The following is a 140189-nucleotide window of genomic DNA, read 5'->3' on the forward strand; positions in this document are numbered from 1 at the left end:
CTGGAGACCTGGGATCGAGTCCCACGCCAGGCTCCCTGCATGGAGCCTGCTTCTCCCTCTGCCTGTGTCTCTGCCTCTCTCTGTGTGTCTCTTATGAATAAATAAATAAAATCTTTATTTTTTTTTATTTTTTTTAATTTTTATTTATTTATGATAGAGAGAGAGAGAGAGGCAGAGACATAGGCAGAGGGAGAGGGAGAAGCAGGCTCCATGCACCGGGAGCCCGACGTGGGATTCGATCCCGGGTCTCCATGATCGCGCCCTGGGCCAAAGGCAGGCGCCAAAGCGCTGCGCCACCCAGGGATCCCCAATAAATAAAATCTTTAAAAAATATATTAATTGATTTGGAAGATAACAAATGAAATAGGGGTACCTGGCTGGTTCAGGGATCATGGGTAGTTCCTTAACAAGTGGTACTTCTTCCTCGCTAATGGGAGTTTAAGTCAAGAGACAGATAAAATAGGGAAAAGTTTCTGGTTGCCTTTCAAGAAATATCTGTTGAGGGGCACCTGAGTGGCTCAGTTGGTTAAGGATTTGCCTTTGGCTTAGGCCATGATCCCAGAGTCTTGAGATCAGGCTGCTTCTGGCTCCCTGCAAAGCAGGAGCTTGCTTCTCCCTCTCCTTCTGCCCCTCCCACTGCCTCTCAGGCTCTCTCTCCCTCTGCTCTCTCTTTCTCAAAAAAAAAAAAAATCTATTGAATCAGACACTATGACAAAAATCTGGAGAGACGAGAGAATAAGAAAATGGGTGTGATCCCTACTTTCATCTAACACATGGGTAGGTTCCAGGAAGCTTCTGAAGCTTAAGGAATTCATTCTGTTTTTTCATACCCAGCACCTAGATATGCTTATTTAATGAATTCAACAGTAGTTATTGATGGAGGAGGTGATGGGGATGAAGATGGTCAAAAGGTACAAACTTCCAGTTATAAGTACTAAGGAAGGATATAATACACAACATGAGGACTACAGTTAACACTGTGGTATGGTATATGGGAAAGTTGTTAAAGGAGTATATTCTAAGAATTCTCATCACAGGAAGAACATTTTTTTTGGTATCTATTGTGGGTAGCCATTTCACAGTATCTGTAAGTCAAATTAAAAAACCAATATTTAGGCAGCCCCAGTGGCACAGCGGTTTAGCACTGCCTGCAGCCCGGGGTGTGATCCTGGAGACCCGGGATCAAGTCCCACATCGGGCTCCCTGCATGGAGCCTGCTTCTCCCTCTGCCTGTGTCTCTGCCTCTCACTGTGTCTCTATGAATAAATAAATAAAATCTTTTAAAAAATTATTGAACACTTATTATGGGGAGGCATTATTCTAGGCCCTGAGGATATAAAACAGACAAAATCCCTATCCCTGTAGAATTTACCTTCTGATTAGAGAAGACTACAAATAAAGTAAGTAAGGTATGAAGTACAAAATATACTGTTAGATGGTGATTAGTGATTTGGCTAAAAACAAAGCAGGAGGGGCACCTGGATGGTTCAGTGGTTGAGTGTATGCCTTTGGCTCAGGTCATGATCCTGGGGTCCTGGGGTCGAGTCCTGCATTAGGCTCCCCAGAGGGAGCCTGCTCTCCCCTCTGCCTATATCTCATCTCCACCTCTCTCTGTGTGTCTCTCATGAATAAATAAAAATAAAATCTTAAAAAAAAGGCTGGAAAGGGGGATTAGAAGCATGGATGTATGTTTATATTTTATTATTTCTGTCTTCCTGTACGTGTATTTGCATGTAATTTTAAATGAGGTGGTCAGCGAAGACCCAACTATCAAGGTGACATTTACATCAAGACCTGAAGGAGGTAAGGAAGTGAGTCATGTGCATATTTGGATAATTCTGTTTACAGTGTTTGTAGACTCTATGGCAGCTGGGAGAGAAATATAAAATTAATTGTGGTAATGTAGCAACATTCTATGAGTTGCAATGATCTATAAATATAGGATGCTTTCAGTAAATTACACAAAATTGTTAACAAGACCAGCATCACATATTAGCATTATCAATGTATATAAAATGAGAAACTATACAGTACAATTAGGGAATATGATAATGCACAATTTAGAGGCTAATTGTTCTGGTCTATACGGTACCAGAAAAACTGTGATTAGATTTTCCTCTCACAAGGAGGAAAGAGGTGTTTCCAACACATGGGAAAACCTTTGAGGCTTCAACTTGGGAGTCTGTTGTTTTTGTTGTTGGTTTTTTTTTTTTTTTTTTTTTTGTGGTAAGGTAGAGTATAATCAGTATTTGTGGATATAGGAATTATTCGCCTAGAGAAGCCAGATGATGTTATAGAGAAATCATTTGGAAACCCACGAGTTATTTGCCTGTTGCTGGGGCCGAAAGGTCCCAAAACCAAGTCTCCTTTTTTTTTTTTTAATGTGTATTTCATCGTCATTCGAAGATGTAGAACCTGCATTATTAGCCTTTTTAAACAAACAAACAAACAAACAAACCGTAGTAGTTTGAATTTCACCTAGATCTTGGGATTTCCGAATCACTCTGAAGGAGGTCTTTCGGGACCTAATCTGGGTTGTTTAAAACATTTTTTTTGGGGGGGGGATAAGCAGGTTAGGACCGGGCAATCTGTCTCTTCATAAGAACTCTTAGGAGCTTCCTGGCGCAGCAGGGATTTTTTGCAAAATTGTGCTTTCACACAGCGGATCATCCCGCTAGAAAGCACTCCCCTAACTCTGAAAGCTTGCAATATACACTCACGTTCCGCATCTCAGCGAAGGAAGAAGGCCCGGCTCCTGTTGCTTGTCTGTCGAGGTACAAGGAGGGTGTGTCATGCGCCCAACGCTGGCCGAGCACCATTCCATTCACTCATTCATTCATCCATCAAATATTTTATTACGCGCATAATTCAGTGCCAAACCGTCGTCGCCCACCAGGTGATCCCGGACGCCTGCGGGTACGGTGCGGGGAGCCGAGGACTTCGGATTCTCAGGCCGAGTCTTCCCACCCTTTCCGTCGGTGGAGCTCCGAGACAAAGAGGAGCGCTCCTGCAGCTCCCCGGGCTGGAGGGTTTCGCCCGCAGCCCCGGGGGCTTCGGCGCGGCTGCTTCTCCACTCCCCAGCCCGAGGGGGCGCTGCAGCGCCGCGCGCCCCGCTCGCCCCTGCGCCGCGCTCCGCTCGGCTCGGCGCTGCGGGCGGCACCGCGGTGGTACGTTCCCCCTCGCCGCCCTCCCCCTTCTGCTCCTCCTCGGCCCTCCCCGCCGGTGGTAGGTGCCGGAAGTGCCGCCATTTTGGGGTGTTCTGCTCTGGCGGCAGCGGCGGCAGCGGCGGCGGGACGCGGAGGCTCCCCCGGGACTCGGCCTCAGCAGCGAGGCGGCGGCGGCTGCGGAGGCGCAGGCAGCAGCTGAGGCAGCGGCGGGCTCAGGTGCAGCCGCTGGTGAGTGCGGCGGCCGCGGGTTAACGGGCCGCGGGTGGGAGGGAGGGAGGGAGGGAGAGGAGGCAGGAGGGAGGCGCCGCGGGGCGGGTCCGGTCCTGGCGGCCGCGGGTCACAGGGCCCTTCGGGCGCGGCCGCTCCCGGCTCCCTGCGCCCCGGGGGCAGGTCGGCGATCTCCTCCCGCGTGTCGGGCCCTCGGCTCCCCGGGTCCCGCCGCGCTCGTCCGGCGCGTGCCCCCGCGCCCAGGGAGACCCGCCCTCCTCGTGGCCTGGCCCCCGCTCCCCGCGCCCTTTGCCTTCACCCTCCGGGTCCCCGAGGGCTCCGTTCCCCGCCCTGGGGTAGTTCCGTCCTCCTTTTTTTTTTTTTTCCGGCCGCCGTGCCAGATCCAGGCTGTCTGCCCGGGACACCCCTTCCTTCCTCCTGACGTCCCACGTGTTCTTGGTGTTGACCCCCGGAGGGGGGCTCAGGACCCCGGCCTTTGGGAGGGCGGTGCGCCTCCTCCGGAGCCTCGAGAGCCCCCCGGGTCCCCGCCCCGAGCCACTAGGGCCTCGGCTCGCCCTCCCCCCACATCAGGTGCTCACCCAGTCGTGGCCTAGTAGCAGGGCTGGGATCTCGCACCCGAGAGCGCCGAGAGCACACTGAAGAGCTTTTTTTGTTTTTTGTGCTTTTTTGCTTTTTTGTTTTTCCTCTAGGGACCTGGCTTTGGATTTAAAGCCGGTGGTGTCTTGGTGGCGGTCTTTGGGGCAGGATGTTGTTTTAATCCTTAAGACTGTGACAGCACGGGATCTGAGGAGCTTCTCGTGGGTTCAGGCTCATCCTCATGTTTGAGGGGAAGGTGGTGAGATTTTGGTCGGAGCCCGTTTCAGCAAAATGGAATCTTTTTCTCTCCGGCGGAGTTAATGCTGTACTTTATGACCCCCGAGTCGGGAGGCTGAATAACAGCTTCTCAATAGCGGCGGTGCTTTACAGTGTCTGCAGTGTAAGAGGTTACAGATACTCAGTGAATCTTTTACAAAGAACTTCATCTTTTAAAAGTCTTTGATTCTCTGTAGGTTGTGGAGAGGCTTTAATTGTATTCTCTCGCCTTTTTCCACAAGTGTTGGGTTGGCTCTTCCTCAAGTGTGGCGTCTCTTCTGGTGCTGTGCAAGTTCGGCTCCTCCTCAACATTCTTGCTGAGAAGAAGGTGTCTCCACGTAGACGCGCGTAGGGTTTCTTTCTGTTTGAACGTTAGTGAGTCCACCCGGAAGAGCACAACCATAGAGTGCAGAAAACTATTGGCGGGACCTCCCCCTCCCCATGCTAGTTTTATACTCTTCTAGTTTTACTTTACAGTATGTGGTTTCTCGATTATGAATTAGCTAAGATTGAAGCATTGCCGTTAGTAAAGCAAAGCTGGAGCTTTCAGCTGTTGCTTTAACCAGGAAGCTTGTGGTTCCCCCCAGTGGTTTTTTTTTTTTTTTTTTTTTTTCTTTTTTCCCTCTTGACTCTCCACCACCTGTTTCCATTAAGAATGGCTCTTGGCCCAGAGCATAGGTCTCAACTTTTTTCCCATTCATTCTTGTGCCCCGGGGTTTTCTCATCCTAAGATGGTATCTAGGCTTACAATCCATTAGCATGTAGGGCTGTTAGAGATGAGAGATCTTTCCCAACTCTTTTGCTTTTCAGATGAGGAAACTGAGGCTCCAGGGATTAAGTGACTTACCCAAAGTTACATAGCAACTATTCTTAAAATAGTCATATCGTAGTTTTTTTTTTTTTTTAAAGAAAGTATCAGGAGCAATAATGCAAACTGCCTTTTATGATTTGATGGAATGGGAAGGCCCCTGGGCTTGAAGTTTATAAAAGGCCTGGTAATCCTAGCTTTGTCGGTTGCTAGCAGTACAACCTTGATCATGTCACTTAACTGTTTTGAGCCTCAGTTTATTCTCATCTGCAAAATGGAGGAAATAGTGTCTATCTCTTGGGTGCTAATTCACCTTCAGTGCAGTACAGGTGAGACTGCCTGTGGTGTAAGAGGCGGACAGATTTTTGAGGCAGAATGTTTATTTTTCTAAAGATGTCCACCTAATTTTCTTACTACAGAAGCTAAGATTTATTATAAAAAATACAGAAAAGAAATGAAGAAATTCACCGTTAGTCCCCTCACTCATAAATGACTGTTCTTGGTACTAGACAGATGTTTATTATTTTAACAAAATAAGCTTTTCTTACAGTTTTGTGGATTTAAGATTTAATAGTATATGAGAGACATAGTTTAACAAACAATTTATTACTTTTTTAAACAAATACATTTTAAATGGTGCTGTGGATTTCATAGCTCCAACACATGTAAGGTGGGACAGTGGATTCCAACACAGGCACAGAAAAAGTTGCTTGCTTATTTATTTATTTTTAAGATTTTATTTTTTTATTTGAGAGAGAGAAAACGTGTGTGTGGGCAGGAGGAAGAGCAGAGGGAGAGGGACAAGCAGACTCTTAGCATGGAGTCGGATGCTGAGCTCAGTCTCATGACCCTGAGATCGCCACCTGAGCCGAAACCAAGAGATGGATGCTTAACAGATTGAGCCACCCAGGTGCCCAGAAAAGTTGCTCTTTTAAACATATGCTGGGATGGAAGAAGAGAAGGAAAGGAAGGGCAGCGATCTAACATTTATCGTATGTTTACCACGAAAAAAAAATTTTTTTTTCCCCATGAAAATTTGGGTTCTCCTGCTAAATGTAGGTGGTGAGTATCCTGAATTCTGTCTCTCTTCCCATGACTGCCACTGCAGCTTCTTTTAACTTAATTTTCTTGTAAGACTGGACTTAGTAAAGAAGGAGGGGACGTTAGAAGGTGATGGTATGCCTTGGAAAGGAAGAGAAGAGCTGTCACGTGGAGGCCCTGGTGAAGAAGTTGGGAGAAGTAGGATCATAGTCACCTCTGTGCTCAAGGCTCAGGGTACTTTGGACAAATTGCTCTTTTTAAGCCATGGAATCATAGGATTTGGGTAAGCTTTTTCCTTAGCTTTTTTTTTTTTTAAAAAAGATTTTATTTGTTTATTCGTGGGAGACACAGAGGCAGAGAGAGAGGCAGAGACACAGGCAGAGGGTGAAGCAGGCTCCACTCAGGGAGCCCGATGTGGGACTTGATCCCGAGTCTCCAGGATCACGTCCCAAAGGCAGGCACTAAACCGCTGAGCCGCCCAGGGATCCGTATTTTTTTTTTATTTTAAAACAGCTTTATTGAGATATAATTCACCTACCATACAATTTAGTGAGTATTGATCTATTATATTATTAATTTAAAAAAAATTGTAAAGGCTGCTCTTTATGCCCATGGATCCTGTCCTTGTGCTTTAATAAATCACTGTTTTTGCACCCCACAAAAAATAATTATAGTAAAATACATATAACAAAAATTGGCTATTTTAGCCATTTTTTATATTTTCCTTTTTTTTTTTTTTTAAGATTTTATTTATTCATGAGAGACACACAGAGAGAGGCAGACAGAGTCAGAGGCAGAGGGAGAAGCAGGTTCCATGCAGGGAGCCCAATGTGGGACTCGATCCCGGGACTGTAGGATCACGCCCTGAGCTGAGCCACCCAGGCATCCCTGCATTTTTTTTAATGTAAAAAAACCACATGGGGATCCCTGGTTGGCTCAGCAGTTTAGCGCCTGCCTTTGGCCCAGGGCGCGATCCTGGAGTCCTGGGATTGAGTCCCATGTCAGGCTTCCAGCATGGAGCCTGCTTCTCCCTCCTCCTGTGTCTCTGCGCCTCTCTCTCTCTCTCTCTCTCTCTCTCTCTCTCTCTCTCTAAATAAATAAATAAATAAATAAATAAATAAATAAATAAATAACAAACAAACAGATAAATCTTAAAAAAACACACACACATAAAGTTTACTATTTTAACTTTTTGAGTGTGTAGTTCTGTGGCATTAATTGCAGTCCTGTTGATGAGAAACATGTCTCCAGAACTTTTTCATCTTGGAAATCTGAAACTTTATACCTATTAAACAACCCCCCCCCAACTTCTGGTCACCACCAATCCATTTTCTGTTTCTGTGAATTTGACTGCTTTTGGATACCTCATATGGAGTAGATTCATACAGTATTTGGCTTTTTGTAACTGGTTATTTCATTTACCATGATATCTTTAAGGTTCATCCATGTTGTAGTATGTGAGAGGATTTCCTTACTTTTTTTTTTTTTTTTTAAGATTTTATTCATGAGAGAGACAGAGAGAAAGGCAGAAACATAGGCACAGGGAGAAGGAGGCTCCCTGCAGGGAGCCCGATGGGGGATTCACTGGATCTGGGACTCCAGGATCACACCCTGAGCCCAAGGCAGATGCTCAATTGCTGAGCCACGCAGGCATCCAGATTTCCTTACATACATACATACATACATACATACATTTATTTTTTTATTTATTTATAAAGATTTTATTTATTCATGAGAGAGACAGAGAGAGAGGCAGAGACACACAGGCAGAGGGAGAAGCAGGCTCCATGCAGGGAGCTCCATCCAGGGTCTCCAGGATCACACCCTGGGCTGCAGGTGGCGCTAAACCGCTGAGCCACCGGGTCTGCCCTGATTTCCTTACCTTTAAAGGCTGAATGAATAATACCGGGGCGCCTGGCTGATTCAGTCAGTGGAACATGTGACTCTTAATCTTGGGGTCATGGGTTTGGAGACCCATGTTGGGTGTAGAGATAACTTTAAAAAAAAAGGCCGATTAGGGATCCCTGGGTGGCGCAGCGGTTTGGCGCCTGCCTTTGGCCCAGGGTGTGATCCTGGAGACCCGGGATCGAATCCCACGTCGGGCTCCCGGTGCATGGAGCCTGCTTCTCCCTCTGCCTATGTCTCTGTTCCTCTCTCTCTCTCTCTGTGTGACTATCATAAATAAATAAAAATTTTTTAAAAATGCTGATTAATACTCTTATGTATATAAATATGTATATACATACTTATATGTATCTCTTTTATGTATATACCACATTTTGTGTATCCATTCATCTGTTGATGGACATGAGTTTCCACCTTTTGACCATTATGATTAGCACTGCTGTGAGAGACCCTTCTTTCAATTTTTAATAATACCTAGATAATAGCCAGAATTGAAATTGCTGGATCATATAGTAGTTCTATTTTCAATTTTTTGAGGAACCTTCATACTGTTTTCCATAGTGGTTGCACTGTTTTACAGTCCCACCAACAGTGCACAAGGGTTCCAGTATCCACATCCCTGCCAACATTTGTTATTTTCTCTGTGTGTTTAAATAGTAGCCATCCTTTTTTTTTTTTAATTTTTTTAAAATTTTTATTTATTTATGATAGTCACAGAGAGAGAGAGAGAGAGGCAGAGACATAGGCAGAGGGAGAAGCAGGCTGCATGCACCGGGAGCCCGACATGGGATTGGATCCTGGGTCTCCAGGATCGTGCCCTGGGCCAAAGGCAGGCACTAAACCGCTGCGCCACCCAGGGTTCCCGCCACCCAGGGTTCCCAATAGTAGCCATCCTAATGGGGTGAGGTGATATGTTATTTTTTTAAATTGAAGTGTAGTTTATGTTCAGTATTATTTCAGTTTCACATGTTCAATATGGTGATTGGACATTTGTATACACTACTTCATTGTGGTTTTAATTTGCATTTCTCTTATTGATGTTAATTGAACATCTTTCCCCATTCCCCCTTCCTTGCCCCTGGTAACTTCTAGTCTACTTTTTTTTTTTTAATATGTTATTTATTTATTCATGAGACACAGAGAGGCAGAGATATAAGAAGAGGGAAGAGAAACAGGCTCCATGCAAAGAGCCTGATGGCTCTGGGATCCCAGGACTCTGGGATCACGCCCTGAGCCAAAGGCAGAATCTGCTCAACTGCTGAGCCACCCAGGCATCCCTCTAGTCTACTTTCTGTCTCTGTGAATTTGCCTGTTTTAGGTATTTTATGTAATTGGAATCATAGGATATTTGTCCTTTTGTGTCACTTATTTCACTTAACATGATGTTTTCAGGGTTAATCCATGGTGTAGCATGTATCACAATGTCATTCCTTTTTGTGGCTGACTTTCTCTGCTTTTTTGAGGTCAGGGATATCTCTTTAATTGTTTTTTTTTTTTTTTTAAGATTTATTTATTTGAGAGAGCGTGCAAGAGAGCATGGGGGAAGTAGGAGAGGGAGAGAGAGAATCTCAAGCAGTCTGGTCTGTGAGCCCAGATGCAGTGCTTGATCTCAGAGCCCTGGGATCATGAGCTGAACTGAAACCAAGAGTTAAACACTCAACCAGCTGAGCTCTCCAGGCACCCTAGAGCTGTCTCTTTCATCTTGATATCTCACTTTCTCTTGGAGCCTCATAAAGGCTGTTGAACTGATTAGAATTCGTGTTCTTCATGTGGGTTGCCTATCACAGGGGGATGTCCACTGACATGTGCAAAAATCTTGAAAATTCAAACGTATCAGTGTGTGTAAAGGTGTATAATAGTAACCCGTCATAGTTAATAACATCATTTCTAATTTCTAGCCTAATTATAATTTCCAATCTTTAATGTACAGCATTTTCAGAATAATTTATTGTGTACAGAAAAACTGTCACATGAAGGGACCAAGAGTAAAGAATAGGCAGATTTCTGCCTTTGTTTTATGACTATGTAATGGTTTTGTTAGAGGGATGGGTTGATATCCAGGTATTCCATATTGTGTAGAATTGGGTTTTTTATAAACATGGCATTTAATGGCCTAGTTAAAAAAGATAACTAGTACTTTTAGGGTAAGACATTTTGAGGGTAATCATAGGCCTCCTGGTTTGTTTCAATATGAACAAAGCTATTCAGAGTATTCTCCTGCATTAAAAGGCTTTCATCTTAAGATGAGCTTCTGCTTGCCTTTTTTTTTTTTGAGGTTCATAACTGATTTTGATCTGCTTACCTACTTTTCTTCTCCTCTTTTTTGACCTAACCTTCTCCTTTTTCCTCCTTTCCAGTTATTTGTTTTATTTTTTTAAGGTTTTATTTTATTTATTCATGAAAGTCACAGAGAGAGAGAGAGAGAGAGAGAGGCAGAGACACAGGCAGAGGGAGAAGCAGGCTCCATGCAGGGAGCCCAAAGTGGGACTCAACCCTGGGTCTCCAGGATCACGCTGTGGGCTAAAGGCGGCGCTAAACCCCTGAGCCCCTGGGGCTGCCCCTCCTCTTCAGTTATAAAGCCCCTGGGGCTGCCCCTCCTCTTCAGTTATTGGTCCTTGGAATATGGGATGAACTGGAAGTTTTGTTAAGTCAGCCATTGTCCCAAAGAGCTGTTATAACCCTCACAGTGCTTAACACATGGGGCTTTATTTAATGTCAGAGAAGATACACGTACTTTTTCTTCAAACAGCATGAAACCATTCTTTTGTTCAAACTATTTCTTGACATTTGGTTATTTATTTGTTTATTTTTTAATTTTTATTTATTTATGATAGTCTCACACACAGAGAGAGAGAGAGGCAGAGACACAGGCAGAGGGAGAAGCAGGCTCCATGCACCGGGAGCCTGACGTGGGATTCGATCCCGGGTCTCCAGGATCGCGCCCTGGGCCAAAGGCAGGCGCCAAACCGCTGCGCCACCCAGGGATCCCTGGTTATTTTTAATAATAGGATGTATCATGGAAGTTTAAGTATTTCAGAAATACAATTTGAACCAGAGATTAAATCCAATGTAGTTTTTCTGAATGGGACTTTTTTTTTTAAGATTTAACTTTTTTATTTATTTTTAAGGTTTTATTTATTTATTCATGAGAGACAGAGGCAGAAGATTTAGGCAGAGACATAGGCAGAGGGAGAAGCTGGCTTCCTGCAGGGAGCCGGATGTGGGACTTGATCCCAGGACCCTGGGATCACGACCTGAGCCCAAGGCAGACGCTCAACCATTGAGTCACCCAGGTGTTCCTGATTGATTGATTGATTTATGAGAGCTCATTGCGTGGGGGAAAGAGCAGAGGGAGGACAAGCAGAATCTATGCTGAGTGGAGCCAGGCTCAGAGCTCAAGCACAGGATCCCAGAGATCATGACCGAGCTAAAATCAAGAGTTGGCTCAACCAATTGAGCCACCCAAGCACCCTCTGAATGGGACAAAAGGCCATGATTGATTGCTGTTAGCATAATCCTATATTTAGCTGCACTTTTCTTCCTAGAGGTGCTATGTATGCTGAAATGGTCAAGTAAAATAGAAGCGAGAAATTTGTTAAAACCTGGAAAATTGGGCAGCCCAGGTGGATTAGCAGTTTAGCACCGCCTTCCGCCCAGGGCCAGATCCTGGAGACCGGGATCGAGTCCTAAACCGGGCTCCCTGCATGGGGCCTGCTTCTCCCTCTGCCTGTGTCTCTGCCTCTCTCTCTCTCTCTCTCTCTGTCTCTCATGAATAAATAAATAAAATCTTAAAAAAAGAAAAACCTGGACCTATAATAGAGATTTGATCTTTGATTCTCTAGTGCATAAAATGGGAACTTGTGGCTTGAAAGAAAGATGTGATTTGAATGTGATTTATAAAGCATAGCCTGGGAGGGATAGTTGTGACTGCTCCAGTAAATGAGCTTAAAAATTGGTACCTTCAGGGATGCCTGAGTGGCTCAGCATTTGAGCGTCTGCCTTCAGCTCAGGATATGATCCCAGTCTGGGATCGAGTCCTGCATTGGGCTCCCTGTGAGGAGCCTCCTTCTCCCTCTACCTGTGTCTCTGCCTCTCTGTGTGTGTCTCTTATGAAAATATAAATAAAATCTTAAAAAAAAATTGGTACCTTCATTGTGTCACCTTTAACATTTCTGGGCCTGTTTTCCCATTTTAAATGGAGGTACCAACTTGGAATGGTAATGTGAGAAGTAGTTGATCAACGATAACTAATGCTAGGCACTGAGCAGTGCCTGGTAAAGTGTTGATAATGGTATTACCTTTTTTCATCTCTAAAAATGGGCATATACTTACCTCATGAGTCAGTAACACAGTTCAACCAAATAAAACATCACAGTTAAAATGCCTAGCAGTGCCATACATAAACAGTAAGTTAGTGTTCATTTTGTTTCCCCTTTTGGGTGGTTTTTGTTTCACATTTTCCTTTGTCTTGGTTTACTTCAGGGATAAGATTGTTTCCTAAAGTCCAATTTGTGCATCTGAAATGTTTTGCTACACAGGGGATCCTTCCCTGTAGAACCTTTTAGCTCATTGCTCCCTGTGGAATACTTGGGTAATGTGGTTTCCTAGATTCATCTTCTCTGTCTGTATTTCTCACAGGAGAGTCTGTTGATAGGAGTCTTCTATGTTATAGAAAACTGAAAAATACAGATAGGTATGCTACTGGATTGTGATAGGTTCACCTGGGTCTATTTTTAATTAGGTAACTAGTTTTTAGGCATAGAGGGAGGGGAGAGCAGGCTCTAATATTTATTTACTTTTTAAAAATATTTTATTTATTTATTTATTTATTCATTCATTCATTCATTCACGAGAAGGGGGGTGGGCAGAGACACAGGCAGAGGGAGAAGCAGGCTCCATGCGGGGAGCCTGACGCGGGATCTGATCCTGGGTCTCCAGGATCACGCCTTGGGCTGAAAGCGGTGCTAAACCGCTGAGCCACCCGGGCTGCCCAGGCTCTAATATTTAGAGTAGTAATGTAGATGAAAGAGTTAATCATAATCAGCTTAGTTGTTTGCTTTATAAACTATGTTGTAGAAAGAATCCTTATTTGAGCTTTGTAATTTGCTAGAGACAGTTTATGTGAGTTTTTTTTGTAAATGTAACTTTGTCCTTGTCATGAAGTTGGCTGTTAAAATGTCCTTAAAGTAGTGGTTTCCTTACAGAATTAATCAGCAGAATTGTTCTATAGTTATTTTTTAACCTCTGTTATGTTAATGGAGGCTATGTGTGTATGTGTGTGTGTGTTTATTTTAAGCTTCTTTGAATTCTAGAACTTAAAATTTTTTCAAGAATGTTTTATATCCACCATAAGATTCATATTGACCTAATATATTTTTTTCTGCTAAGGAAATCTTTAATTCTCCTAAAAATTTTATTTCCTAGGCCAAAGGGGTAAATATCAAAATTTTCTGTAGGCATTGAGGTATGGGAGTTTTTTTCCTTCAGACCATTGTTTTACTTTTTTTTTTTTTTTTTTAAGATTTTATTTATTCATGAGAGAGAGAGGCAGAGACACAGGCAGAGGGAAAAGCAGGCTCCCTACAGGAAGCCCGATGTAGGGCATGTAGGGCTTGATTCTGGCTTTCTGGGATCACGCCTTGAGCCCAAGGCAGACGCCCAACCACCACCCAGGAGTCCCTGCTCCCCCCCTTTTTTTTAATTAAAAACATTTTTTTAAGTAACCTCTACACCTGATGTGGAGCTGGAACTCATGACCCCGAGATCAAGAGTCCCATGTTCTACCGACTGAGCCAGCCTGGTGTCCCTGTGTGCTTTAAATTTTTTTTTTTAAAGATTTAGGGATCCCTGGGTGGCGCAGCGGTTTGGCGCCTGCCTTTGGCCCAGGGCGCGATCCTGGAGACCCGGGATCGAATCCCACATCGGGCTCCCGGTGCATGGAGCCTGCTTCTCCCTCTGCCTGTGTCTCTGCCTCTCTCTCTCTGTAACTATCATAAATAAATAAATTAAAAAAAAAAAAAAACAGAGAAAGCAAGCAAACAAGCATGAGTAAGGGGAGTAAGGGGAGTGGGAGTGGGAGAGGGAGAAGCAGGCTCCCCGCTGAACAGGTAGCCCAGTGCGGGGCTGGATCCCAGGACCCTGAGATCATGACCTGAGCCGAAGGCAGACACTTAACAGATTGAGCCACCCAGGCTCCCCTGCTTAAAAATTTTTATACAGAGAACATGAATTTTGTAAATATGAAAAATAACATTAAAATTAGACATTTTTTCCCCTCAAGGGATGAGAAAGTCTAGTTAGGGGAGACTATGAGTACTGTCTTAAGATACTTCAACATCAAAAATGATTGTGAAAGCATTTTAGCTCTTAGAACTTTGTGATGTTTGATGTATCCCTCTATCCGCTGACCTCCCTACTTTACAAGAAATAGACTCACTTTCAGAGCAGCTGTTGGATTGTAACATTTTGATTTTTCTTTTCCTCCACTTAGAAAATAATGACAGCAAATATAAAGAAAAATGGTGAGTTCTAGTTTAGAGACTGCAGTGAGATCTGATGGATCTTAATTTTTTTTTTTAAGATTTTATTTATTCATGACAGAGAGAGAGAGAGAGAGAGAGGCAGAGACCCAAGCAGAGGGAGAAGCAGGCTCCATGCAGGGAGCCCGACGTGAGACTCGATCCTGGGTCTCCAGGATCACACCCCGGGCTGAAGGCGGCGCTAAACTGCTGGGTGATGGGGGCTGCCCAGATCTTACTTAATTTTATTTTTATTATTTTTATTATTTCTTAAAGATTTTATTTATTCGTGAGAGACAGAGGTAGAGAAACAGGAAGAGGGAGAAGCAGGCTCCTTGCAAGGAGCCCTATGCGGGACTCGATCCCAAAACCCTGGGATCATGCCCTGAGCTGAAAGCAGATGCTTAACTGCTGAGCCACCCAGGCGTCTCCTCACTTAATTTTAATATGCCACTTTGGGATGTGTTCATGGGATATGTTCATAGGTGCAGAGCGGCTTTAGAAGGAACTGCTCACTAACTTTCTGATCTCCATGGACTGCCAACTCTTAACAGCTGTGTTCAGCTTTTGACAACAAAATGGAGTTGAATATCACTTTTGCCCTATTTTGAAACTCTACTGAAACTTTACTTTTGAGTTGGGAAATATCTTTAATTTGGGGATTATACAAAATGAAGTTTTTTGGTTCCAAAGCTGTTTTAATTTTATAGTGTTATGTTTTTAACTTTGAAAGATCAGTAGTTTCCATTTACATAACATTGCCACTCTTAGCAAAAGAATCACTAAGTTAGAAACTGTCACCACTTTCTCATTGTTCTTTTACCTTTTTGTTTTCGGTGAGATTAAAGTAAGCTCTCTCTGAGTCTGTGGGAATGTGCGATATTTTGGTGATAATGTGGGGTAACTAAGAGTCTACAGTAAGTAGACTGTCCTTTAACCCAGTATTTTTTGGACATCTGTTAAGTTTTTGCTAGTTTCTGTTTTGTACAGATAATTTACTGTAGGCTTTTCCCAGTTTCTTTGTGCTTGTAGCTTTTGTGTGTGGAAAACATTCTTCTTTTTTGCTCTAGTCCCCTCCCCCCACACTACCATCACATAGCTTGGCTAGTGTTTCTTTCCTGCATGACTTCTGAGTGACACTGCCAATTTACGGTACTAGATTGGGTGGGATATTACTAGTGAGAAACACCTGTGCCTTCTATTGGCTGCCTGCCCAATTCTGAATGCTGCTGAGCAAGAATCTTAGGGGTCCATAGAAGGAAGAAGGGGTCCATAGAAGGAAGAAGGGGTCCATAGAAGGAAGAAGGAAGTCGGGGTGTTGGTGACAAGCAGCTTGAAAATGTGTAACTGACATTATCAGCCAGTTGGTTATTACTGCATATTGAAGCAGTACTGTTTTGCCATCATATAGCCATTTTAAGCCTTACAGCAGGTTTTCAACAAGAATGTTTTCACTGGAAGTTGTTTAGTAAAAGACTATTCTTTAGGTCTGTATTATATCACTAGAGCAAGAGGAGCAGGCATTGCATTTTTTGTTTGTCAGCTGTTTTTTGCTCATGGTTCAATTTCTGTTTGTCTTTTAGTGCAGTTTCTCATGAAGCTTTTCCTGTCCATCCATTCCAATACTGTATCATGGGATATTATTTAGTATTTTACTAGACACATTTTTTTTAATTTCAGCAAGATTTTAAGCTTTTTTTGTGTTTGTGATTTTAAGCTTTTCTGAACATAGAGATTGCTTTATTGCTTAGTGTATTATATAACTTAATTTTTTTTTTTTTTAAGTGAGCTCTAGGTCTAATGTAGGGCTTGAACTCATGATCCCAAGATCAAGAGTCACATGCTCTACTGACTGAGCCAGCCAGGCGTGTCATGTATTATATAACTTTTGAGGAGTCAGGAATATAGTCCCTAAACTATACTCTGTGAGCTAGCCTTTCTTGTAACAGCTTATTGGGCCGAAATGGGACACCTAACTCAAACTGGACAAATCAGTTTCTCCTATGAGAATATGAGATTGTGACTGAGATCTAAGCCTTTAGGGAACAAGGAGATAACCTGAATTCAGAGAACTTTACACATATAAATTCACATGTACAGTCAAGTTCAGGCTCATCATATATCAGGAAGCAGTGAAGGCCAGTTTGCAGAGAGGGATAATTAAGTAGATTAATCCTGAAAGAAGTATAGATGAGAAATGCACCTCTGGAGATAGAGGCAGCCATCCACATGCATACTAGAAACCTGGTGCTTAAAGACTTTTCAGATATGGCCTGTTGTACTTTCTGCCTTTGGATTCTTTAAGATACTCCAGTATCCTTTCAATTAATTTCATTTTTTGCTTAGGCTAGTTTAAAGGTTTCCTTTAGTTATAACCAAACGCTTTGAAAAGAGTACAGAGCACTGTCTCACATCTCTTAAATTCATTTAAATTTTAGAATAGTCAAGCCTAGGATCATGGATGGCTCTTTGGAAGATTGCCCTATTCTCCCCAGAGGCTCCCCCCTATCTTCCACCTCCCACCCCCAACCCCCCATGCTCCCTTAGGCTGCTTGAGGTCTTGGTTCCTCTGACTGTGGTGTAGACTTTCATCTGTTTTGTAGCTTAGAGCAGTCTGGTACTTTGCTAAATCAAGATTGAGGTTTTGTTTTTATATGTTTTTAATGATTATCTAGTTTATTTGATTAGATTCGCCATTTTCAGCATATGCGACTGTTAATACTGCTATTTCAGAGGAAACTTAAGGTGAACCATCTTTTTAAAAGAATTTTTTTGTGAGGCATATGGATTAAGTTCTTTTCTAGTTGAGTAACACATTTGTTTTAGTTCCTGTTTCCTCTTAAGGAAAGTTGATGGACTTGAATGGAATACAATAATGTTAGTTGAATGGCAGTTGAGACTTTAAACAAAGGGTAATGGCGAGTGGCTGTGTGCCCAGTTGATGGAGTCTGTCTGGTCTCGGCTCAGTTAGTAACTTCATGAATGATCTGTAATAGGAGCATCACAGTGGTGTTTTTCTCTTTGAGAAATGTTAATGAGGGAGAGAGGGAAGCTCTGAGAAAAATAGTTTAATGCTTTTAATTTTTTCTTCCTATGATCATTTGGTATTAAGTTGAAAGACTTTATTCCAGAAAAATGTAAAATTTCCCTGTAATATTAAGGAGAAGGAATTAAAAATAGACTGGAGCCAACTTTGAAATGTGGATTTGTATACAGTCAGGAAGGAATGCATTTGCAGGGTAGAAAAAGCTGGAAGATATTATTTCATATTGGAGATCAGCCTAATTGTTGTGACTGGTGCCTAGCCAGTGTTACACCTTTATGGGCTACACAAATGATATTGAGCTGAATGCTCTGCATAGAAGTTTTATTGTCCATAGTTAGTTCTCAGTGGAAAACTAACTATTGGGCCTTTGAGCAAAATAGAGACTTGATAAATAATTTTTAAGTATTCCATGTCTGGTTGAATGGCACTTTAATTTTACGTTTTGAGACAGTTCAGTATTGAGGAATAGAAAGAAAATCTTTAAACACTGAAATTGCAAGAATTTCTTATTTGTTCAAATCATTGTCTTGAAGATAATCAGTACTTCAAGTTTTCTGAAAAAAATGAAAGCAGCTTTCTATTGAAAGATATTGAGTTGGCTAAGATTTGTACTGTAAAAGCCTTGTGTCCTTTGGAAACCTTGTGTATATTGCCTGGACAAAATCAGAAGGCTTCAAGACAACCCTGATTCTGGCTCTGTTTTCTGTAGCTCCAGAGAATAAGAAAGGAGAATCTGATACTGCTGGCAGTCTGTGCTCTCTTGCTTTTCTGGGCCAAGACATGCATTTAAAAATAAAATCAAGGAAATTGTAAACCAGTAGTAAAAACGAATAAAGCACCCAAGAGTTTGCTTCCTCTCATGTCCTGTGTTCTGAGTCCCTCTTCTTTCATGTCTTTAGGCTGGTATTAATGTGGTAAAACTTTGCTCTAGGTTTGTCTTTCTGTACTACTTTAAGATTTATGGTAAATAATCATGGAAAGACCACGTTTATTATATTTGTTGTTTTTATCATATGCTATTTTTGTTTAATAGCCTTGATACATTTACAAGTACAATAAAAAAAAAGCCTGCAAACTTCTTTATTGAAATCAAGTGCTGTTTTTACTTATTAATGTTCATTTGCCTGTTGTAATTTTGCTCTGGTCTAAAAGTAAGACCTAGAGAAAGACTTCACTCTGTTCCAGGAAGTGTACAACTTAGAAAAATGTTTTCTTTTAAGTTCTGACTGTTCCAGCTTTTATGAACAAACCAGATCCACAGACAGGTTTGTAAACTGTTTTCTTAAGGTATCTTCTAAAGGTATGGGTCTCAGGGGAAGCTGAGTGGCAGCACGCATTTAGCTGAGAGTAGCAGTTCATCTCCCTGACATACATCTCTTTGCCACACACAGCAATTTTGGAGGCAGGCTTGGAATTTAAATGTACAGTTCTTTATTCTTGTCCAGTTTCTTTTATAATCCATCTTATTTTTTTGTGTCTAATATATTTCTAATATATTAAAATATATAATATTTCGAATATGATCATGTAGAAACTTGCTTTGGAAGACTCAAGTCTTGATAGGAAAAATTCTAAGTGTATTGTATGCAAAATGGTGATCTGGAAACAATAGCATACATAGGTCACTGAAACTTTATGGAGTTTGTATTTATTTGTTTTTATGAATGGGGGAAGATAAAGACGTGAATGTATTTTATTTTAAGAGAGAGTTACTAAAACAGTTTCTAATATTTCTTCAACATTGTATATACTACATGGTAATATTTCTTGAAGATAGCTTGCTAAAGAAAAATTGAATCAGAGCTTTCTGAATTGCCAGATTCAGAATATCAAAAAATGCTTTGGACCGGGAAAAAAAAAGGCCTGCTGGATCCACCCCCAGGAATCCTAGTGGGTCCCCATGGTAACAGCCTCCTTGCTTACAACTTGTCACTGTGTAACTGTCACTGGAGTTCAGAGAAAAGCCAGTATATCAAGAACTGTGTGGCATTAACTACTCCTTGATAAAATGCTATTGCACATTTGAAATGAGCCAGAAATAGAAAGTTAAAGGTTTTAATTTCTGTGTTCCATTAATTAGATGCTTTAAAAAGCTGCCTAATTATGGTAAGGTGCAGCAGTGGGAAGGTAGTGGGTGGCCGAGGCCGGCACAGGACGAGGCCATAGGCACAGGTTAGAATCTTCAAAGATTTTTTATTCTCTAATCCTTTCATTTTGCAAACAAGGGAAGTTAAATGCCGAATTTAGGTTCATATAGAAGCAGAAGCAAGGTCCAGCTCAGGCCCTCTAATTTTCCATTCTACTGTTCTGCTGTTTCTACTTACACCTTACATTTACCATGCTTCTACTTTTCAAAAATGAAGTCTCAATTTCCAAGATTAGGAAAGAACCTTTAGAGGTTATGCAGAGAAACTTTCTACCCAGCAAAGGAGTGCATTCTGCACCATCTTGGACAGGCAGCCTCTGGCTCTTCCCTCACGTGGGGGTTATCTGTCTAGTTAGCAAGAACCCCACTGCCTGAATTCAAAGAGAAGATAGTTTTACATGGGAAATTTTAAAGTTATATGTTTTGTTTTTCTCCTCTAATAAAAAAGCAATTCAAAATCAGACCTTTTTCATTAGCTTCTTTACCATCTAAGTCATGCTTGTCAGTCATGACAAGATAGATAATTATTTAAAAGAATTATGTCCTGCCTAAACCCTAGAACTTTGAAGAGGTAATGCCATATTTGGAACAAGCTAGTCAGTCCCTTAATGGGTTGGAGGGAAGAGATGATAAATGCTATATTCAGCTTAAGGTATTTTATAATGTGCTTTATTAAGATGAAATTGATTATAAGCTAGAGTATCAGGAGGCCACAGTATATTTTAAAAGCAAAATCAAAGCCAAATAGGCAAGTGGTTTTGTACTTTTGTGGTGAATTTATGAATGTTTTTGTATAGAGAGTAGTTCATTCACATGAAAGTGAGTTTTGGGTTCAAAACTAACATTATTTTAGGCAATTATTAATTACAATGCCAAAACACTTTTTATTCTACCTTTTTTTAAAAAAATATTTTATTTATTTATTCATGAGAGACAGAGAGAGAGAGAGGCAGAGACACAGGCAGAGGGAGAAGCAGGCTCCATGCAGGGATCCTGAAGTGGGACTCGATCCTGGGACTCCAGGATCATGCTCTGGACTGAAGGCAAGCACTAAACCACTGAGCCACCCAGGGATCCCTTATTCTACTTTTTGGATGGCTTGTTGCTCAGTATGCCAGTCATCAAATGCTCTTGTCAGAGAGAGCTTCAGCTTTTATTTCACTTTTCCTCTTTCAGAATTGCTTGAAAGGTATTAATAGATAAGCAAAAGATTTTTAGCTGCAGGGGCACCTAGCTGCCTCAGTCAGTGGAACGTGGACTCTTGATCTCGGGACTGTGAGTTCAAGCACCACCACGTTGGGTGTAGAGCCTACTTTAAAAAAAAAATATTAGCCTGAGATTTTTTTTATACCTTTTAAGAAAAGCACATATGCATATTTTCTAAGATATACAGAAATGTTTTCAGTTTCTCATAACAGATATTTTTTTCCTCGAAGACTTTACCATACCTAAAAATGGAGAATTTGGCTCCAAGATTAACTTTTCTTTTTGTCTTACCAGAAAATTAAAGTGAAAATGCTGTTGGCAGTCTTTTGCTGTCTTGACTTCAACACAGTAGAGAATGCTATAATGAAAATGTGGCTGAGTTTTTAATATTCTGGAATTTCATGACCACCAGCACTTGTTGTGCAGCCAAGGTAATTAAGGTAATCAAATATCTTAGTCATTAGTAGGTATGGCCTGGCTCTGAAAGAAATCTCTAATCCTAGCTTTATCCCCTGTCCCCTTTTCCTTTTACTCTAAAACATAATTATTATTTAGTTGTTCTGGCTCTTAATTTGACCAGTAAATTTTTGTGTAAAAGTTTATTTACAAAGTTTTTCTTGATTAGAAAATATGCCAAATTATAGTGTAATGAAAGAAATTATAAGACTTCACATTGCTGGAAGAGGGAGGAGAGACAGAGACAGGAGTGGGATGGAAGAAGAGAGATATGGTTGCATCTTTACCATTTAGTAGACAAGGATACTGGAGGTGTTAGGAACCTCCGTGAGGAGAATAACTTATTTGGGGCATCCAGCTATTAAGTGGTAGGACAGTGTTGGGCTACCAGCCCATACTGTAGATGCTGTGCTCTTTTCATGGACTTTCTTGCTTGTTGAGGCCCAGTCTCATAACAATAATGAAATAATTTATTTTTGTAGCCACTTTTTTCCATGGGGTAATATAATTTCTAATCATTAAATTAGTCATGTAAATTCAGTATCTCATTCTAGAAGTTCTTAGGTTGAGAGTCAGGAAAATAGATACATCTATTAACTGCCCTGCTGTTAGATATTTTTTGTGTACCTTAGCTAAACTGTTTACCTGTTTTCTTATGGAAAAGTAAGAATAATTTACCCTTAACAGAAGTGGCATGGAAATGTGATTTTAAGGTAGGTAGCATTCATAGCATCCTCAAGTCTTTCAAAAGAAATGCATGGATCATAATGAAGTTCCTATTGGCAGATAGGTGGAGATATCCCTCCTATAGGTGATTTTTTTTAATTTTATTATTTTTTTTTCTATAGGTGATTTAATAAGGAAGAAAATTGGTTGTTACAGCTTTATTTGCTTCCCCAGTGAGACATGATGTGGCATTAAAGACCATCATCTCTTCCTACCCCCCCCCCCCATTTTAAAATCTGATCTCTTCTGGGACGCCTGGGGGGCTCAGTGGTTGAGTGGCTGCCTTTGGCTCAGGGTGTGATCCCAGGGTTGCGGGATCAAGTCCTACATGGGGCTTCCTGCATGAGGCCTGCTTCTCCCTGTGCCTATGTCTCTGCCTCTCTCACTGTGTCTCTCATGAATAAATAGATAAAATCTTAAAAAAAAAAATCTGGTCTCTCTCACAGCTCTCATGCCCCACAGCCATCTTTTGGCTCTGATCATTCTTTTTTTTTTTTCCAAAAGAGAGAGAGAGAGAGAGAGAAAGACATATTCAGAGGGAGAAGCAAGCTCTCTGCAAGGAGCCTGATGCGAGACTCGATCCCGAATCCCGGGATCATGCCCTGAGGGAAACGCAGATGCTCAACCGCTGAGCCACTGAGGCGTCCCAAGGCTCTGATAATTCTTAATTCTTTTTTTAAATTTAAGATTTGCTTTTTTTTTTTTTTTGACACTGGCTGAAAGAGAACCTTTTGTTACTTTTATGTACAGAAAATTCGACAGCGTCCACTCAGCCCAGTTCTTTAGCCTTTGCTTTTTCCAGCTTGGTGATGCGAGCTGCCGACTTTGGACCCAGATGTTGGCTCCTCAGTGGCAGTGGATCTCATCATATCTGTCATTGTAATTGGTTCTGATGGCTCTACCAGCTTAGCCAGAGCTCCCTTACCTTCTGAGTTAACCTATGTGAAGGCAACAGTGGTGCAGGTCTTCCTGTGGACCAGATGCCCCAGCCTGGGCTTCTCCTTGATAATGCATTAGGGAACCTCCATCTTACAACACAGGGCAGGCAGGAAGACATCTAACTCAATGGGATCCACATTTGTGTGCGATCACTACCAGCTGAGCCTTCTTGTTTTCCACCAAGTGGTGACAGTGTTAACCCCAGCTCGAAGGACGGGCGACCTCTTAGTGGGAACATCCTCCTTGCCCACAGCTTTTTTCTCAGCTGGGGCCAACAACCTCTGCTGCTTTTCTTGCTTTGTCTCTGGTCTGTACTTGTGGGCCAGCTTAAGCAGTTGAGTAGTTTGGCAGTCCAAAGCGTGGGTAACTGGTTAATCGCAGGAGGCCCTTTTAGATGTTTATAGAGAATAGCCCTTTGCCGTTGCAGCTGGATGTAGCACAGCCATTTGACAAAACAGGTAAGGTTTCTTTTAGGGTGGATGTCCTGTCCGTTGCCAAAATTCTTGGACCTTTTCTTGAACAAGGGATTGACTACTTTCTTGGCCTCCTGCTTCTTCACAGTCGCGGGCACTGGGCCACCATCTTCCACTTTGGCTTCTTCCCGTTCTGCATCTTGGGTTGCTAAAGGAGAGCGAAAGATTTACTTATTTATTTGAAAGATAGTGTGAGGAAGAGAGAGAAAGAGAATCTCAAGCAGACTCCCCACTGAGCATGGAGCCCTATGCGGGGCTTGATCTCACATCCTTGAGATCATGACCTGAGTCAAAAATCAAGTTGGACACTCAACCGACTGAGTCACCCAGGCACCCCAGAAAATTACTTCTTAATTCTAAGTGGCCATAGTCCATGAGCTCCTAGAAAAGAGTGAGAAAGAGAACCCCAGTCTCTCCAGGGACCTTTCAGTCAGTGCCATGTTTACCGAGCAGTCTGTCTGGTCTGTGACCGTGTCCTCTTTTGTCTGGACCCACATGAAGGACTGTCCCAAATGCTATCTTAATATGTGTCCTCACTAGCAGTCTTGTTTTTTAAGCCTCCATTTACAGGTTGATTCACAGTAGGGGAGTCATGTTCAGAAACTTTTTCTGATAGCCTGATTTTCTTGCCTTTCATCTCTTTGCTTCTATTTATGTTCTTTGTACCTCTTCCTTGAGCTTGCATCTTCTGCATAGTTCACTCTATTATATCATCTTTGGGGCTGCAGAATAAAGTTGGAAGATTTTAAAGTTAAAGTTCCCAGAATAATATTGTCGCCCACATTGCACATATGTCACATTTTGAGTTTACTAGTTAAGACTCTAAATATGTGCTTTATATACAGTATGTGCAGTGTGATGACTTAGGTTGCCATGAGAACCTAAAAATTTTAGGCTTAAGTTGTTCAGTAACAGACACGCATTTTTCTCTTATTGTCTTAGTGGGAGGCTAATTTCTTCTTTTGTCTAATATACTTTTTACAAATTGAGATACTAGGCAGTGACCATTCTCATATATTGCTAACAGGATGGGTAGCTTCTTTGGTTGCTTATCGGTCTCCTTCACTGCAATCTTCCATGCTCCAGTTTTTTTCCTCTGTACTTGTCTCCTGTTACTTTCTTTGGTACAGGATAGAATTAGAAGTAGGAAACTAGAAGCTTTACCTTTTTAAAATGTGCACCTGGTAAGAGAGGAACTATATAGTGGGATATCCCTAACGTACCTGAGGACTTCTGTTCTCATGTAAGCCTCCTGAGAAGAGCTATAGTATTAACATTTGCTTGAAAACTTTTTTTTTTAAGTATTATAATGTTAGTCTGTCACCTAAAAACAATTCAGGTTCAGTTTTAATTTGAATACGTTATTTTGAGTAATTTCTTGGCCAGGGTAACTTGTTTATTCTTGACTGGGTTTAGTCATGAGGACTCCCTTCTTTTTGGACCAGGAAGTATAAGAGGAGATAAAAGGATGTTAGAGGTAGAACAGACTGTATATGTTTAGTCTTAAGTCTGTTTTGGAACACGCCCCCCCCCCCTTTTGAAAACCTGTAAAAAGTTATGGACCTAATTCCCTATAAATAGAAGTAAAAAAGTACAGTTGACCCTTGAATAATGAAGAGATTAGGAGTATGCTGACCTTGGCACGGTAGAAAACCCACTTAAAGCTTTTTATGCCCTGGGATGCCTGCATGGCTCAGTGGTTGAGCATCTTCTTTCAGGTCAGGGCCTGATCCTGGGGTCCCGGGATCCAGTCCCACATCAGGCTCACCGCAGGGAGCCTGCTTCTCCCTCTGCCTGTGTCTCTACCTCTCTCTCTCTCTTTTTTTAAAGATTTCATTTATTTATTCATGAGAGACACAGAGAGAGAGAGACAGGCAGAGGGAGAAGCAGGCTCCACGCAGGGAGCCCGGTGTGGGACTCAATCCCAGGACCCCAGGATCAGGCCCTGAGCCTAAGGCAGGAGCCAAACCGCCGAGCCACCCAGGGATCCCCTCTGCCCCGCCCCCCGCCCCTGTCCGCCACTTGATGCCCCAGAAACTTTGCTAATAGCTTACTGTTGACTGGGAAGTCTTAGCGATAACACAGTTAACCCACATTTTGTATGTTATATGTATTATATACTGAATTCTTACAATAAACTACAAAAAAAAGTGTTAAGAAAATCATGAGGAAGATAATCCATTTACAGTACTATACTGTATCCAAAAAAATCAGCAAGTAAGTGGATCTGTGCAGTTCAGACCCATGTTGTTCAAGGGTCAACTGTGCATAAATACATTTTGCATGTATATGTAAAATTTTGCACATAATATAAAGGAATTTATGGAATATTCATAAACTGTCCATGAATTCTTTAGGTCTGTGGACCTTAGATATGGACTGGTCTTCTGCTCTGGGACTGTTTTTCACTTGAGGAAATGAGAAAGAAATAACTAGCCCGGGGCGCCTGGGTGGCTCAGATGGTTGAGCGTGTGCTTTCAGTTCGGGTCATGATTTCCGGGTCCTGAGATGGAGTCCCACGTTGGGCTCCCGGCTCAGAGGGGAGCTTGCTTCTCCCTTTCCCTCTACGTCTACCCCTGCTCATGCTCTCTGTCTCTGTCTCTCTCTCTGTCTCTCTCTTTCTCCCCTCCCCACCACCATCTCAAATGAATAAATAAGATCTTAAAAAAGAAAGAAACTAATGATTAGCCCAAGGCCACACTATAAGTGGTTATAGCCTTTTTGATTTTGAAGTTATAGTTTGGTTACTCTTAGTATATACAGTTGTGGTCTTTTGCATTGTGTTCTTTATTTTTATTTAGTTGTCTTCACATAAGTAACCTTGGGAAAGTATGTAATAGATAATTAAAGCTATTGGGGTAATATGCTCTTACCCAAAAAATAGCATATTAATCTGCAGTAAGTTACTTTTTGGGAAATCAAAGTTGCTAAAACAGGCTGCTCAGAAGAACTAGATAGAAAATAAACCCAGTATATACAATTAAAAGTTTTTAATAAAATGTTGAACGCTTGCATGTGTATGTTTTGTTGGATATTAAAGTGCCTCTACTTCTGGAATCCTGATGTGTTCTTTTCTTTTTCAGTATATCAGATGGTATGGACAAGGCTCTGCCTTGTGCACTAGGAGATCTAGGTAGTGGGATTGAGAGATCAAGTTTGCTGTCATTTAGCGTTCTTTGCTCATCATTACTGCATTACCTACTAGGGACAAAGAGAAAATGGCAAAATTCCAAATGGTTAGTTTCTGATAAAATATATTAGAGCAAGTAATTATGGTGGATAACTTCTATCTTGAGAATTTGAAAAGTTTTCTCAAGTTTCAGGGAGGCTGGGGGGCTCCCTAGTGTATTTATGCCCCATAAGCTTGGTCTAATGCACACGTATATACCAGACAATTCTGTGATAGGAAGGAACTAGGCAGGCCTTTGTTCTCTGGAGTTTCCCTTCATAGCTGAGTGACTGGTGTGTTTTGTAATCAAATATCTCAGAGTATATCAGCATCAACATTTGTTTTTCTTTAGAGAGCAGGGAGGGTCGAGGGACAGAGGGAGAGAGAAAAAGAGAATCATCTTAAGCAGGTTCCATGCCCATTGCATAGCCTGACATAGGACTCAATTTCATGACCCTGAGATCGTGACCTGAGCCAGAATCAGGAGTCAGACATTTAATGGACTGCGCCACTTAGGCGCGCCCTCCACCCTTTTCCCTCTTTTAAAGGCGATGTAAAGTTTCCTTAGAAGACTAGGCAGAGATTTCTGAGGTAGAAGAATATGTTCCTGAAAGTTTGATGTGAGAGATGTTAGAGTAGATGCTAAGTTACAGTCTGAATTCATTTTTCTGTTTTTAGAATATATTTTCTCTGAAGTCAACAGAAACTATACATTTTTAAATTATAGATTCAATTTCAGAAATGGAGGGACCTTAGAAATCATCTAGTTCAAATATTATGGCCTCACATTTAAAGTACTAGCAGGTGCCCTTAGAGTGCTAGTAGGTGGGACATGTGGAAGAATCTAGGTCTGGGCATCCTTTTTCTTAATTTGTAAAGCATTTATAGTTGGTACCCCATATTTTTTAAAAAGATTTTATTTTATTCATGAGAGAGAGAGAGAGGCAGAGACACAGGCAGAAGGAGAAGCAGGCTCCATGCAGGGAGCTCAATGCGGGACTTGACCCCGGGTCTCCAGGATAACGCCCTGGGCCGAAGGCTGCACTAAACCACTGAGCCACCCAGGGATCCCTGGTACCCCACATTTTAACACTAGTCAGATGCTATCTCATGTATTAATCATCCCTAAGAACTAAATATTAAGTATTGGAAATCAGTGATAGTACCATTTATGTTTGTATTGCAGCCCCTGTAATACTGAATATAGTATTCATTATGAGCTAAAGTATGGAATCATTTGAGCCAATCAGCCATGTATTTTTAATCTTGGGGAAAACTCACTCTGGCCAGAAATTGATCTTTTCATACACTTCACATTGAGATGAATCAGAATGAAGGTGCTCTAACCAAAGGAATTTTTGTAAAATAAATATTTGGCTTCTGATTAAACTAGCATCCTAGGAAATTATGGTTTTGTTTTTTTTTTAAGATTTTATTTATTTATTCATGAGAGACACAGAAGGAGAGAGAGAGGCAGAGACACAGGCAGAGGGAGAAGCAGGCTCCATGCAGGGAGCCTGATGTGGGACTTGATCCCAGGTCTCCAGGATCACACCCCGGGCTGAAGGCGGCGCTAAACCACTGAGCCACCAGGGCTTCCTGGAAATTATGTTTTTAAAGTTTAACATCAGAGGGGCTCCTAGGTGACTCAGTCAGTAGTCAGTTGAATGTTCAATTCATGATTTTGGTTTAGGTCATGATCTTAGGGTCATGAGATTGAGCCCCACATTAGGATCCATGCTCGATGGGGAGTCTGCTTGAGATTTTGTCCCTCTGTCCCTCCCCCCTAAAATAAATCTTTAAAAAATTACATCAGAATTTATTTTAACTTGTAACATCTGCCCCCACCCCTATAGTCTTAGAGTTGGAATGAGATCTTGATTCTGTAAACAGCAAAGGGTGAGTGAAGGTTAGGGTTGTTCACACAAATGGGGAATAACCTTTTGTTTCTGTGTTCAACTTCATAATTTAAATGACACATTAAGGGACTCCTGGGTAGCTCAGCGGTTGAGCGTCTGCCTTCGGCTCAGGGTGTGATCCCAGGATCCGGGATCAAGTCCCGCATCAGGCTTCTTGCAGGGAGCCTGCTTCTCCCTCTGACTATGTCTTTATCTCTCTCTTTCATGAATAAATAAAATCTTAAAAAAAAAAATTTAAATGACACATTAAGCCTCACCTCTACTGCCAATCTGGTAAGAATCTGACCTAGTAAAGTTTTCACATTGCCTTTTCTATTGCCATGGCTGGGGGATTCTTGGTGTAAGTGACTGAAATTATTGAGAAGTTCCTTAACTGAAATAGATTCTCTCAAACCCTTTTACAAGTACCAGCCTCTGGGTTTCTGGTTTTTGTCTGGAGCATGTGAACAGAATGCATGTGTGTGAGATAATTGGGCTTTTACTAATGGCCCCCTTTCAGCAACCATGTATGGGTAAAGCTGTTCAGGTCCCTGCTCCTCCCTCTCTGAGCACGGAGTAGAATCTGTTCTGCTGAAGCTGCTGTTCCACTTTTCAGCTTTCTATATTTGTACAGCAACAGCAGGAGCAGCCCACTAGCTAGGCGGTGTGGCTGCCCTGTGCACCCGATATTGGCTCAGGCCTGAGCAGGGCTCGCAGTTTGTGTTCTTACGTGCGTCCATCTGTCTGTTTGTATACGTTTCTGTGGAGGACTGAGGTTTTCAAGTAAAAGGTGATTTGTTTGTCTTCTCTGTTTTGTCAGTTATAAATTGTAGAGACTGTTTCAGAATCTTGGGGATGGGGCAAGGAGGCAAGATTTGTATTATTTAGCAAAATATGTTGTAGGGAGGAAAGCCAAAGTGGTAAATTTAGAGTTAGAAATGGTCTTTGGGTTGTTCTCTTAGAAACTTACCTTTTTTAAAAAAATAATATTTTTTTCCTTTTATTTTTTTACGAGTCACAAAGATCAATTCTTAGGGGTGGAAATAAACTCCTTGTTTGGCACACAAATTTCCTGATATAAAATTTAAGTAGAAAAGACTGAGATACTTCCACCTCCTTAAATGATTTTGTACATGTGTTTTTGGAAGAGGGTGTAGTAAGGGCTAAAAGTCTCTTACCTTGGCCCTTTGCTGGGAAAGGAACTGTGGGAAGTGCCCTGTTGTTTTGGGCTTTGCAAATCCATGTGTTGCATGGATTCAGAGTGCTTTGTAAAGTTTGGCCTTACAGAGGGCTTGTAATGTTTTTTGGTGTCACGTCTATTTAAGGAATAGTAGGGAATGTGACATGTAGACAGATTTTCAAAGCGTATTTGGTTTATTACTCTATTTTTAAAAGATCATTTTCTTGGTTTGTTATAAGATACTCTAACTAGGCAGAAGTGAATTCCTCCCTTTCAGTCAACTTAAGTCTAAATTCAAGTTTGTTTCTTTGTTTTACACTTTGCTTTTACTCCCCTCCCCCCTCACCCCCTGTGAGTCATAAGCATTCAGAGTTGGGAATAGAACTTGTCAGCTGAGTAAGGATGAGACAATTCTCTGCACATATTTGTTACTGTGGCTGATGAAGAGAGAAAAGGACTTTAAATGCTGGAGAAACAAAGTTAACTGAGGCAGCTTTTCCCTGTGGCTGTGTGGTATGAGTTCCTGTGACCATTTGCTGATATTTTCTGGCTTTAAATCACTTAGGAATCTGTTTAGTGATTTGTCAATTGTTAGCTTTGGGTGTATGTGTTTGTTTAGCATTTGAGACCTGGTGCTCTCTGGTGGGTCCTGCATACTTAATAACCTTCTAAAATTCTGTTGAGTGTGGCTTTAAATTGGCTTCACCCTCCCCTTCTTGGCAACTCTTAGTGCCCATCTCATTTTACCATCCTACTGATGTTTTCCCGTTTATACTCTGAATCACTATACACCTTCTGTAGGGGCTCTCATTAGAGATTAAAATCAGTGACAGCTCTTTGATTTTTCAGCTCAGCCTCAGTAAAGGACACTGGTTAGCATATCTCAATTCCAGCTTTCCCTTTGTTTTTGGTATTTAAAAATGTGTGTGTGTGTGTGTGCGCGCGCGCGCATATATATAATTTTCCTGGTCTCCTTTTATTTATACCTTTTTTTCATTTTGAAAGCTTCCACAATTTTTTTTTTGGTATGATAGAGGTAATAAATGTTTACAAATTAAGTAAGTAAATGCTCTTAGAACAAGTGGTTCACTATTTCCTAATGAAGGTTACACTTAGACTGGTTGCTAACAAGCTTAGTTGGAGGTCGAAGATAGGTCAGCCAATCATTGCTTTTGTATCCATTCCCCTCAACTCTTTTTTTTTTTTTTCAGTAGGCTCCACTCCTAGTGTGGAGCCCAGTGTGGGGCTTGAACTCACAACCTTAAGATCAAGACCTGAGTTGTGAGCAAGTGTCAGACGCTTAACTGACTGAGCCACCCAGGTGCCTCAACACCCCATCTTTTTTTTTATACCCACCTTTTAATAAATATTTCTGTAGAATCTTAGTTACTCCATTTTGAAAACATAAAATCATCTTATCAAAGAATAAAACTTTTGGGATTCATCCTTTTTCACAATAGGCACCAACCTTAGTGCCTGTTAATAATAGCAAACATAAAAAAAATAATAGCAAACATTTATTGAGCACTTTGTGTACACCAGACACTGTTCTGAATTCTTTATGTATGTAAATCCTTTCTAACAGACACCCTGTAAGGTAGATACTGTTACTATAGCTATTTCCAGGTAAGGAAACAGTTATAATGAAGTTAAACAGTTTTTCCCCTAGTTACTTGGCTAGTAAGCAGCAAAATTGGTATTAGAAAATGGTGGTGTAACTCCAGTGTGTGAGTGTAGGGTATAAGGCTTATAGCAACTTTTGTCTATTAATTTTTTTTTAAGATTTTATTTATTTATTCACGAGAGAAACAAAGAAAGAGAGGCAGAGGAGAAGCAGGCTTCACGCAGGGAGCCCGATGTGTGACTCGATCCCAGGTCTCCAGGATCAGGCCCTGGGTGGAAGGCGGCGCTAAACTGCTGAGCCACCCGGGGCTGCCCTTTGTCTATTAATTTTGTTACCATATATGGAATATTAGGATTATTGAATTGTGAATTAGTCTAACGCATTTTAATTTTAGAATTTCCTCATGAAAATGATTGGCTTTAGTTTTGCACTTCACTGTCAACTAATTCATTTATTGATGATAGGAACCTGCAAGGCAAATAAATAGCAAGTTCATGGAATATCCCTAGAATTACTAGTTTATCTCTGCTAGTGCCTGCCTGTTTCCCATCCAAGTACTAACCAGGCCCGACCCTGCTTAGCTTCCGAGATCAGACGAGATCGGGCGCGTTCAGGGTGGTATGGCCGTAGACAGTGCCTGCCTGTTTATTGAAGATATTGGAAGTGGAATTAACTTTAGCTTTAGTTTTTTTTTTTTTTTTAAGATTTTATTTATTTATGAGACACACATACACAGAGAACCAGGCTCGATGCAGGAAGTCTGATGTGGGACTCAGTCCTGGGACTCCAGGATCACGCCCTGAGCTGAAGACAGACGCTTAACCGCTGAGCCACCCAGGCATCCCCATCAGGAGATGTCTTGACAGGGGGAATGTGAGAAGGGGGGGTGGATTTGGCAAGTTTTGCCTCATCCATTAAATGATCTGTGTGAGTGTAACAGGGTAATGGGGAGATCTGTTCAAAAGGAATGATGTTGGGAGAATTATTGATAGGCAGAGTAATTTGAGCAGACCTTTCCTAGACCAGGTCTTTCCTAGACCATGTGATTTGAATAGCACAAAAATTTGAGTTAGAGAAATGGGAATCAGCTCTCCTGAGATGTTCTAGTCTCTCTAACATGGATAGCAGTGGATTTTCCCTTGACATATATGCTTTCCCTTGGATATATGCTGTCCTGTGCTTTTTGTTTGTAAGTCATGTCTTCTGAACCAGACTAAAAACTCATTAAGGACAGGGGTTGGGCCTTTTTTGTGACCTCTCTAGTTCTGGGTATATAGTGGATGTTTTCATACGCTTTTTTGATTGATAGAGCTCCCATTTTATACAGTTTGTAAAAATGAAATCAAAGTACTGACAAGGTTAATTTTGTGGAAGAATGGGATTCTTTTTTGGTAGAGGTTTGAGGAGGTGAAGGAGATCATGTAAATGGGTATTTAAATGTGAGGAACACTTTTAGGAGCACAGGTCAAGAGTGATGAAAGGATGGTAATTGAAGTCGCTTTTTAAAAAAGGACAGTATTAAGGAGGTATTTAGAATTTGCCCCAGGGCTGTATACCCTTTGGGATGAATCAAGCTTTCCCAAACATACTCCCTGATTGGCTGAAGCAAAATGTAAGTTTTGTAATTTCTGGCATATAACCCAACTATCTCAAGAAGCATCTCCCCAGAAAAGTTGTTGTGTAGGATTACAATATTTAGAGCAGAAAGATTAAATAAAGTTTCCTGCTATTCAACAAAACAAGATAAACTTCCTGCGACAAGACCATATGGAAGCCTCCTGCTTGAGTGCCCATGTGTTTGGGGTGAGGTTGGGGCAGATGGGACAGGCAGGGGTCTTGGCTGCTTGGTCAAGGGTTTGGGAGATGTTAGGAGTTAGATGCTAGGTGCTGTGGAGGGGCTGTTGAATGTTGTGTGTATTGGGGATGTCTGCCTAAGAGGTGGAGTAAGCTCAGTGAAATGATACTGGTGTGTTGGGTGTTGTGGGGGTAAGAGAAGGGGAGAGGCTGACTTGGAATAATACCTGCAATTTGATCTTAACCTCCCTCAGAGATTAGGGAGAGAGAGACAAGATACCGTGTGAGAAACAAGATCTAGATCCTTGGCCTCTTCTGTTCTCTGGAGCCTTCAAGTAGGATATTGCAGGACTGTAGGATTTTTCTCTTTAAGTTTGAAGCTGTTTTGATTCCTTTTTGAGATACTAGGCCAAAAGCTGTATTTATAGAACTTGTTTTGACATATTATCTCACCCTGTCCCTTGCCTTCCTTACTGGAAGCCAGCTAATGTTGCACTCTGCCTGGCAGGAAAGGTTGATTGAAGAAAATGTACATATAAGATATACAGCTGAGTGATTGAAAATAGCTCCAAACTTTGTAAATAGGCCAGCCATAAGGTTTACAGTCCAAGCTGTGTGAACATCAGTTGAGTTGCTGGGATAATTTCAGATGTGATGTCCTTACCCAACTCACATGTTGTGTGTTTGCTGCTTCATTTGCACGATGGCTGTTTCCACACAAAGTTTCAGGCAAAGCAGGAAAAAATGCAAAACAAAGTACTCGTTTTGGAATAGAGCGAGGTTGGGTTTTTTCTTTACTTTGTCCCCTCATAGTTTGAGTTTTCCTAAAGTTATTTTTTTTTTTGTTCTTGTTTTTAAGAAAGACTAGGTAACATTTTGTTACCTAATTTTGTAGGTAGACTTTTTTTTTTTTTTTGTAGACTAGGTAACATTTATATTTAAACAATTCAGCCAATATTCCACCTCTGCAACCTTGTTGGCAGTTTTCTTCTTTATCCTTCCAGACCTACTTTGTTATTTATAAGTCCTATGTAATTCTTTTTGTATTATATAAATTTATCTTCTTGATCAGTCCTTAGTCTAGTGTATTAAAATTGCCTTAGTCTCTTTAATAGCTGCAGCATTCCTTTTTTTTTTTTTTTTTTAAGATTTTATTTATTCATGAGACAGAGACATAGGCAGAGGGAGAAGCAAGCTCCCTGCATGGAGCCCAATGCAGGACTTGATTCCAGAACGCTGGGATCACTCCTTGAGCCGAATGCAGATGCTCAACCACTGAGACACCCAGGTGCCCAAAATAGCTGCAGCATTCTATGACAGGGCTATACTATAATTTATTTAACCAGCACCCAATGGATGGGCATGCATGTTTCCAGTTTTCTCTATTATAAACCGTGTTCTCATTAATGCCTGTTTGCATACTTTGTGTACATCAGATACAAGTGTATTTGAAGGCTGTATTTCTAGAATTGGAATAGCTGAAATCAAAGGGTATGTGCAATTTTCAATATTGATAAGATACTTGGGATCCTTTTTTAGCTTTTGCGAGTGATATTGTCCACTGAAGAATGTTTTTAGTGGACATAGAGATCTTAATGCAATGACAAACTACCACCCCAATTACTTGAATGAATGTATATGTTCTGAAATGGAAAATTTAAGAAACCTCCTTGAGGTAAGTTTAATTCTCAAATCCAGGAACCATTATTGTTGGAAAAGAGGCAGATTGCCCAAAGTAGGCAAGTCCAGTATCTCTCTTACTCTCAAAATGTTAGTTTCACCCATTTATGGTCTTTACCAATTAGAAAAACATTTGTGGTCTCTGGCTCATTCAGTCCTCTCTTAAAACGACTCAGTGGATATCATGAGGCCATTTAGTCATCAGAATTACTTGCAAGTAGTTGTGGTATCTGAAGTTTAATAATCACGTCAGAAAATAAAAGCAAATTAATATTTTGAACCCCCCTCCAAAAGCATTTTACAAAGTGACTTATTTTACCAAATAGAGTGCTGTGATTTCAGAAAGTACAACCCTCACTAGTTAGTGGTGGAACATGGGTCTCTTAATCTCTTCTCTTTACTTTAGTTCCCTTGTCTGAAAAATGGGAGTGAAAATCCTGAAGAATCATCTCCTTTAAGTGCTCAGAAAAATAATTATAAAGTCATTTCCAGAAGGTTATGCATTATAAAAATGAGTCGTTAGAGACATCAAGATTATAAGGTAATTTTAAAAGTAACTCTGACAGTGTTTTAGAAAAAAATTAGTCACATTCTGCCTACATGGTACTAACATATGGTGCAGCCCTGATGAGCTGCACAAGTGGGCTGAAATGAAAATGCATTTGGAGAGAGGAGCAGTAAGTGACTCACTAGATGAGACAGATTTGGCCTTATGGCAGGGCAGGGAAACTAAGGCGGAACTGGTGGTCTTAGAACATGCCAAATTGGAGCGAGTGATACATGAATGTTATGGGAAAGTAGAATGACTGAACCCTTGTGTTTGGATTAGGTACTTTTGTCCAGGGTCTCAGTCCTTATAGCTAGGCCCTGTCTGTGTCTGTAGAGCCCCTACTTCTCCACACAATGGGGAATTTTTGCTCCTTCTGACTTCTTTGTGCATGGTTCCCTGTTCTTTGAAGGTGGAAGTCACTAGGCAAATATTTAACATTGATATGCCTGGAACATTGGGTTCAAACTAGAAAGATGCATAGAAGAGTTAGCAGTTCTGCCCAAAGAAAGCTGCACGCTAGCTTGGCTACCATATGTAAATTGCTACTGCTACATCCAGCAATTTGTTGCCCAGTACTGACAGTGCTGCCAAGGAAACAGGAGGAGCTAAAGACAGAATGAGATTCCGACACCCCACTCCACCCCCCAGTAGAGAGCTTATGGGGAAGAGGAGGGGAATACTTAATGGGGATTGAGAATTAATTTGACAGTATAGGCATTTTGGAATGATGCAGGATGAAGGACTTTAAAAAAAATATTTTTTAAAGATTTTGTTTATTGAGAGAGTAAGAGCACAAGTGGGGGTGGGGTAGAGGGAGAAGTAGGCTCCCCGGTGAGCAGGGAGCCTGATGTGGGGCTCAAGCCCAGGGCCCCAGGATCATGACCTCCCCACCCCACCCACTGAAGGTTGACACTTAACTGACTGAGCCATGCAGGTGCCCCATACTTTTTTTTTTTTTAAAGTGGGCTCCAAGCCCAGTGCAGAGCCCAGTGCAGGGCTTGAACTCGCAACTCAGATCAAGACCTGGGCCGACACCCAAGAGTCAGACACCTAACTTACTGAGCCCCCCAGGTGCCTCAGGAAGAGAGATTTTTAAAAATGTATTTTGCATTCATATATGTCTCACCGGACCACCTCAAAAATGGGATGCCTCTTATTTAGGTATGTATATAGTAATATGTAAAGATAATTAAACAGGAGAAGAGATGGCAGATCAGGATTTTTTTCTTAAGATTTTTAAATTTAATTTAATTTTTAGAAAGATTTGTTTCAGAGAGAGGGGGAGTGAGTGAGACATGATGGGGGGAGGGGCAGAGGGAGAGACTTTCCCTACTGAGAGTACAGCCCAACTTGGGGTGCTCAGGGGCTCCATCCCAAGAACTGGAAGATCACAACCTGAGCCAAAACCAAGGGTCAAGACACTTAACTGACTGAGCCACACAGGCATCCCTCTATTTATTTTAGAGGGAGAGGAGGAACAGAGAGAGAGACAGTCCCAAGCAGACTCTGCCCCCAGTGTGAAGCCTGATGACATGGGGCTTGATCCCATGACCTTGAGACCATGACCTGAGCCGAAATCAACACTAGGACACTTAATTAGCTGTGCCCCCTGCCACCCAGAGATGGTAAATCGGGGAAAGGAAGAACAAAGCCCGACTCACCCATCCCCATTCAACCTTAGAGTACTACTGTTTTGTTTTTTTAAGAGCAGTTTCAGGGACACCTGGGTGGCTCAGCGATTTAGCGCCTGCCTTTGGCCCAGGGTGTGGTCCTGGAGTTAGGGATCAAGTCCCACATTGGGCTCCCTGGATGGAGCCTGCTTCTCCCTCTGTCTGTGTCTCTGCGTCTCTCTCTCTCTTTGTGTCTCTCATGAATAAATAAGTAAAATCTTAAAAAAAAAAGTTTCAGGGGATTTAATTATGTTGACTTTATGAAAAAGGTTTTATATTTATTGGTTGTGAAAGGATGCTTTTGGCAAAGTTAGTCTTCAGGCCAGTTGTGACTCTTGATTCTTAAATATGGGTTATTCACAAGAAAATGTTTATAATTGTTAAGAGAGAAAAGTATGTTATGCAGTAGTATATACAGTACAATCTGTAATTTGATAATAATTGTATTTTGAGTATGTATGGATAGAGAAAAGCCTGGTAGGGAATGTTTTATGTAAAAATTAATAAAAATTTTTAATTGAGGAAGTAGGGAGAATATTACTTCTGAAAAAAGGAGGACTACTCATAATGTTTTTACCCAAATACCACAATTTAAAGGAAAAAAAAGTTTTTTTACTAAAAACTACAAATATTTATCTGTAGATATCTCAGTTTAAGAAAACATTAGTGTAAAATTTATAAATTAGAGCAGATAAACTAGGGAACTCATTTCAACAGTTAAAGGTCTGATATGTGTCATCTTACTCCAGGTACCTTGAGGATATATAAATAGAAAAGAAAGGATTTGCTCTCAAATTGGTAGCATTTGAAATCTATTTCATTAACAAAAATTTAGAAATTAGGTTTACACTTAGTTTCTCCTGGCTGTATCTCACATGTGGTAGGGACTGAACTATAACTTGGATAACTGTTTAAAATCAGTTTGGAGAAAATAGAATTAAATTTTTAGATGATTTAGTGATAGTCTGGATTAGTCTAGCACGGTTTTACATAGTCTTATAGATCAGGGAATTGAGGTCCAGAAAAAAGTGACTCACTCAAGGGCATGCAAATAACATCACATCTTTATCTAACATACTGTTTTGTTGCCTTGCAGCAAGGAGAGTCAGAAGGGAACATTCTAACAGTAGCTATGAGCCCCTTAGAGATAGTGATAATGCTATGGATTCTCTCTTCAGGAAACCTCATGTATATCTTCCTGCAATTTAGGAAGAAAATATCATAGGATTCATAGACCTATTCCCCCTTCCTCAAAGCTCAAGTATGGACTTTTAAAAGATGTGAGAGTTCCAGATTAGTGTGAGAGTTCCAGATTAGGAATCTTTTTTTTTTTTTTTTAAGTAATCTCTACACCCAACATGGGGCTCTAACTAACTTCCAACCGTGAGATCAAGAGTCACATGCTTTACCAGCTGAGCCAGCCAGACGCCCTCCAGTTTAACAATCTTGATGGAAAAGGAAAGTTTTTTTAAATTGTTGCTGTTACACAATATACTAATACTTAACTGTACATCTAAAAATGAATTAAGACAGTAACTTTTATTTATTTATTTTTTAAAAGATTTTATTTATTCATTAGAGACAGAATGAGAGAGAGGCAGAGACACAGGCAGAGGTAGAAGCAGGCTCCATGCAGGGAGCCTGACGGGGGACTTGATCCCTGGTCTCCAAGATCAAGCCCTGGGCTGAAGGTGGCGCTAAACTGCTGAGCCACCGGGCTGCCCAAGACAGTAACTTTTATGTATGTGTTTTTGACCACAATTTTTTAAGCTGGGAAAAAATTGTTACCACTAAAGAGCACATACTGGCCATTGGAGAAAGAGATGAGATTGAGATCTGTTTATAAATTTCTCTACCAGGGTCAGGAAAAGCACACATTGATAGTCAATAAAGAGTTAGAAGCTACACACTTAAACCTGAATCATGGAAATGGTAGCCATAAAACAGGTGTCACAAGGGGGGAAAAAGATTTTTGTGGACTCCACAGAGAAAGTGTTAACTTTTATCCCTACTAACCTAGACAAGTCAGAACTAATCCTGATGTAGGTGTAGGACCTGGACTGTTCAACATCAAGCAAAATTACAGTGGAAGGAGATGCTCTGGGAATGAGGAACTAACAGGGAATTTTACAGTGTGCTTCAGTATGTCTCTTTAATCCTTCAGGGTTACGGATGAGGGAAATAAAGGTTAGTTTCTCTATGGTCATTCAGTCTTAGGTCCACCTATTTGCTGCTGAGTGCTCTCACACATTTTTATTTCATTTAATGTTAGATTCTACCTGCAGTTAGTTGTGATGTATTCCCAGGATCCTGGATTAGAATCTAGTGGCAGTTCCCCTGCTACAGGTTCCTAAGGAAGGTAGATGGATTGGAGTAGTGCTCTACTGGATTTTAACACTAGGCCCTGGTGAAATTTTGCATCATGATGAGCTCAGCAGCCCAAGAAAGCTTCCCATTTGATATTTTTATCTGGTTACTTGGCTTTCTAGGATATGCGGGTGAGAGGACGTGGTTTACCAATGCACTAAGCCCAAACTTTTTATTGAATCAGCCATATAACAGGAAAAAGAAAGAAGCAAGAGTATTGCAAAGCAGTCTAAAAGGTAACACATTTTTTAAAAGCACAATTTTCCTAATTTCCATTGTTTCTTTCCTCTTCCAGTTAGAAATTTGTACAGCAACTTGGTTGTATTCTGGGCACCCATTTGGTTCCTTTGGAAGTACATATTTCTCTAATTGTACAAGTGAAGAAACTGACACTTTGAGATGTTGATGAATTTGCCCAGAGTCACACATACTGATTAACAGCAGGTGGTTTTCAGTACCCTTAGTCATATTTCTTTTGTGATGATTGAAACTTTGGATATTTACCTACTTAAAAGATTTGCCTTAAAAAAGTGGTCAGACTCAACATTATGGTTTAGTCTCTCCATATTTAAACATTTTCTGTGGTTTGTGTGCATGATCTTAATGTGGACAATTTTAACCTGCGTCAGCCTTTCACCTAAGGGTCGAACTGCCTGACTATATATTCCAACTTCTTCATTGCCTGGATTTGTGTGATCTTGAGAGTTAACTTCATTTCTTCGTGTCTTTTCTCATCTGTAAATGGAGATAGGCTAGGTATGAGGTTTAAATATAAAGCACCCGAAACAACACCACATGGTATAGGGTAAATGCTCAAAAAATGTTAGCTCTTAAAATTACTGATGCTTTGTGAATGTCTGGATATTTCTCCCTACTTCCAGGTGATAAGGGTTACAGATTTGTTTATTTAAAGTAAGCTCTACACCACTCATGGGACTTTAACTCACGACCCCGAGATCAAGAGTTGTATGCTCTACCAACTGAGCCAGCCAGGCACACAGGGCTTACAGATTTTAAATACTATATTCTATCAACTCAAGGATGCACATATTTATGTATTATCATTGTTGGCATCGTAAATTCCTTGATTTCTGGAGACCTGTTAGATTCTAAAGATAGAGGGATACCTGGGTGGCTCAGCGGTTTAGCGCCTGCCTTTTGCCCAGGGGATGATCCTGGAGTCCTGGGATCGAGTTCCACATTGGGCTCCCTGCATGGAGGCTGCTGCTCTCTCTGCTATGTCTTTGCCTCTCTCTCTCTGTGTCTCTCATGAATAAATAAGTCAATAAAATCTTTTAAAAAAAGATAGGAAAATTTGTTTAAAAAAACTTCATCTCAAAGCTGGATATAAAATTGGTGAATTGTCTATTATTTTTGAATTATGCAGGCCTATTTTCATATCTCCCAGGAGATGTGGGGTTACCCTGAGTGCAGGAAAGGCAAAAGCTGGGGCCTGGCTTGTCCACCTCTATCTTCAACCTGAATAGCTTCACTTCTCTGTTTAAGGGAGAAACACTTTTGTCTTTATTTTTATTTTTTATTTTTTTCACTTCTGTCTTTAAAAAGATTTGGAAGTCTGTAATCTGTATAGTGTTCAATTCTTCATTAACTCCTTGCCTTATATGAAAGAAGTTTTTCAAGGTATTGAGGGCATTTACTAACAATAGTTAGTAAGAGTTGGTGAGTCAGACTAATGAGGCCAAGGTCATGAGTTCAGGCCTTATGTAGGTCATTGGACATTACTGTGTCTGCCACCAGCCCCTGTATCTAGAATTTGATTCAGTGCATACTATGTAAGAATTGCTGGTGAGTGAGTCAGTGGTCGTCTTTCTGGGGAAGGATAGTGTTTTGTCATTTACTCAACATACAGGCTCATGCCAACAGAAAACTCTGAGAAATAAAAAAGGTTATTAATTACTTTGCCTATATTAAGGAAAGCGTGTAGGAGATCTCAGTGCTTTTGTATCAGTCCAGAGAGGTAATGCTATTCATTCACCCTTACATCTTTTTTTTTTTTTTAAAGTAATCTCTACACCCACTGTGGGGCTTGAACTTAAGAGTCACTTGCTCTACTGACTGAGCCGACCAGGTGGCTCAGCTGTTGTGTCTTTGAAACATGTCAAGATCATATAAATTCCAAAACCAAGTATAAATTCTTTCCAGATTATTTATCCTTCCTTGAGGAAATTGGAGAATAGGTGGTCTGCCTTTCAGGGTCTCTTGTACCATTGACTTGCTAAGTACAATTTTTAAAACTCTATAGGAGGTCCTGTTTGAACACGTTAATGTTTCACAAGTAGACTAATATTGCCTGTTTTCCTCAGAGCTAGCTTGCCCTTCATCCTTTCCTCCTCTGTTGCCTTGGATGGTCCCCCCAACCCCAGCCCCACTTTTGGTGCACCTTTCCCCCCTGAACTCTTTTTCAGCTGTCTTTGGAACCGCCTTTATACCTCCCCTTATGGTGACTGAGAAAGGTGGAGATAATGTTAACAGAAACAGACTTCTGTGGAGCCCCAATGAAGTACAGGACAAATGCGGTTCAGCTTCCTTAGAGAGCACATGGCATTTTGTTTGGTTCCCTACAGAAATGAAAGATGTGAAAAACCTAAAGCTTTTAAAGAAAATACCTTCTTGTGTATAAAGCTTCCCACTGTCCTCCTTCAAGTGACAAGGGTCTGTGCAGAGGAAGATAGTGCTGATCCTGTGTGTGTGTGTATGTGTGTATGAATTTTCCTTTAAAAAGTCTTTTGTGGGGGTGCCTGGGTGGCTCAGCCAGTTTAGTGCCTGCCTTCAGCTCAGGTCATGAGTCCAGGGCTCAAGCCCCACATCCGCCTTCCTGTTCAGCGAGGAGTCTGCTTCTCCCTCTGTCCCTCACCCTGCTTTGTGCTCTCTCTTGCTTGCTCACTCTCTCAAATAAATACATTAAATCTTAAAAAAAAAAAAATGTTTGGTTACTTAGTAGTAGAGTGAGGTTTTTTTTTTTTTTTTTTTTTTTTTTTAAAGAATTCATTTTTCTCTTTCTCTTGGTTAGGCAATAAGGGTGTTTCTTAGCCCCCTTAGGGTAGGGCTGCTGTGTTCTCTGGGACCAAGATATGTGTCCTTCACTCTTTTTATACATTGTCCTTTCTTCATAATCCCAGGTCTCTCTTCTGTTTTCTGCTCCTGGAGATTTCCCAGCTAGCATGCAGTCTGAGTCTGGTCTCACAGTTTCACACAACAGCAGTGTTTCTCAACTGTTCCATACATGTTTCATATGACATTTTGGGAAACATGACTCCTAGACTCTTAGGTCTTTTCTTTGCCCTTTATGTTTTCCAGAATAAAATGAACAAGTAGAACTTCTTTTAAAAAGATTTTTTGCTGGGCAGCCCGGGTGGCTCAGCGGTTTAGCACTGCCTTCAGCCTGGGGCCTGACCCTGGAGACTCGGGATCAAGTCCCACATCGGGCTCCCTGCATGGAGCCTGCTTCTCCCTCTGCCTGTGTCTCTGCCTCTCTCTCTCTCTCTCTCTCTCTCTCTCTCTCTCTCTCTCTCTCTCTGTGTGTCTCATAAATAAATAAAATCTTTAAAAAATAAAATAAAAAGATTTTTTACTTATTTGACAGCATACACTAGTAGGGGGGAGTAGCAGGGAGAGGGAGAAACAGGCTCCCTAACGAGCAGAGAGCCAGATGTGGGGCTCAATCCCAGGAGCCTGGGGTTGTGACCTGAGCCAGAAGCAGATGCTTAATTGACCGAGTCACCCACGTCCCCCAGCAAGTAGAAATTTAACTTTCTCTCAGCTCTCCAATGTGTAACCACTATTCCAGAACCCTCTGGACACACTGCCTCAGTAGAAGTTTGTACTTCCTAGATGATGGTCACATTTCTGAAGAGAGACAGACACACCACGGATTCTGGGGTTAGAATCCCTTATATAGATTATTTTAGCAACTAATTACTTAGAGTAGTCCCCACTTAAATGGGTGATAGTGATACAGGATCAAGTGAGGTATTGTGAAGTTAGTAAATGTAAGTTCTTTTCTTTTTAATAACTTTTGATGATGTAGGAAACTCCAAGTAAATGCTTTTGGAAGGTTTTTTGTTAATCTAGATTTTTGCCTTAAAATGATTGGAAGCATCACTGCTTCATTAACCAAATTGGAAAACCGATTAGATCCACATGGAAAGTCAAGTGCTTAAGCACCTATTTTTGTTAGGTAAGAAACATCTTTTTCTTCAGGAAGGTAGGGTGCAGTGTCTCATAGTTCTGGTTCTGGCTTTGTCTTTCAGAATTCTTACTTTCCAAAGTAGGCTTCATCCTTGATGACTTTTGGCAATTCTCTGTCTTTAGCCAGGGCCAAACAGAGGTCCAACAGGCAGAGGGTGTAGAAGAAAGTTTGTAGGAATTTGTGCAGCTTTATAGAATCAATTTTTTACTCGCAAGATTGTTCGATAATGTTTAAAAATAAAACAAATTGGTTTTGTGGTTCCTCTGTTTGCTTTTAGCTCCAATTAACTTCCCCATCTTCTGATTTTTTTTGTTTGTTTGTTTCAGTGGTTCACCACTGCCCTAGGGCCACTGAGATGCATTTACACAGGCAGGAACTTGGTTGCCTTTGAAGAGTTTTAGCCCTGGCTCCTACCTATTCAGGAAGGTTGCTTTGGGGAAATAGCATGGTCTCTCCACATTTATAACATAATCCTTGATTGCTAAAAGAATAATAAGGCCTTTATTAGCTCTATAGTAGTTTCTCATCCAAAAGCAGATGCTAAAAATGACTTTTTTGGTGACCTAAATCTACTGGAATTCAATCTCATAAGTTGTAATCATTGTTTTGCTATTTGTTGCGACATTTGGGTACAAGCCTGTATTTTAGTATTTTTATTTCGCCATCTTTTAAATTGATGATATTTTAAAGTTAATTTTGAGCTACTAAATGCAATTTATATTTTAAGGTATTGTGTACTTTAAAAATGGGAGAAGGAGGAGGTTTGGATGGGGGGTTTGTTTTAATTCTAGGCCATGATAACAGAAGGGGGATTTTCTTAGGAAAGGATGTACATATCTGGAATTATGGGAAGTACAGGCATGGCACACTTATTTTTCTTTCCTTGGTTTTTTAGAGTGAAGACATAGTCCAGAGAGGGAAGTGTAAAGCCACAGGTATGGGCTAACTGCTGGATGAGTGTGCTCTATGGTCATCTCTTTAACCTTCTTGCATGAGGCCTGTTGTGCAGATTTGAAAATATTGCATTCAGAAAGGTGATGGCTTTTTTCCTATATTGTGGGATGTAATTTCCTATTCCTAGGAAGCTAGAAATACTTTCTTGCTCTTTGTCAACTCTTTCTCCTTAGCCATTTCCCAAGGCAGGTTTATCTCCCACTTGAACTAGCTGCTGCCTGGTGAGAGAGAGAGAGAGAGACAGAGCGAGAGAGAGAGAGAGCTAGAGAGAGAGAGCGCTTGTGTAGCAAGTATTGTACAGGCAGCAGCTACCCAGCTAACTTCCTTTCCCTGTTCTACTTTGTATCTGACGGACCCTGAGTAAACTAGAACAAAGATGAGGACAGAACTTAGTGGATTCCATATAAACATTCCTCTCCTGGACCCAGAATTTGTTCACCATACTGATTTTTTAATCAGCACTGGAGCTTAAATAAAGTTTAAACTTACTTAGTATATTGTTACCATCTAAGAATTACACTTAAGTTCCGAAACCAATGGAATCTGAAAATATGACCTGATTTGAAGGGTGGTCACCATTTGACAGTTTATTAGGTCAGGGTTAGTTTTAGAAGGTCCAAGGGAGGCTCTGAGTTTATTTTTATTTTTTTGCTGACAGCACTAAGCACATAAGAGGGTCTTTCTGCTAGTCTTCATGTTTGACACTGATTGACGGAGGAGGTAATAGTGATTAAGGATGGGAGGAGGAAGTAGAAAACTTTTTAGACTTCAAAAAAGTGGTAGGTAGGTTCTCTTCAACCTTGTCATATCCTCTCAGTGTACCATAAATGATAATTTTATAGTCAAACCAATTTGCATACAACAGTGACTAAATTTGGTCCTTTTTGTCCTACGTTGATTGTAGATTTGGAATAGAAAAAAAAAAGAATTTTTTTTTAAAGATTGATTTATTTTAGAGAGAGACCATGAGCAGGAGGGGTGGAGAGAGAGAGAGAATCTCAAGCAGACTGTGCAGATCTCCATGCAGGGCTCTTTCCTACAACTTGGAAATCACAAGCTGAGCCAAAACCAAAAGTTAGATGCTCAACCAACTGTGTCACCCAGGTGCCCCATGAAATGAAAATTCTTTTTTTTTTTTTTTTTGAGATTTTATTTATTCATGAGAGACACACAGAGAAAGGTAGAGACATAGGCAGAGGGAGAAGCAGGCTTCCTGTGGTGAGCCAGATGTGGGACTCAATCCCGGGACTCCCAACTCCGGAATCACAACCTGAGACCAAGGCAGGCAGTCCACCACTGAGCCACCCAGGTGCCTGAAATAGAAAATTCTTTACAATATTTCAATTCTTTCTTGACTTTAAAACTCCCCCTCCCCCCAATTCAGAAATTTTTTCATTGTCTAGACTCTTATTGGAAACTCAGAGGATTTTTGGCTTGTTTTAAATTATACTTAGCTGTCACATTTTTGCAAAAAAGCTTCCACAAAGTGAGGTGCCAAATAGATAATTACCTAAATTGATCAGTATATTTTTGCATATGCAAAGTACTGGATTGGGAGCTCTTAGGAGACCCCACTGATTATATTAGAAGTACTCAATTTTTGTGTTTGTTTAAGATTTATTAATTTTAGAAAAAGAACACTCATGGGGGTGGGGGGGGGTGGGCGGAGGGAAAGGGAAAGAATCCCAAGCAGAGTGCAGAGCCCTTTGTGGCTGATCCTCTGACCTGGAGATCATGACCTGAGCAGAAACCAAGAGTTGGATACTTAACCCACTGAGCCACCCAGGCGCCCCAGAAGCACTCAATATTTGAAGTAAAATTCAAGTCCAGAAAGGTGTTGTTTTGTTTTGTTTTTTAAAGATTTTATTTATTCATGAGAGACACAGAGAGAGGCAGAGACATAGGCAGAAGGAGAAGCAGGCTCCTCTCAGGGAGCCTGTTGTGGGACTTAATCCCAGGACCCTGGGATCATTACCTGAGCCAAAGGCAGATGCTCAACCACTGAGCCACCCAAGCCTATAAAAGTTTTAAGCTAAAATTTTGTTAGTCTGGTTAGTTACTTTCAAGTAGTATCAATTGCTCACTTCTTTTCTACATCCCTTCTGTCATCTAATGCCAGAAGCTTGGTGGGGAGTAGATTCCATTTAACTATCTTGAGGTGTCACAACTTTGTCCTAGATTATTACACTTTTCTTTATATAGAGTGATGGTGGTTTTTAATGACATGCATTCTCTTTTATAATTTGACAGTAAGCTCTAATTTCTTCTATGCTCATATAACCAGACTTCACATTTTTGCCCTTAAAGATATATTTAGATTATTGAGGTGAAGTATAAAATCCCGTCACTTGAACTCCCTGGTTGTATCAGTCAAGATAGACCTCTAGCTTGACGTTTGCATGTGCCACCTGGGCCTTTTTGTTCAACTATGCTTTTCTTATGCTTTTCTTTGCTCATTCACTCCTTTGACAAAACAGCTGCTGTGATTTCTAGTATTTTTCTCTTCTAATCCAGTTTTTAAATCGTTCATTCCATTCTGATGTTCTAAATGCAGCGTGTGCTGAGCTTTAGAGGGTTTCCCTTATCTACCGATCAGCTTTAATGATTTTGGTTCTTAATGTTACAGTAGGCTGATTATCCCTATCCTCACATCATTGGGCTTTTAAATTGTTGCCCTTAGAAAAGGAGTAGAAAATATTCAAGGCAAAGAACACTAAGACCATCAGGGAAAGACGAGGAAACCATGAATGTACATTCATAGTGAGAGGACAGACGGTAAAAAGGGACGGAGGAAAAGTTAAAACCTCCTGCAGTGGACCCTTGGTTATAACCTTTCCTGCCATCTCTTTACTTCTTCTAATGCATCCTTTGTGGGAAAAGCCTGGAATGTGTTTCTGATTAAGAAATTTAAAAAACAACTTGTGGGCAGTTTTCTGTAACTGCTAATTCTACTTTATAATTTTCCCTTAACATCTGCTTTTTTGTGTTTGAATAATTGTTTTTATCATCACTTAACTTTTTAATCTTTTTTCTAAAAGTGTGACTTGTGATTAATTTCTGTGCTTTCTTTTCCCACAAGCATGTTGAATTTAATTATACTGAAATGACTCTTGTGACCTGCCTAAATAGAAGCACTCTCCTTCATGTAATAACATTTCCATCCTTTAAGTTTTTAAAGCAGTCTTGTCTTCTAATTATAAAGTGGATTTTAAAACATTACTCTAAAACGAGTGCTTTTCGACCTTTGGCTTGGTTGGTAAAAATTACTATAAGGAGTACATATCCTTTCATATGCTGAGCAGTGCCTGGCTGCTCAGTAGTCTTCTGCAGTACATACTCTCTTGTTATGCATGTGATTCTGATGAAAATGAAGATGAATTAGATATATTTCTAGTGAATAGTAAAAGTATAACAATAACCAGTGAGATTCCTTAAAATTTGTTGATTCCTTTTTAAAGGAACCCTTGAACTAAAAAAACAAAACAAACAAAAAACTAACTTGGTTGTTAACCAACCTCACAAAGTTACTCCTTGGTCCTGATAGCTTTCTATAGGAAGAGGCATGTGACCAGCTCCAGAGTACATGAAGAAACTAGGACAAACCTAACCAGTAACTTAACCAGTCCCAGCTAGGGTTACTGTCTTCTGCCTATCTGGGAGTCAGCACTTGGTGAACTGTGTGCTGTGTGCCAGTTGCAGTCTCTTCTCACTGCAGCCTGGCTTCACTCCCCACCCCCCTGCCACTTCTCCCACTTCTGTCTCTAAAGTAGTAGATCCAAGGAGCCAGGGTCTCTGGCAGAATAGAAGAGCAGATAACTGCTGTTGTAATTCTAACTTTTGGATGGTTATGCCGGTATATTAGACAGAAGACAGTTTCTACCTTCCATGGTCAGATGCAGACCAGGGGTCAGCCATTGTTAGCCAGGCTGCAACACTTAGGCCTATGCAATGACATGTTGCCTTTCATTATTTTTGTTTTTAAGTAACGCTATACGTTTAGGAGTTCATTTGTTTACCTCTTTACAGGCTGAACATAACTTCCTTTTTTCAAAATTCCCTGTGTTGAGAACTGAGCTTGAGTGAAGTGAAATCTTTGAGGTAAGGCAATCCTAATGATAAAAATGGAAAGAAGGCCTGCGCAGTTTGGGAGCCTTCAGAGATAGAGTTTTAGAGTCACTGCCTAAATATTGAAATGCCACCATTTGTTGTTTGGAGGATGGGAAGCTAAATTGAGAATGGGAGCACCACATCTGCCTTGACTGCTAAGTATATCCATTTCTACTGCTCACCCATAATAGAATTTTTATGTGGCATTCATTAATCTTGGTTTTAGCATCAGTTTAAAGGAAGACAGAGAATGAAGAGACTTACTTTACATTCCTCTCTTCTTCCCTTACATGTTTGAGTGTTTGTTTCTAGTGGGCCCTGCTTCTTTGTCATTATCATCACCCTGGTTGTTTTTGTTTGTTTTTCTAGAAAGGTCAAACAACAGAAAAGACATTATTTCCTAGAACTTCATCAGAAGGCAGAATATTACTATTCCATTTTTATTTTTGCTTTTTAAATTTTCTGGTAAATAAGATTCAGAGTAAAGTTTTGCCTATCCCACCTAATGAAGGTCATCGAAGCAGGAATTTTTAAAAAGTCCTTCACTCTGATGAGGAACGTTAGGGAGCACACTTTGCTCTCAGCACACCACCAAGAAGTTGAGGTTGGTCCAGTGGAGGTAGAAGTCTGTGAGCAATTAGGTTTTTGGTGACCCCTTCTTTAGTCAGCTTTCCTCTGGCCTGCTTCTGCTGGTGTGAACCACTCCTGTGTGACTATGCTGAGGTCAGTTTGGACCCAGCACCATGCTCATTGCTGTCTTTGGCACATGGAAACTGAAGTTTAAACCAAGGACAACAACACAATTTTCCTTTCCAGAAATATTTTCAGACCACATGAGGTGAGCTTTTCCACCGCCCCCCCTTCTCTGTTTTTATTTTTTTATTTTTTGGTTTTGGTTTTTTTTGGGGGGGGTTGTTTTTTTGTTTTTTTTTTCCCCTCAGGTAGTTTAAGGCTTCGGGGCCCTCAGAACCTGATTTGCAGAAAGGAGTTTGGAGGATGTGAAACAAGTTTGTGTTTCTTCTGCTCTGTTAGCCACTGCTATCTTCATGGATCTGACACTCTATTTATCTGACAGTGCACTTAGTACTGCTTCGCCAGGGAAAATCACACAAACCCAGCCCTGGCGCATCAGCACTTTCATTGTGTGCTGGGCTGAGCCTCCCTTCACATGCTCACATCCCCCTTTTAATCCAGTACTCCCTTTCCCCTCCCCAGTCCTGCCTGTTTCTGTGGCACTTATTGCTGGTTTCCCTGAGCTCCTGTTTCCACTTTGTGTTTTTTGTGGGGCCCAGGAAGCTAAAGCTGTGTGTATTTGTGGATCAGACAAGTGCAGCAAGTTAATATCATTGGCTTCTGAAGGGGAGAGTGAGGTGATGGCTGCGTTTAAGTTGGATTTCCTTCCAGAAATGATGGTGGATCATTGCTCTTTGAATTCCAGTCCTGTGTAAGTATTTTTGTTGTCTAATTTTTATCATAAGCAGAGGAACTGGGCTGTTTTCCTTGTTATTTGATGAAACTGGTTGCTTTCCCTGAAAGAGGGAAGAAAAAAATTGGGTGAGGAAGCAAGAGTCCACACTATTAATATTTTTTGTTGTAGTCTGATTCTCATTACTGTTGATTTCCTTGGGGGTGTAACTAAGTTCTCTACAGAAGGGTGCATTTGATACATGAGCAGCAACATCAACTCAAGTGTGCTGCATTCCTTCAACTTGTAGTGTTTTCCCATATGATAGATTCCAAGGTTTTTTATTTTTATTTATTTTTTTAACCTTAGCTTTACTGCTTTGCATTGGGTTTGCCATTTCAAACAATCTTTTGGGAAGTTATTTATTTATACCAAATTCTTAGACTCCTATCACAGAGGAGACTGGTTGCTAGAGTGTATTTAGTAATATATGCAGGATGCTGTATTGGCATCTAAACTATAACCCCAGGCCCTGATTTTTCCTAGTCTAATTGAAAATGCCACAGAATACATGATTTCAGTGATGTTAGATGAACCCCCCCCCCAAAAAAAATATAGCAAAACTGGATCAATTTTGATTGGCAGTTTGCCCAAATTTTCAACATGAGAATGAGAAATCTAATCAGTGTGTAGTACTGTTCAGGAAGTGATACTGCCATTGTACATAACTAGGTCGCTAACTTGGCCCTAAGCTATAGCTCTAGAGAACCTGAATTCTGTATTTGGTGGAGAAGAACACATTTCTAACTCCTGACTTCAGTTACTTTAACCAGGCTTCAGAGTATCTTGAAACCTCAAGCAGATGAGCCTTAGGTTATTCAAAGCCAAGAATATTAAATGGTAGAAGAGTCCCTAGATAACAGGTGGTAGGAAAAGTCCTTGAGATTAGGCCTCCATTGGAAACCATTTTACCCTGGGATTACGTGTAACGGTGTGGATAATAGCAGATTCTGAACAGTTCTCCGTGGAATAGTTTGGGGGCCCTCAAAGTTAGCTGGCTTGCTCATTTGAAATGGATGCTATGCCTTCTCTATAGTGTCTAAAATAATGGTAATTTAGATGTGTCTTTATATGTGAGTTTTTTACTGCTAAAATTTTATTTTAGCCGTAGCTAACAGGTGAAATCACAGTGAAGGCCATCATAAAGACCTAATACATAATAGAAATACTCCCATGTGCCAGATATGTCTCCTTAGAAATAGAACTTTGTGGCTCAGATTATCTTTCATTGTAACAGTTTCTCTCTATGCTTTGCCAAAGGACTGCCTTTGTTCAGTCCTTAGATACAGCATTTTTCCTCAACCTGATTTGTCATCTTTCACAAGGTTAGACTAATTCAGTATCCTGTGAAATCTGGATCACAGATCACTGCATGAAAGTTACCTGGAACATAAAAATGCTGATCCCTGGACCCATGCCTAGGTATTCTTATGCTTAGAACTGGGCCCCAGAATCTGTATTTTAGCAATATCTCATGTAGTTTACATTCATGCACACTAAAGTCCTAGAGCTAGTGGACTGACTGCAGCACATTCAGTTAGAGGTGATGGAGGAGGACAGCATTGCATCATTTTCCCCCTCAAGTGCGTTTGCATTTGTTTTAGTTCTCCATCCTACAAAAGCTTCCGGAAGTTAATTGGGTACTGGCTGTTGCCCCTGTTTTACAGATGAGAAACCCAGTTGAGAGAGGCTATTATTGACTTGCCTGAGGACAGTTGATGTCAGCCTTGGACCTAAAATCAAGTTTAATGATACCTTCTTTTTATTTTTGCCCCTTCGACCAGGCTGCCTCAAGTGTCATTGAGCCAGGTAGCCAACAGCTCCTTTCATTTCAAGTCCTTGGGCCCATTCCCACGGCTACTGTATGCCAAAATACCATAGTTGGGAAGAAGAAAGTTCTTGAGAATCGTGTTTGCCACTTTTTTATTGGATTCTCAGCCCTTCTTTTAACTCATACTCTTTAGCAGGAGACTTGACGTCAGTGGTTTTCTCTCTCAAGTGATTTTGCCTGGGAATGTGATCTAGCAATGTATCTATTTCAGAATTTCTTTACAACACAGAAGAATGGCTGGTGGTGGTGTGGAAAGGTTGGAGGACCTGAGCTGTAGTTCCTATCCTTATTTTTAACAGTGTCCTTGATTCTGCTCTGACTGCTCTTCAGCTTCCCTGGTTCCTCTTAATTTTGCTTGTACCCTAGGAGATGGATGTTGTCCAGGAGTTGTAGCTCAGGCCCTTTTCTCTTGGCTTTCCTTTGGCTTAAGGGGGTACGGATGTACTTCTCTATTCTCAGATCTATGTATTTATCCCCCAAGTGTCCCCTAAGCTTCCTATGCAGAATCACGTTTCCACATGGTCTATACTAGAACCCAGGAGTGATCAGTAACTTCTTTTTCCTCATCTTTTTCATCAAGGGATCTCCCTAGTGGGTCCTGCCCCCAAAATTTTCAGCATTGCTTGAAACTGGGCCCTAATCTTAGGAGCTAGTTTGTGCAGAAGTCTCCATATTTTCCCATTTTATTTCATCCTCTATATTGTCAGGTGTCTTTTAAAAGACAAATCTGAAAAAAAAATAAAAGACAAATCTGATCACTTCCTTGTTTAAAGATTGGAATAAAGCCCAACCCTGTCAGTATCACGTGAAAAGCCCTTTATTGGGTCTTTCCAGTGTTTATTCTCATTGATTTTCTAATATTTTCTCTCCTTTTTCTAATCTTTTAAAATGTTTGTGTACTCTCCCCTTTCTCAAGTCCCTTTCTATCTTTCTAATGCTCTCATCTCTTTTTTCGGAGTTTTTACCATGTCCTCGTCACTCCATGCTGTACAGCACTGTTTCCAGCCCCATTGTCCATCCAGCTTAAATCCCCACCCTCCTCCTCCCCAAAAAATCCCAAAACCACCCCCAGTATCCTAGCTGCTTTCTTTCACAGAACTTTTAGATATCTGTGTAAATATTTATAGGACATTATAATTGTGTCTTTCCAATTGTTCGATGTCATTGCCTTCAGGGCAGGTATTGCTCAGTTCCCTTTTATAGCCCCCTATAGTGTATAGTATCTTGCACATAGTAGGAACTTGGGAAATACAGGTGAATGAATGTTAAGCCCTGTGAGTTTTTTGTTTTGTTCTGTTTTGTTTTTAATTAAAGGTGGTCACTGAAATAAAGTCTCTAGACATTATCTCCCTTCCTCAGGGAAGAAGGCTGAAAACCTTCACAAGCAGATAGTTAGCCTGTTCAGTTGTTGAAAGGTGATATAAAAACCATTATAAAAAAAAAACTCGTTATCACTAGCTTTTTCTAGTACCAAACACTCCGACTAACAGGAAGATTTCCCTGTATCCAAATGGAAATTCTTCCTTCCAGCATACATGCATTTTGTCTTGTTTGCACTAGAGAACAGCTGGTACGTAATTCAGGCCGGTGTTTCTGGGTCCTTTTTATTCTCGTGTTCTTCTGTGCCAGTTTCCATAGCACAGAGAGGGACCTGATAGGGGTGGGTGGCTGGCTGGAGATTGGGAGGCAACAAATGTTTATGCCTCTTGAGGAGTTGGAAGGATTGGTAGGCATCTGAAATTTTTCTATTTATATAATGAACAAATAAATGGAGGTCAACAGGTATTGAGAAGAAGTGAGTGAAAAAAATGAGTAATGAAAAGTTTCGGAAATGATTTTTAAAAATTTATTGAGGTATAATTGAAATATAATATATTAGTTTCAGTTGTGGAACACAGTGATTTGACATTTGTGGATGTTGTGAAATGGTCATGACAGTAAGTCTAATTACTGTTTATCACCTTGCAGAGTTAATAGTTTTATTTTATTCCCATGATCTACATCACATCCCCATGACTTACTTATTTTATAACTAGGAATTTATACTTCTACTTTTTAATCCCTTCTACCCATTTTGTTCCCCCCCTTCCAAGGAAAATTTTTTTAAGGTTTTATTTATGTATTCATGAGAGAGAGAGAGAGAGGCACAGGCAGGTAGAGAGGCAGGCTCCTCGAGGGGATCCCCATGTGGGACTCGGTCCTGGGACTGCATGACTATGCCTTGAGCCAAAGGCAGACGCTCAACCATTGAGCCACACAGGCTCTCTAGGAAATGTTTTTTTAAACAGACATGAAGTTAGTATTTATTCACACGAGCTAGCGTATATTAAAGGGTTTTCTTGTGAGGGTACATGCACATGGACCAGACTAATAAGGAACTCCACAGCTGGAAGGTGTGGAAACTGCCGCATTTCTGACCCAGGACACATGTTCTGCTCTGTCTGCATGTGCTGCTACTTCTACTTTTCATCCACCTCATAACTGTGGGGACAGCATGGCTTTGCCTTGCCACTGCCCTTCCAGCCTGGTCTCTCACTCCTCTCTCTGTCTCTGTCTCTCTCAAATTAAGATATAATTCACACAACACAAAATCTACCCTTTTAAAAGTGCACAACACAGTGACTTTTACTATCCACAAAGTTGTGCAGCTTGTCACCACTGTCTTATTCCAGAACACTTTTATCACCTCCAAGAAAAAATTCTATACCTCGTAGAAGTCCTCTCCCTACCCCCAGTTCCTATTCCTACGCATCTGTTATAGATTGGTCTGTTCTGGAAATTTCACATAAATGAAGTCACACAATGTGTAGCCTTTGGCAATTGTCTTCTTTCACTTGGTATCATGTTTTTAGCCTTCATCTGTGTCATAGCATGACCTCCGTTACTTCTTGCCACTGCCCTTTTATCTTGTTAACTTATGCTATCTCTAGATGAAACTTTCCCACTTCTGACTTCACCACTGCCTATTTCTCTTAGCCAGTTCCAGATTCTTTAGAGCAGTATTCTGTGCCACAGAAGTTTCTATGATGATAAAAATGTTCTGTATCTCTCCTGTCCTGTGCAGTAGCTGCATGTGGCCAGTGGCTATTGTCTTGCTCAGTGCATCTCTGAGGAACAAGCCAAGCCTGCCTTTCTGTTTTAGGCATAAGTCAGCTTTCTGGCTAGTCAGTAGATCAGTTGTTAGATTAAGATCCACGCCATAGTCTAGTTAGCTGGGGGTCAGGGGATAGGAAAGAGGGACAGAACATCGACTGCCTCCCTGAGCTGGGCCTGGGGCCAGGAAGTTTTGAGAGAGATAGGAGAAAGAGAAAGGAGGGTTCAAGAATTCTGAACAGAAGTGTGCTTTCAATATAAAGCTCTTTGTTTTCTCTCTCCCGTTTCGCTTCCAAATTGTTTCTTTTATTTTCCTATGCCATGTTCCATCAAGAATCATGGTGGACAAGGCAGCCTCTGGTCCTGATTTTTCATAATTTCTCATTCTTAATGATTCTGCTAGAAGCTGAAACATAAAAAGAGATGAGTTGGTGCTATACCTCTCCCCTAAAACACTTGCCCCCTCCTCATCTCTCTTCTTCCCTCACTGCTACAGGCCCTGCTTTTCCCCTCTTCCATCCTACTCTCTGGTCAATACTTTCACAGAGGATAAGAATTTCCATAGATTTGCCTCTTAGGAATGACAAGGGACAGTAAAGGTACTTCTCCAGGGGGCTGCTGAATTCACTGGTCTTGAGTAGTTATAATATCAGAAATTTATGATCACTGACTCTGAGGGGCTCTCCATCAATGGGGAGGTAAGGCACACATTTGAGAGTGTTTTTAGTGATATGTAGAGTAAATGCCATACATGGATGATGTGGGTCCTTGCCATATCACACTAAGAGTCTGGTCCCCATGTGACTTTTTTTATGCAGTGGTAACTTTTAACTAAGGACAACACGCATGCTGGAAGTATGTGTGGAAGGTTGAGGTTAGAAGAACATTCTCTTCCAACACAATAATAGTTGATACCCACATTTTCCTTATCACCAACATATACCACATTTCACACAGCATCTGGCCTGTATAAGTAAGTGCCGTGCCCAGTATTTATTAGAGGAAGAAATAAGTCAATGCAAAACTCCAGCTACGTGATGTCCACAGCATCTTCAACCTGGCCTGATAATTACTTAGTCTAGTTATTATAAAAGTTTCAAAAGGGTTAAGTTTGAAGATTTTCCCTGGTCCTTAGCATTGAATAGCACTGGTCTAGGGGATTCTTCCGGCTAGTGAATTGGTATACACTGGGGGAAAGGATGGTTTGTAGAGTGGGTGGACACGTAGAAATGGAGAAAGATTTGTAAAGAGAGAAAGGGAGGGCATTTGTCTAGAATGCCGAGTCTCCACTGCACGTTTAGATAAACTCTAAATCATATATATATATATATATATATATATATATATATATATAATATAGACTATGCTTATCCTTTTGCACTAAACTGTGATGTAGAAAATTTGGAAATGACACACAAATGCAGACAGAAAGGCTAGACTGAGAGCTGTTGTTGCTAGTATAATTATGAATTAATAAACTGCCTCTTCTTAAAAATAGTGTCAGCATCCTTATCATCAAAACATATTCTGAACACCATTTGGGTTCTCTGTTAACCCTCCCTGGAATAGCAACATGATTAAAGACTAGCAGCATTTTAATAAAATAATATTAAAGCTGATAATTAAGCCTGTTGGTGGCAAGTTGTAGGGACCGACAACCATTGTTTCATTAGTTACAGAGCTTTTTTTTAAAATCATAGTAGCATGATTTGTTAGAACACTGGGATTAAGCTTCTACAAGCAACTCCAGTATATTTTTACAAACTTGCCACAAATGGTTTGAATTAGTAAAGGAAGCCAATAAAACAATGCATTTCAAAACACTTGGGCAAAAAAAGGATATTGATCTTCTGAGAATCAAATAATCACAGGAGATCCTAGCTGCTCTTTAATGTGTGAGCTCTCTTTGTGCACAGTGTTCATTTTTGTCAGGATTAGTTGCTTAAACTAAAGGGAGAATTGTTGAGAACAAGAAATTGCTCCCATCCCACATCTGAATATTTCTTTGAACCGGCTGCTGTACTAGGTGTGGCTGTAAGAATGAATAGCAAATAAAACAGCTTCTGCCTTCAAGGAACTGTCAGTCTGGTTGGGAGAGATAGATACAGCCAGATGATGCTAAACAGTGATATACTGTAATGAAGGTGGAAATTTAGTACAGTTTAAGTCCTGACGGAACTGATCGAATTAACCTGAAAGAGTATGGGAAACCTTCACAGACATTGTGACAAGAGTCAGTCTATATATGCCATTTGTCTTACACCTTTGATATTTAGTGTGAGATTGAGGAAAGGTAATGTGTAAATAGCTCCGGTGGGGTTCAGTTATAAGAAATTTAGGAATTAACAGGGTGCCTGCATGGCTCAGTCCGTTAAGCATCTGACTCTTGATTTCAGCTCAGGTTGGGATCTCAGAGTCTTGGAAACCATGCTCACTGGGGTGTCTGCTCAGGAGTCTCCCGACTCCCTCTGCCCCTCCTCGTGCTCTTATGTGTGGTGCTCGCTCGCTCTCAATCAAATCTTTAAAGAAAATAAATTTAGGAGTTAAAATACAGAGATTGAGCTACCTGCCATAGATCCAGCATTCTCAGGGATCTTCAGCTATTGTTGAGAAGATAGCAGTGATGGAAAAACTATTATTTTTCCTTTAAAGAAAACTAGCATTTTCCTTAGGGTTGATATTAGGACACGGCAAATTTGAATATGATGAAGTGGTTAATTAACCATGCTAGCGATTTGGAATTTAAGTTGTTAATGGTTGAGCAAGATCTTAGGCAGTGGTAGGAAAAGGACTTTGATTCTTTCTCAGTGGAAACATTTGTAGTCCAGGAATGAATCCTCTTAGGTTCTTGTCGGTGCGGAGGGGATAAAAAAGAAGGTATTAAGTAGGAGCATTACAAGTTTGATGTGATAGGACTGTGACTGTTTAAAAGGCAAAGCTTTGTTTCGGTCTGGGAGAGGCAGAACTCAAGAGCATGGGGACTAGGCCTGAGACATCAACATTCAAAAGCCAACTTTCTCCCTCTCCCCGCTCCACTTCCCCCAGCCCCTGCCCCAAAGTGGGATTCAGACTCAACAACCCTGAGATTGTCACATGCTCTACTGATGACTGAGCCAGCCAGGAGCCCCAGGCTGACATTAACTCATTTCTTAGCTCAGGCTTTGGAAATCAAGTGCTTCCGTTTTAACATCTGCTAAAAGAAAACTTTTCACCTGTCATTGTATACATAGGGAGTTTTGAATCTTACCCATAATCAGTAGTCCTTTGTGATTTTTGTGCACGTTTTTTTAAAGTTTTGTTAACTGTGCTTCAAAACTGAAAACTTCAGGAACTTTACTGCTTAAGTTCTTCTGAAAATGTACAGGTAGATAAGGAATGAGTGATACTTGGTTCCTTAGTTAAAACCCAGAATGTCCTAATCAGAATTGTGACTTCATTTTGGGATCTAATGGAAGGCATGGCCATGGTGAAGGGGAGGACCAGGGAACTCTGGTATATTGAATGGCAGTAGTGAAAAGAAGTAGAATTCTTTCCCCCTACTTTTTCAGGAAGTAGTTGAGATCTTTAAAGGAAAAAAAAGAAAAACACCTCCCTTTGGAGAGTACTGTGAATACATAATGGAAACTATATTTTGTTTCATGCAGCTCAAAGAAAATGAACGGCACCCTGGACCACCCAGACCAACCAGATCTTGATGCTATCAAGATGTTTGTGGGCCAGGTTCCAAGAACCTGGTCTGAGAAGGATTTGAGGGAACTCTTTGAACAGTATGGTGCTGTCTATGAAATCAATGTCCTAAGGGATAGGAGCCAAAATCCTCCTCAGAGCAAAGGTAAGGGCTTTGGGTTTTATAGGTAATTTCTGTCATGTACTTGCCAGAATGCTCCTCTGGTTACATTCCAAGGGAAGAAGTATGTCCTTTTATAGTAGTTATCTTCCAGCCCAAACACATTAAATGGCATAAAAATAAAAAGTTAAGGTGACATCATGAGGATAATTTGTAAATTGGATCGTAGGCGGTCCTTTGCAAGAGCTCTAAATTCAAGAGACAGACTCATGAGTGTGTGTGTGTGTTGTGTGTGTGTCTTTCTCTCTTTTTATGTGAATGTCTCTTGATCTTGGAGATTGAGTGACAAAGTTGACATAAACTAACCACATAAGGTTTTCTTTGGTGTTTTGGCTAGAGTAAGCTGAAAGAAAAAGACTGTCCAGGGATGCCTGGGTGGCTCAGAGGTTAAGCATCTGCCTCTGTCTGTGTGTCTCTCATGAATAAATAAACAAAATCTTAAAAAAAAAAAAAAAAAAAGACTGTCCACACCCTATGTATTGCTTTCTGTTAGTGTTACAGAGGCCTGGCAGGATGGCTTAGCAACCAGGAGGGACCTGTTTGTAAGTAACCTGTTTGTTGTAGCCTACAAAATGAATGGAAGAAAGGCTGAGATACTTCCAGAAATACCTAGCAGAGTAGAAACTTCATAGCAATGGTAGAAAAGCCATTAGCTTTGCCCTGTACATGCACATACAATATTCTTTTCCAAATAATGGATTTCAGAATAATTTTCAGTGGAAGCTTTTCTATGGTGCAAATGTGAACAGCAGGATTTTTTTTTTTTTTAAGATTTTATTTATTCATGAGAGACAGACATGGGCAGAGGGAGAAGTAGGCTCCCTGCAGGAAGCCCAAGGCGGGGCTCGATCCCAGAACCTCAGGATCACACCCTGAGACAAAGGCAGACACTTAACCACTGAGCCACCCAGGCATCCCAAGCAGGATTGTTATTTTTTATTTTTTTAAGATTTTATTGTTTTATTTACTCATGAGAGACACAGAGCAAACGAGAGAGAGGCAGAGGGAGAAGCAGGCTCCACACAGGGAGCCCGACGTGGAACTCGATCCCGGGTCTCCAGGATCAGACCCTGGGCTGCAGGCGGCGGTAAACCGCTGTGCCACCAGGGCTACCCGGATTGTTATGTTTGAAGCCAGCTTAATAATAGAGGGTCTAGAAGCAGAGAAAGTATTTTCTTTTTGTGGCATAGTTAACCTAAAATGTAAAGCATTATAGTTTCTGAAAATGACTGGCAGTATAACATGCAGTAATCTAAAATCTTAATTGCAGAGTGATTTTGAAAGGAATCAATATTGTATCTCATAGGGCTAGAAGCCCATATTTATAAGACACACTTCTCCCCTCACATCCCTAATAAAGATAAAAGCACAAAATCTGCAGATCTCCTCAGGGCCATGTGCTGTTAGAAGCTTAATTATATTTGATGAGAACCAAAAGTCCAAAAAAAAGATATTAAGAGTTTCTTGCTCTTTAGTCATTTTATAATTTAATAAGTGGTCATTATGTTTGAGGCATATGGTAGAAATTGACTACAATGTAAGGAATGATTTATTCTGAGAAAGAATGAGTTAGTTCCTGGTAGACTATAAGCCGCAAGAGTGCCGGGCCCCTGTTTCTTTTTCTGTTCCTGAGGGTCTTGCCTAGCACACTACCTGGTGCTCCAAGTAGGGTGGCTTGAATGGCATGGTACTGTGACATTTGTAAGGGAAGTTATCTTTCCCAGAGAAGTTAGAGGAGCAGCTAAGGAATTTTAGTAGAATTCAGAGAGTATAACAATAAGGAAAATGTGTAGAAAGTAACGGGTTTTTTTTTTTGCCTCACTCTCCCCCTCCTCTCTTTTTCTCTCTCCTTTGGAGTTGGGGTGTGTGCTAATTTTAATAAACCCAGCCTTCTCTTTGAAGTTGCAGTATGTCCGTGGTGGAGGCAGTGCTGTAGGAATTATCTGCTTCCAAAGGACTGGTTTGATTTGGTGAAATTTTGTTTATTGCAGGGTGCTGTTTTGTTACATTTTACACCCGCAAAGCTGCATTAGAAGCTCAGAATGCTCTTCACAACATGAAGGTCCTCCCAGGGGTAAGAAAGCTCCTACTAATAAGTGGAACGGTGGTTTTGACATATGGAACATACTTACACATGTCAGGCACACACTGAAAACCATTTTGGGAAAAAGGTGACTGCCACAGAGATTGATATAAAGGAAGACATGAAGGGAACATTTAAAAGAAGATAGGCTGAAAGTCGTTTAGTTTTCTCTTAGCCAACAGAATTTCGACTTTGGATTCACATTCTGTCTGATATTTTGGGAAGAAATGATTGTGAGGCAGATGTGAGGTCAGAGAAAACTCTTAAGGCTCTAGTTTTGATACTTGCCTTTAGAGTCCTCATATTTCTGAATGCTCTCAATGTGTACAGTGATATTTGTGTGTTTTCCTTTTTAGATGCATCATCCTATACAGATGAAACCTGCTGACAGTGAGAAAAACAATGGTAAGCAATGGTGTTAAGCCCCCTCCCCTTATAAGATTTCTTCTACTTTACTGTTCGTTCTGTTGGCATCTGGATTGTATTTGCTTTAAGCAATTGTTTTTTGTTTTTTTAATTGACACCTAAGGAACATAAAACATTAAATTTGTTTCTGGTGTGCAGTATAACTATTCAGTACTTGTATGTATTTGAAATGATCACCCATGGTAAGTGAGTTACTATCCGTGAACATTCCAAAAATGTTATTCTTTTGATGAGAATTTTTAAGATCTACTTTCTAGGCAACTTTCAAATATGCAGTATAGTACTATTAACTAAAGTTACCACGCTAAATTATTTTCTTTTTTTTTTTTTTTTAAAGATTTTATTTATTTATTCAGAGACACAGGGAGAAGGGGAAGCAGGCTCCATGCAGGGAGCCCGATGTGGGACTTGATCCCGAGTCTCCGGATCACTCCCAAGGCTGCAGGCGGCGCCAAACCGCTGCGCCACTAGGGCTGCCCCTAAATTATTTTCTAATGGGAAGTTTGTACCTTTTGATCTTTTTCTTTTCAGCCTTTTTGCCCACTCCCATATGTCCAACCCTTGGCAACCACCAATCCTGTTCTGTGTATTTGTGAATCTGGGTTTTTTTTTTTTTTTTTTAAGATTTTTTGTTTTTTAAGATTTTATTTATTCATGAGAGGCCCAGAGAGAAAGAGAGAGGCAGACACGCAGGCAGAGGGAGAAGCAGGCTCCACGCAGGAAGCCCGATGTGGGACTCGATCCCAGGTCCCTAGGATCACACCCCAGGCTGCAGGCGGCCCTAAACCACTGTGCCACTGGAGAAGCCCTGTTTTTTAAGATTTTATTTATTTATTCATGAGAGACAGAGAGAGAGAGAGAGAGAGAGAGAGAGAGGCAGAGACATAGGCAGAGGGAGAAGTAGGCTCAATGCAAGGAGCTGGATGTGGGACTCCATCCCGGGACCCCAGGACCACACCCTAAGCCCAAGGCAGATGCTCAACCACTGAGCCACCCAGGCATCCTTTTTTGTTTGTTTTTAAGATTTTACATATAAGTGAGATCATAGAGTATCTTTGTCTTAACTTATTTCACTTAGCATAATGCCCTCCATTCTTTCTTATGGCTGAATAATATCCAGGGTGTGTGTATGTGTGTACTCCACATTTTCTTTATCCAGTTATCTGTTGATGGACACTTAGGTTGTTCCCATATCTTGGCTGTTGAAAATAATGCTGCAGGAACACCTGGGTGGCTCAGCAGTTGAGCGTCTGTCTTCAGCTCAGAGCATGATCCTAGAGTCCCAGGATTAAGTTCCACATTGGGCTCCTTGCATGGAACCTGCTTCTCCCTCTGCCTGTGCCTCTGTCCCCTGCCCCCCTCTGTGTCTCTCATGAATAAATAAATAAAATTTAAAAAAAAAAAAAAAGAAAAAAACATATGTGGTAAAACTTTTTTAAAAAGAGAAAAAATAAAGAGAAAATAATGCTGTAGTGGATATGGGTATGCAGTTTTTTCTTTTTCTTTTTTTTTTTTTTTTTTTCAAGATTTTAAAGTAACCTCTACACCCAGTGTGGGACTCAGACTCACAACCCCAAGGTCAAGAGTTGCACACTCCATTGACTCAGCCAGCCAGGTGCCCTGGGGCGGGGGCTGGGGGGGGCAGCTTTTTGAGTTAGTGTTTTCATTTTCTTCAGATAAATACACAGAAGTGGAATTGTGGGATCATATGGTAGCTCTCTCTTTAATTTTTTGAGGAACCTCCATATTATTTTTTTTACAGAGGCTGCAACCAGTTTATATTCCCACCAGTGGTGCACAAGGGCTCTCTTCTTCACATTCTCACTAACTCTTGTTATTTCTTGTCTTTTTTATTATAGCCGTTCTAACAGGTGCGAGGTATTACTCATTCTGGTTTTGATTTGTATTTCCTTGATAATTAGTGATGTTGAGCATCTTTTCATATATCTGATGGCCATCTCTATGTCTTTGGAAAAATATCTGTTCAGATTGCTCATTTTTTAACTAGATGTTTTGTTTTGTTTGCTAGCTATTGAGTTGTACGAGTTTTTTCATATATATATCTTAGATATTAACCCTTTATCAGATAGGTGATTTGCAGATGTTTTCTTCAATTCAGTAAGTTGCCTTTGCATTTTGTTGAGGGTTTCTTGGCTCTGTAGAAGCTTTTTTTTTTTTTTTTTAATAGATTTTATTTATTTATTCATTTGGGAGAGAGCACATCTGTAGGGAGCCTGACATGGGACTCGATTCAGGACCCCAGGATCACGACCTGAGCCAAAGGCAGACGTTCAACTGACTGAGTCACCCAGGCACCCCCAACCCCTTTAATAGATTTTATTTATTCATTTGAAAGAGTGTAGAAGCTTTTTTGTTGTCTTTGTTTTTGGAGTCATATCCAAAAACTTCTTCTCTAAGATCCATGTTAAGGATTAAGGAGCTTTACTACCTGTGTTTTCTTCTAGGAGTTCTGTGGTTTGGGGTCTTTTATGGTTTTAGGTTTTATGGTTTCAGGTATAATCCATTTTGAGTTTGATAGAAGATAGTACTCCAGTGCACTAAGTAATCTGTCATCTAAATTGTTTTTTTTTTCTTTAAAATAAATATGGTGAATAATGAGATAAATAGAGTTGATAGTTAAACAGTATAAGAACATTTTAGAATAAACTGGAATGTCTTTTTTTTTTTTTAAAGATTTTATTTATTTATTCATGAGAGACACACACAGAAAGAGAGAGAGGCAGAGACACAGGCAGAGGGAGAAGAGGCTCCATGCAGGGAGCCCGATGTGGAACTAGATCCTGGATCTCCAGGATCTCACCCTGGGCTGAAGGCAGCGCTAAACCGCTGAGCCACCCGGGCTGCCTGATCAATATAATTTCTTATGGACAGAAATGGGGGTGGGGAGATGGACAAGTTGGGAAGGAGAACTTAATCTTCAAGAGAATAATCAGAGGGCGGCTTGGTGGCTGGGTTGGTTGAGTGTCTACTTTTGGCTCGGTTCATGAACTCAGGGTCCTGGGACGAGCCCTATGTCAGACTCCTGCTCAATGGGGACCCTGCATCTCCCTCTCCCTCTGCCACTCCCCCTGCTCATGCTCTCTTACCCCCCCCCCAAATAAATAGAATCTTAAAAAAATAAAAGATGAAGAATCAGAAAAGGAAAGTGACAGTCACACTCACTGAAAGATATGTTGTGTTTCTCTTGTCCTGTCAGTTAAGCTTGAAAACTTTTCCTTTGGTATAGTAGTACTACTAGTAAGAGCAAACATCACCAAGTGCTAGGCAAGCTTCTGAGTGCTTTGCATTTAATACCTAAAGCTACCCTGAGGTAAACACAGTTACCGTTATTCATCATAAGTGACAGTCATGGAATGGTTAAGTAATTTCCCCAAGATCACAAAACTACAGTATTTTATCTAAATGCTTCCAGTTTTAATTTTAAGATACAATTGATTATAAAAGAAGGTGCTAAAATAAATGATGAAAAATGTTTATCTTAGAATCCAAGCAATACAGTATAAAAGGCATAGAGCCAGGATTCAAATATAGACAGTCTGACTCCAGAGTCTATTCTACACCACCTCTTGTAGTAATAATGTTCAAGCCTTTTGTGTTTTACTCTCTTAGCAGTGGAAGACAGGAAGCTGTTTATTGGTATGATTTCCAAGAAGTGCACTGAAAATGACATCCGAGTCATGTTCTCTTCATTTGGACAGATTGAAGAATGCCGGATATTACGGGGACCTGATGGCCTGAGCCGAGGTGGGTACATTTTTAGCTTTTAAAGATACTTGCCTTAAATTGGAGTCTCTTTAAGTTGAACCAGTGGAACCAGTGATCCCTGACCAACATGGCCATGTCATGATGGAGAGTTTGGGCGTGGTGTTGTAAATCTAGGTCCCGTCATGGCTCCTCTTACCAGTTGATTCCTTTCAAATTGTCCCAACCCCCTAAGGAGTCTGCACTCTGCACTTCAATTTCATGTGTTAAAATTTTCTCTTTTTGTGCTTGAGAGGTCCTTAATGCCAAAATGAAACACTTTCTTCTCAAGAGGAACTAGAGGATTATGATTCCTCCTTTTATCCCTTTATCAAGCACTTTCTTTTCTATTGTGCTTCCCTGGTTTTTCATGAAAGCACTTATCACTGTTATGATATATCTTATCTACTCCACTAGATCTTAAACTCCTGAAGGCAGGAACAATAACTGTATTGCTGGCATAGTACTTGGCACATAGTAGGTGCTCAGTAAATGTCTATCAGATAATTAATAAGCAAATGAATGAATGAGTTATTGACACTTCTCTTACCAGGTTGTGCATTTGTGACTTTTACAACAAGAGCCATGGCACAGACGGCTATCAAGGCAATGCACCAAGCACAGACCATGGAGGTAGGGAGCAGATTGAATGAAAGGGAAAGTTCCCTTAGCCTGAGAGTACTAGGACAGTTGGCCATCAAAGCTCTGCAGCATGTACAGCATCTGATTGCCCTAAAGGTTAAGCAGGATATAGATCTTAAAGTTAAAAAATGATGCTCTCTTTGAAATTAACATATTAGAAATAGCCCTTTTAAATTTGTGTTTTGTCACTTGTGTCTATCAGGAAGAGAGTCATTTGGCAGTGAATGAAATTAAATTCATCCTGTGTGTCACTGCAAAGGAGGATTTTTTTCTTCACGTAGAAGGAGGAATTTGACCCTTTGGCTTTGGTGTTTTCATAGGGTTGCTCATCTCCCATGGTGGTAAAATTTGCTGATACGCAGAAGGACAAAGAACAGAAGAGAATGGCCCAGCAGCTCCAGCAGCAGATGCAGCAAATCAGCGCAGCATCTGTGTGGGGAAACCTTGCTGGTCTAAATACTCTTGGACCCCAGTATTTAGCAGTGAGTCTTTGTGGTTTGCTTTCTGCAGACTGTGCAAGCTCCCAGCTGTTTCTTCTTGTGCTGTCCCTAGCTAATAGTCACAATGGCATTTATGACTTTAACATGTCAGAATTTTTTGTAAAACTTCGGGCACTGCAATATTTTTTAAGTTATGTTAGTATATCTATCTTACCATATCTCTCCCCCTCTCTCTCTCTTTCTCTTTTCACTCTTTTCACACATACTGGATTATATCTTGAGGCTTCTGCTACTATTAAAGTGAAATCCTGATTTTCTGATGTAAAGATTTAGAAATATTTCCTATGTCCCTCTTCCTTCAGTTTTTTGAAAAGAAAATCCTGAGGGAATCTTAACTACCAAATATCTTTCTCCATAGTTCTTTCTCCCAGATACGGAGGACATCTTTAAAATCCTTATTGAGTCTTCTTAAGAGTATGATACATGTTTCTTTCTACTGACTGAGAGGTCAGGATATTGACATGGACTTTACTGAATGAGTATTACAGGTGTATATTTGAGTGTACTACATTGTAAATAGATAGATACCCTTTAATTCGATCTCTCTTTTGTTGAATTTGAGTCATGTAGTCCAAAGGCTCCAGTTACTGAGATTTACTAAATCTATAATGTATGTTATAGGGGATCATCGCTGCTTTAACACTTAAAAGAATAGCAGTCAGTACTAGACACTTAAAACTATCTCATCTGTGAAGCTATCACTGAGGGAAAATAAGTGGTGAAACCAGTAGATTTGTATGGATAGTTCCAAAAATATATACACATAATTATAGTCTTTCACTCTTCATCCTTTAAAACATTGTTTTATATAGAAACAAAAGAAAGGCAATGATTTCTATCCCCCAGTACTGAGTTTGGCTAATTTGATGCCAAATATGGTTTTCATATTTCTAAAACGTTAGAAGAAATCCCAATTTTCCAGCCAGTATTTCTCTGAAGTCAAAAAGTGTAGATGGTTGGTATATCTCAACAGATTAAATTGCTTCTTAGTGATAGCACATTGCTTATAAGTTCAGAAAATTCAGAGAGATTTTATTCAGTCTTTTGCCAAAATGATAATATGTTGAAAATGGTCTCCATGATTATACATTTGCTTTTCTTAGAGAGTTTGGAGCTCTTTTTAGGGAAGACTCCCCTTTTTATTGCCATTGCCACCTTGAACAGTGCATGATGGTATTTGTTGAGAACTGTGGTCTCTGTTTTAGTTAGGCATGATCCCTACCCTCAGAGCTGTTCTCATTTAGGGAAGAAATGAAAGTGCCAAGTATAGTATGTATGGTCTACCAGTTGGAATTGGGCACATTGCCTGAGGTATTTAAGACAAAGATGTGGATGTATAAATGATAATACATTATCATTAATTCTAAGGTTCTTTCTGGAATAGGTAGACTTGAACCTGATCTCTTTTGGACTAGAGCAGTGGTTCTTTTTTTTTCTTTTTTCTTTTTTTTTTTTTTTTTTTTTAGAGCAGTGGTTCTTAATCTTTGTGGGGTGTCGACGCCTCTGAGAATCTGATAAAAATTTTGTGTGTACCCTTTTTTTCATTCTATATCTGAAGGTTTGTGGACCTTCTGAAACCTGTATGAACTAAAGGGTTGCATGATGACAGAGGAGGGAGGTCAGATGTTTATGGGAATAAGCAGGTTTGAATAAAAGATCCAGAAACAAGAATACCAGTTGTCCATAAGGAAAAGTGAGTGGCTTTGAATGGAGCAAAGGTTTTCAGCTGGTTTGTTAGATGAAATTTGCTGTTTGCTAAGATAGTGAATGAGGTCATGGAGATCCATAAGCTTATCGACAGGCCCTCTTTTGTTAAGGAATAACCATTGAAAGAATATACATTGAACTGATCTCTCAGTCTGTCAATAATTTGGTCATCTGCAGTAGTTGGAGACCAATTTGGTGGGGAGGAGATAAATGGGGCTGGGTGGATGTTGGAGAGTATGGAGAGGCTGATTAGTCATGAGTCTTTTGTGACCAGGAAAGAATGACTTCAAGAAAAACTCTGAAATGGTTAGATTTGATAATTAAAATAGTTGTGTGAAGTAGAAATTGGGTATCTAGGTGGAAACAGTCTGCCAAATAAGATATGTGGCCTGAACTAAGGAGAACTTCGAAGAGAGGAACTAGAAGTGGCAGTCATCCATGTGCAGACTCTCATTGCAGTGGATTGCAAAGCTGCTTGAGTCGAGCTTAGTTCTCTGCTCTCCTTCTGTCCTCTGCTGTGCTGCCTTCTGTTGCCCAGGGACTTGGGTTGGCTCAATACTCAGTGAACGTATCTGTCTGGGCCAGGGCTTTAGCTGTGTTGTATTGTCCTGTGCTGTCATAAAGCCTCATGTTTCTATTGTGTTGGCTTGGGTTCTTGTCTTCAACTCTCTTCTCTCTGGGGGCCTCTGCACTCTCGCTTTGCTGTGCTGTAGAGTTATCCCAGATGCAGAACCAGCCCTCACTCTCACTCTTGTTCTGTTTTTTGGTGTAATGTCTAGCTTTATTTGCAGCTCCTTCAGCAGACTGCCTCCTCTGGGAACCTCAACACCCTGAGCAGCCTCCACCCAATGGGAGGTAAGTGTTTCACTGCTGTGGAGGAGCAGCAGCAACCAGGCCACCAGACCCAACTAACAACAGTCTGAGAGTTTTGCACCGTTCGTACAGAAAACAAATGTTTACCCACTCATTACATAAACCTAATGTAAGGTGAACATCCCAGGACTCAACTACCTTGTCTCTGGAAGGTGTCTCTTTTAGGTGCTGATGTTAAGATTGCCCTGGGGTTTTCTGATGCTCCTCACTCCTTTAAGTCTGTTGAGGAGGGAGATGGAAAAGAACTGTTAGCATGAGTAGACTTATCTGAGGCCATTTTTATAAGGAGAAAATTGCAGGAACTTTGTTTCCACAATAAAGTGACTTTTCAGTGACTTTGAGAAGCCTTAGAAGGCATCCATGCAAATGGCTTACCCAGAAACTGCTAGAACCTAGACAGTTTACTTCTTTGTTTTAATACCTGTTATTTCTTAGGTGATTTACCTTTTGTTGCTGTTAACAGCAACAAATTAACAGCAATGGTTAAAAATATGGAAAACTTAATTGACACATGCCTGAGTTTATGACAAAATGGGGTTCCATAGGCAAACTTCATGGTGGGGCCATCAGACAAGTTAGTGGAGTAGAGCTTTTCCAGAGCCCCTGCCCCTACCTCTTCTGCAGTGGATTAAGGCTCAGCAAGTGCACCTGAGAAAGGGGTCATCTTAGGTGAACTGCATTTTACTGTTTGAGAAATTTTTATAGTGGTTCACTTTGTCTCAGGGACTTGGAGTTTGCTGTGTTTTTGAAAATTTGCTAGATTATAAATCTGTGTTGTAGTTTAGTTTTTATTCTCACTAACTCTCCCTCCAACCACCACCACCCCCATCTGCTTTTCCATCATCTAGTAAATTATTTGGAACACACTGTCAGTGCAGTTCAGATTTCTTGCTCCTTTTAACTGTTGCTTGGGTTCTACTTAGAGGTTTTTCCCCTCAGTGTTTTTCTCCTCCTTCTGATGAGTAAGCTGATATTCAAGTAGTGGTTTTTCTTTAGTCTTTCTCCTGTTGCTTTTCTTGCGTGCATCCTCCCCTCTCATTACCCTCCCCGCCCCCCAGCCACCTGGATCCTGCTGCATCTTCTGCCTGTGTACCCCCATTGGAAAGAGCAAGTCCTCTATAAAATAGGAGGAAGGGGCTTAGATGCAGTCCCATTTTGTGCGACAAATTTTGTCGTTTGTTGTTCTCTTGGACACCTGGCTTTGTGGTAGACCACAGACCTTACCCTTTCTTGATTTCCTAATTGCCAGGCTTTGTTATAAATATTCACTTGGGGTGGCATGCTATTGGAGTAGATATCTCTTCTCTTGAGTAAATGATGTCAAGTTTCTTGTTTGAGTGGTATCTGAATCTTATTAGTCTTGTAGTGTTGCTTGTAAGGCTTATCTAGAATAGTTCCTCTTTGGGACCAGCCTTCACCAATGTGTCTGTCATTGCTGGAAGGGATATAAAGAACCCTTATGTCCTGGCTGATCTCTTGCTTTGGATGTTGCAGGGTTAAATGCAATGCAGTTACAGAATTTGGCTGCTCTAGCTGCTGCAGCTAGTGCAGCTCAGAACACACCAAGTGGTACCAATGCTCTCACTACATCCAGCAGTCCCCTCAGCGTACTCACCAGTTCAGGTAAGTATGTCATTGGAACCAATGTGCCCTTGTGTGCCTTGGACAGAATCTCAAGAAAGAGGTCTTTCATTTTGGAGAGTGGTTAACATCCATTTCCAAAGGGGTCAGATTATGAACAATTAATGTTCCAATGTCCTCTTCTGACTTAGAAGAGGTGAAATTTCTTTCTTAGGAGAAGAGAAATTTCATAATTTTTAGTTTGTTGTAACTGTCATTTGACTTTATACAGCAACAGTTATCGGAATCAGTAACTGAAAACCTCTTTAAGAAGAGAACGCTTGAGTAGTATCACTCTTATGCTTTGGTTCCTTTTGACACGAGAAGCAAATGTTGGCTTGAGTTTAACACCCAGGTTTCTGATCACAGGGTCCTCACCGAGCTCCAGCAGCAGCAGCTCTGTCAACCCCATAGCCTCCCTTGGAGCCCTGCAGACATTAGCTGGAGCAACAGCAGGCCTCAACGTCAGCTCTTTGGCAGGTGAGGGACAGCCCCTGGATGTCATCAGGGAATTCTTTGTGTAGGGAGCATATTTTAAACAACCACAGTAGGTCACCATTAGAATGAACATGGTGGCCTGGCCCTATAAAGTTAGAAATAATCATGGGATTTCGAGTCAGGCCTGAGTTAAATCCCACTTTCGCCCCTTAACTAGCTGTAACATATGATAACCACCTTTCTAAGGTCATTTTCTCATCCACAAAGTGGACATAGAACACTTCAAGGGTTGTTAAGTAAATGAAATCATAGGTAAAGTGCTGAGCACATGGCTTAGTACAGTGTCAGGCATGTAGAATGTGTTTAAGTAAATATTATCTGCTATTTTGACAATAAGGTTTACCCACCTCTTGTCCTAAACCACACACTCACCCCTTTCAGTACCCAAACCGGAGACGCTTATTTTACCACATTCCAACTCTGTGAGAAAGTGGCCGAAAAGAAAATGGAGCAGGTCATGTTTATTTTTATTTTCTATTTATTTTAAATTTTATTTATTCATGAGAGACACACACACAGAGAGGCACAGACACAGGCAGAGGGAGAAGCAGGCTCCATCCCATGCAGGGAGCCTGACGTGGGACTCGATCCCGGTCTCCAGGACCACACCTGGGACTCAAGGTGGCGCTAAGTCACTGAGCCACCCGGGCTGCCCGGAGCAGGTCATGTTTAAATGATACTAGTTCTTGCATGGGTTGGAAAAAGGTAATGGGGAGAGCCACACCTGGGTGTGGCATTTTTTAATGTTCCCATGAATGACAAGGCCTGGTGAGTGTCCTAGAGCTGACCTGATTGGTATTTCTCCACAGGGAGAAACAGAGAGAAAGGGAGAGAGATAAGGGAGAATTTTGTAGTTCATTTTTGGTATCAGTCGAGTCTTCCTAATATGTTAATCCTGTTCTTCCCCACAACCAAGGGATGGCTGCTTTAAATGGTGGCCTGGGCAGCAGTGGCCTTTCCAACGGCACCGGGAGCACCATGGAGGCACTCACGCAGGCCTACTCGGGAATCCAGCAATACGCTGCTGCAGCACTCCCCACTCTATACAACCAGAACCTGTTGACACAGCAGAGTATTGGTGCTGCGGGGAGCCAGAAGGAAGGTGAGTGTGAAGGGAGGCTGGACTTAGGGACTAGGGCTGGGAGTGGTGTTTCTCTACCTGCAGCAGGGCTGAAGGCAGGCCAAAGGCCAGGAGGACCTTTTAGGTGGTCAGACTGACACTTTTTCTTTGGCATTGTCAAGAATAGACTGAGAAGCTATGTAAACTGTACTATGCTTTTGGAATGTTCTCTGGATGTGGCTCGGATCAGAACCTCTGTTTGCCCTCCTGTGATCGGGCTGCAGGTTTTAGATAAAGAAGCATACTGACCTGTGTTGACAGCATTTGGCAGTTGTCGTCGTCGTTGTCTTTTTCTTCTTCTGCTTCTTTTTTTTTTTTTTTTGGTCTAGGAGTCCCTTTTAAGCTCTTACTGGGCATTTTCCTCATTTTCTCATCTTTTTTTCCTAATTGAGGACACAAGATGATGAGACAAAAAGAGATACGACCCATGGGTTGATGAATTGGGAAGTGTGTGCTTTGACATAAATGGTATTTAAATTCAGGAGAGACTTTTTTTTTTTTTTTAAGATTTTATTTATTCCTGAGAGAGAGAGAGGCAGAGACATAGGCAGAGGGAGAAGCAGGCTCCATGTGGGGACTTGATCCCAGGACCCCGAGATCACACCCTGAGCTGAAGGCAGACACTCCACCACTGAGCCACCCAGGAGTCCCCAGGAGAGACTTTTTAAGCAGAAAAGAGGCCTGCTGGTGGTTTGTATGAATACAAAGTTGTGCTGACACCTCTGTGCTCATAGTTGACTGGATTTCTGTAGCCAGAAGCTGGCAATGTTTAAGCACTAATATGGGGGAAAGACATATATCTTCTCTTGCCATGGTAGCAAATATTCCTGGTATAGTGCATCCTCACTGCTCTGAGTCAAGATGGTTATGTGCCCTAGTAGGGATCTGAAAGAACTGTGGAAACCTATAATAAACCAGGAAAAGCATGAGGATTTCCACCTGGTGCTGTGAAGACTAATGAATGGGAGGAAGGGTGGAGAGAGGCATAGCGTTTTATGTAGAATGGCCAGAGGTCTCTAACTTGACATTTAAGCCGAGTCTGGAGGAAGCAAGGAAGCAAGCCATACATCCATCTAGAGGAAGAAGAGTAATGGGGGCAGAGGAACACCAAGTGCCAAGGTCCTGAGGCAGCACTCCCTGCAATAGCAGGGACGCCGGGTGGCTAGGGAATGGCCGGACTGCAATTGTAATAAGGCTTCTTTGGTTAGAAGGTCATTGAGTATCAGTGGTTGGAAGAGGAAAGCCTATTCTATTTCTGAGCTTGGTGTTAATCATAGGCACTTTTTAAAATGTAATTTGTTTTTATTGAGGTGTACTTTACATATTGTAAAATTCACCCTTTGGGGAATATATAGCTTTGTGAGCTTTGATGAATGCATAGTCATGTAACCATGCTCACAGATGATGACCATTTCCTTCACCCTCAGAAATTCCCTCAATATCCCTTTGTAGTCATCCCTCGCCCCACCTTCTGCCTCACAGCGGCCAATCTCTTTGCTGTCCCAGTAGTTTCTTTTTTTTTTTTTTTTTTTTTTTTGTCCCAGTAGTTTCTAGCACAGTTTTGAAACCTGTTTTGTTTGTAATCTCTTGCTACCTCTTTTTCTGTATTTCTGTATAAGCCTTTAAGCCTTTGGTTTTATTGCACCACACACAAGTCTGCTGACTTTATTGTCCCAGTACTCACTCCTCCCACAGTCAAATTCTGATACTCCTCAATGGGAAGGAGTCTTGAGTTTCAGTGATTGCTCTTCAGTTTCCTGTTTTGTATTTAGAGCATCTTCAGTTCTCCAAATGAATCTGTTGGACTACAGAGAGTTTTGTTCTAAGATTTCTTTATTTGAGAGCGGAAAAGCAAGGGGAGGGGCAGAGGGAGAGAAAGAATCCTCACACAGGCTACCTGCAGAACCCTGTGCGGGGCTCGATCCCAGGATCCTGAGATCGTGACCTGAGCCAAAATCAAGAATCAGCTGCTTAACTGACTGAGCCACCCAGGCACCCCAGGCTGCAGACAGTTTTAATGCAGGTGGAAATGAGAAACAGTGGTAGTTGGGTGGGGGAGTGGAATGGGGGTAAACTTGACACTGATGCCTTTTCAATCAATGGGTATTTTGAAGGTCCAGAGGGAGCCAACCTGTTCATCTACCACCTGCCCCAGGAGTTTGGAGATCAGGACCTGCTACAGATGTTTATGCCCTTTGGAAATGTCGTGTCTGCCAAGGTTTTCATAGATAAGCAGACAAACCTGAGCAAGTGTTTTGGTATGTTGACTTCACTTCTGGCTTTGGGAGATTTAAGTATTGTTACCACTGAGAATGAGAAGAGGCTGATAGCAGGAAGAGCTGGGTTTGAGTTTGGGTTACTGTTTAACTCAACCTTAGGCAGATAACGTGACCTCTTGTCGAGCCTCAGTTTTTTTTTCATTTTTGTAGCAGGGATGGTAGATTTCTATCCACACTGTTGTTCCAGAGGTACAAAATAATACATGGAAATAGCTTGGTCAGAAAATGTAAAAGCGCTATGTATACGCCTGATGGTATAGTCAGGAATCTAATTTATCTCCTGTGATGGGATTTCTAGAATTCTTGTCCCTGCTGAGAAATATAGGATATGAGACTATTTCTACAAGACATCTCTTGTTTAAGGAGGACTCAGAATCTCCTTGCCTCATCATGTCCCTAACCCAGGGTTCTGCTTGGATACACAGGTTTTGTAAGTTACGACAATCCTGTTTCGGCTCAAGCTGCCATCCAGTCCATGAACGGCTTTCAGATTGGCATGAAGCGGCTTAAAGTGCAGCTCAAACGTTCGAAGAATGACAGCAAGCCCTACTGAGCGTGCTCCCCTCTGAGACTGGAGTGAGAGGGTCTTCTGGTAAGTGGGGGAGGAGCACCCTTAATGATTCGAAGCCCTAAGGCTGTGTGTTGACAGCCCTGGACCCTGATCCCTGCCACTCTCGCAGGCACAGCTTGCCCTGAAGACTCAGCTACTGCCTTCTGTGGGAGTTTCGCTTCGTACAGAGGACGAGTTTGTGCTTTGGTTTCCAGTGTTTTACTTTGGAGTTTAGGTGCCATATCCTGAGTTTTTTTCTTTATTTAAAGTTTGCTGTGTTTGTAACCAGTGTGTGTTGAGAAGGACCAACATCAAACCGCCCTGGGGGAGGAGGGGGAATGGAGAAACATTAAAAAAGAAGATCAGAGCTTTCCCCAAACTACCCCAAGAGAGGACTGAGTGAAACCAAAAACTGACCCTAGAATCTCCCTTAGTACAGGAGTGGATGAGATGAAAACTGGTGCCCAAGAGCCTTGGGGGGCAGAGGCAGGGTTGCCTTTGGAGGTGAGGAGAGTTGACCCATACCCAGTGGCCCCCGGAGCTGGAGACTGAAGCTCCTCCCTAGCCGCCTATGGAGTTCTTGCCACCTGTCTTTCAGATTCTTGTGCAAGATTTCTTCTCCTCTTTCCCAAGAAGGAGATGACAGTTCTCTGGGAATAAAGCACCTGTTAAATTAGCCTGACATATGCAAAAAGCAGGGAGACATTACACATTACCAGCTTTTCCAGCCACTGATTGGTGTTGGATTGGCTCTGCCTGGCTGGTGGCTGCCTTTTAGGGAGAAGCAGCCAGTCAAAGAGGTCGTTTTTAGTTTATTTCAACACATTATTAGACCATGGCTCATTTCTAACAGGTCCCTTGAAACAAGGCCTCTAGGGAAGACATTGTCTGGTTTCCTTCCTTGTAGTTGACCACAGCAAAGAGTGTCAATTCATCCCAAGGCACAGTTTTCTCGTGAGGGTAGATCTAAGCAGGGCTTACAGTATGTAGTTGAAGGGGGCACCTCTCCTGAGCAGAGAGATCAAAAGCCATCAAGTTAGGGGAGGAGGAACCTGCTTCTTGGTGTACCTGAATCAGAAGGTCTCCTTAAGCCAGAGTGCTACATTTGTCAGTGGCCAGCACTCAGTGCTTAAAAGGATGAGAGATCTATGATCTATGCTTAGCTCCTTGGTTGAGGGGTCCCAGATGTAGTATCTCCCCCCCCCCCCAAGGCAGGCCCTTCTTCTAACCACTCCAGCCCCTTCTGCTCTTGGGGATAGAGGAGATAACAGGACGTTTACAGCCTCCATATGGATTTAGTGTTCATTTACCTCAGTATTACCATGTTCATTTTTGTCCTCGTGCTTACAGTTAGCTCCCTGCTGCCTCCCACAGGTCTTAACTCCGGCTCTTGCCTGTGACCCACACAGCCTCTGGCCCTGCCTCTGCTCCAAGAAATGCTGTGGGGGTGGAAAGCCAGAAAGGACGTGCTGTTGGGAATGTGCACCTGGGCAGAGGTAGCCCTGTTGGGATATGACTCTTAGCCAAGGCCAGGGACTGGGCCCTTGGGATCTTAAACCTCACAAACATCAGTCCCTGACCCCTAGCAACAGGGATGAGATTAAAGGGGTTGATTTGGTATTAAGTCTTATGGGGGGCTCTCTCCTTGTCATGCTGGCCATTTGGGTCACAGACAGGGATTGACCATCTTGCTGTTGTACAGGTAGTTTGGTGGTGTTTGATTATCCCATTGAAGCAGGGACAGCTGTTCCCTTCTCATAGTGATAACTTGGGTCTGTTGTCCTCTAAGAGACGTGAAACATACTTCTTAAGCTGAACCACGTAAACTTGAATTCCGCGCACTGGGAGAAATGTGTCCTGTGTTTCAAGGATAAAACTGTTCCAAAGGCTTCCAGGGTCATGATGGGATTTTTTAAATAAATGCAAAAAATAAAAATAAAAAAGAAAAAAGAAAAAAAGAAAAAAATGCTAGGTTGGGGAGGCGCTGTTCTGAATCCCAACCGGCTGGAACCAAGAATGTCGTTTCTATTTTTATAGAAGTTTTATACAGCTCCGGGGTGGAGAATATTTATTACCTAAATTATATCTCTGGAAAAGGCCAGGATTTTGTAGAATCCAGAATGTGATTGTTGTACACACAGGGTGCTGTGTATGATTGAAACTACTGACTCTCTGTGGCCCGTTTGCAGCCCAGCTAATAATCTGCCAGAGGGGAAGGAGTTAATGCTGTGAATTGGCAGAGGAGAGAGCTGTGCTCCCCAGGGTGCTGCCGGTGCTGTGATAGCTGACCTTCTGTTCTGTCTTCCTTCTTGGCCATGTGGGGTTTTCCAAAGCCCAGAATTCCACTCCCTTCCTACTTTCTCTCCCTACCTCTTTCTCCTCCCCATTTCAACTATTATTTGTCCTGGACTCTGGGACCTTATGAAATGCCTTTTCAAATAACATGAAAGGCAAAGGTGCAATCAGCCTGCCTTTGGTAGCAGACCCAGAGGTTCCATACCTGCTTGTGGGTTCTCTTTTCTAAAAGGAGTATGCGTCACAGCAGGGCCCTGGGCTGCCATAGTGGCCAGCTGGTGAGACCAGGCACTTCTCTGTTCTCTTCTCCCCTGCCCAGTGAGTGAGCATAGTAGCACTGCCCTTGAGCACAGTTCTCTCCCCAGGCCAAAGATGGTTTGTGAAGAAGCTGCTCCCCTACAAGTCTCATGGTGTGGAAGGGTTCAGCTCGGAGAGTGGAGACTAGCAGTCAAGTCTTAAGCAATCCTTTTCTGTTGTGTGGGGGGTTTCACTTCATAAGTGTGTTTTCTGCCTATAGTTTTGTTTCTTACTTGGGTTTCATCATGAAATTGATTTGCCTTGAATGCAACCAGACACTGTCTCCTGGGTCCCACATGAGTGGCCAGGGCCTTGTGTGGAAGCTAAGAGCTTGGATTTCTGGAAACAAAAGGCTGTTCCCATAGAATTGAGGAGAAATCCTGGCCCTTTCCTCTAGAGTTCTCCCCACTCCAGCCATTTGTCTTCTGCTTTCTCCTGGGTTTGACGAGGGGAGAGGCTGGAGCTCTGTTCCACCAGAGACCTCCCTTCTTTTCCCACTACAGATGTGTTTGGGTGCCTCGGGGGAAATCCAAGCCTTAGGTTCCCTTCTGTCTCTGGCAGTTGGATGTTTTCTTGGTGTCCTCCATGTCCTTTTTGACTTTTCCCTGTGTCCATTGTTAGCATGTGCAAAAGTTCCCTGTCATTACCCAGCCCCCGCCCCGCCCGCCTCCTCATTTCAGGGCTGTACACAGTGAGTGTTCTCTTCTCTCTCTCTCTCTGTTTGGATGTATTGCTCTGTGTAACTCAGTGGGTCTCCCTCTTTCTGGTTTGTTTTTTTTTCTAGATTCCTGCCGTTTGTTCATCGTTGTGCCTAAAGCATGTCGATGTGGCGTCAAGTACATCGTCCAAATCCCTGTCTCTTCAGCTTCTCTGATGCTTGAACTCTCACCTTTGACCTTGTGTTGACCTTTGATGCTGACGTGTATTTTTATTATGTTTGTTTCTTTCTTTGTTATTTCTTTTTTCTTTTCCTTTTTTTTTCTTTTGTGCTGCCAAATTGGTTTTGCTAGAACGACTGCTGAAGGGGAAATATTTAAACTTGCATTTGAATATAAAAAAATCTATTTTTCTAGAACTTCATAAGATAACCACTTGATTTTGTGATTCCAATTCTTTGTAACTGTCTTCAGAGCAGCCCTACTAGCACATACCGCGTGGTGTTTGTATTTCTGTGAACACACAGCCAGTCCGTTTCTAGGCTTTGTTTCTCTGTGTGCTTAGTTTTAAAGACAACTTTGAAGTAAACAATGAAATAAAAGATGTCACTAAAACCTTTGAGGCTCCTGAGCACATTTTGCTGATACAGTTTGTGGGGCTTGAGGAGACCGCATGTGTTCTTTTGTTTTTCTGAGTTGTCAACTGCAGAAAACACCTGAACCCCCTTTCCTTTTTGACCGCAGGCTGCAGTCTGGGCCCCAGCCAGCCCTTTTTCTTTTTCTTTTTCTTTTGTGGTTCTTCCCTGTAGTGACCCTGCAGGGAGCCTTCAAATCCCTCTGGCCCCTTCCCCTCAGCCCCGCTGTGCCCACCTCCATGCTTGTTCCTACAGTCTCCACAGCAAAATGTGATGCTTTGATTTTTTTTTTTTTTGTTTTTGTATTGTTTTTGTGTTTTTGTTTTGAATTTTTTCCTTTCCTACTAAGATTATGCCCAGAAAAAACAAGTTTTGCATGTTTCCTGCTGTTTCTTCACACCTTCGTATATATCACCTTCACCTCTCTGTTTTCTATAGTTTGTGCAAAAACTGACCGATTTAAAAGGGTTTCAAAGAAGCTGTTTTAAATTGTTGTGGGGTTGATTATTTTTTTCAAGATTGTATTGTTTTATTTTGAAGTGGCAACTTTCTCCTCTATTGCCCTTAGAGCGTTTGCCTGTGCACTTAGACTGTCACCTTATGTGGCCTCCAGGCCTCAGCGGGGCAGGGAGAGGGGGGCAGTCCAGGAGGCTGGCTGCTCTGCTCAGTGATGGGTGGGAAGGGGCATCCCCCCTCCCCCCCCCAAGAGGCATGAGGAGCAGAGATAGAACCCAGAAGGTGGCTGCGGGATGGGGGGGTGGGGGGTGGGAAGAGGTTTAGAGTATTAGGGGTAGTGAGTGTCCCTCAGCCCCAAAGAAGGAGGGTGCTCTTAACCACTCGGAGGAGGCCATCTGTGCACTAAGTGGCAATATACCTGCCAGCGCTTTTCCTAGGTGACAAGCACAATACTACAGTCTTCACACTGTTTACAGCCCTGGGCACCAACTACCCCACACTGGCTCTTCACCGAAGCTCTGCCCTTGCTTAGCTAGTGGGGTGGGGGTGAGGGCAGGGATTTTTTTTTTTTTTAAATTGGGTGAAGAGCCAAAAAGCTACTGTCCCTGGGTGCCAGGCAAGCCAGTTCCTTGGTTCCCTGAAGGGAACTTGCTCTCCTCTCTTGTGGCACCATCCAGCCTCAGGGTCTTAGGGACTTTTGAGTAAGAATTTGAATGGCGGAGGGAGAGGCCAGAGGAGACTAGAGGTCACAAGATGGATCTGTGGAGGTAAGAGGTTGCAGAGGGAGGAGTTTGTGATAGATTCCACCCAGACCTAAGTTGCTGGTGGGTGGGAGAGCTGGGAAGTAGGATTATCCAGGGAAGGGTGAAGAAGGGTAGCCGAGGGACTGGGGGGAGGGGGGTGGGGAAGGTAGAAGCACTGTTAGCATCATCCATACAGGGGTTGATGAAGGAAGGGATCCTGGCAGAATTTTTGCTCTGGGACCCGCAAGTTGCCTAGTATTATGCTTGAGGCCACTCTCACTAAGAGGAAGGGGCGGCCAAATGGAGGCCCAGTGGATGGTAGGCTGCTTAATTTCCTGGAAGGGGTGATTGGATGGAAAGAGGCCAGGAACCCCAGCCTGAGCGAGACTGCCGTGCACCCCACAGTCTGACTGCACAGAGCCGCCTCTGTTGGCAGAAGGCGCTGAGGCTCCCCTTCCTGTGTATTCAGAATCCGTGTTTGCCAATATATTTTGCTTTCAATTCCAAGAGGAGCTCTGGGAAAACCTGTGGATAAAACCAAATGCCAAACGTTTTGGACGTTGTTTCCTTTTCCTTTTTCTTTCTCTGATTGTTTTAATTGTTCTGTGGTGGTTTTAATGGATTTGAGACCCTGGAGCGGCAGCTGCCTTTCTGATTTCCAGCTGCTTTTTGTGAATAATTTAAAAAGAAAAAAAAAAAGAAACTTTACATTTTGGAGACAAACCTGTGTGAGTTTTTTATTGGTACAAACGTTGTATTTAACACTAGGGGTTTTGTACAGTTTTTTGCCTTTTCTACTAGAAAACAATGTAAAGTGATTTCACAATGTGAAGAGAAAAAAAAATTGCCACTATGACCAAACGCACAGTCTGTTCTGCAGCAACAACGGGATTCAATCAACTCAAAGTCGTGATTCAGCCGTAGAAATGCTTTTCCTTTACCTTGTTTGAGCTTTTCCTTTCTTTCCTGTTTTGATTTGCAAAAGAAAATGTCTTTTTTGTGTGAACTTGTGTTGTACTATGTAGAAAATTATGGATTTTACTTTAATGGTTTAAAAAAAAAAAAAAGGCAAGAAGAGCCTTTGTCGCTTTTCTGACCTGATCACAGAGTTTGTGTAGTGGATTAAAAAAGAAAAAAAAAATTGTTACAAGTTTGGAGCAAGGGAGTATGTGTTTAAAAGGAATCTCCTTCCTTTTTGTGTGTTTTTCCTTTTGTCCCAATGGGGAACCTAAATCTGTTTTAATTGCACAGACACACGGACAAAAAGTCATTTTGTATCTGCCAAGTGTGGTACCTTCCTTTGTTTATTTGCTATTAAACTGTTTGAGAAGAACTGATGATGTCTTCAGAGTTGTTATTGGTTATCGGGGTGGTCCTTGGGTCTGGTGGGCGTTTGGGGGCATTCCTGAAGAAGGGGTGGGGATCCTGGTAAGGTTTCATTTTGGTGTGCCAGTTTCATGAAACCGAACTCACCAAAGCCTCCTGCAAGAACGTAATTTCTCCTAGAAAATACCTTCTCCGTCACCCTCCATTCTTCCACAACATCCCTGCTGACACAGGAGTACCTTCAAACCTTTTTGGCAACCTTGATTTTTGTGCTTCTTTCATTTCTGATAGTGGCTACCACACTGCAGAACTGGCCAAAACTGTGAGTGCAGATCCTCTCTCTGGGCTGTGGAGTTCTGCACCCCAGGGAGGTGCCTGACCAGCACAGGGTCCCAGAGCTTCCTCTCTGGGCCTTTCATGTTCCACCCCAGGGTGGTTCAGCAACTTTCCTTCCTCCCTCATCTCCCCCCCCCCCCATCTTGATCACCAAAGTGTATTTCTAAGATTGAGTTTACTACTTAGTAATTCTAGGTCAGTCTCCAAGTGAGACCCAACATCTGGGCCTCCTCAGACATCCAAGAGCTGTAGGCTCAGCACCAAGCTGGGAGTCTAGAGGCTTGTCACCAGCACATGGGCTATGGGTGGGTCAGGCCTCACCTTCCTCAGAGTCCCTCTGTGGAGTGTGTCTGGAGGAATATTTCTTAGTGGGAGTTGCACTGAATACTAGCCCATGAAATGTTCTATGAAATAGGAGTTCTGAAAGCAAATACATTTGGGAATAGTGCTTTCTCATTTGTGATCATTAAAAATAAGTTTAAAAAAAAATAAGTTTAAAAGTGAAAACTTTGTATTACTCTACTCTGTAGTAATTATCCTACCTAATGTTCATTGACTTTAACCACAATCCAAGTGCTGTGGGAAACACCTGTTACATGTTACATGTTTTAGTCGGTGAGGAAGCTGCTGTTCCCATCCCCATTTTGTAGATGAGCAAACTGAGGTTAAAAGAAATTGGGTTGGGGTGCCTGGGTGATGCAGTTGGCTAAGTGTCTGAATCTCGGTTTCAGCTCAGGTTATGATCTCAGGGTTGCGTAGTTGGGCTCTCCGCTGAGCGCAGAGTGCCTGAGATTCTCCTCCCTCTGCCCACACATATATTGGTGTGCTCGATCTCTTTCACTCAAAATAAATCTTAAAAAAAAAAAAAAAAGAATTGGGTTGCCTACTAGAAAGTGGTGGGCACTGAGAATCAAACCAGATCTGCCTGCCTCCCAAGCCCTTTCTCTTAAGCACCAGTGAGGAGAAATAACGCCAGGAAATGTGTGTCTTCTCACACAATTATACCCCGTCCTCTAGGCTCTAGTGAAGTGCACCTGGGGGTCTGCAACTTGTGGCTCCTTTAGGTTTTTCACTACTGCAGCCTTGCCCTCCATAGAGCAGCTGTCTGGGTATAGAGGGGATTTGCTGAAAACTCACTGTTCCCAGATAGGTTGTCAGTGAGGTGTCCCGTCCTGTGAGGAACAAGGTGCATCCGGTATCATTCCTGCCACTCAGGTCTCCTCAATCTGGTGCCACCTAAACCATTCTTTACCTAATGGGTTCTCCCCTCCCCCCATTGTGATAAAATGTATATAACACAAAATTTTCAGGGTGCCTGGGTAGCTCAGGTAAGTGTCTGCCTTCAGCTCAGGTCATGATCCTGGGGTCCTGGGATCAAGCCCTTCCTTCATCAGGCTTCCTGCTCTGCGGGGAGCCTGCTTCTCCCTCCCACTGCCTGGTGCTCTGCCTCTTTACGCACTCACTATCTCTCTAATAAATAAAATCTTAAAACAACACAAAGTTTCCTTAAACCATTCATAAGTAGATAATTAAGTGGTATTCACCACATTTACAGTCTTGTACAAGCATCACCACCTATGGTTTTTAAATCAACTTGAAATGCACCTATTTCAACTTCACCTCATTCTGACCATTAATATTTTTCATAAATGTGAAAATATCACAAGCTTGATATTTTAATTTTTTTAAGATTTTTAAAATTTATTTATTCATGATAGACATAGAGAAAGAGGCAAAGACATAGGCAAAGGGAGAAGCAGGCTCCCTGCAGGGAGCCCGATGTGGGACTTGATCTCGGGACCCCGGGATCACACCTTGAGCTGAAGGCAGATGCTCAACCACTGAGCCACCCAGGCGTCCCTATTTAAATTGTTTTTAAATGTAGATTAATTATATGTGTCTACATACACATTAAACTACATAACCAACATATATGAAATGCCCTTAAGGTGCCTTCTCAAAGAGGGTGTTTCACAAACTTCAGGGAATGGGGCCAAGCTGGAGAGTCAGAGGCTTTGAGGACTCCCTTCTTGACCTGTTTCAGTGACAACAAGGTGGTTGAACATGAAGTTCTCTCCCAGCACAGATTCTTCTGTCACTCAAGATCAAAGTGACAGATCTTGGCTTTTAAGTCTTTGCTGTAGGACGCTTGTCTCCTGAGGTAAAACTTGATATAAAAATGAAATGTGAGAAAAAAAAAATGAAATGTGAAGTACAACTCGTTATCTTTCAACTTAACATTGTACTTAGGCTGTTGTTTCTCTTTAAAATTTACCAAAAAGCCACCCGCAGCCCAGGTGGCTCAGTGGTTTAGCGCTGCCTTCAGCCCAGGGCCTGATCCTGGAGACCGGGGATCAAGTCCCATGTCGAGCTTCCTGCATGGAGCCTGCTTCTCCCTCTGCCTGTGTCTCTGTCTCTCTCTCTCTCTCTCTCTCTCTCTCTCTCTCTCTCTCATGAATGAATAATCTTTAAAAAAATAAAACGAAATAAAATTTACCAAAAAGGGGACACCTGGGTGGCTCAGCGGTTGAGTGTCTACCTTTGACTCAGGGTGTGATCCTGGAGTCCTAGGATTGAGTCCCACATCAGGCTCCCTGCAAGGAGCCTGCTTCTCCATCTGCCTATGTCACTGCCTCTATCTGTCTGTGTCTCTCATGAACAAACAAAATCTTTATAAAAAAAATAAAATTTACCAAAAAGAAAATGCCAAAAGTAACTGTTTTTAACCTTTTAAAAAATTAGGCTTGTGCACCTTTAGAATCGTATAGCTGTGTCTTAGTTACACTGTTTGTATTCCTTTTATATTTTTTATTTTTAAAAAAAGATTTTATTTATTCATGAGAGACACAGAGACACAGGCAGAGGGAGAAGCAGGCTCCATGCAGAGAACCCGATGTGGGACTTGATCCCACAACCTGGGATCACGCTCTGAGCTGAAGGCAGATGCTCAACCCCTGAGCCACCCAGGCGTCCCTGTATTCCTTTTTAAAACCCACATGCAGTCACCTTTTATTTTTGAATAGATTCCTCAGCACCTAGTTGTTCCCATGCTCCTGGCTCACCACAGAGGCAGCCCCCGCATTGGGCTCTCTTGGCCACCACACATCTGCCGTAACGCTCCCAGGTTTTCCACATACTGTGCTCCCTTGAACCTCTCAGTCCCTGATGAAGAAAGGCATCGGGAAGGAAATGAAATCCAGGTTTGTGACTTCACCTCTGGGAATGTCACACTACTGTCTGGCAACGTTGCCCTTCCAAGAGGGATTGTAGATGGCTTTTTCTTGCACCTTCTGCCTTTCTCAAGCATTTTCCTTCTCTCTCAGGAGTCCTTTCCAACCCCCACCATCTGCTGTTTAATTTCTTCTGCATACATTGACTCTCTTTTCCTGGTAAAGGCTTCAGCTCTAGGGATGGCTCTTGCTTTTTTAAAGAGTCTTGAGAGGAGGGGAAATGGAACACGTTTCAACTGGGAAGAGGCATCCTGACGCTCCTGTAGCCAAGGCCACAGGGCTTTAGCACTGGCTGCATCCCCACCAACACCCTGTCCGCCCCCTAAGGGGGTCCCACTGTCCTGAGGCCTGAGGTTTTGGTGTTTTAAAATTGCTATAATTCACCCACTTAGAGGGGACAAGTCCTTGGATTTTAGCATTGTGAAACCACCACCACAACCTAATTTTAGAACATTTTCATCACCCTGAGAAGAAACCTCGTACTCCTTAGCAGTCACTCCCCTTCTCACCTCCCCCTCATTCCCAGCCCCTGGCAACCAGTAATCTTTCTGCTCTATAGATTTGCCTATTCTGGACGTGTCATATAAATGCAGTCATAGAATATGTGCCTTTTGTGTCTGGCTTTCACTTAGCCTTGTTCTTTCCTCCCCCTACTTGAAAGCAACTCACAGCACTAGGCTTGTGCCACCTGCTCCTGCCATTCCTGGTCCTTCTGAGCCTGCTTTCTTGCAATCCAGCCACGTTTCTGCAGCTCCTGTCCCTTCCACTTCTCCAGCACCCCGTGTGTTCCCACTTCACCATCTGCCTCACCCTGAATCTGGCTGTCTTCTGGACCTGTCTACACTGTCCAGTTTGACTAGCCCCTAACCACTGTAGCTATTTAAAACAAATTTCATTCCTCACTTTCACAGTGAAGCTATATGTGACCGAGGACTGCCATATTGGACAGTGCAAGACCTAGAACAATTTCCATTATGGCAGTCAGTTACAGTGGCCAAGACTGAGTTTGATTTAGAAATTAGCATCTCGGGCAGCCCGGGTGGCTCAGCGGTTTAGTGCTGCCTTTGGCCCAGGGCATGATCCTGGAGACCTGGGATTGAGTCCCACATCAGGCCCCTGCATGGAGCCTGCTTCTCCTGCCTGTGTCTCTCCCTCTCTCTCGCTCTCTCTCTGTGTGTCTCTCATAAATAAATAAAATCTTTTTAAAAAAATTTCTATCTCCAGAAGAAAGGAAATAATTTTATACTTTGTTTATAGATTGCTAACTACCAGCTATTCCCCGAGTTCTCCATAGACCCTCCTCAGTGGCCATGTAACAAATGACAGCCAAGTCCCCAGAGCCACCTTATAGGAATTCTAATACAACTTCCGAGGCAGCCCCAGGGGTGCCATCCCATGAGGAAGGTAGCACCAGCTTGGCCCTCTGCTGCTGGAGACTCCCTTTGGCAGTCTGGGAACTCCCAAGGGAGGGGCACCTGGTTGCGGTCCCCCAGCCTTGAGAGTGCCACCAACCCAGTCATCCTTAAAGTCTAGTGTGCCCAGAGGCTAACATGATGCAGTAACCTTTAAAAAAAAAAATCATTTTAGGACATCTGGGTGGTACAGTCAGTTAAGCGTCCCGACTCTTGATTTTGGCTCAGGTCGTGGTTGTGGGTTGGAGCCCCACGTTGGGCTCCCTGCTCAGCGGGGAGTCTCCTTCTCTCCTGCCCCACCCCTCATCCTCACTCGCACTCCAAAAAATTTTTTTAAGATTTTTTTTATTCACGAGAGACACAGAGAGACATTCACTTGAAACATGAAACATGAAAACATTCACTTGAGGGGATCCCTGGGTGGCTCAGCAGTTTAGTGCCGCCTTTGCCCAGGGTGTGATCCTGGGGACCCGGGATCGAGTCCCACATCAGGCTCCCCGCATGGAGCCTGCTTCTCTCTCTGCCCCTCGGTGTGTGTGTGTCTCTCATGAATGAATAAATAAGATATTTTTTTTTAAATCATTTTGCGGTGCAGGGGTTCCCTGAGTGGCTCCATCGGTTAAGCGTCTGCCTTCAGCTTGGGTCATGAACTCAGAGTCCTGGGGTTGAGCTCCATGTTGGGCTCCGTGCTCAGCAGGGAGCCCGCTTCACCCTCTCCTCCATGCTCGTGCTCTCTCGCTATTTCTGTCTCTCAAATAAATAATTAATCTTTTTTATTTTTTTTTAATTTTTATTTATTTATGATAGTCACAGAGAGAGAGAGAGAGAGAGAGAGAGAGAGAGGCAGAGACACAGGCAGAGGGAGAAGCAGGCTCCATGCACCGGGAGCCCAATGTGGGATTCGATCCCGGGTCTCCAGGATCGCGCCCTGGGCCAAAGGCAGGCGCCAAACCACTGCGCCACCCAGGGATCCCCAATAATTAATCTTTTTTAGAAATCATTTTAAGGCTTCAGGGGTTTTTAAATGCAAAACATTATAATTATATAGAAGAGACTTTAGAGTATGGTGGGGAAAGCTTGTTCAGAAATTTCTTTTTTTTTTAAGATTTTATTTATTTATTCATGAGAGAGACAGAGAGAGGTAGAGTCACAGGCTGAGGGAGAAGCAGGCTCCGTGTGGGGAGCCTGGTGTGGGACCCGATCCCAGGACTCCAGGATCATGACCTGAGCTGAAGGCAGATGCTCAACCTCTGAGCCACCCAGGCATCCCTTGTTCAGAAATTTCTTAATCTGGTTCTACCACCAGTCCCCGTGACCTTGGGCAAGTGACTAGATTCTGTCAGCCTCCAGTTCCTCATCTGCCAAATGGAAGCGAAAACACCCACCCAGCAGAGCTGGAAGATGAGAGATTGGCTCAGGGCCACCCCTGGCAAACACTTGTTCAACTTGCTAACAACCCTAAGTATATAAAAGTTAAAAGTGAGCGTTTCCCCATCCCACAGCCCATTGATAACTGTTAAACAGATGGGGTAAGTATGCTTCCAGAATTTTTCTCTATATATACAAAAAAATATGTACATATATAATTTTGTTAATAAAAATGAGATCATGCCACAACGTACAGATTGTTCTGCTACGTGCATTTTTTCAGTTACTATGTCACGGGCACCCTTCCATCTGGGTATATACACTAGGATCTACAAATTTCATTTTTAGAGGCTATATAGCATTTCTTGGTTTCTTAACCACTTTTCTACTGGACATAGATTATTTCTAGCTTTTCCATTATTACACAGAGTAAATGCCAATTCCAGGAAGGTTCAGGAGGCCCATTATAGGGGCATTAGTTCAATTACTTGTTTTCAAAGCAAGTTCTTTTTTATCTTTTCATTTGGTTTTCATAGAAACCTTACCGGAGAGGTGATAACCCCATTTACAACAAGGAAAATGAATTTGTCCAGAGGGACAAACTGCCCAAGGATCCCACGAATTGTGGAAGAGGGGCCCTGGGACATTCCCCTGGGGTTTTGTTTGTCATGCTTCCAGAGCAGGGGCCAGGCAGGTGATGCAAGTGAGTGGAAAGGAGGCCAATCTAAGATGACAAGTGACACTTGGCCTCAGTGTCAAGGCAGAAGAAGCGTGGGAGTAAGTTGGGCTCTGTAACATGCAGAATCCCAGGGCCCAGTTTGCTTGAGCCTCTAGTCTCCAGGAGAAGGAGAAAGTTCAGAGTTTTGTGTGAAATCTTCCAAATGTAGCCCACCGACATAGAGATCTTCAGGACTCACATGCCAGATTGAGACACTGAGACACCTGCTTCAGGCCCAAACTTAGATATTCTACTTTTGTTTATAAAACAGGAGTCTAACGTGAGGAATGTAGCTGGTACCGCACACAGAAGGCATTTAGTAGAATCTTCTGGGCCCCTTGCTTCATACCACCCGGGGAAGTTAAGGGGCCCAGAAAAGGCCATTTCATTTTGTGGCTCATCAGTCCACCTTGCGGAGGCCTTTGTCTATCTCCTCTGCTGGGCACTCATGATCGAGACTTGACTCTTGAGCCTCTGCTTAGGCTTCACTGTATATATTTCTTCCACCTCCACTCTGACCAGACCTTTGGCTAAGGTTCCCAGGTAGCTTGTTGTGTGTCAGGTAAAGATCACTGTGAATTCTGAAAATCTATGTCCCATTCCCCTTTACTTTTCCCCCTCTCTCCTTCCTCGTTTCTGGCACAGTATCTTGGTTAAGAGTGGGACCCGTAGGGTCACATTACTCAGATCCAGTCCCTGTTCTGTCTCGCTAGCTGTGTGGTCTTGGACAGGTCATGTTACTGCCCAGTGCCTCAGTTTCTTTATTTGTAAACTGGAGGAAATGCTTAGCTCGGGAAATGTTAGATGTGGTCATCTGTTGGTCTCTCACTTTGCCAGGGACTGGGCAGGTGCTCGAGATATAACGACCATCACAGCCCTTGCCCTAACGGAGCATGACCTTGATCTAAGTGTGTGCAGTAGTCAGCAAAGAGCTGACTCTAGGGCGGGGAACCTTTCTCCTGTGAAGTGTTCAAGTTTTGAGATCATCTGAGTTCCTAGGTACCCAAGAGGCTCCCAGACTCCTTTGGGGCACGGATGCAGGTGCCCATGTCCTTTCCTTTCTGTCAGACTTGGGTCTGGAGTGTGGAGTGGGAGAGAATCTGATAGATCTTCAGCATTTTCCCTGTGGGCCCAGCTTCCTTCCCCTCTGGAGGTTAACATTCACCAAAGACCCACCCTCCCAGATGAGAGGAAGATCCCAGTCACCTCTCCATTGCCAGTGGCTCCCTGACTGGCTACTGCAACTATCCCTCTCGCCCCCTTTCCCAGCTTCCTGTGGTGGGGGTTCAAGAGCACGTTCCCCCCGGGGGTTCCTGGTAGCTTTGCCTAAGTCCCATGAGTTTACTCCTAAATCCCTTCCACTTCTGCTGAGCTGTGACCCTGAGCTGGCTCCAGACTGCCCTTCTCTGGACCTGCTTTGCTCACCGTGAACAGGAAGTCATCTCTGCCTGGGTTGGGGCAGGACGTGGCAAATCGGCTGTGAAGACTGCAGCAGTTGCCTTAAATTTCCAAATTAGACTTTTGTTCCTCCCCCTTTTCCCCATTCATTCATTCAGCATGTTTATTGAGTGACCACGGTGTACCTGGCCTTGCTCTGGGGATGCAGTCAGTGGTGGACAAGATGGTCACTCTTCACACATTTGAGTAGAGGAAACAGATGTCAAGAAAATAACCTTACTGATGAATATAAAATTATAGAGAGAAGTCTCGTATCAGAATGGAATGTAATTCTCCATGAGAGTATAATAAGCGGATTCACCCTAACTAGAATGGAACTAAGCAGGATGGTGGGAGGGAGGGGAAAAGAAATCAGGAGGTACAAAGGCCCTGGGGCAATTGTTGGCAATTCCTCAGAAGCTGAACGCAACAAGAATGAAAATAGGAAGATTTGTACATGTGTGTTCCTAGCACTGTTATTCTTTACAGCCAAAAAGTGAACCAAACCTCACGTGGTTCACCAAGGGATGGCTAATAAAATGGTAGATCCATACATATAATGTATACTATTTAGCCACAAAAAGGAATGATGTACTGATTTATGTATGGATGAGCCTTGAAAATATGATGCCAAGTGAAAGAAGCCAGTCACAGAAGACCACATATTGTATGATTGTATGTATATGAAATGTCCAAAAAATAGGTAATTCCCTGGAAAGTAGGTGGTGGTTGCGAGGTGTATTAGTTTGCTCAGGCTGCATAACAAAGTACCGCTGGGGTACATGGCTGGCTCAGTCAGGGGAGTGTGAGGCTCTTGATCTCAGGGTCGTGAGTTTGAGCCCCACATTGGGTGTAGAGATTGTCTAAATAAATAAACTTTAAAAACAAAACAAAAGGGATCCCTGGGTGGCGCAGCAGTTTGGCGCGATCCTGGGGACCCGGGATCGAATACCACATCGGGCTCTCAGTGCATGGAGCCTGCTTCTCCCTCTGCCTGTGTCTCTGCCTCTCTCTCTCTCTCACTGTGTGCCTATCATAAATAAATTTAAAAAAAAAAATAAAAAACAAACAAACAAAAAAAAAAAACCCAAAATACCACTGAGTGGCTTAAGCAATGGGAATTTGTTTTCTCACGGTACCAGAGGTCAGAACTCAGAGATCAAGGTGTTACAAGGGTGGATTCCTTCTGAGGCCTCTTTCCTTGGCTTGTATGTGACTGTCTTTTTCCTATGTCTTCACTTGGTCTTACTTTGTGTGTCTGTGTCCTGAACTTAGGACACTAGTCATAGTGGATTAAGGCCCACCCTAATGACCTCATTTTACCTCTTTCAAGACAGTGTCTCCAACAACATTACATCTGGGGGTTAAGAATTCAACATATGAGCCTGGATGGCTCAATCAGTTAAGCGTCTGACTCTTGATATCTACTCAGGTCATGTTCTCAGGGTCATGAGATCAAGCCCTGCGTCAGGGTCCATGCTCAGTGGGGAATCTGCTTGAGATCCTGTCTCCTTCTCCCTCTCCCTCTGACCCCTGGCTCATGTGTGTGCTTTTTTGCTCTCTTGCTCTCTCTCTCTCAAATAATTGGGTTTTTTATTTTTTTTTTATTTATTTATGATAGTCACAGAGAGAGAGAGAGAGAGAGAGGCAGAGGGAGAAGCAGGCTCCATGCAACGGGAGCCCGACGTGGAATTCGATCCCGGGTCTCCAGGATCTGCCTGGGCCAAAGGCAGGCGCCAAACCGCTGCGCCACCCAGGGGTCCCTCAAATAATTGTTTTAAAAATAAAAAACATGGGGATCCCTGGGTGGCTCAGTGGTTTAGCGCCTGCCTTCGCCCCAGAGCATGATCCGGGAGACTCGTGATCGAGCCTTGTGTCGGGCTCCCTGCTCAGCAGGGGTCTGCTTCTCCCTCTGTCTCTCCTCTACTCGTTCTCTCTCTCAAATAAACAAGCAAAATCTTCTTAAAAATTCAACAAGGGGATCCCTGGGTGGCTCAGTGGTTTAGAGCCTGCCACCGGCTCAGGGCATGTTCCTGGAGTCCCGGGATTGAGTCCCGCATCGGGCTCCCTGCTGGGGCCTGCTTCTCCCTCTGCCTGTGTCTCTGCCTCTCTCTCTCTCTCTCTCTCTCTCTCTCTCTCTGTGTGTGTGTGTGTGTGTCTCTCATGAATAAATAAAATCTTTAAAAAAAATAAAAATTCAACACATGAATCAGGGAGGACACCAATTCGACTATAACAGGAGGAATAGAGTGACTACTCATCAATATGGGGCTTTTTTTTCTAAGATTTTATTTATTTGTCACAGCACAAGCAGGGGACGTGGCAGGCAGAGGGAGAGGGAGAAGCAGACTTTCTGCTGATCAGAGAGCCTGACTCAGGGACCTCCACCCCTGGATCCTGAGATCATGACCTGAGCCAAAGACAGATGCTTAACCAACTGAGCCACCCAGGCGCCGCAATATGGGACTTCTTTCTGATGTGTGTAAATATTCTGGGATTAGTGGTGATTAGTGTACACAAATTTTTAAAAGATTTTTATCTATTTATGAGAGACACAGAGGGAGAGAGAGAGAGAGAGAGAGGGAGGCAGAGACACAGGCAGAGAGAGAGGCAGGCTCCATGCAGGGAGCCTGATGTGGGACTCGATCCTGGAATCCCAGGATCACGCCCCGGGCCAAAGGCAGGCGCTCAACCGCTGAGCCACCCAGGCATCCTTCAGTGTACAAATTTGTGGATATACTAAAAACTGTCCACTTTGAAAGGATGACCTTTCCCCTGGGGAAAGAAGGGGCCTGGTCCTCAACAACTTCTTGCTAGACACATCTCCAAAGGCAAGGGAAACAAAGGCAAAAACAAACAATTGGGACTTCATCAAGATAAAAAGCTTTTGCACAGCAAAGGAAACAATCAACAAAGCCAAAGACAACGGACAGAATGGGAGAAGATTATTGCAAATGACATATCAGTTAAAGGGCTAGTATCCAAAATCTATAAAGAACTTATAAAACAAACTTATCAAACCCAAAGAACAAATAATCCAGTCAAGAAATGGGCAGAACACACGAACAGACATTTCTCCAAAGAAGACATAGAGATGGCCAAGGGACATATGAAAAGATGCTCAACTTCACTCATCATCAGGGAAGTACAAATCAAAACTACAATGAGATACCACCTCACACCAGTCAGAATGGCTCAAATGAACAAATCAGGAAACAACAGATGTTGGTGAGGATGGGGAGAAAAGGCAACCTTGGTACACTGTTGGTGGGAATGCAAGCTGGTATAGCCAACTGGAAAACATTATGGAAGGCCCTCAAAAATTTGAAAATAGAGCTACCCTATTCTGGTTAGGGTATGTCAATACTGGGTATTTACCCCAAAGATACAGATGTAGTGAAATGATGGGACACCTGCATCCCAATGTTTATAGCACCAATGTCCACCGTGGCCAAACTATGGAAAGAGCTCAGATGTCCATCAACAAATGAATGGATAAAGAAGATGTGGTGTATACATACAATGGAATATTACTCAGTCATCAAAATATGAAATCAAGTCAATCAGAGAAAGACAATCATCATATGATCTCGCTCATGTGGAATTTAAGAAATAAAACAGAGGGCAGCCCCGGTGGCTTAGCGGTTTAGCGCCATCTTCAGTCCAGGGCGTGATCTTGGAGACCCAGGATCAAGTCCCACATCAGGCTCCCTGCATGGAGCCTGCTTCTCCCTCTGCCTGTGTCTCTGCATCTCTCTCTGTGTGTGTCTCTCATGAATAAATAAATAAAATCTTTAAAAAAAAAGAAATAAAACAGAATCATAGGGGAAGAGAGGAAAAACTGAAACAAGACAAATCAGAGAAGGAGACAAACTGTAAGACACTCTTAATCATAGGAAACAAACAGGTTTGTTGGAGGGGAGGAAGGTGGGGGGACAGAGTAACTGGGTGATGGACATTAGGAGGGCATGTGATGGAATGAGCACTGGGTGTTATATAGTGATGACTGATAAGTCACTGATCTCTACCTCTGCAACCAATTAACACATTATATGTTAACTAATTGAATTTATTTATTTTTTAAAGATTTATCTATTTATTTGTGATAGACAGAGAGACAGAGAGAGAGAGAGAGAGAGAGAGAGGCAGAGAACACAGGAGGAGGGAGAAGCAGGCTCCATGTCGGGATCCCAATGCGGGACTCGATCCCGGGACTCCAGGATCGCGCCCTGGGCCCAAGGCAGGCGCCAAACCGCTGAGCCACCCAGGGATCCCCTAACTGAATTTAAATTTAAAAAAATTTTTTAATTAAAAATAAAAGAAGGGGGCTGCTGTCACAGAGTGGAAGGAGAAAAACTGAGGGAGATAGAGCTGGTGGGGTTGGCAGGGCCCTATTACCTAAGGCCTTTCAACACTAGAAGCCCCCATATTTCAAGAGTCTGCTCCCTGCATAAGACACTTCTCCACAGTGTCTGGCATTAAAAGTCACTGTTAGGCACCCTTTCAAGCTGAGACAGAGATGGGAATCAGGATGCTTCTTAACCCTTCAGGGATCAACTCCTGTCCCTGGTGGGTGGTGTGCCATGGAGCAGTTGGACACAGCTTGGGGTGACCTCCTGCTGTTCTATGTCCTCTCCAACTAGTTCATTCATTCTAATCCACTGAGGTGGGTACCAGCACTCTCTTGCCCACAGTCACATGGCCCACACAGCTAGTAAGTGGCAGAGTCAGTCTGGCTCCAGGGTGCATGCTGTCCCCACTATCCTGTGCTGTCTCATAGCACCCCTCTGGGTCAGGCTTTATTAGCCTGTGCTCTTCATTTCAGATGAAGAAGCTGAGGAACAGAGAGGTGAATGACCTGGCTTGGGTCATACTGTGAGTGTGGATGAGATGTTGGGTGTGGTGTGGGTGTGCATATGGAGGATTGATCCTGGTGCCCAGTGCCCAGCGAATCCCAGAAACAAAGCCTGGGGAGGAGTAGGTCTGGGGGGAAGGTTTGATGGGTGGGGGTATGCAGGGCTCAGGGCTGGCCACCCGCCTCACTTCATCCCTGCTTCCTCCAGGCCCTCAGCCTGTCCCTGGAGGCGGCTCCTCGGCCAGGCCACGGGGAGGGCCTGCAGGGCCAGGGAGGCAGGGGCCAGTGTCAGAGGCCCCGAGGAGACACCCAAGGCTGGGGGGGAGCAGGGAGCAGGGTGCCTGCATCCCGGGGAAGCCACCTCCCAGCCTGGGTGGGGGGGTGCGGCAGAGGCCCGCGTGACACTGTGGCTGACATTCCTCAGCGGCCACGTGGCCCCAACTGGCAGGGACAGCTGCGGACTGGGGCCGGACAAGCCTTGTTCCCAGGGTGGCGCCCGCTCTCCATTAGGCCCCTTCTGGGCCCCTGCCTGGCGCCGCTGTCCTCCCTGGGGCTCCGTGGGCGGCTGGCACTGCGGTCCGCGCCATGAACGCCTAGAAGCCCGGAGCGCCCGGGGTCTCTCCCTCCTCGTGCGGTGCAGGGCTCTGCGAGGATGGGGCAGGACCAGACGAAGCAGCAGATCGAGAAGGGGCTCCAGCTGTACCAGTCCAACCAGACCGAGAAGGCGCTGCACGTGTGGATGAAGGTGCTGGAGAAGAGCGCCGACCTCGTGGGGCGCTTCCGCGTGCTGGGCTGCCTGGTGACGGCGCACTCGGAGATGGGCCGCTACAAGGAGATGCTGAAGGTGGGCCCGGGCTGCCCACCCTCCTGGCTCCTCATGCTCCCCTGCGTCCCCCTGGCTAGCAGCCCAGCCCCGCAAGGGGCTCCCAGACCCGTCGAAGGTCCTTGGGCCTTGAACTTCTGTGTGACACGGAGACGGAGCTTCTGGGCTTCAGGGCTCGGCAATGGCCAGGCCCCGTCTGGGAAGCTAGCTTCCAGCCTTCCTGTTTGGGCTCCAGGTTTGAGGCTGCGGGTAGGTGGGTGGGTGGGTGGCCCACGAAGGCCGGGGGCGAAAGCTGAAGGGTTGTGTGTTTGGCTCCAGGGCTGATGCTCCTGGCCTGTGGCTGGGGAACAGAGAGCTCATCTGAGGCCTTGGCTGGAAGCTCTGGGTCCGAGGCCTTGGCTGCGAGGCGGGGAGGAGGCCCGGGTCTGAGGCCTGGAGCCCAGGCTGACCGCTCCTGCCCTTGCCCCCGGGCAGTTCGCTGTGGTGCAGATCGACACGGCTCGGGAGCTGGAGGATGCCGACTTCCTTCTGGAGAGCTACCTGAACCTGGCACGCAGCAACGAGAAGCTGTGTGAGTTCCACAAGACCATCTCCTACTGCAAGACTTGCGTCGGCCTGCCCGGCACCAGGGCGGGCGCCCAGCTCGGAGGCCAGGTCAGCCTGAGCATGGGCAATGCCTTCCTGGGCCTCAGCCTCTTCCAAAAGGCACTGGAGAGCTTCGAGAAGGCCCTGCGCTACGCCCACAACAATGACGACGCCATGCTCGAGTGCCGCGTCTGCTGCAGCCTGGGCAGCTTCTATGCCCAGGTCAAGGTGGGCCTCGGGCCCAGGGGTGGACGGGGGAGGGCTCGGGTCCCCTGACACCCTCCTGTGAGCCACACTCCCCATTCAGGACCGTACTCAGTCCTCCCACATAGGAGAGTCTGAGAGGGAAGACTCACCCAGGAAGGTGCAGACTTACCGGGAAGGGCAGAGCCAGCATTCAGACCTTGGTCTGTCTGCCTTCTGGGGGAACAGGAGGCTCCTTGTGAGGACTGGCCATGAACCTGTACTGCCATGTGTTTGCTGTGTGGTCTGGTCTTGGACATGGCACCTCTCATCTCGGAGCCTTGGTAGGCACATCTACACAATGAGGGAGAACAGGGCCCACTGTCCAGCACAGTTGTTAAGGATTCATTCATCAAGTATTTATTGACTGTTTACTCTATGCCCTGCTGCTCTGCTGGCTTGGGATGCAAGCAGTGAAAACAACAGCAAAGCCCCTGGCCATGTAAAGCTTGAATTCTAGAAAAAGTCAAATATAATCAGTAACTCAATCACACAGCGCTCTAGAAAGTGCTTAGGAGAAAGTGGGAAAGGGGGTGGGAAGTGCCGAGGATGGGGTGTTACAACTTCAAATAGAATGACTGGAAGGCCTCGGAGAGGTGTTATCAGTCTGATGGTTGGAAGCAGATGAGAGGATGAGCCATGCAGAAAACTGGTAAAAGCCTGAAACAGAGACAACAGCAAAAGTAAAACTCTGCCCTGGGTGGGGGGAGTGGGGCATAGCTGGCCTATTCTAGGGACGACGGAGGCCAGCATGGCTGTTGCAGGTGTGGGACAAGGAGGTGGGAGGTGGTGAGAACCAAGGTGGGGAGGGGAGAAGGCAGATGGGGAATGGACAGAGGAGCCAGAGACCACAGGCTTGTTTCTGGTCCAGTGTTTGTTTGGCCAGGACCCTAGGCATCCAGGCTGCCCTCGGCCCACAGGGGATGTTGATGCCTGGCACACAGTAGATGCTTAATAAATCTGGGGGTAGATAGGTGTGCAAATGCTGATGAATCAAAGGTGAGGTGCAAGCAAATGAGAGTCATCCAGGATGCCACCGAGGATTTTGTTTTTAGCAACCAGACGTAGGAAGAACCCACTCAGTGAGATTCAAAAAATGGGAGAGGGATGGAGTGTTTTAAGATCTTTTTTTTTTTTTAAAGATTTCATTTATTTATTCATGAGAGACACAGAGAGAGAGGCAGAGACACAGTCAAAGGGAGAAGCAGGCTCCATGCAGGGACCCCAGAGCGGGACATGATCCTGGGACTCCAGGATCACGCCCTGAGCCGAAGGCAGACGCTTAACTGCTGAGTCACCCAGGCATCCCCAAATCTTTTTTATTATGAAGACAATTAACCATACAGGAAAAAAGAATAATATAATGAATCTCCTTATCCCCACCATTTAGATTGAACAATTATTAATATTACCCATATATGACAACGTATTTTAACTGAAGTGTTGTGACATGAAATTATAGATACACATCATGATACTTTACCCCAAAGTAGTTCAGTATGCATCTCTGAAAGAAAAAAAAAAAGATATTTTCTTATATAAGGATACTTTCTTATGTAATCACAGTTATCTCTTAAATATCTCTGCTTATCCTGAAAACACGCCTCTACCCTCTGCTTCTAGAAATTGGAACACCAACAAGAGGCACACGTGCAGTGGGCATTATGTCTCTTGTCTCTTTCAGTAGGAGATTTCTCTCCTCCCCTTTATTTTCCATGATTTATCCAACAAGGGGATGGATTGCCCTAGAACGTACTTCATCTCATTGTCCCCTTGCTTCTGCAAGGAGTCATGTGACTGGGGTTTTGTGGGGTTTTTTCCTCCCCTCTGCTTCCCTGTGACCAGGGAAGACTCAGGTCACACTGTTTTGGTAAGAAGACTGTGTCAGCGCTACTGGGAGCTTCATGTTGCATCACATCCCATATGGGGACAATGACCTGATCCCTTGGTTTTAGGGTTTGTGTTTGTCCTTTTGTGACCAGGAGGTGAACTTGGAGGGAGGTGACTTCTGGCTTCCTGTGAATGTTCAGTTCTGTGGCCACAGTTTCCACTGGGCAGATTTAGTGTCCAGTGATGTTTCTTGCCTGCATCAGTTCTATTTCAACTGAAGGGAATGGCGATTTCCAAGTCCTACCATTCTTCTACAGTTGTTGGCTGGATTTTTCTGTAAGGAAGAACTGTCCTCCATCAAATGGGCTAGTTAGCTCCTCTGAAATGCAGTTCCTGCGTAAAAGGCATAAATATTTCTTCCTTTCCTTTTTTTTTTTTTTAAGATTTTACTTATTTATTTGAGAAAGAGCATGAGGATGAGTGAGGGAGGGGGCAGAGGGAGAAGCAGGCTCTCCCCTAAGCAGGAAGCCCGATGTGGGGCTTGATCCTAGGACCCTGGGATCACAATCTGAGCCGAAGGTAGATGCTTAACTGGCTGAGGCATCCAGGCATCCCTCGCTTCCTTTAATTATCACTTTGATGATGAGGAGTTGAAGTTATACCCGCCTTCAATGATCATACTTACTTGTTTTACTTTCTTCTTTTTGAGTATCGTTATGAAATCCTGGATTTTTAAAATATTCAGTATTCTTCAGTTTTGTTTTTTTGTTTTAATATTTTATTTATTTATTCATGAGAGACACAGAGGGAAAGGCAGAGACATAGGCAGAAGCAGGCTCCTTGAGGGGAGCCTGATGCGGGACTCGATCCCAGGACCCTGGGGATCACAACCTGAGCCAAAAGCAGACAATCGCTGAGCCACCCCAGTGCTCCTAGTATTCTTCAGTTAATTGTAATGTTGTTTTTCTGATGCTCAAATTATCTTGACCTTAGCTAATGGTATTCCTTCGATATAACTCCTGTGTCCTTTTGACGAGACTTTATTTAAACATTGAAAGTGTTCTTATTTTCTGGAACAATAAACTATCCCAGGCTCATTTTGTATAGTCCCCACCCCGGACCTGAAATCAGCCATTTTTCTGGGCTTTTCTGGTGGGAAGTTGTATTAAAGACCAAATGTGGGTTCTCAAGGTGCTCATTGCTACTGGGTTGTCATGGCTTCTAGATCTTTTTAGTTGCCAAGACAACTGAAGTTTATGCTGATATTTGCAATTCAAATCTAATGTTTCAGGATTTTCCTTAATTTATTTTAATCTTGATTCTCTTTTCTCCTAGACTGAAAATGTTGGCTTTTAGCAACATAATTACATATTTATATCCTAAAAAATACACAAAATACTTTTTTCTGTGTGGTCATATTAATATAATGCAACATAATACATGATGTAATAATATCTTATAGCATTATATATTAATACTATATTGTGTTATAATAACTATAATTAAACTTATAATTAATTATATTAATATGATGATATACAGTTAGGGCTATTTATTTCCATTTTCTGTCTTTAGGGTTTTTTTTAAGATTTTTTTTTTTAATTTGAGAGAGATCAAGCAGTGGGGAGGGGCAGATGGAGAGAGAGAGAGTATAAAAGAGAGAGAGAAGCAGACTACCCACTAAGCAGGGAGCCAAAGTGGGGCTCGATCCCAGGAGACAGGGATCATGACCTAAGCCAAAGGCAGAGGCTTAACCAGCTGAGGCACTCAGGCACCTCTATCTTTGGGTTTTTTTTAAAAATTAAATTAAAATATTTTGAATATTTAGAACATTTACATGGCTTCAAATTAAAAACATACATTGGGGGACGCCTGGGTGGCTCAGCGGTTGGGCGCCTGCTTTCGGCTCAGGTTGTGATTCTGGGATCCAGGATCGAGTCCCACATCGGGCTCCCTGCATGGAGCCTGCTTCTCCCTCTGCCTGTGTCTCTGCCTCTATGTGTGTGTGTGTGTGTGTGTGTGTGTGTGTGTGTGTGTCTCATGAATAAATAAATAAATCTTAAAAAAAAACATACATTGGCAAAGGGCACTGGGCTAGCTTAGTTGGTGGAACGTGTGACTCTTGGTCTCGGGGTCATGAGGTCCAGCCCCATGTAGGACATAAAGATTACTTAAGTAAATAATTTTTTTTAACTATGTAACAAAATTTGTGAAGAACAGATTTTTTAGTATATGTGCTGCCGAAGTGAGCACGAAGAACAGATTTTTATTGGCGTTATTGGGAGTTCTCTTTTGGTCATATTAACTTGGAGATGCCTATTATTTTTTTTAAATTTTTATTTATTTATGATAGTCACACAGAGAGAGAGAGAGGGAGGCAGAGACACAGGCAGAGGGAGAAGCAGGCTCCATGCACTGGGAGCCCGACGTGGGACTCGATCCCGGGTCTCCAGGATCGCACCCTGGGCCAAAGGCAGGCGCCAAACCGCTGCGCCACCCAGGGATCCCCAGAGATGCCTATTAGATATTAAGTAGAAGATCAAATAGATTTTCTAAGAGAAAGAATGGAGCAATGGGGCTTAGCTGAAGGAGACATGAGGTCCGAAGAAGATTGTTTGGTTTTGATTTTTTTATAAAAAGATTTTATATATTTATTTATTTGACAGAGAGAGAGAGCAAGCACAAGCAGGTGGAATGGCAGGCAGAGGGAGAGGGAGAAGCAGACTTCCTGAGATTTCTTTTTTTATTTTTTAATTTTTAATTTTTATTTTTTTAAAGATTTTATTTATTTATTTATAGACACACAGAGAGAGAGGCAGAGACACAGGCAGAGGGAGAAGCAGGCTCCATGCAGGGAGCCCGATGTGGGACTGGATCCCGGGTCTCCAGGATCACACCCCAGGCTGCAGGCGGCGCCAAACCGCTGCACCACCAGGGCTGCCCTCTTTTTTTATTTTTTAATGAGGTAAGAAATGCCAGAAAATGTTTGTAGGATCATGGGAATGATTGAGCCCAAGGAGATGGGGGATGTGTCCAGAGCCCCCATGGAGGGGCTCACACCTGTTGGAGCAGGGAGTCCTCCATGGTGGCAGGAGGGAGGCAGAGTGATCCATCTCGTGGATTTGGTGGAGAACAGAGTCCTTTTCTACTTTCTTCTGTTTTCCCTGTGGAGTGATGAAGCAAGGTCATCAGCTGAGATCCAGCAGGTAGAAAGAGTATTTGGAGGTGTGAGGAGAACGAAGGGGTGAAGGAATGATTTCATTGCCCCAGTGAGTCTGTTCTGATGTTCTTTGGGGCTGACAATCAGTCACTGAGGCTTTGGGAAGCACCTGCTGCTGGGTACTGGGGGGCAGACACTACTGGGGGTGCTGGTACCCCCTTCTGTGTGTCTCTGAAGATAAAAGGGGCCCAACTGTGAGTAAGTGAGAAGCCAACTGTATTTTCTTGCCTTCTCATTCATTCCTTCATTCAACAAATATTCATTGTGCATCTACAAAGTGCTAAGAACTGCGCTAGGCTCTTGGGCTACATCAGCAAACCGGATGAAAATTCCTATGTCTGTGGAGCCCACACCTTTTCAGTGGCTGTTCCCTCTGCCTGGATCCCTTTTCCTTGGATATATGAATGAATGAGTGAACACCGGCAGGGCCTATGGGTACCCACTATGCGTTGAGGGAGACGCCAGGCCCTGGAGCCCCTGACTTGGGCATCCTGCCATTCACAGTGCCCCTTCTTGTCCCACCTCCTCCCTGTGTTCCCCACAGGACTACGAGAAAGCCCTGTTCTTCCCCTGCAAGGCCGCAGAGCTCGTTAGCGACTATGGCAAAGGCTGGAGCCTCAAGTACCGGGCCATGAGCCAGTACCACATGGCTGTGGCGTACCGCCTGCTGGGCCACCTGGGCAGCGCCATGGAATGTTGTGAGGTGGGGCAGGAGGGAAGGCGGGCAGGTAGAGGGTGGTGGTATGGGCTAAGGGGTCCTCCTTCCACATCAGGCCACTTAGGGTCCCAAGATTTGCCCGTAGCCCCCTTCTCCATGAGCCCCCGAAGGATGTGTTTGTTCTGCCCACCCCTCTGCTCCTTTCCAGTCCATTCTCAGGGGAGAGGGCTTCCTTCTGCCTCCCCCCACACACATCCTCTGTGGGTTGCTTTAAATAGGAAGAGAGCCAGTCTCTGGAGTTCCACTGACTTGGGCTCAAATCCTAGCATTGCCATTTACGAGCCAGGTGACCTTGATCAAGTCACTTCTGCTCTCTGAACCTGTGTCCACTTCTCTGGGCGTTGTGAGACCTCACTGGTTTTGTGTGCAGGGCTTCGATGCCATGCTAGGTGTATTGGATAGGGTGATTCCTGGGATGCTCTGTCAGAGGGGCCCACTGGAATGACACCCTGGTGGGTGGGTGGGGGCAGATGGGCAGGCTGGAGCAACCAGCTTCCCTTCACAGGAATCTATGAAGATTGCACTGCAGCACGGGGACCGGCCACTCCAGGCACTCTGCCTGCTGTGCTTTGCTGACATCCACCGGAGCCGTGGGGACCTGGAGGTGAGGCCACTGGGGTACAGAGGGAGGGGTTGCAGGCCTGACCCAGTCTGATTGCACCCTCCCACCTGGCTGTGCAGACAGCCTTCCCCAGGTACGACTCTGCCATGAGCATCATGACTGAGATTGGAAACCGCCTGGGACAGGTGCAGGTGCTGCTGGGAGTGGCCAAATGCTGGATAGCCAGGAAAGCACTGGACAAGGTGAGGTCGGGCCCTTTCCTATACCTCCCACCCCTGCTCTCCCCACTGCTCCTATTTGCAGCCAGTAGGTCAGCCAGAAGTCTGTGGGGCTGGCTGGTCCTGGGCAGGACTCTTCCAGACATTTTGTCTAACATCAGCTTCACCTGAATCCCATAAGGTGAGTACATTCCAAGTTATTTTCCAGACTCAGAAAAGGCTCACGATGTGCCCAGACCCACAACTACTAAAGAGCCAGAGCTGGGTTTGAACTCAGGATGCGTTAACTGCTTTCCTGATTTCACAATACCCAATGAGACAGGAATAGTCTTCCCATTCTGTATCTGAGTAAACTGAAGCAGCAGGTAACTTGCCCACACTGTGGCTCTGTGACTGGGCTCCAGCCTCCTTTTGCTACCTTCTCAGGCAGGGCAGCTGCCCAGCCATGCTGCCCTCCTCAAGCTCGCCCCTCCCTGCCCCTTCCCTTCCCCTTCCCTTCCTGTGAGCCAAGGCCTCTGCCAGAGAACTCTGCCCATAGCCCTGGCCTATGCTTGCCTTCTAGGCTCTGGATGTCATCGAGAAAGCCCAGGACCTGGCGGAGGAAGTGGGGAACAAGGTCAGACCTGATTCTGTCTTCTGGGTCTGGAGTCAAGAGGCCAAGGTGGGATCCTGGGTGTGTGGGAAGGGCTACCCTGAGCCTGCACATGCCCTGAGCTCTTCTAGATCTCCAGGGGCTGCCACCACCCATTCCCAGACCCTGGCTGTTTCTCTTCCACCCACAAAGCACTTTGGAGGGCAGGGCAAGAAATTCGTAGCTCAGAGGACATCAGAATTCCTCAGAGCTTCTTGATAGTCATTAGAACTCCTAACAGTGGGTCCAGTCACTAAGAGCTGGGTACACTCAGGTGCTTCTAGGTATTGGTCCCAGTCCTCACTGTCTCCCTGCGAGGTGAGCGCAAGCCCCATTTTTAGAGTTAAGGCAAGTGAGGCTCAGTGGGTTGCTCCAGGTCTCACACTTTGTACCTGGTCTGTCTTAACTCTAAAGCCCGCATTCCTCCCATAGTGTATGTGGCCTCTCAATTTTAGGTTTAGTATCCAAACCTTTAAATTTTGAAAATAAGCTCAGTGTTACTTGAGGTCTTCTAGAAAATATAAATTTCTCAGGATCCAGTGCACAGCACAACTAAAATGCCAAATTTTAAAAAAGATTTTTTTTAATAAATTAATTTTTTTATTGGTGTTCAATTTACCAACATACAGAATAACACCCAGTGCTCATCCCGTCAAGTGTCCCCCTCAGTGCCCGTCACCCATTCACCCCCACCCCCCGCCCTCCTCCTCTTCCACCACCCCTAGTTCATTTCCCAGAGTTAGGAGTCTTTATGTTCTGTCTCCCTTTCTGATATTTCCCACACATTTCTTCTCCCTTCCCTTATATTCCCTTTCACTATTATTAAAAAAGATTTTTATTTATTTACTTGAAAGAGAGAGAGTGAGAAAGAGCACAAGCCAGGAGGAGGGGCAGAGGGAGAGGGAGAAGTAGGCTCCTCACTGAGGAGAGCCCAATGCAGGGCTTGATCCCAGGACCCGGAGATCATGACCTAAGCCGAAGGCAGATGCCCAACAGACTGAGCCACCCAGGTGCCCCTAAAATGCCAAATATCTTTGTTTTTGGATAGATTATAGCTGCTCAGTTTTACCCAAGTATATCAGGTTGGTCACAGATGCCAATGAGCTGTTTGTTATGTGTATTCAATTAACAAAAACAGAAGAGCAAATTCATTCTTATGGAATCAGTGCAGCAGATCTGGTCAATAAAATTCTTCAAAAACATGGGGTTCCTAGGTAGTTCTAGGGGTGAAGACTGCTTACCTCACCCATCCTTTCATTCTGCATGAGGGGAAACCAAGGCCCAGAGGGCAGGACGTTTCTCCTAGGCCCATCAGCCAGCCAAGAGCACCGCCAGGACCAGACCCTGTGTGTACTGACGGCTCAGTGGTCCTTCGGGGGCCACTTCTCGGGCTAGGCAAGGAGGGAGGCTCACTGGGACTGACTTGGTCTTGTCCCCTATGCCTGCTCTCTGCTCCCCGCTGGCCCCAGCTAAGCCAGCTCAAGCTGCACTGCCTGAGCGAGAGCATCTACCGCAGCAAGGGGCTGCAGCGGGAGCTGCGTGCCCATGTCGTGCGCTTCCATGAGTGTGTGGAGGAGACTGAGCTCTACTGCGGGCTGTGTGGCGAGTCCATAGGTGAGAGGAACAGCCGGCTTCAGGCCCTGCCCTGCTCGCACATCTTCCACCTCAGGTGAGGGCTCCTGGCTTGTGGGCAGGGGGTGGCCAGGGTCTCTGTGGGGTAGGCTAGGGCCTAACCACAGTAGTAACGTTGAGCGTAGCGCTCCCTTCATTCTAAGAGCTTCCCCTGTAATAAATAACTCCTTGAATCCTCCCAGCAGCCCTGTGAGGTGGCCATCATTATTCTTCCAAAGAGAATTCAGAGAGGCCCCTCAAAGGCCATGGGATTCAGACACCCAGGGCCAGACCTGCCTCAGGGCTGGGACAGGTACCATTCTCCATGCTGACCTCCTGACCTCCTAGAAGCCCCAGAACAGAGTACCAGGGGCAAGCAGGACCACCAGGCCCTACCTTCTCCCTTGACGCCTTCCCAGATCCTGTAGAGGGGAGGGGTAGGGAGAGAGCCCAGGCCCAGGATGAAAGCATGGGTTCAGTAAATAAACCTTTTCTTTGCCTTCAAAGGTGCCTGCAGAACAACGGGACGCGGAGCTGCCCCAACTGCCGCCGCTCATCCATGAAGCCTGGCTTTGTGTGAGTCCCATCAGCACTCCTGGGCTCCTGCTTCCCTTCCCCCTGCCCCTTCATCATGCCCGGGGCACCTGACTAGCCATACCTTGGATCCTGTTTACTCTTGGGGTAGCCGCCAGGACCTCCTCCAAACTCAGCCAGGGCCCAGGGCCTGCCCACTGTTGCTCCTCCAGGCTCAGCTGACCTCCCTGCCTCTTTGTACTTTGCTCCTTATAGAAAAATAAACTGTTTGTACCTGACCCCAGCAATTCTGACTCTTTTTTGCGGGTGTGCTGTGGCCAGCACAGGACAGCTTCTTCCTCAATTGGTCTTCTTGACTCTTGTCAGGGAACTCTGACAAGTGTGAATTTGGGATCAGCAGCTCTTGTGCTGACAACTGACTCACTGAACAACCCTGGACAAAGTCACTTTTATGATCGTCCATGCCCTTATCTAACATGGAGAATGACAGAGGAGTGTTTGACTGGCTCAGTCAGTGGAGCGTGCAACTCTTGATCTTGGTGTCTTGAGTTTGAGCCCCACATTGGGCATAGAGATTACTTAAAAATAAATAAATAGGGATGCCTGGGTGGCTCAGCAGTTGAGCGTCTGCCTTTGACTCAGGGTGTGATCCGGGTCTCGAGATTGAGTCCTGCATTGGGCTCTCTGCGGGGAGCCTGCTTCTCCCTCTGTGTCTCTCTGCCTGTGTCTCATGAATAAATAAATAAAATCTTTACAAATACTAAATAAATAAATAAATAAATAAATAAATAAATAAATAAATAAATATGAAAAAAATTGCGAATGATGATCCAATCTGTCCACTGGGCAGGGCTGTTGAGAGGAGGTTAGAAATGCTGTTACTCGCAGAGCTGGTTTGCCAACCTGAGCAGCTGCAAATGCTGTTACTTAAAGAAATCTCTGCCTTCAACTGCTTCAAGAAAACCACGAGGCAGGTTCTTACCAAGTTTGCAGATTATTTGTGAAGGCTCGGCTTAAAAGAAATGCTTGGTGGCTGATATGAAGTTCATTTTAGGGGTGCCCTGGGTCTCACCTCACAGTGATATGCAGAGGATCCTCCGGAGCAAGGGACGCAGATACAACAAAAATGGGTCTCATGATCCAGAGATCTGCCCTACTTCCTGAGATGACAAGAAACGAGTACAGATGTTGGTCATAATGTTTTTTAATTGGAGAGGCTGTTGTCAATGGAGCTCATCCCACGTGGGCAGTTCTGTGGCGCTGCTCAAAAGTTAGCAGCAGCAGCAGCGATTTCTCTTTAAAATTGGTTAATGATTCTGTCTGGTAGACCTGGGCATGCCCTTTTTCTGGCCCTCTGCACATGCCTGGCGTCTGTTGCCTATGGTTTGGGAGGCAGAGCCATCTCGAGAATCCTCTAATTCCTAGCTGCGCCAGATCCTGTGGTCGAGTCCCCGCTTCCAAAGCGCCCTTTCAATCACCGGCCAGCTTAAGACTACATTTCCCAAAGGCTCTCGAGGCTCCCATCGCTTCTCCCGCCCCTTCCGGTTTCACACCCAGGCTCCGCCCATCGCGCGCAGCGACCAATAGCGCATCCACCTGTCGCTCCGGCTTAAACAGGACGAGGGCGGTAACGCTTCAGGAGCTGTGGAGGAGCCGGGGGCGGGTCCAGTGTCCCGGGCTTTGTCATTTGAATAGGAGGAGCAGATTCGTCACGGCAGTGGCGGCCGGAACTAATTCGGTTAAGTGAGGAATTGGAGAGAGAGGTCCGCCACTACTCAGGAGCAGGCCTTCAGAAAGATAGTATTAATCTCCGGGCCGAAGCTTCTGTCCGTTTCGATCTTCAGTCTTCTCCTTCAGGACGTGAATCTGCTGCCAAAACTCGAGGATCCAGTGACTCGGCAGGAGAAGATGGCGACCGTGTGGGATGAGGCTGAGGTGCGCTCTGGGGGAATTGGGCATCCCGGAGCCGGGGCCAGTGGGAAGACGCCCTTGGTGGGAGGCCTCGAAGAGGTTGGGGGGTCGAGGTCTGGCCTGGTCTCGGGGTCGGGGCCGCTTGGGATGTGGGCAAGGGGCTCGACTCCTTCAATTCGGTTTTATGGTCGGGGAAGCTGAGGCTGTTAGTGGGGTTCGGAGGAGGCGGAATCCTTTCCTGAGTTAAAAACTTTTTTTTTTTTTAACAGCAAGATGGAATCGGGGAGGAGGTGCTCAAGATGTCCACAGAAGAGATTATCCAGCGCACACGGCTGCTGGACAGTGAGATCAAGGTGGGCTCACAGCCCCGGTGGCCGGCAGCGAAGCCCCCACAGGGCCGGCCCTGGAGATCCCAGCGGCTTTTACGTTCTTCTCACGGCCTTTCCAGGAAGACATAGGGCCCGCGGATTATTTAAAAAAAAAAAAAAAAAAAAAAAAAAAAAGGAAAGAGAAAAGAAAAGAAAAAACTAAGCCTTACCTCTGAGAGACCGAGTGGTGGGAAGGCAGGTCTGAGAGGATTCATCAGGCTCCCTTTTCCAGCGAGGTCTTTAAATAATTTCCCTTGAGAATCTTTCTTTTAGGGAGCCCGCATTTTACAGATGAGGAAACAGGTTTTTTACTGTGCTGAAGTACTGAGCCCTTAATGAGAAGCAGGAGCTAAAACCTGTATTTGCTTGATTCAGAGCCCTGCTCTTTTCCCTCCGCTGCAACTGCTTCAGGAGGTTTCCAGACGGAGTCAGCGGATGCAGGAAGGTTCCCCTGGTCCCTCTGGGCCTCACCAGTTACAGGGCCCTCCCTAGGATAAGGTGAGCCAAGGCTGAACATTTGCTTCCACTTGCCCTCATCCCAGATCATGAAGAGTGAAGTGTTGCGAGTTACCCATGAACTCCAGGCCATGAAAGACAAGATCAAAGAGAACAGTGAGAAAATCAAAGTGAACAAGACCCTGCCATATCTTGTCTCCAACGTCATCGAGGTGTGTGTGTATGTGGAGGGGAAGAGAAAGGGTCAGCCGGGCTTGGAGGCAGCCTACAGTAGGGCCATTGGAGAAAGAGTGGGTGAAAGTTTTGAGGCCCAAATTGCATTTAGAGCTCCGCCTTGCGGGGCCCCCTCCCTAGTATGCATTTCCAGGGCACTATACACACACGTAGATACCCTGAAGAGGCCTAAGAAGCCACACATTTCCTCCTTACTTGGAGGTAGAGAGCTCTCTGCGGAGAAGCAACACCTAAATGGATCTTATCAATGCCCTGGGCCTGGGATAGTCTGAGGAGTGAGGTGGATTGTCTTGGCCTGGGAAGCACTGGACTCTGGGGAGTGGAGGGGGCTGAGCAGGACCTCTTGACCTGAGCTTCCCCCCCCAGCTTTTAGATGTTGATCCCAATGACCAAGAAGAGGATGGTGCCAATATTGACCTGGATTCTCAGAGGAAGGGTAAATGTGCAGTGATCAAAACCTCTACACGACAGGTGAGGATAGCTCTAGGATAGAACTGAGGAGGGTGAGGGATGGATGTGGGACAGGACCAGGGAGTTTTATTGAGGACAGTAACTGAGATGGAACCTGGAATTTTTCCTACAGACATACTTCTTGCCTGTGATTGGCTTGGTGGACGCTGAAAAGCTAAAGCCAGGAGATTTGGTGGTGAGTGGTGTCCCTGAGCCCAGGGACGGCTTTTCCAATGAGGTTTCTCCCATGGACTAGCTGAGCCTCTGCTCCAGGCCCAGGTCACTGTTGGCCCTGCATCTTGGCAGAGCATCCCGGAGAGTCTGAGCTTGTCTGCTTGCTCTTTGGTTCTCGTCTTTCCTAGTCCTGTATTTTCCTTTCACTATATAGACACCTGCCACCCAGCCAGTTAGTTAGGTCTTGAGCTGGGACAAATCTGAAGGCTTCGTGCTCTGTCCCCAGGGTGTGAACAAAGACTCCTATCTGATCCTGGAGACCCTGCCCACAGAGTATGACTCACGGGTGAAGGCCATGGAGGTGGATGAGAGGCCCACAGAACAATATAGTGACATCGGGGGCCTGGATAAGCAGATTCAGGAGGTGAGAGAAGCACTGGCCAGTAGCAGCCTTGCCGGCCATTTGTGTTTTTTTTTGCTTCATTGACCAGAGCACTTACTGCCAATGTGCCTCTTAGCATAGCATCCTAGGGACGTAAGGAGGCTGCTGTGTAACAGTTTAGGAGGCTGAAGTCCAGAGAGCTTAAATGACTTGTTGAGGGTCACAGAAGGTTAGGGCCAGAGTGGTGACTGGAACTCAGGTTCCTGGTTCTTCCCCTGGTACCTTTCTACTATATCCTGCTGTCCCTGGAGCAGCCATAACCAGCCTTGGTGGGAGTGAGCATCCTGGGTCCTTTTGATGCAGGGGAAGGAGAGTCAGTGTATCTGAATTGGAGTAGGAGGGTTATGGGTTATTAGGGTTGAGGTCATTAAGTGTTGGGCTGTAGGAGCCCTTGGGGCGTCACTCTCCTCACCCAGGACTTCTTCCTGGCAGCTGGTGGAAGCTATTGTCTTGCCAATGAACCACAAGGAGAAGTTCGAGAACTTGGGGATCCAGCCTCCAAAAGGGGTGTTGATGTATGGCCCCCCAGGTACAGGGAAGACGCTGCTGGCCCGGGCTTGTGCTGCACAAACCAAGGTGAGTGCTTTGGGAGAAAATGAGGAAGAAAGAAGCAGAAGCTAAAGCTCTACCAAATGGGCTGAGAGGGACTTCCCTTGGTGTCTTTGGCCTCTCATTGCCATGCCCCCCCAACAGGCTACCTTCCTGAAGCTGGCTGGCCCCCAGCTGGTGCAGATGTTCATTGGGGATGGTGCCAAGCTGGTCCGGGATGCCTTTGCCCTGGCCAAGGAGAAAGCGCCATCCATTATCTTCATTGATGAGCTGGATGCCATTGGCACTAAGCGGTAAGGGGGTGCTGAGTGCCACCAAGGAGATTGTTCTAAATTCTGTTTCCCACCCTGTCCCCTGCTTCCCCTGGAATGGTGACAGCTCTACTCTTCTGGTTTTACTTCCTGAATTCTGTTCTGACTAGCTCCCCTGCTTCTTTTCCCCTGACTATCCATTCTCCTCATGGTTGCCAGCATGTTCCTTTCATACATGCTCGCTTCACTCCCATGCACCCACACTCCCTCAGACAGACATCCTACTCAGAATTTTTCATGGGCTCCCCATTGCTCTTTGGGATAAATGCTGGGCTGAGCATGGCTTGCATGGTCCCCTCTGGCTGTCCCTGATCCGCTCTACTGCATCCCGGACCTCCCCCGGCCCCCATGTCTTCACAGCATCCCTTTGGTTGGTTGGTTGGTTGGTTGGTTGGTTGGTTCATTCATTCATTCATTCATTCATTCATTCATTCATTCATTCATTCATTTTAAAGATTTTATTCCTGAAAGACACAGAGGAGAGAGAGGCAGAGACATAGGCAGAGGAAGAAGCAGGCTCTATGCAGGGAGCCTGATGGGGGACTCGATCTGAGGTCTACCAGGATCACACCCCAGGCCACAGGCGGCATTAAACTGCTGCGCCACTGGGGCTGCCCCTATTTATTTTTTTAAAGATATTTGAGAGAGTGTGTGTGCCTGGGGTGGGGACAGAGGAAGAAGGAGAATCTCCAACAGACTCCCTGCTGAGTGTGGAGCCTGACTCGGGCTCAGTCTCATGACCCCGGGATCATAACTTGAGCTGAAACCAAGAGTCAGACTCTAAACTGACTGAGCCACCCAGGGCCCAAATATCCTTTCGGTTTATAGACCCGCTCCATAATCCAAGTCCATCCAGCCCTGGTGGGAGAGATTTTGTACCTGTTCTTTTTCTGGAATGTACTTTTCCCATTCTTTATTGGTTGGTTGCTAGCCTGTTTGTTCTCAGCCTAAGGGATACTTCCTCAGGGATGCCTGCCTGGGCTCCCCCTTACGCTCCAAGTCTGGATCCCCTATTTCTAAGCTTTAGGGCAGGCAGTGGCAGGGGCACATTCATTGGGGGATAGCCCAGGCAGTGGCTGGTTTTGCTCACTGGTGTATCCTCAGCCTGGCTGATCCCAGGAGCCTCTCCAGTCTCTGACACCTGTTCTGTGCCAGTCCTGGGCTGGGGGCCCCACACTGAGTGAGACTTTTTCCTTCCCCGGACAGTTGGATTAGGCTTCCAGGGGGTGGAGGAGGGGAAGGCTCTTCCCAAGCTGTGGCCTCACCAGTGTCTCGGGCCTCCTGTGTGTCCCAGCTTTGACAGTGAGAAGGCCGGAGATCGGGAGGTGCAGAGGACAATGTTGGAGCTTCTGAACCAGCTGGATGGGTTCCAACCCAACACTCAAGTAAAGGTGAGTATTGTCATCACAGATAAAGGAAATGGGGCCAGGGACCTCCTCAGTCACCCAGCTTAGTGCAGCTAGAATTAGGGTTAAGGTTGTCTTGCTGTTTGATCTGGACCCTGGGCTGCCTCCGTCTGCCTGCTGTCTCTCTGGGAGCCCCGGCTTCCTCAGTTCACATTGCTGCCTCTGCCCTTGCTCAGGTCATTGCAGCCACCAACAGGGTGGACATCCTCGACCCTGCACTGCTCCGCTCAGGCCGTCTGGACCGGAAGATTGAATTCCCAATGCCCAACGAGGAGGCCCGGGCCAGAATCATGCAGATCCACTCCCGCAAGATGAATGTCAGGTGAGCGAGGACATGAGCAAGGCGCTGAGCCCCAAAGAGCCATCTTTGTTGTCTTGGTCCTGAGTGTCCCCAGGTCTCTGCCACCCCATCTCCCTTCCCTGATCACGTGTTTTACATGCCAGCCTCCATTTCTCCCCAGAAGCCTGAGATAGAACCTTACTGGGGTCTGGGCCCTGGTTCTGGGTGCTTTACTCCTTAGAATCACCCTGCCCTTCCTCCCTCATGGTCCGAAGTTGCACAGGCGGAGGTCCTCAGTTTCCTTGACTCCCCGTCTTGGCAGATGAGCACAGCCCAGCATGGCCCTGAAGAATCAGCTAGGGGCCACTGGGCTCTGAAGAATCAGCTAGGGGCCAAATGGACTTGGGTTCAGATCTGTGTGACCTCTAGTAGGTGGTATTTCCCATCTAAGCCTGAATTTTCTTGTCTGGTGCTTGGAGATAATGTCATGCACCATGTGGGGCCATGGCATTGTCCATGTGGGGCCATGGCACTGTCAAGTGAAGTGCTTGGTGTGGGAGATCAGGGCAGCGCTGTGCTGATGCAAGGCCTACACTACTCAAAAAAGGGGAAGACTGCCATCCTCTTGCCCCCTCACCCCAGGCTGAATCAGTCCCTGGGATCTTTGGTGCAGATTTCTAGAAGGTTAGAGCTCAAGAGACACAGAAATAATCTGGTCTCTGCTTTGACCTCCCTGCCCTTTGTCCTCTGTCTCGTACTGAGAAGAGAACAAGGCACAGCAGGGAAGGGATTGCCATTGTCATGGGGCGAGGGGACCTTGCTGCTTGATGGGGGGTGTGGGAGGACATCTCCCTCTCTTCCCTCTAGCCATCAATAACTGAGTCCTGGGTCTCTGTCTCTACTCCTTCTCCCATCCAGTCCTGATGTGAACTATGAGGAGCTGGCCCGCTGTACGGATGACTTCAATGGGGCCCAGTGCAAGGCCGTGTGTGTGGAGGCGGTGAGTGGGAGCACGTGGAGAGGGGATTGCTTCATGCTTTCTTGCCCCCCTTCCCTGAACAGGATGGGGCTTGTGACTGCAGGAGACTGCTGGGTGAGGGAGGCTCAGAAGGCTGAGGCACTTGAGAGCTGGGTCACGGGTGCAGGAAGGCACCCTAGAGCCTGTCTGTCCTGGGTGCAGGGCATGATCGCGCTGCGCAGGGGTGCCACGGAGCTCACGCATGAAGACTACATGGAAGGCATCCTGGAGGTGCAGGCCAAGAAGAAAGCCAACCTGCAGTACTACGCCTAGGAGGTTGCTTGCCACACCTGCTCCCTGGTCTGGTGCTGGTTAAAATTCAAAATAAAAGATGGTTTCAGGTCCCTGCCACCTGTCTGTTGCACGTTCCCTGGGGCCTGGGTGGAAGAGCTTACCCGTCCTCCCCAGATGCTACTGCCTGGAAACCCTAGACTGCCATGGGCCTCAAAGCAGTTGTCAGGTGAGGCCCCAGGGAAGGATGGGTATGGATTACAGCTGCTGCCTGGGGTCTTCCGGCCTCCCCCCACCATGTCCGTGTCCTTTCCGACCCCTTTCTCACTCCCCAACCCACCTGTTGGCTTCAGAGCTTGGGGCCCTACAGCTCCAGGACCAAGGGCCGGAATAGAAGCCAGTCTCTCACCTCTCACATTTTGGTGCCCTTGTCCTTGCTTCCCTGGAAAGCCAGGCTCTAGGTCTTTGCTCCTTGGACAACCTCCTGTTTCTTGGCCCCTGAGCTGCCTCTTCCTCCTTGTGTCATTAACTTTCTTGGCTCGTTTTTTTTTTTTTTTTTTTTTAAGAACTATTTTATTTATTTGAGACAGCGAGAACAAGCAGGGGGATCTGCAGACGGAGAGGGAGAAGCAGGCTCCCCACTGAGCAGGGAGCCCGATGTGGGGCTCAGTCCTAGGACCCTGGGATCATGACCTCAGTCAAAGGCAGACATTTCACCAATTGAGCCACCGTGGCACTCCTCTTGGCTCATTTCTTCTTGCTGAGACCTGAACCTTGAGCAAGAACACTGAGGGCCCTTCTAGGCCTGACCTTTGGTCACAAGTGTTCTCCCTGGCCCCGTTCCGCTGTCAGCCCCCCTCCCCGTCAGGCCCCATGTCCTGTCCATTTCCTTGCGGATCTCATTGGTTTTCTGCTTGCCTACTTTCCAGCCCCCCCACACCATAGCTGGCCTAGTGGCTTCACTGAGGGCTCACTCTGGGCCCCATGCTGAACGGCTCTCGTGCATAATTTGATCTGGTTGTCTCAGTGGCCCCCAGCAGGCCAGTCCCATTTCATAGATGTGTGTAAGCAGCTGGGCCAGGATTGCTCTTAGGACATAGCTGGGATTTAAACCCAGGACAGTAAAGCACGTCTGCTTTCTACTGTGCTTTCAACGGCAGCTTTCTTGGGCCCCGGGATGCCTTCTGGGGTAAGAGCCCCTCAAAACTCCTGTCAGCTCTTACCTGCCCTCTAGCAAAAGACTCTCCACACCTCTTACCTTGTCCTCTCCCCCAAGTGGGTGTGGACATGCCCACAGTGAGCTCCCGACTGAGCCAGCCCATCAGGAGGGCTTGGCTCCATTGCTAGCTTCCTAACCCTGGAGTCCCATCGCCTCCAGGCCACCTTCCAGAGTGTGCTAGTGTTTGCGGTGGGGATCCCCTTGGTGATCCATGGACTTCTACCCCCTGCCCCAGGTGTTCCCAGCACAGCCTCTGATGGCTTCCAGTTTGTCTCCCTGAGGACAGACTCGGCCAGGGACAGACTGGCTGCCATTGCTTCTGCATTCTCTGTTCCCTCTCCTGACCAGTCAGGGCATTCCCCTCTTGGTACCAGAGTGAACCCACAGCCCCCCACCCCCCCATGCCCCACAAGCTTCCTCATTTATAAATGGGGCCCCACTGCCTCCCTGGGCAGGCCAAGTACCGTGATTGCACGTGCACTTGCCTCCCTGCACGGGCTTAACAGGTAGGAGCCCCAGTGCCCCGAGGGAGCGGGGGTGGGTGACCAGCCCTGTGTCCCTGCCTTGGCTCCCTTTTTGCCGACAAGCTGCTGGGTCAGAGCCAGGCAGTCCCAGCTGTGAATGCAGCTGATGGCTTCTGAGCGCCCCGGGCTGACGCCAGGATGGCACAGATAAGGCAGTTCTCAGCCAGGGGGCTACTGAAAGCTGTCTGGTTGGCTTGGAGAGCACAGGGAACTTCTCCCTTTCTTGGGCTACCAGTGTGGGGAAGCAGCACCCCCCGGTGCCTGATGCTGCCTTTAGGCTCTGAGGAAGCCAGGATATGTGGAGTAAGGCTCCCATCAGCTTTTTAATTTCATTGAAGCACTGCTGGAGATGACTTTGTGAATTGCCCTCCCTTCCTTCGTTTACTCTGGGGACAGACTGGGGAAAAGCCCCTAGCTCTTAAGTCTGTGAAGTAAGGACAGCCACCTTGGGGGTGACGGCTGTGATGGCATAGCGCCAGCCTTGTAGTAGTGGACCACTAAGCTAGCGACAAGCCCAGTAGGGCACAAAAGGCTATGCCCTGTTCTAAGAAGCACTGCAAGGCTAAGCGTTCAGAGAAAGAGCTGGAGGGCGGTGGGGGTGACAAGATGGGCAGGGTGGCTAGCTGAGTGGAGGGTGGGGGGGGGTGCCTCGCAGCCAGCAGCCTGGCTGGAGCAAGGGGCGCCCAGGAAAGCCCTGCCTGACCCTGGACTCGTGTGCATGAGAGAGGCAGCCCATTTGTATATAATATTTATTTGTATCTCATCTATAGAATAGGTATTTACAGATAGAAACGGAACCACAGCAAAACTGCTGTAAACCCATTCAGACCCTCTTGATGGCTGCTTCTCAGAACATCCACGGTTGAGCAGGGCTGAGCCTGGCTGTGGCGTGGGCCAGCTGAGTACCTGGGCGTCAGCCAAGGGAAATAGCTGGGGATTATGGCTTCAGCATTCTCCCAGAGCACATTCCTGAGTGCTGACAAGGCAGGGCCCTCACCACCCCCAACTTACCCTCAGCGCAGCGGGACAGGAAAAGGGGCCTTGGCAGGGAGGGGCAGCCCCGGCCCACTCTTCCTGCCCCCGGGGTACCTCTCCTGGACCCGGGGTCCTGGCCCGAGCATCCCTGAGCTGGACCAGGAGGTCTCTCTGGCCCAGGGCTGCTCACTGCCCTGCAGGCTGCTGTTTGGCAGCTGGAGGTGGCAAAAGCTGCGGGTGCTGCCAGGGTGCATTCACCAGGGGAGCAGGCGCTGGCCCAGGGCCGGCTGCCACGAGGAAAAGGTCTTGGAAGGCCTCTCCCAGCTCCACCCCTGGCAGGGTAGGGCTGTCAGTGCTGAGTGGGGCCAGGGGCTACGCGAGCACCCGCCTCTCCTTTCTTTGGCCTTAGAACTGGCAAAGGTTGGGCCAGGTAATGGACACAGCAGAGAAGGCTCCCTGGCCTGAGTCTTAGGCTGCCCGGGGCTCCATGCCTGAGGAGAGCCAGGGACACTCCCCCTGGGCCCCAGGGGGAGACAGCTCGGGCTCCCTGGGGCCCTGGGCTCCTCAGGCTGTTCTCCCTCCCACTGTGGTCTGGATCGGGAGAGGCCTCCACTTGGGATGCTTCTGTTCCTCTGTTCACGGAAGAAATGCAGGATCACAGGGTGGCAAGGCGAGAAAACCACAGTGTGGCTGGGGGCAGGCGCGGGCATCGGGCCCTGGGCCCAGCGCATGATCACAGTGTCGGTCTCACACACAGCTCTGGTCACACGTGCACCTGTATGTGCACACACACACGGACACACACATGCCGTCCTCTCATCTGGTCAGAGGTGCGCTCTCAGGCACTCGCCCTCTGCCTCACACACAGTCACAGAGTGAATCCGAGTCTCTTATTGCTGTGGGGGGGCCTCGGGGACGGTCACTCCACGAAGAGCGAGAACAGCACCATCACCACAATGCCTGTGCAGAGCAGCAGCACCTGCTGCAGGGAGCGCCTGTGGGGAGAGGGGCCGGGTTCAGGGGGTGCTGAGGAGCGGGCAGTGCCCACAACCCTGCCCTCTTGAGAGCCCCAGGCCCCCCGCTGTGAGTGACTGTGAGGGTCACTCACCATGGGTCATCTTCCTCCAAGAGGTCAGGCAGCACGTTCACCAGGGCGATATAGAGAAAGCCGCCAGAGGTGAAGGGCAGGATCCAGGCCACGGTCTCTTCTGCAGCAGCAGGAGGAGAATTCCTGACTGGCTGGCAGCCCAGGGGAGCCGTGTGCATCGCACCCACTCCCCCAGGGTAGGCTTCGGGCAGATCCTGGCCTGGATACTGGGGTGGGTCCACTGTGCCCTCTGGCTGGGGCCCCTCCTCCACTGACCACCACCTGCCGCCACTGACCCACCACGCCCGTACCTACTCCCTTGGGGGACTGCGTACAGATGGCGAAGCAGGCGCCCAGCAGGCCCCCCAGTGCCGTTGAGAGCTGCAACTTGGCTGCGCTCCATCGGTCAAAGCCGGCCCGGAGCAGGATGGCAAAGTCGCCCACCTGAGGGGAGGTCCAGATGATCACTCTGGGCCCCAAAGGGTCAGGTATGGACCTGCACACCGAGCCCCCTGCACCAGCCCTGCTGCTGGGCCCCCCAGCCCTCATCCCCTAGGCTGGGACCCCACTCCCCCCAGGAAGCTGGAGCATGGCTGAGATGGTGGCTGCAGCCTGGTGGGCTGAGCAGCTCCAGGCCTCCAGAGCCTAGCCCCGAGGGCCACCACTGCTGGGCTTCCCACCCCACACCCCTCCTGAAGCCCCACACCCACACTGCCACCATGGAAAACCCCTGGCACACACCTCATGGGGGATCTCATGCAGAAGGATGGCCATGGTGGTCAGGAGCCCGATCTGCAGGGAAGGGAGTGTGTGGGGTTCTGGGTCAAGGGCCAGTCACCCACTTGTCCCCTCATTCTACAAATATTTATTCTGCTAGGTGCTCTGACTGGACACCATCAGGCTACTGTGAATACAGCAGACAAGGAACCTGCCTTCACAGCTAACAGTCTGGAGTGGGGAGGCAAGGACTGAATGAACACGCAAAGAGCCACATGACTACACAGTGCCAGGTGCTGCGGGGGGAAAAGGTGGGCCAGGTGGCAAGAGCATGAGTGACAGGGGTCTAATTTAGACGAGGGGTCAGCAGAGGCCTCTTTGAGGAAGTGCATGTCAGCTGAGGCCTAAAGAATAAGGAGCCAGGATTGCAAAGAGTGGGAGGAAGAACATTCCAGGCAGGCAGAGCAGTGTGAGATGGAGGCCATGAGGAGAAAAAGAGCTCAGCCAGTTCAAGAGGAGGCAGATCCCTAATGTCAGAGGCCAGAGGGAAGAAGTCAGTGAGCAGCATCTAGAAGCAGCCAGGGCCCAAGCCTAGCAGTCTGGCAGAGGTACGTAATCCCAGCAAGGAGTGTTCACAGTTACAACAGCCCACTGGCTCAGAGCAAAGGCGGCCCCGTTGTAGGAGCCCTCAGGGCTTCGGTGAGGGTGTTGGTGATGGAGGGAGTAGGAAGTGCACAGGCTGGAGGTGTATTTGGGAGGCAGAGCCAACTGGTCAACACAGGCACCATCACTCCCACCAGAAATGCTTGGGTCCTACCTGTCCCCCCCACCCCCCCACTCACCTTCTTGCTCACAAGGAAGCTGGCAGCAACAGCCAGCCCATGAGTGAAGTTATCTATGGTGTTGGCCAGCAGGTTGAGATAGCCACTGACCTGCGTGAGGGGAGAGGAAGCCAGACTGACCCAGGGGGCAGGGCTCAGCCGGGCCTGCCACTTGGGAGGGAGCCGCTGTGGCAGCAGGGGGCCCTGAGGGGGCCACTCACTTTGATGGTCCGGACCACGGCACTCACACCGGGCTCTGCAGCCGGCTGGGCCAGAGAGTGGCCTCCACTGAGTGCGGCGGCAGCAGCGGGATCTTTGCTGGGGGCCTAGGGCCAGGAGAAGGAGGGAGAGGGGACATTAGATGTTCCCCCATTCAGCCAGGATAGACAGGAGGGGAGTGAGAGATGAGAAACAGACAGGGAACAGGCCTTTTGTCTAGCTAGACTTCTCTGCTGTTCGATCAGCTAGGTGCCCCCAGAATCAGCTGGCCCTCCACCTTCCCCACTGCTGTCACTAACAGCCTATGAGGACAAGCCACAGCAGGGGCCAATGTCGACATTCCCCAGATCTTCCCAGTTGCCCAGCCCTTTTCACGGCTCAACTCAGAAGCTGGGCCTCCAGGCTCTGGCCACCACCTAACAGAGGCTGACCTATCCAGGCCCCGGGGTGTGGGGCTCACCTGGCTGGCCCCCTCCTTCTCCTTGCTGTCCAGGAACATCTTCTCCAAGGCCAGAAAGGTCAGGAAGCCAGCAATGACCCACAGTCCCAGCTGTTGTTGCTGCTGCAGGCTCTGCCCCTCACCACCTGCAGGGGGCAGCACTGACAGGCCAGGCCAAGCCAGGGCCATAGAAGGGGGGCCATTTGAAATGGGACCTAGTCAGGGGCAGTGGTAGGGGCAACAGGACTGGCTGGGGGGACTCCCACAGGGGGCCAGGTTGCTGGGGCCAGGACAAGTTCTCTGCCAGATGCCCAGAAGCCCTCTCCCAGTCATTCTGGCGGTGCAAGGTTGGCCTGGGCACTGGCTCCCTCTGCCCTCCTGCCCCGACTGTGGCCTCACTCACCAGGGCTGGCACTGCATGTGTAGGCCCACGCCTCGGGCAGCAGGTGGAGAAACACGTTGCCCAAAAGTCCCCCCAGGGCAAAGCTGAGCAGCTGCTTCAGGCGGCGGGCCCCAGCTATAAAATGGAGACACAGGGTTTGGGGGCTGACCCATCAGAGCCCCTGGCCAGCCTCTGCCCCACCCAGCTTACTGCGTGCTATGTTTTTCCAACCAGCCTGCAAGCCTCCAGAAGGTTGGACTCGGCCTGCTGCCCTTCCCGGACCACTCCCACCCCTCAGGCCCAGCACAAGCTGGGTGCTCAGCAGGAAATATGTCACGCCCGCTGGATGACTGTGGGACCACCACCGCTTCATGCTTAGGAGACAGGGCTTGGGAGCCCTATAGGCTCCCCAAACTACCAGCTGGTGACCCTGGGAAGGTTACTTCTGGGACTCAGTTTCTCCATCTGTAAACTGGGGGTGATTGTATCTGACAGGGACCTTGTGCAAATTAAAAGACAATACACATGGCAGGTGCTCTCTAAGTGGGAGTCTCTTCTCAGCCACTGACACTCAGAAAAGCGGCAGAGATTTGGGGACTTTGGCAGACTTGCAGCATCCAGAGTTGGAAGTGCCCGCTAGAGGCTATGTCCAAGCTCTCGGATTAATAGAGAAACAGGCCCAGAGAGCAGAGGCTGCTTGGGGGTCGGTGGGATCCCAGGGAAGCTGTAGCTTCCAGGCTGTGTAACCTCAACCTGGTCAAACAAGTCCTCTGGGCCTTGGCTTCCCCATTTCTGAAATGGAGCTAAAAATCCAGGTCCCCCCTACGCTGACCTCACAGGGACAGCATCAGAGGGACTTTGGCAATGCACAGGCCATGACAGCAGGGCCCCCGAGGCTCTATTCACAGCTGTGGCATCAGCCCTCAGCCCGGCATGAGGCACAGATGTGGTCATAACCATCTGCTGAACGAACAGTTCCCAAGCCTAACAGGCGGCAGAAGCCCCTGGAGCATGCATTTCCAAGAGGTTACTGGAGCCGGGGTCCAGGCCTACTTTGTTGCACTCTCCCATAGGGAAGCAGGCACCTGCATTTTTTGCAGCTACCCATCTAGTCTTCTTCCGTTTCCATCACGACATGTCATGTGTGCACGGATGGTGCTCCCAGGTCACTGACCCTGGGGCTGGCCTGCCCCCAGCCTCTCATGTGTTCCCGGGGAAGGCTCACCCAGGGGCCCTTGCTGGGAGGGCTCTTTTGCATTATCAGCAGAGATTGAAGGGACAGAAGCAGCACTCTGCTCGCCAGTACATGGCGGTGGCCAGCACGGGGTCTGTGAACACGCTGCCCTCTCCCCCTGCACCAGGCAGCCTTCTAAGTGCTCTAGTGGTGTGAGCTCCTTTCCTCTTCCTGGTAGTATCTGTGAGGTAGACACTAGTATTACCCCCGTTTTTAAGGTTGGGAGCCTAAGGGTAAGTAACTTGCCCGATGCCACTCAGGCTGGTGAGTGGTGGAGCCAGGCGTGGAACCCAAGCAGCCTGGTGCCCAAGTTTCCAACCGCAATCTGTATTGTTTGTTGGTGAATGTTTGCTGACTTTTATTCTTTTGGAATCAACAAACGCACAAATGAACTAACAAATGAGCGTGGGGCACCCTGGTCTCACAGGACCAAGATGAGAAGTTACGTGCTCTGCCCCTGCCTTCCACCCCAGACATGCTGTCTCCTGGGGCGTGGGACCCCACTCTCCCAGGAAGAGCAGCAACATGTTTTCCAATGCCACTGGCCAGCCACTCTGGGCACCAGAGGAGGGTCACCTACCTTCTGAGCGCAGCATAGTCCCCATCTCCAGGGGAATCACCAGCAGTGGGAAGACCCCGCTGAGCCCCACCATGAGTGAGCCCAGGAGGGAGCAGATCCAGGTGTCCAGCCTCTCTCCACTCAGCAGGGCCCCCCAGGATTCGCTTTCCTTGGTGTCCAGGCGACAGGCAGCTGCAGGCCCCCGGTTCCGGAGGGCCTGCTGGGACCCCCCAGCTCCTCCCAGGAGCTCCAGGGCAAGAGCAGTGAAGAAGAGGAGCCTCTGGCCCGCCATGCCACAGCCAGGGCAGGGACATCCAGGCATGCCACGTGCTGGAAAACACAAAGGCCTCTACGTGAGCTACACCCTTGGCTGCGCACCTGCTTCGCAAACGTGGCATCTTGATCCCCCCCCCCCCCACCGCCCCAGACAAGCGGCCATGGCATCCACTCCCCTGCTTGCCTTGCCCAGGGCCTCTGAATGGTGCAGAGCAAAGGGGCTCTACTCTTCCACACCCCACTCCCAAGGACCACACATTTTTTTCCTCCTGAGCCTGCTCCAGACTGTGTCAGCATGTCTGCCTGGGGCTAAACTTTCCCTAATGACGGGGTGAGGCGCTGGCTGGGTTCCCTTCAGCCACCGGGAGGCCCAGCCCAGCCGGGTGTCTCTAGCTGCCAGGGGAGGCTCTGCCACTGGGATGTGCTCCAGGGAGGCTGACACCCCAGGGGACTGAGGCTGGCACTGTCTAGCCTGATGGGCATCCCTGGACGGTGCAGGTGGGGGAAGCAAGCGGCGGGGCTCGGGCAGAGCCATCGGAGCATCTTCAGAGGCAGTGAGCCCCGCGGCCCCGGGCACAGAGACAGAGCCCTCGGTGGGGAGCTGCCTCGCAGACGGGCTTTGGAGACCTGCCCCGAACTGTGCTCTGCACCTACAGCTTTGAGGGCCAGCAGGTCCCGAAGCCTCTCTCCCGCCTGTTTCCTCGTCTGCAGGATGAGGCAACTGCCTCCCTCACGGGCTGGGAAGATGAGAGGAGCTCCCCAGGGCAGGCGCCAGTGCCCGGCAGCGGCAGCGGCAGCGGCAGCGGCAGCGAGGATGCGCGAAGAGCCCTCCTTACATTGCAGGAGGCCCGGGGGCCGGCGGGGGCAGGAAGGTTCCCAGCCACTGGATCACAGGACGTGGATGTGAGTCAACTAACCGAGAAGTTCAATCTGGAAACTCGGGCATGCGGTTGAAATGTGGTCTGCCCTGCCTCCTGTGACTGTGACCTTGAGCGGCGACGCCCTGCCTCAGTTTCCTCGTGCCCTGGCGGGGGTGGGAAGTCTCGACGGGAGACGCTGACCAAGCCCGGGGCGCCCCAGGGGGCCAGAGGCAGGACCGGGCCAGGCGGGACCTGGAGGCCGAGGGGGCACGCGGCGTTGCGGGGGGCCGGGGAGCGAGACGAGCGGGAAAGGAGGAAAGCAGGGGCGCCAGGGACTGCGGGGGCGGGGGGGCGAGCGAGGAGCGCTGGGCAGCGACGCGCGGGGCGACAGGAGGGGGCTGAAGACCCCGAGCGGCGGGCGGTCACTCACCGAGCGGCGGCGGCGGCGACGGCGCTCCGGGCGGCCCCGGCCATCCAGCAGCGGCGCCGCGCCCCGCCCCGGGTCTGCCCCGCCCGCCCGCCCGGGCCTCCGGCCCCCAGCCCGGAGCCGCCCCCGCCGCGCGGCCACGTCACACGGGACCTGTCCGGAACCCGACGCGCCGCGCGCCGCCGGGTCGGGGGGGAGCGGCGGTCGCGGGGCGCTTCCGTCTCGCGGCCGTGGGGGACCCGGGAGGCCGGCGCACTTCCGCCCGGACGGACACTGGAGGGGGGCGGCGGGGAGGGCCGGGCGGAAGTGGGAGCCCCAGGGGCCCGGCGCTCAGCCCCGCTGCGCAGGGCGGGGGCGGCGGCCCCGCAGGGACCGCGAGCGGCGGGGTGGCTGGGCTTGCGGGTCTGGCCGCCGCTTCCTTTCCCGGGGCCGCAGTCCCGCCCGCGGCCGCGCGGGGGCGCGCTCGGCTGCCAGGCGGCCCGCGCTGCCGGGAGCCGGGCCGGGCCGGGTGGGTTCCTGGCTCGGCTGCTCCTGCTCTGAGTCAAACGGGCCTGGCTCCTCCATGAACAAGGGAAAGGGGAAGTGCCTGCCGCAGGGAGGGGCCTAGCCCCGGGAACCTCAGAAGAGGGAATTTTATTCTTACTCATCGAATTATTTTTATGCTTTGGTTTTTCACTGGGAACCTCAGGCCTTTGTCTCCAGGGCTTGTAACCCTTTGGGGTCCAGTGCATGTTGGCCTGACACCGCTGCCCGGAACCCCCAGCCTGGGGGAGCTCTCCTCCCTTGTGCTTCCCTCCCCAGGAAGAAGCCAGGCCTGACCCCAGACCAGGGCAGCAAACAGTAGCCTTATTATAGCTACAGTGAACAGCTATAGCTGAACCCTGCCACGAGCCATTCAGGCCATTTGCTCGGTCTCCCCGAGTCCTTTTATCCCACTGAGGTGCGTGCTGTTAGCCTGGCCGCACAACGGCACGGATGGCAGAGCCAGGTCTGAACCTGGGTGTCCCTGAACCCAGAGCATGTTACGTGATAGCACTTAGTCACTTCTAGGAGGTAGGAGTCTGGCTTGGAGGTGCCATTGGGTTCGATATTCCCGATAAGGCATGTGGGTACTGGGGCAGAGACTGCCACGGGAGGGGGGCGTCCAAGCCTGTGACCCTGGTAGCTCCCTTCAACTGTCCTGTGTTGCTCTCGCCTCCTGGGGGCTCTGAGGGCACGCTAGGCTCTCACATACTGCACCTGATGCCCTGTTGCACTTCAGACTCCGATGTCTGCCTTCATAGATCCCCAGCTCCTTCAGGTGGGATCAGCTTTCCTCTGAAAGCCTCTTGTCTGCCTCAGCACACCAGGCCCCTGGGCCTGTCAGAACGCCCTCCGGAGCCTGGCCCTGAGTTCTGCAGTGGAAGCCCTGGGTTGGTTTCTTTGCAAAGGGAGGAAACACTCGGGAATGCTGCTCTGGGATCTCAGTGATGCAAACCGCCCCCTCCCCAAACCCTGTATGCAAATCACTCAATCGTAGGCAAAGCACTTCACAATATACAAATGATTTCACAATAACACAGTCAGCATTCCCGCCTCTGGGGGCTGAGGGCTGCTGGCCACCAGCAAGAAGGTAGGCAAGACCCAGCCGAAAATGCCACTTGCTGCCTTCTCCTTGTCCTTTCCTCTAACCTGGCCTGGAATGTCCACCTTCAGACTCCCTAATAGAGTAAAGGAACAGGCACATTGGGGGGTGGGGGTGGGGCTCTAGAAGAGGACCATGAGCAGGGAGGAGCAGGTGGAAAGACATGGTAGGTGGACTGAAGTGTGGCTGTTAAAAACAGTGAATTAGATCTGCCAGGGGTTTCCAGGTATAGATGAGTGAGAAAAGAAAGATGCAGAAATGATTTATTTAATGTGATCTACTATTTTAAAATAATGACATAAGGGGGGGTGCCTGGGTGACTCAGTCAGTTGGGCAGCAGGCTCTTAATCTCAGCTCAGGTCTTTTTTTTTTTTTTTTTAAGATTTTATTTATTTATTCATAAGAGACACACACAGAGAGAGAGGGAGAGACACAGGCAGAGGGAGAAGCAGGCTCCATGCAGGGAGCCCAATGTGGGACTCAATCCTGGAGACCCAGGATCACACCTTTGGTGGAAGGTGGTGCTAAACTGCTGAGCCACCCAGGCTGCCCATCAACTCAGGTCTTAATCTCAGGGTTGTGAGTTCAATCCCTGTGTTGGGCTCCACACTGGGGATGGAGCCAACTAAAAGAAAAAAAAGACAAAAGAAACCCTGTATATGTGATTATAAGTATCAGTATATGAAGTCCATCTATAATTGTGAATAAATAATAAATACAGAAGATCATACAATGGGTGATAACATGGATTCCATGGTTGGAGGAGGAAAAAACATAAAAGGAAAATTTTTAAACAAATTAAAATGTATATGATCACATTTATGTAATTATGTAAAAATTCATATATATGCATTGTGTGTATAAAATCTCACATATATATACATACACACACATATATTTTTTTAAACAAGTTTTTTTTTTAAATTTTTATTTACTTAGGATAGTCACAGAGAGAGAGAGAGAGGCAGAGACACAGGCAGAGGGAGAAGCAGGCTCCATGCACCAGGAGCCCGATGTGGGACTCGATCCCGGGTCTCCAGGATCGCGCCCTGGGCCAAAGGCAGGCGCCAAACCGCTGCGCCACCCAGGGATCCCCACACATATATATTTTTATACATATATGCGTGTGTGTGTGTGTGTGTGTAATGGCCTCCTAGCATTTTTGTTAAGACAGATTATTGTACCAGATATCTTCCAGGAGTAAATTATTTGACTTCCTGGGGCACCTGGGCGGCTCAGGTCATGATCTCAAGGTGGTGAGATTGAGCCCTGTGTCGGGCTCCATGCTCAACTAAGAATCTGCTTGAGATTCTTTCCCCCTCCTTCTCCCTTCCCCTCTGCTCCCCACTGCTGCTCACATGCATGCTCTCTCTCAAATAAACAAGTAAGATCTTTTAAAAAAATTACTTGAAAAAAAAATTACTTGATTTCCTATGTCTCAGTTTCCTCACCTGTAAAATGGATTACTGTATCAGATTGTCGTGAGGAGTAAATGAATGAACATACTCAGAAGACTTAGAACTATGCCTGGTATGTGACAAGTTTTTTTTTTTTAAGATTTTATTTATTTATTTATTTATTTATTTATTTATTTATTTATTTATTTATTATAGACATAGAGAGAGAGGCAGAGACACAGGAGGAGAGAGAAGCAGGCTCCATGTTGGGAGCCTGATGCAGGACTCGATCCCGGGACCCCAGGATCATGCCCTGGGCCAAAAGCAGGCGCCAAACCACTGAGCCACCCAGGGATCCCCTGGCATGTGACAAGTTCTATTTAAGGATTAGATATTATAATTATTATTTATATGTGTGGAGACATGGGTATAAAGAAAATGTTTACATGGCCACCTGGGTGGCTCAGTTGGTTAAGCATTTGACTCTTGATTCCAGCTCAGGTCAGGTCATGATCTCAGGGTCAGGAGATGGAGCCCCCCCATGGGGCTCTGCACTGGTTATGCAGCCTGCCTAGCATGCTCTCTCTCCCTCTCCCTCTGCTTCTCCCAGTCCTCTAAATAAAAAGAAGAAGAAAAGAAAAAGAAAATGTTACAGCAATGAACAGATAAATTAGAGACGCAAGATGAGGACCATCCTCTCCTCTCCTTGCTGAACACAGATGAGTGTTTTCCAACACATTTATCAATTGGTTTGGAGGCCACGGGGACTTTCTGGGTTGAGGCACTGGGCAGATAAACTTTAGTAAGGGCGGATAAGCCTAGACGGTGCTTGGATCTAAGCTGCTAGGAGGCGGCTGGCTGGGGGTGGGGGCAGGGCTGCAGACCCATTTCTCTGACTTCACTAGGTCTGACTTCAACACATTCTTCCCAACTCTGGTATCTTTAGTGGGGGCTTTTTTCAGCAACCAGGTCTCAGCCCTCTATTCCAGAAGGTAGGACTGGCCCTGGGCCTGTCTACGAGGTGGTGGCTGCGAGCCCTCAAGGCCTGGCATTGTCAATGTTCTGACAACCTTCCCCACCTCTGGCAGCGCAGTGTTAGACGCTCCAGGCTGAGGGTTGATGCACACTTTTTCGGCTTCCAAAGTGTGGCCTTCTCCTCAGGGTTTCCCATGGGGTCCACAGGCTGGCAGCAACCTCTTGGAGAAAGGTATCTGAGAGAGCGCCTGCGTGGCTCAGCGGTTGGCTCAGGGTGTGGTCCTGCCGTCCCTCTGCCTGCGTTTCTGCCTCTCTCCCTCTGTCTCTCATGAATAAATAAATAAAATCTTTAAAAAAGAAAAGAAAAGTATCTGAGGCTCAGGGCAGTGATCACCTAGCTGAAATGAGGCGGCTCTTAAAACCGACTCAGGCTCCCCCTCTCCAAACCACACCTGCTGCTGGGGAACCCTGCTGACCTTAACCCTCTCTCCATTCTTCCTAGAGTAGCCTTGTTCCCTAGTGAGTTTCTGGGGTGCTTTCTCCCCCGAATCCTGAGCCCTGCCCAGATGATGCCCCAGCAACCCCTAGGCACCACCCCCTTCCCCTAGCAACCCTTCCTGGGAAGCCTATGTGCAGCCAAGCCTCACTACTTTCTGTCTGGTCTCTCTGCCTTTAGAACGCCCTTTAGAACCCCCCTCCTGCCTCCTGGCGGGCCTGGCCTGTTCTTCCCCTTCGGCCATCTGTTGATTGAAATCCAACACGTTTGCAAGGCTGCCCCTCCCTGAAGCCTTCTGGATCTGTCCAGGCTGAAAGGCCCTCCGTGTCGTGTGCCTTTGGGATTGTTAAACCCTGTCCTGCTTATGGCCCCCCTCCAATCCCTTGTGGGCTTCTGGAAAGAAAGACAAGCTCTTGCCTATACCCTGAATAAAAATCTGTCCAAGAATTTTATGTCTTTCTTTCCCCTTCAGGAGTGCAAATGCAGATACTTCTGTAGTAGGCAGGCCATCTGGGCCTTTGCCAGGGAGTGGGGGATGGGGGGCTCTTTTTTTTTTTTTAATTTATGATAGTCACACACAGAGAGAGAGAGAGAGAGAGAGAGAGAGAGAGAGAGAGAGGCAGAGACACAGGCAGAGGGAGAAGCAGGCTCCATGCACTGGGAGCCCAATGTAGGACTCGATCTCAGGTCTCCAGGATTGCGCCCTGCGCCAAATGCAGGCACCAAACCCCTGCGCCACCCAGGGATCACATGGGGGGGGGACTCTTTTACTTAATTTATGTTTAATGTATTTGCTTACTTGTCACCCTTCCCCCATCCCATCTCCTGTCTCCTTGGGGGAACCTGAATTTTGTGATGATTAGTTTTTTTCTTTTCTTTCTTTTTTCTTTTCCTTTCCTTTCCTTTTCTTTTCTTTTCTTTTCTTTTCTTTTCTTTTCTTTTCTTTTCTTTTCTCTTCTCTTTCATTTACTGATTTATCCTTGAGAGAGCTAGAGAGAGCAGAGACACAGGCAGAGAGAGAAGCAGGTCCATGCAGGGAGCCTGATGTGGGATTCGATCCCGGGACTCCAGGATCATGCCCTAGGCCAAAGGCAGATGCTCAACTGCTGAGCCACCTAGGCATCCCAGTTTTTTCTTTTAATGAAGAGTTTTCTCATATACTTGTATGCCTGGACAATATTGTCTGATTTGGCGCTTTTTATTTTTTTTAAGATTTTATTTTTTTATTCATGAGAGACACAGAGAGAGAGAGAGAGACGCAAAGACATAGGCAGAGGGAGAAGCAGGCTCCACGCAGGGAACCTGACGTGGGACTCGATCCCAGGTCTCCAGGATCATGCCCTGGGCGGAAGGCAGGCTCTAAACCGCTGAGCCACCCAGGGATCCCCTGAAGATTTTATTTTTAAGTAATCACTACATCCAACGTGGAATTTGAATTTACAACCCCAAGATCAAGCATGCTCTACCAACTGAGCCAGCCAGGCACCCCTTGGCACTTTTTAAAATTGAGGAAAATAAAAAGTTGTCATAAGGGTTTCTTTTACATTATTCAGTGATTTTTACAATTGTTTTCATATAGGCCCTGCATAATTGCTATAAGTTTCAAGTATCTTACATTTTTGCAGATATTTTGAACAGGATATTTCCCACTACATTCTGGACGATTTATTTATTTTTTTTAATTTTTTTTAATTTTTTTAATTTATTTATGATAGTCACAGAGAGAGAGAGAGAGAGAGAGAGAGAGAGAGAGGCGCAGAGACATAGGCAGAGGGAGAAGCAGGCTCCATTCACCGGGAGCCCGATGTGGGACTGGATCCTGGGTCTCCAGGATCGCGCCCTGGGCCAAAGGCAGGCGCCAAACCACTGCGCCATCCAGGGATCCCTGGACGATTTACTGATAGCCCACAGGAAGGCAAACTATTTTTATGTATTCCTTTGATACCTGGTAAACCAACTACTTTTTTTTTTTTTTTTTACCAGTTCTCATAATTTCTCAGACTTACTTTTAAGTCTTTTGTCATCTCCTAATAACAAAAGTATTAAAAGGAAGGAACCAACATTGCTATTTGTAGAGATATGGTTTGGCTTGATTTGGAGCTTCACAGGAAGGATATTTGTTTTCTGGGACTGGCTTTTTCACTGAACATTATGGTACTAAGACTCACTCCTGTTACTATGTGAAATTGGCTCATTTGCTTGCTTAACCCCTGAACCGTGTGCCGCTGTGTGGATAAATCCGCTGTAACCGATTCACCCACTCTCTTGTTGGTGGACTCGTGGGTTACTCGGAGACTTTTGCTATTAAGGACAGAGCAGCTTTGAAGGTTCTTGCCGGGGGTCTCTTGGAGGACGCGCCAGGTCTCTCCTGATTTCACGCCCGTAGGGTGGAGTGGGGTGGGTCGGCCGGGCCTCCGCTTACAAGATAAGGCCAGATTGTTCTCTGGTGGTTACAGGGTTGCTGACTGGCGAGGCTCTGGAGATCGCGCGGCTCCACCTCTCCCACCACACTTGGTGCCGCGTTGCTAACTTTCGGCTCCGAGGAGTGTAAAACAGCATCCCACCCCGACGGCGCCGCAGTCCTCCGGCCTCGGTGGGCTTGGGCCTCTCTCAGATGTTCAACGAACCCATGTGCTTCCTCTTCTTAAAAACGCCCGCTCACGTCTTTTCTCCATTTTTTTCTGCCGGATTCGTTGCCCCCCCGCCCCCCGCCCCCCGCCCCCTTATGCGCTCGCAGGAGCTCTGTATGTACTTTTGATGCTTAACTTTTGCCGGTTGCACGTGGCGGGCGTCTCCTCCGCTTTGTGGCTGGCTTTTCACTTTCTCCAAGGTGCCTCCGCTTCGCTCTTCCCTCTCACATCGGTGCCAGGGGCGCCCATGGGCGTCGCTGGTGCGCGCGCGGGGGGAGGGGGCTCGGGTCCCTCGGACCGGGTGCAGACCGCCCCGCCGCCCCTCCTGCGCCCGGGGCTCCCGGGGCCCCGCTCCTCTTCCCTCGCCGCCTCCCTCCCAGCGCGGGCAGGGGCGGCCCGCTTCGGGGAGCCCCGCGCCGCCCGGGGCGGCGGCCTGGAGGCGGGAGCGGCCTCGGCGCGGGAGCCCCCGCCCCCCGGAGTTATTGATCACTTCCGGCGCCTCACCTGGGGGCCCGGCCCCTCTCCGCTCGGCCGGCTGCAGGGCGCTCCCGGGGGCGGGGCGGGGCTCCGCAGGCGGGGGCCGGGGGCCGGGGGCCGGGGGCCGGGGGGCTGGGCGGGGGCGGAAGCTGCGCGAGCAGATAAGCGCCGAGGTCGGCGCTGCGGTGAGACGGTGCGGGACGCCGCCTCCCCGCCCCCGGCCCCGGCCCGCGCCCCGCAGCCCCGGTTCCCCGCGCCCCCCAGCCCGGGCTCGGCATCCTGGGCGGGGCCCCCGGGGCGCGGGGGCGGCGGGGCCGTGGGGCGGGGGGCTCGGCCCGCGCCTTGAGCTCCCGGCCTCATTTATCTCAGCTGGAAAGTGGGGGCAGGAGGAGATCCACTTACTCCGCGGGGCTTGGAGACGGAACCGGCGCCAGCTGCCGAAAGCCCCCTGCGGCCGAGGCCTCCGTCAAGGAGGAGAACCCCGAGGCCTTCTCCCCGCCCCCGCCGGGCCCCCCCACCCCCCGCTGGGCCCGCCCGCCGCTGGGCGTCCGCCTCCTGCCTCCACGGGGAAGCGGGTCTGGCCTAAGGTCCCAGGTCCCGGAGCCAGGGAGCGCGCTGCAAGTGGAGCCGAGGATGGACAGAGCTAGGTTTCCTAGAGCCTGAGGCTTATACGGTTTGAGGTCCTCCTTAAGAAAAAGACTCCAAAATCACAATACAGGTTTGCTGAGGCCTCTCCCCGGGCCTTGGAAGGTGCCACAACAAGAGAGAAGCTGGAGTGGGGCCTCCCCCTTTCCTTGCCTCAGGGGCAGGTGCCCTGCAAGGACTTAATGCGCCTCCCTGGGAGAGACTCAGACACCGGCATGGTTACAGGGTGCGGTGGCCCCAAACAAAATGGCCGGGGAACCGCCTGGAGGAGTCCCTGCTGCAGCTGGTCCCAACCCCTTGCGTGCCCAGGAAGCCATCCGCAAGCCCAACCCAAGAGCAAGGGCAGTCAGGCATTTGGGGGCTGCACCACAGCTGGGCAGGGCCATCCAGTCATGGTTGAATTTGTCAGTCAGGGCCCCTGGCCGGGTGAGTTGGCAGTGGCTGAGAACAACTGTTCCGAGGAGAGAAGGAAGGGGGGGACCTCTCTGCGGCTGTGCAAATGTGTCTGACTTGCAGTTACACAGGACTAGGGCTGTGTGACCTCGGGAAGACTCCATCACCTCAGATTCCTCATCTGTAAAATGGGAATAATAATAATCATACCAAGCTGCCAGAGCTGTCATGAGGCTGCATGAGACCATGCATGAAGAGGGGCTGAGCCGTTGGCTTTTAGAAACAAATTTCCCTTCTGTGAAATCTTCAGGCCAAGAGGCATTTTTCTTTCCATTTTAGGGATAAGTCCCTTGCTCAGGGGTGGTCTCTGTTGTAGAGCTGACATTAAAACCGGTGAATGTCTGGCACCAGTGCCTTGCTTCTACCAGGGAACATTGCTCCCCTGGGACTTTCTCCCCAGAGAGTTAAGGGCCCCTGCTATAGGTGTGCATGCCCCAGACGGGAACCAAGCGGAGCGTTCGATTCAGGAGATTGCTCACCTTTCTGACGTTTACGATGTCTCTGCTCTCGGGGGCACCCTAGGCTGGAACCTTTCTAACTCCGACATCCTACAACCTGGATCAGGAGATTCAAGAGACTCGTGATAGAAACAGAGCAGGGGGCGCTGAGAATAGGCCATGACCATGGGCGTGGGCAGCAGTGACACCCCAAAAGGCTCAGTCTTTTTCCAAACAAAGAGGTACTGCTTTGCCTCATGGTCTGTGCAGGATTTCCACCCGGTTAGCAGACAGATGAGAACAGATGAGTTCTCATCTCAGAGCTGCTCTTTTTCTGGCCAGCTGACCTTCCTCCCCTCTGAGCCTCGGTTTTTCCATATTTCAAATGCGGGGAAAATACCCGCAGTTACATGTGTAAAGCGCCTAGGGGATGCTGCTGGTTGTTCAGACCGTTGCGGCTATTTGCAGATGGAAGTGGGGTGTTGCATGAGAGCAGGGGGTGTGTAAACAGCAGTGGGGAGTCCTGGCAGGGCGAGAGTTTGGGGCTCCAAGGTCTCGTCCCACGGAGGGAGTGCCTTGCAGTAGGGCTGGGAACCCCAGCTCTCACACTCTCCCAGATCAGGACAGGTCAGAGCTAGGCCAGGGGCTCTGTGGGTGCGGAGAAGAGGCAGGAGCAGAGGTTCTCACCCCACCTCAGGCAGGTGAAAAGGAAAGGAGGGAGGAAGTGGGTGCCTCTGGGAGGAGATGGGAGCAGTGGCCGCTTGGTGAGACAGGCCCCACCATCACCCTGAGGTCATTCCATGACCCTCTTTGTCTTTCTTTGCAGATTTGCAAGGTAGGCATTTTCCAAGTAGGGAACCTGAGTGGGAGGTGAGATCACCTGGCCAGGGGCAGGTGCTGCAGGCTGTCGGAGCTGTCTGGCCCTGCAGCCCGGACTCCCAACAGTCACAGCCACTTTCTTATCTTATCTGCCTGAAAAGGTTGTGAGTGAAGCAGCGTGATCTCAGAGGCTCAGAGGGATCCCAGACCCTGCCACACTCCCCTCAACCTGAGCTTCAGGCTGGCAGCTGTCTGGGAGACATCATCTGGAGACCAAGACTGGGGAGAATGTGCTTCCAGGGAGAGCAGAGACCCCTGGTGAAAGGGAGTGAGCACACTGTCTCAGGAGGGCTTCAGGTGGAGGCATCCCGAGTGTCGTCTACGATGCACCCCAGTGGCAGAGGGGCTGGAAGAGGCTCTGCTGGGTATCTGGGGGCTTGGCTCATAGTGTCCTGGAAACTAGCTAAAATGTTTCCGAAATTCCTTATTTTATCTTACAAATTCATACAGATTTGCATCCTTCTTTTTAATATGTGAGCTCTCCCCCTGCCTTTTAAAAAACAGTGTCCCGGGGGTGGGAGGAAAAAAAGAAAATGTTTCCCCTCTCTGTTTCTATGGTGAGTGGACGCTTCAGGAAGACATGCTGGAGTGCAAACAGTGGCCCCCAGGCCCCAGGCCCTGGGCCCCTGGGTCTGGTTGGAGAGGGTGCAGGAGCTGCATTCAGGCCAGGGCCCTGCCTGCCCTCACAGTCTCCGGCTCTCCCCACCTCTGCTCTGTCCTGCCTCTTGCCTGGGTCCTCTGTCTCCTCTCACAGACGTTTGTCCAGCAGAGCCTGGCTGTCCCCCAGGAATTCCCAGAATGCCTCCCCCTCCCTTCATCTCCGTCATCCCTTTGTCCTGTCCAGACGGGCATTGCCGTCTTCAGCCCCACTCGGCTTCACAGCCTGACCGTTCACTCTAAACCAGCACACACCCCGGGGATTTCTGTGTACGTGAGGAGGAAACTGAGGCCCCAGCCCTAGCGGTACCTAACTTAGGGTGCTCAGCGAGAAGGGTTGTTGGGTGCCCAGGAGGCTCTGGGCAGGTGGGGTCCCTAGGCCTGAGGAGCCAGTGCCAGATCTGGGCCCTGGCCAGGGAGGCAGGAGGGAGGAGGGAAGGCCGTGGGGAGCCGGGGGCTGCTGCCTGGCAGGTCCCTGTGCCCAGGGTAGGGAAGTTTCTTATTTCTCCTGCTCTGACTTCCCCCTTTGATTTATTATAGCCATGAAATGCTCTGCTCTCTTCTCTTTTCCTTGCTGTCCCCGGGGCATGAGGAGCACAGGCCTCCCCAGGCACGGGGCCTCAGCACTGCTGCACTCCCATCTCCTTCCAAGGGTTGAGGCCGGGTGGCCAGAAATGGGAGGTGAGTCGGGGCAGATGGGGTGGGATGAGGAAGGGCCCAGGTCTCCTAAGGGCCAGTCTGGGCAGGACCCCAGGGGCCAGCAGAGTCTGGGTTGGGAAGGGCTGGGGCTGGGCAGAGGGTGTGGCAGGTGTGGACTTGACAGCAGATGGCTCGCTGGGGTCGTGGGGGTGTGGCAGGATCTAGGCCAACTGCCTCAGCGAGGCTTGGGGATCAGGCCCTGTCAGGTCTGAAGGTCAGGCACGGGGTCCCCCAGCACCAATGACCCGGTCAGAGAAATGGCTTCCTTCTGACCCCTGACCCCATATTCTGATTTATGGATGGCCAAAGCAGGCCCAGCCTAGGCTGGCCTGGGGTTGGGCTGAGAATCCAGAGTAAGGCATGAGGCCTGAACCCTAGGAGACTCCGGGCTCCTCAGGCCACCACTGGACATTCACCCTGTGGCCTGGCCCAGGCAAATGAGGGCTGGAGTCTGTCTGTCCGGTTCTTTGGGCAGGCCTGGTGGCCAGAGCGTTTCTGCCCGCCACTGTGTGGTGCCTGTGGTAATGGGGCTGTTGGCGTTTTGCAATGGCCCGGGGGTGGGGAGACTGCGCACACACGCTTCCTGTGGTGACTGGGCGCTTCCTGTTTTCTCAGGCGCCGGACTTGCTACTGCCGATGTGGAAACAGGGGCAGCTGTGGCCCTGGGCGGCTCTGGGCTGGGCACCCTGACCCTGCCCAGAGGGGCCTAAAAGGCCCGCCATCTGAGGCCCCACACTTGGGTGGTGGGTGGCCTGAGGTGCCCGCCACACCAGGTCCCCATCCTTCCCATCCCCAGAAGCTCCCACCGAGTGGAAGGGGCCAGGTGGGGCCATCATGCAAGGCCAGCCTGGGGCCTGGGAGGTCAGAGGTCCGGGGCTCAGGCTCTAGGCCAGGAGTCCAGGCGTGTAGTTTTGGTCTGAACTGTATCCTTTGCTCACTGAGGGGCTTTGGCCATCCCTGACCTACTCCAGGCTTTGGCTTCCTCTTTTGTGTAGTGATTGTGGCATCCATGATCTAAAATCTCTCACCCGTTTCTGCTCCAATTCTGACATCACCCTTGGATTTTATATTCCAAGAGCCTCTGCTCTGGGGGATAGACAAGCACCGAGGCTGGGTCCCTCAGAGCAGGGCTTAGCGCCGGCCCTGACATGGAGGACACTTGGAGAGACAAGGGAGGAGAGGGCCTGCCACGCAGGGGGCCACAGTGGAACAAAGGTCAGAGGTAGGAAGGCCAGGACCAGGTCTGGGAGACCAGGTGTTGATGGGACAGAGTGGAAGGTGACAAAGTTGATCCACGATGATTCAAAGTGGGAGGAAGATTTTAGGAATGTCTTTATTCCTGCAAAACTTGGGAAGGAGACTGACCCCCCCCCCCCCCTCCTATTCTTAGAAGAAAGATGAGTGGTCTTTTGGAGGGAGAGTGGGGGCAGGGGCAGGGCTTCCTGTCCAAACAGGAGCTAGGTACCATGTGGTGCGACAATGTGAGGCCCAGGAGGGAGCCACATCATTCCTCCTGTGTCAGGTACCACCACTGGGGCGAGGCCACAGGAGCTGGCATCGCCTTCTTCCCTGAATGCATCTTGTTTTTTTTTAAGCACGGCTATTGCGAGAAGGGGAGGGGAGATGACTTTGCTTCTTGTTGAGTTTGCTGACGGTGCCTGACCTCTGGAAGAAGAGTTTCTTTGCAGGAAGGCCAAGGCATGAGCCCCCTGGGAACTGACCAGTCCTCTGACTGAGTTTAGATACCCTCTTAGTCTAGGAGGTCTTGAGATGCCCACCTTGCTAGTAGAACCCCTAAATCTCAAGGCTTTGATAATGCAGAAAGCACAAGGACTGGTTCCAGCCACAAAGGCCTTGGGGACCCCAAGAGCCCGAGGCCCGGACTGAGGGCCCTACTGGCCTGTCCCCTGCCTACTGGGCCAGCCCAAGTGCTGAGTTGGCGGCTCAGCAGCTGCTTCTGCCCACAGAGGCCCAGTTATAAATAAGCCCAATGTGGCCAAGTCATCAAGTTCTGTCCCAGCTGCATTACCTCAGTGACCAGAGGTCCGGGCTGCCCAGGGCTGGGCCCACCGAACCTGCCCACCTGGGTGGAAAGCCAGGCCAGCCTCGAGGCCTCCTGGGGTCCTCACATCCAGAGTCTGAGCATCTGCGGCTACTCAGACCTGGGCCACCCTGGACACAGGCCACAGAAGGGGCAGGGCCCATCCCGCCTGCACAGAGCCAGCAGCTATTTACAAACCGAAACCAGGAGAAACGAAGTGGCTGCGGCAAAGTGGCTCCAGGCCCCCAGCCCCCACTCCCACTCCATCCCCAGCAGCCCCATCCCCCTCTCCCCATGGCTTCCTCTTTCCTTCCCCAACACCGCTCCCCACCTCCCACTGCCCAGCCCGCTCGTCTGGACAACCTGCCAACCCCTCACGGTCACCCCCAAGCCCACAAGCCCTGGCCAGTGGGTCCCCTTCTCCTCTTCACCCCCAGGACCCCAACAGCCTGGACTGGCTGGAGCGGCCCCTCCCACACGGGCCCAGCCCACTTGGGCCTGCCCGAGGCCCATTCCCACACTTCTCGGTTCCCCTTCGTGCTTGGAAAAGCTCCAGCGCCAATGGCCGCCACCACGATGCCCATCCCTCCTGAGGAAGGCTTCCTCGGGCACCCTGAACCTCCCCCCGAGCCCAGGGGTACTCTGGGCTCCTGGGGACTCCAGACAGCGTGTTTCTGGACTGGAGGACCCCGCCACTCCTCTCCTCCAGCCGAGTTTCCACTCACTCTCTGGGCTGGTGTGGGGCACAGGCCCTCAGGGGCACAGAGCTGACTGGGACAGGCTGACACCGGGCCTGAGGCCACAGCACACCGTGCTTGGGACCTGGCAGGCCGGAAGGTCCTGCTCCGAGGACAGACAACCGGTAACAGGATCAGATCAACACTCCTTACTAGGAACAGATGAACCTGTCACGTTGGTGTGGAGGTTTACAGTTGACACCATCAGTTCTTTCTGTCCCCAGAACAAGCCTATGCCACCACCTCCGTCACTAAGTGGAAGCCAGAGCTCAGAGGCGAAGCCATGCGTACAAGACCACGCAGCTCGAAAGTGTCTGGATTGAGATTCAAGACCTGTCCCCTTCTCTCCCTGACTGCCTCTTGTGACCCCATCTCCCTGGTCGCACAACGGAAGTCTCCTAGCACTGTGACAAGGGCAAGAGGAGGGCTGGCCTGGTGCTTGAGAGGGAAGCAGGCTTTGGACGGCACAGTTGTCAGATGGCCACCCCTGGCTGGGCTGACAGGGCCTAGTGCCCCTGACCGGCTCTGAGGGAAGAATGCCTGCCCGGTTTCTTCTCTCCTGCCAAGTCCCAGCTGAGGCAAAAGCCCAAGCCCGAACCCCACTCAGCCAGAGCCAGCTGGCTGCTTGAGTTTCTCCCAACCTCTCTGAGCCTTCAGGGTCATTTTCATTTCATAGCCACCAAGCCCCTTCTTGGTGCCAGCTCTGTGCTGGGTGCAAGCTGTCTCTGAAGCTAGGATTTGGCCCCTGGCCATAGTCCTGTGGAGAAGACAGTTGAGTTCTAGGATTCTGAGAGCTCCCAGAAGGAAACGGAGACCTTGGAACAGGGAAAGGGAGAGATGGTGCTTCCTAGGGTGGGAAGGGGTATCACTGGGGATGGGACCTGAAGGACAGGGACAAGTTCCCCAGAAAAAGCATGGGGACAGACTCTCATGCTGAGTCACACCCCTATGCTCTGGTGCCAGTGGTTCCCACGGCCTGAGTGCCCTTCCTTCCTCTGGGCCTGGAAAACTCCTACCCATCCCTCAGGGCCCATGGGCACAGCATAGAATGACCAGGCCTGGCCTGGTCTGGCGGTCCCTCACCTCCCTTCTCCCACCCAGGGCCTAAGCGGAGCCTGCGGCCAGGCGTCTTTGGTCACGACACCCTCGCCAGCCCCACCCGGGCGGGTGTCTGCTCCCGGTCTCCAGCCCCCGCCGTCCCCTGCTCCGAAAAGCACCATTTCCCTTTTCTGGGTGACCACACGCCATGCACAGGGAATTTCCAATGCAGCCTGCGGAGCCTCTGATTCACTCAGGCCCCTCATGCAGTTAACTCCTTCCAGGCACCGTGCCCTCTGCTCCGTAGCCCAGGCTGCCCCCACCCCCACCTGAGTGAAACCCCCAGGTGGCCTCACCTTGGCCTTGGGGCTCAGAGCTTGGAAGTCAAAGTTGCCCCCCACCACTCCTCCACCAGGGCCCTCCCGTCATGGGCACTGACACCCTTTCCCCAGGACTCGGCACACACACTGGGCAGCTCCGGGCTGAGAGCACAGGCTTTGGTCTGGTCCTGAGTCCGGCCCCCTCTACTCTGTGACCTGGAGGATGCCTGTACTGAGCCCCATTCCTCCCTGTGAAATGGAGACCGTCCCTGCCTCTAGCCTTGCTCTAGAGGTCCAATGTGCTTGGGCCACGATGGTGGCTTGTGATTACTACCTTTCCTTCTTCTTCCACAGGGTCCCTGCTCCCGACCTGGGCCCCCTTTCGGTCTGGCTTTCTCTTCCTGGGAGCTGGTTGCCCACACAGGGAGGGTGAGAGAGAAGTGCTGTGGGGCAGAGGAGGGAGGGGCGCAGCTATCTTGGGGTTCGCCTCCAACAGCTCCCCTGCTCCCCGCATTTCTGTTTTCCCAAAGAGGGGAAAGGGAGGGGAGCTCTGCTGGGATGATAGCCTTCAGGGCCAGGGCTGAGCCTTTGTCCCTCTGGATGGACACCGGGCATGCACTTTGCACAGGAACATCATACCTCCTATCTCACTGAATTCTCACAACCCTGTGAGGTGCTGGCTCTGATTGCCCCCATTTTACAGATGGGGACACTGAGGCTCTGAGAAGTGACTTGCCCTCAGCCACACAGAGGATGAAGAACAGGGACAGGATTCATATCAAGGTCTCCAGAGCCACCCTCCTAACCTCCACAGGGCTCAGTAAAGGTGTGTGGAGGCCAGTGAGGGAAATGGGCACTAAATGAACCCCTTCTGTATGTCGGTAAAGTCTTACACAGATTATCTCTTTCTGTCCTTTGAACAATTCTGGGAGGTGGGTCCTGTTGGTCCCTCTATAGAACTGAGTTGTCTGAGCTTCCTTGAGGGGAAGGAACTTGAGGCCTTGAGGAACAGAGGCCACCCAGCCAGCAGTGGGGAAGGATCCAGGGGTACCTAGATAGAAGTCGGTGACAGGGGCTCCATAGAGGACTGGGCCTATGCTTGAGGGGAAGCCATCCTGTCCTCAGTGAGCGAGTAGGGCAGAGGTGGTGGGGGGTGCTGCCCGTGGTGAGCAGAAGGAAGTCGCTGTGGGTGGCGGTGGGTTTGAGGTGCCGGAGTCTGAGTGATGTGGCCAGGAGGTAAGCTCCCAGTCTGCAGGCCTGGTCAGCAGGAGACAGGGGTGAGGAGGGGTGGCCGAGATTCAGGCTTTAGAAGAAGTCGGGCTACTCTGGAGAGCTGTGCCTCTTGGCTTCTGGAGCTGGGGCGCTG

General features: G+C 46.4%; 4 protein-coding genes and 1 pseudogene across 28 annotated transcripts; 3 read left to right on the top strand and 2 right to left on the bottom strand.

Annotated features, from left to right (window-relative positions):
- The first annotated feature begins 3256 nt into the window (after nt 1–3256).
- Nucleotides 3257–81425, top strand: CELF1 (CUGBP Elav-like family member 1). 19 transcript variants are annotated; one of them, XM_055314002.1, is made up of 18 exons: nt 3257–3395; nt 21212–21357; nt 44549–44588; nt 48634–48705; nt 50007–50158; nt 58748–58935; nt 60942–61024; nt 61390–61438; nt 65090–65224; nt 65775–65854; nt 66184–66345; nt 68850–68925; nt 70438–70566; nt 70933–71043; nt 71978–72163; nt 74296–74439; nt 74886–75052; nt 75141–81425. In XM_055314002.1, the coding sequence occupies exons 5-17, from the start codon at nt 50088–50090 to the stop codon at nt 75011–75013; spliced, it is 1542 nt and encodes a 513-aa protein (XP_055169977.1). In that variant the 5' UTR covers nt 3257–3395; nt 21212–21357; nt 44549–44588; nt 48634–48705; nt 50007–50087; the 3' UTR covers nt 75014–75052; nt 75141–81425. The 19 variants fall into 19 exon arrangements, with proteins under 19 accessions (XP_055169977.1, XP_055169969.1, XP_055170006.1 ...); XM_055313994.1 differs by having other exon boundaries at nt 21212–21348; XM_055314031.1 differs by lacking the exon at nt 48634–48705 and having other exon boundaries at nt 21212–21348.
- On the bottom strand, nt 22869–24008 carry LOC129503160 (60S ribosomal protein L7a-like; annotated as a pseudogene).
- Nucleotides 81426–95257: 13832 nt separating the features above from the next.
- RAPSN (receptor associated protein of the synapse) lies at nt 95258–105876 on the top strand. 2 transcript variants are annotated; one of them, XM_055313903.1, is made up of 8 exons: nt 95258–95618; nt 96072–96410; nt 102020–102178; nt 102699–102797; nt 102875–102997; nt 103536–103589; nt 105074–105273; nt 105723–105876. In XM_055313903.1, exons 1-8 carry the CDS (start codon nt 95427–95429, stop codon nt 105793–105795), a joined length of 1239 nt encoding a protein of 412 aa, XP_055169878.1. In that variant the 5' UTR covers nt 95258–95426; the 3' UTR covers nt 105796–105876. The 2 variants fall into 2 exon arrangements, with proteins under 2 accessions (XP_055169878.1, XP_055169879.1); XM_055313904.1 differs by having other exon boundaries at nt 102941–102997.
- Nucleotides 105877–107519: 1643 nt separating this feature from the next.
- PSMC3 (proteasome 26S subunit, ATPase 3) lies at nt 107520–113697 on the top strand. Of its 2 annotated transcripts, XM_055314916.1 has the most exons (12): nt 107528–107684; nt 107930–108013; nt 108571–108696; nt 109085–109189; nt 109302–109364; nt 109629–109766; nt 110217–110360; nt 110478–110626; nt 111939–112035; nt 112227–112372; nt 113249–113330; nt 113511–113697. In XM_055314916.1, exons 1-12 carry the CDS (start codon nt 107658–107660, stop codon nt 113619–113621), a joined length of 1272 nt encoding a protein of 423 aa, XP_055170891.1. In that variant the 5' UTR covers nt 107528–107657; the 3' UTR covers nt 113622–113697. The 2 variants fall into 2 exon arrangements, with proteins under 2 accessions (XP_055170892.1, XP_055170891.1); XM_055314917.1 differs by lacking the exon at nt 109085–109189 and having other exon boundaries at nt 107520–107684.
- A 2359-nt stretch (nt 113698–116056) lies between these two features.
- On the bottom strand, nt 116057–123359 carry SLC39A13 (solute carrier family 39 member 13). Of its 5 annotated transcripts, XM_055314920.1 has the most exons (11): nt 123322–123357; nt 122949–123143; nt 121777–122085; nt 119984–120097; nt 119602–119741; nt 119144–119248; nt 118944–119033; nt 118126–118176; nt 117700–117828; nt 117406–117505; nt 116057–117292 (listed from the first exon to the last, which is right to left on the bottom strand). In XM_055314920.1, the coding sequence occupies exons 3-10, from the start codon at nt 122075–122077 to the stop codon at nt 117443–117445; spliced, it is 993 nt and encodes a 330-aa protein (XP_055170895.1). In that variant the 5' UTR covers nt 122078–122085; nt 122949–123143; nt 123322–123357; the 3' UTR covers nt 116057–117292; nt 117406–117442. The 5 variants fall into 5 exon arrangements, with proteins under 5 accessions (XP_055170895.1, XP_055170896.1, XP_055170893.1 ...); XM_055314921.1 differs by lacking the exon at nt 123322–123357 and having other exon boundaries at nt 119602–119726; XM_055314918.1 differs by lacking the exon at nt 123322–123357 and having other exon boundaries at nt 117696–117828; nt 122949–123140.
- Between the last annotated feature and the right edge of the window lie 16830 nt (nt 123360–140189).

This window comes from Nyctereutes procyonoides, unplaced genomic scaffold, assembly GCF_905146905.1.
Source record: "Nyctereutes procyonoides isolate TBG_1078 unplaced genomic scaffold, NYPRO_anot_genome, whole genome shotgun sequence".
NCBI lineage: Eukaryota > Metazoa > Chordata > Mammalia > Carnivora > Canidae > Nyctereutes > Nyctereutes procyonoides.

Bases quoted from the DNA above. Each gene is read 5' to 3' on its own strand.
- SLC39A13 (XM_055314918.1), bottom strand. From the start codon at position 122,077: ATGCCTGGATGTCCCTGCCCTGGCTGTGGCATGGCGGGCCAGAGGCTC. The intron at 119,742-119,983 runs GTGAGTGAGGCC...CTGGCCTGTCAG, and splicing joins CACATGCAGTGCCAGCCCTG to TGCTGCCCCCTGCAGGTGGT. The intron at 117,506-117,695 runs GTACGGGCGTGG...CTGCTGCTGCAG, and splicing joins GCAGTCCCCCAAGGGAGTAG to AAGAGACCGTGGCCTGGATC.
- RAPSN (XM_055313903.1), top strand. From the start codon at position 95,427: ATGGGGCAGGACCAGACGAAGCAGCAGATCGAGAAGGGGCTCCAGCTG. The intron at 96,411-102,019 runs GTGGGCCTCGGG...TGTTCCCCACAG, and splicing joins GCTTCTATGCCCAGGTCAAG to GACTACGAGAAAGCCCTGTT. The intron at 103,590-105,073 runs GTCAGACCTGAT...CGCTGGCCCCAG, and splicing joins CGGAGGAAGTGGGGAACAAG to CTAAGCCAGCTCAAGCTGCA.
- PSMC3 (XM_055314916.1), top strand. From the start codon at position 107,658: ATGGCGACCGTGTGGGATGAGGCTGAG. The intron at 107,685-107,929 runs GTGCGCTCTGGG...TTTTTTTAACAG, and splicing joins CCGTGTGGGATGAGGCTGAG to CAAGATGGAATCGGGGAGGA. The intron at 113,331-113,510 runs GTGAGTGGGAGC...TCCTGGGTGCAG, and splicing joins AGGCCGTGTGTGTGGAGGCG to GGCATGATCGCGCTGCGCAG.
- CELF1 (XM_055314002.1), top strand. From the start codon at position 50,088: ATGGCTGCGTTTAAGTTGGATTTCCTTCCAGAAATGATGGTGGATCAT. The intron at 58,936-60,941 runs GTAAGGGCTTTG...TGTTTATTGCAG, and splicing joins AAATCCTCCTCAGAGCAAAG to GGTGCTGTTTTGTTACATTT. The intron at 65,225-65,774 runs GTGGGTACATTT...TTCTCTTACCAG, and splicing joins ACCTGATGGCCTGAGCCGAG to GTTGTGCATTTGTGACTTTT.